The sequence below is a fragment of the Cyprinus carpio genome, chromosome B23 (assembly GCF_018340385.1).
Source record: "Cyprinus carpio isolate SPL01 chromosome B23, ASM1834038v1, whole genome shotgun sequence".
NCBI lineage: Eukaryota > Metazoa > Chordata > Actinopteri > Cypriniformes > Cyprinidae > Cyprinus > Cyprinus carpio.
In genome coordinates this window covers 3,053,906-3,198,084 of record NC_056619.1, presented here as the reverse complement: position 1 = coordinate 3,198,084, position 144,179 = coordinate 3,053,906, and the positions used below count along the sequence as shown (strand labels likewise).

The 144,179-nt window shown below is 37.6% G+C and overlaps 3 protein-coding genes and 1 pseudogene across 3 annotated transcripts; 1 reads left to right on the top strand and 3 right to left on the bottom strand.

The window, feature by feature from the left end:
- Window positions 1-7,665: 7,665 nt before the first annotated feature.
- LOC109088079 lies at window positions 7,666-13,501 on the bottom strand (annotated as a pseudogene).
- Window positions 13,502-26,438: 12,937 nt separating this feature from the next.
- Window positions 26,439-66,768, bottom strand: slc9a8 (solute carrier family 9 member 8). The gene is given in 17 exon segments (XM_042750869.1): window positions 26,439-27,203; window positions 27,291-27,437; window positions 28,539-28,759; window positions 29,428-29,539; window positions 29,781-29,863; window positions 29,951-30,067; window positions 30,178-30,283; window positions 33,010-33,142; window positions 52,133-52,276; window positions 52,371-52,405; window positions 52,588-52,691; window positions 53,136-53,164; window positions 53,166-53,209; window positions 63,329-63,387; window positions 64,220-64,300; window positions 65,559-65,737; window positions 66,562-66,768. Coding segments are annotated over 17 exon segments (1,896 nt in total). The 5' UTR covers window positions 66,750-66,768; the 3' UTR covers window positions 26,439-27,089.
- A 907-nt stretch (window positions 66,769-67,675) lies between these two features.
- On the top strand, window positions 67,676-89,009 carry b4galt5 (UDP-Gal:betaGlcNAc beta 1,4- galactosyltransferase, polypeptide 5). The gene is made up of 10 exons (XM_042750868.1): window positions 67,676-68,013; window positions 68,115-68,283; window positions 80,079-80,198; window positions 80,666-80,779; window positions 81,181-81,308; window positions 82,622-82,738; window positions 83,081-83,268; window positions 83,373-83,495; window positions 84,436-84,537; window positions 85,155-89,009. The coding sequence occupies exons 2-10, from the start codon at window positions 68,178-68,180 to the stop codon at window positions 85,300-85,302; spliced, it is 1,146 nt and encodes a 381-aa protein (XP_042606802.1). The 5' UTR covers window positions 67,676-68,013; window positions 68,115-68,177; the 3' UTR covers window positions 85,303-89,009.
- An 8,340-nt stretch (window positions 89,010-97,349) lies between these two features.
- On the bottom strand, window positions 97,350-119,404 carry LOC109072055 (EMILIN-3). The gene is made up of 5 exons (XM_042750615.1): window positions 118,777-119,404; window positions 104,265-104,387; window positions 103,483-103,766; window positions 100,673-101,205; window positions 97,350-98,961 (listed from the first exon to the last, which is right to left on the bottom strand). The coding sequence occupies exons 1-5, from the start codon at window positions 118,935-118,937 to the stop codon at window positions 97,684-97,686; spliced, it is 2,379 nt and encodes a 792-aa protein (XP_042606549.1). The 5' UTR covers window positions 118,938-119,404; the 3' UTR covers window positions 97,350-97,683.
- Between the last annotated feature and the right edge of the window lie 24,775 nt (window positions 119,405-144,179).

Sequence of the window (144,179 nt, the reverse complement as noted above, 5' to 3'; positions counted from 1 at the left end):
TTTTTTTTTTTTTTTTTTTTTTTTTTTTTTTTTTTTTTTTTTTTTTTTTTTTTTTTTTTTTTTTTTTTTTTTTTTTTTTTTTTTTTTTTTTTTTTTTTTTTTTTTTTTTTTTTTTTTTTTTTTTTTTTTTTTTTTTTTTTTTTTTTTTTTTTTTTTTTTTTTTTTTTTTTTTTTTTTTTTTTTTTTTTTTTTTTTTTTTTTTTTTTTTTTTTTTTTTTTTTTTTTTTTTTTTTTTTTTTTTTTTTTTTTTTTTTTTTTTTTTTTTTTTTTTTTTTTTTTTTTTTTTTTTTTTTTTTTTTTTTTTTTTTTTTTTTTTTTTTTTTTTTTTTTTTTTTTTTTTTTTTTTTTTTTTTTTTTTTTTTTTTTTTTTTTTTTTTTTTTAAAAAAAAAAAAAAAAAAAAAAAAAAAAAAAAAAAAAAAAAAAAAAAAAAAAAAAAAAAAAAAAAAAAAAAAAAAAAAAAAAAAAAAAAAAAAAAAAAAAAAAAAAAAAAAAAAAAAAAAAAAAAAAAAAAAAAAAAAAAAAAAAAAAAAAAAAAAAAAAAAAAAAAAAAAAAAAAAAAAAAAAAAAAAAAAAAAAAAAAAAAAAAAAAAAAAAAAAAAAAAAAAAAAAAAAAAAAAAAAAAAAAAAAAAAAAAAAAAAAAAAAAAAAAAAAAAAAAAAAAAAAAAAAAAAAAATTTTTTTTTTTTCCCCCCCCCCCCCCCCCCCCCCCCCCCCCCCCCCCCCCCCCCCCCCCCCCCCCCCCCCCCCCCCCCCCCCCCCCCCCCCCCCCCCCCCCCCCCCCCCCCCCCCCCCCCCCCCCCCCCCCCCCCCCCCCCCCCCCCCCCCCCCCCCCCCCCCCCCCCCCCCCCCCCCCCCCCCCCCCCCCCCCCCCCCCCCCCCCCCCCCCCCCCCCCCCCCCCCCCCCCCCCCCCCCCCCCCCCCCCCCCCCCCCCCCCCCCCCCCCCCCCCCCAAAAAAAAAAAAAAAAAAAAAAAAAAAAAAAAAAAAAAAAAAAAAAAAAAAAAAAAAAAAAAAAAAAAAAAAAAAAAAAAAAAAAAAAAAAAAAAAAAAAAAAAAAAAAAAAAAAAAAAAAAAAAAAAAAAAAAAAAAAAAAAAAAAAAAAAAAAAAAAAAAAAAAAAAAAAAAAAAAAAAAAAAAAAAAACCCCCCCCCCCCCCCCCCCCCCCCCCCCCCCCAAAAAAAAAAAAAAAAAAAAAAAAAAAAAAAAAAAAAAAAAAAAAAAAAAAAAAAAAAAAAAAATTTTTTTTTTTTTTTTTTTTTTTTTTTTTTTTTTTTTTTTTTTTTTTTTTTTTTTTTTTTTTTTTTTTTTTTTTTTTTTTTTTTTTTTTTTTTTTTTTTTTTTTTTTTTTTTTTTTTTTTTTTTTTTTTTTTTTTTTTTTTTTTTTTTTTTTTTTTTTTTTTTTTTTTTTTTTTTTTTTTTTTTTTTTTTTTTTTTTTTTTTTTTTTTTTTTTTTTTTTTTTTTTTTTTTTTTTTTTTTTTTTTTTTTTTTTTTTTTTTTTTTTTTTTTTTTTTTTTTTTTTTTTTTTTTTTTTTTTTTTTTTTTTTTTTTTTTTTTTTTTTTTTTTTTTTTTTTTTTTTTTTTTTTTTTTTTTTTTTTTTTTTTTTTTTTTTTTTTTTTTTTTTTTTTTTTTTTTTTTTTTTTTTTTTTTTTTTTTTTTTTTTTTTTTTTTTTTTTTTTTTTTTTTTTTTTTTTTTTTTTTTTTTTTTTTTTTTTTTTTTTTTTTTTTTTTTTTTTTTTTTTTTTTTTTTTTTTTTTTTTTTTTTTTTTTTTTTTTAAAAAAAAATTTTTTTTTTTTTTTTTTTTTTTTTTTTTTTTTTTTTTTTTTTTTTTTTTTTTTTTTTTTTTTTTTTTTTTTTTTTTTTTTTTTTTTTTTTTTTTTTTTTTTTTTTTTTTTTTTTTTTTTTTTTTTTTTTTTTTTTTTTTTTTTTTTTTTTTTTTTTTTTTTTTTTTTTTTTTTTTTTTTTTTTTTTTTTTTTTTTTTTTTTTTTTTTTTTTTTTTTTTTTTTTTTTTTTTTTTTTTTTTTTTTTTTTTTTTTTTTTTTTTTTTTTTTTTTTTTTTTTTTTTTTTTTTTTTTTTTTTTTTTTTTTTTTTTTTTTTTTTTTTTTTTTTTTTTTTTTTTTTTTTTTTTTTTTTTTTTTTTTTTTTTTTTTTTTTTTTTTTTTTTTTTTTTTTTTTTTTTTTTTTTTTTTTTTTTTTTTTTTTTTTTTTTTTTTTTTTTTTTTTTTTTTTTTTTTTTTTTTTTTTTTTTTTTTTTTTTTTTTTTTTTTTTTTTTTTTTTTTTTTTTTTTTTTTTTTTTTTTTTTTTTTTTTTTTTTTTTTTTTTTTTTTTTTTTTTTTTTTTTTTTTTTTTTTTTTTTTTTTTTTTTTTTTTTTTTTTTTTTTTTTTTTTTTTTTTTTTTTTTTTTTTTTTTTTTTTTTTTTTTTTTTTTTTTTTTTTTTTTTTTTTTTTTTTTTTTTTTTTTTTTTTTTTTTTTTTTTTTTTTTTTTTTTTTTTTTTTTTTTTTTTTTTTTTTTTTTTTTTTTTTTTTTTTTTTTTTTTTTTTTTTTTTTTTTTTTTTTTTTTTTTTTTTTTTTTTTTTTTTTTTTTTTTTTTTTTTTTTTTTTTTTTTTTTTTTTTTTTTTTTTTTTTTTTTTTTTTTTTTTTTTTTTTTTTTTTTTTTTTTTTTTTTTTTTTTTTTTTTTTTTTTTTTTTTTTTTTTTTTTTTTTTTTTTTTTTTTTTTTTTTTTTTTTTTTTTTTTTTTGGGGGGGGGGGGGGGGGGGGGGGGGGGGGGGGGGGGGGGTTTGGGGGGAAAAAAAAAAAAAAAAAAAAAAAAAAAAAAAAAAAAAAAAAAAAAAAAAAAAAAAAAAAAAAAAAAAAAAAAAAAAAAAAAAAAAAAAAAAAAAAAAAAAAAAAAAAAAAAAAAAAAAAAAAAAAAAAAAAAAAAAAAAAAAAAAAAAAAAAAAAAAAAAAAAAAAAAAAAAAAAAAAAAAAAAAAAAAAAAAAAAAAAAAAAAAAAAAAAAAAAAAAAAAAAAAAAAAAAAAAAAAAAAAAAAAAAAAAAAAAAAAAAAAAAAAAAAAAAAAAAAAAAAAAAAAAAAAAAAAAAAAAAAAAAAAAAAAAAAAAAAAAAAAAAAAAAAAAAAAAAAAAAAAAAAAAAAAAAAAAAAAAAAAAAAAAAAAAAAAAAAAAAAAAAAAAAAAAAAAAAAAAAAAAAAAAAAAAAAAAAAAAAAAAAAAAAAAAAAAAAAAAAAAAAAAAAAAAAAAAAAAAAAAAAAAAAAAAAAAAAAAAAAAAAAAAAAAAAAAAAAAAAAAAAAAAAAAAAAAAAAAAAAAAAAAAAAAAAAAAAAAAAAAAAAAAAAAAACCCCCCCCCCCCCCCCCCCCCCCCCCCCCCCCCCCCCCCCCCCCCCCCCCCCCCCCCCCCCCCCCCCCCCCCCCCCCCCCCCCCCCCCCCCCCCCCCCAAAAAAAAAAAAAAAAAAAAAAAAAAAAAAAAAAAAAAAAAAAAAAAAAAAAAAAAAAACCCCCCCCCCCCCCCCCCCCCCCCCCCCCCCCCCCCCCCCCCCCCCCCCCCCCCCCCCCCCCCCCCCCCCCCCCCCCCCCCCCCCCCCCCCCCCCCCCCCCCCCCCCCCCCCCCCCCCCCCCCCCCCCCCCCCCCCCCCCCCCCCCCCCCCCCCCCCCCCCCCCCCCCCCCCCCCCCCCCCCCCCCCCCCCCCCCCCCCCCCCCCCCCACCCCCCCCCCCCCAAAAAAAAAAAAAAAAAAAAATTTTTTTTTTTTTTTTTTTTTTTTTTTTTTTTTTTTTTTTTTTTTTTTTTTTTTTTTTTTTTTTTTTTTTTTTTTTTTTTTTTTTTTTTTTTTTTTTTTTTTTTTTTTTTTTTTTTTTTTTTTTTTTTTTTTTTTTTTTTTTTTTTAAAAAAAAAAAAAAAAAAAAAAAAAAAAAAAAAAAAAAAAAAAAAAAAAAAAAAAAAAAAAAAAAAAAAAAAAAAAAAAAAAAAAAAAAAAAAAAAAAAAAAAAAAAAAAAAAAAAAAAAAAAAAAAAAAAAAAAAAAAAAAAAAAAAAAAAAAAAAAAAAAAAAAAAAAAAAAAAAAAAAAAAAAAAAAAAAAAAAAAAAAAAAAAAAAAAAAAAAAAAAAAAAAAAAAAAAAAAAAAAAAAAATTGTTTAAGGGGCGAGTTTACTACTATAAAATCCTCGATGCTCTACTCCCTCCCTGGAGCACTATGGTTTTTGGCACTTAGAACTACCAAGCATTAGTTTGCCCGACTAATTACTATTTCTTTCAGCTCCGCTGCTGCATTGAGCTGAAACAAATAAGTGGAAGAACGCTATAACGGTGAGTAGGCAGTTTTTCTCCTCTCTCTCTAACGTTACCTGCTGCGCTGTACTAATGCAAGACACGTTCACTTGATTTGGCGCTTATGCTTCCAACTCTTGTTCGTGTACTGTTTTTAGATGCAGACTCTGAGGAGTCCTGCACAGAGGTTGTTGTGCACTATGATTTGGGCGCTTCATGCAACCAATAACTAGTTGCCTGACTACTTCCTTCAGCTCTTCAGCTGAAACAAGTGGAAGACCTCACATGTTTCAGAGTATTCTTATAGCAAGCTATAACAGTGTACTGTTTTTAAACGCAGACTCTGAGGAGTCCTGCAGCAGATATTTCATAGTGCACCATGGTCTTGGTGCTTCATGCTACCAAGCATTGGTCTGCCGGAGTAATATAATATTTCTTCCAGCTCTGCTGCTGCGTTGAGCTGAAACATTAAGTGGCAAGCTGTTTTTTGACTATTGTTTTTTTGTGTTATGTTGTAGAGTTTGGCAGGTTGTTTTTACTTTATTTCTATATTTGCTTATGTTGTGGAGTGGTGCAGGCATGTGCATTGAATTGGTGCTTACACTTCCAGCTCTTATTTCGTGTACTGCTTTTAGGCGCAAACTCTAGGAGTCCTGCCGCGGATGCTACCAAGCATTAGTCTGCCTGGCTGTTAATTTTTCTTTCAGCTCCACTGATGCTTTGAGTTGGAACAAATCAGTGGGCGAGCTCACATCTAGAGTACATTCCTATGGCAAGCTGTTTTACAAAAAACCTAATGCCATAGTGACTAGGGCTGCAGAGTGAGCAGAGTTTTTCCTGTCTCTACTCCTGTACTGCATTAATATGATTTGGCGTTTACACTTCCAACTCTTGTTCATGTGACACCAAGATGTTTTAAGCACGGACTCCACAGCTGACATTTGCCGTGCATTTTGGTTTTTGGCACTTCATGCTATCAAACACTAGTCTGCCCAGCTAATAATTATTCTTTCAGATCCACTGCTGTTTTGAGCTGGAACAAATAGTGGACTCTGTGCTATGAGCTGGATCTGTGGAGTTTTGCAACACACATTTGTGGTGCAACATAGTTTTTGGCATTTCAGGCTACCAACACTATTTGCATAAATAATCATGATTCTTCTCATCCAAGTGGTTTGCATGACTAATTACTCTGTCCTTTTCAGCTCTGCTGTTGCATTGAGCTGGATCTGTGTATGAATGTGGGCAACCTACAAGTTTGTTTGCCTCTCTATCAGCTGTTCCGTCGCATGTTGTGTTTCGGACTGATTTTGACTGTTTTCCACACCTTAGCTTTGGAAATTGAGATGATAGCCCTAAAGCCATTGGTGCAGGGTCTATGTTGATATCCAAGTCCCCACTCTGTGGTTGGTGCTGGCATGCCTGATTTTAGTATCTGTTCCTGTTTCAGAGGTTTTTCCCGCAACTCAGTTGTCTCGGGGCCTCATGAGGGAGGATCAGGTTGTCGTATGGTTACACCATCCAGCTTCTTTGGGTTGATTGGATTTGCGTCTCCTAACCTTGTGCTTGGAGTAAGCAATGTCAAGATGCTGATGCAGAAGTTAATCCTGTCTCTATCTTAACTGGAGATTGGTTTGTGACAGTTGATCTAAGGATGTGTTCCGTCAACAGACACAGGAAGTTCCTCAGGTTTGCTTTTGAAATAAAGCTTGCCAATACTGTATTCTTCCATTGAACTGGCCTTTGAATGCAAGGTGAATGAATGCATCTCTGGCCCTGTTGTGGCAGAGTGTCTGAGTTTTGAGTTACCTTGATGATTGGCTGATATTAGCTCAATCACACAAACTGTTTGGAGCAGCGTTCTGGCTCTCAAATGGGTCTTACCCAATTGAGTGGTTGTCACATTAGGTCAAGGACTGACAACACGGCTGTGGTCTCATACATTGGTCAGAGAGGATTACGCTCTCGCCCCCTGTGCAGGTTGGTGAGACATGTTCTTCTTTGGATGCAGAACAGGTTCCTGTCGATCAGAGCAGTTCCTGTCCCGGGTCACCTGAACTCAGGAGTGGACTTTCTCTTGAGGCCGAGTTTGGAGGCTGGAGAATGGAGATTGCACCCTCAAGAGGGTGAGTCTCATATGGCAGAGGTTCGGATGAGCGCAAGTGGATTTGTTTGCTTAGAGCATGCGCATTGACCCATTTGCTTCCAAACGATTATGTTCAGAGCAAGGTTGGTCAGAGTGAACATCTGTTGTTGGTGGTGCCGTTTTGGTCCACTAATACTTAGGAGGTTCCGATCTGCTGGCTCGGGGCATTATTTGGACATGCCCATCAGGATTTTTGGAACTCATGGGTTTGACCCCTGAGCGGAGTTGTAATGTGTTCCGGTCTCCTGGCAGAGATTATGGACACTATTCTTAATTCTGGGCTCCCGCCACAAGATGCTGTATGCCTTTTAGTGGACACAATCTGGACCCAGTCCATTACCCTGTAGGGATCTGCCACAGGTTCATGTGGATGCCATATCTGCTGAGCATTACCCATCAAAGTATTTCAGCGGGATGTCACCCTCTGGTTTCCCGTTTCATGCAGGGACAAGATGGCTTAGGCCTTTCCACGCAGCAGATTCCTTTTTGGGACTTATTTTTTGGTTGGAAGGCCTAGCAGGCCATCCATTTGAGCCATTTAGGTCTGTCAGATAACTTTGAAATCTTAAGCAGTTTTTTGGTAATCCTATCATCTATTAGAGGAATGAGGATCTGCAAGCTCTGTCAGCTCCTCTTGTATGGACTTTTCCCCAAAGTTGGTTAAGTCTTAAGGCTTACTAGGCTTAGTTACTCGCTTTCAGCAAGTGGTTGGAGGCATTTTCCCGTTATGCAGGGTCAGATAGTGACTATATCTTTAGCCTATGAGGCGCGTGGTGTGACTTCACCTCTAAAGGTGCGTGCTCATTCTACGAGAGCAATGTTTTCTTCTTAGGCTCTCTTTAAAGAGCCTTTGATGGGAGATGTCTGTGCTGTGGCAGGTTAGTCCTCTTCTAGCACTTTCATCAAGTTCTACTTGTCCGAATGTGAGAATGGCTCTTGGCTCCCAGGTCTCTTCCACTTGAGCAGACTCTTTCCTCTCTTCCAGCTATCTTAGGTATGTCAGGCATGATGGTATATCGTTCCCATAGCGATGACGTTATCACAGCATTGAATTGAACCTATGAAAGGGAACATCTCGGCTACGTATGTATCTTTGGTTCCCTGAATAGGGAACGAGATGCTGCGATGCTGGCCGTTCCGGACCTTCGATAGCGCTTCCTCTGTCATAGTGTAAAATCTGATGAAATAGCGTGCAGCACGCATATATGCACGGGGCGGTGCTAGGTGCTATTGGCCAATAAATTGGCGTGATGGTTTAAGGGCTTCAGACATTCGTCACACCGGAGGTGGTCCCATAATGATGATGTCATCGCACCATCTTGTTCCCTATTCAGGGAACCAAGGTTACATACCTAAGTGAGATGTTTCTATTTGTTTTTTTCAGCAGGGTATACCGGGTCATGGGTGTGCAGGCTGATTACTGGTGTACATTGGACTGACGTACATCAGGTGATCACATTGGAGCAAAGAGGTTAAGGAAATGTTATAATGTTATGGGAAAGTTAAATTACCATTTTAACATTTAAAATAACATTAAACAAACCAAAAACTAAAGTTTTACTTCCGTTAAGAAGACTTTCCTGGCCAACCAAACACAAACCATAAAAAAATAACATATGGGGAAACAGAAACTAATGCTCTGAGAACCAAAATTGTGATCTGGGAGTAGACTTAGATATTCATGAAATTATAATTACCTGGGGAAAAAACAACAACAAAACAGCTTAATTACAGTAATGCGAGAAGTTGTAATTGGTTACCTCCATCACTGTGGATATTCTAATAATAAACCACTTTTTAAAATTTATCATGTTACAGTGCTTGATGTAAACTTATAATATAGGATTACTATGGTCATGTGGACACACGCACGCAGTGGCCATTCTGAAGTCCTCAAGACCACAAGCGCACCTGAAGTGAGCCATTTGGGACAGGTCAGAATACACCTTTTGACTTTTCACTTCATATAACAAACCAACAAACATACAAAGCACACACAATCGCTCAGGTCTGAATAAATTCAACATATTTTCCTTATATGCTCGCTGCTGCACTAAATGTTTATTTTAGTAGGAAAACACCTGAAAATACGCACAAGTAGCACTGAACCCGATGAAAACAACACAAAAAAGAGCCTGTAAAATGCTACTTAAACTGTGTAAAGTTTGAGCATCAAGTTTGTTGCTTGTGTAAGTATGTGAAATACTGTGAACTGTTGACCTCACATCAGAAAACTCAACGCTGACTGAATGAATGCGTGCTAGTGATGGCATCATCAACAGCAGATCATCAAAATTTTCTATTTAAAATTACTCAATATCTATAAAACAACATCAAACCAAAATAAGGGTTATTAACAGACACACAGCCATCTCATTTCATCTCAGTAATGTGTGCAGTAAATATAGTTGATTAGGCAATTACAAGCTTTATTGAGAAATGTAAAACAGCATGTGCTCTCAGTAATGGGTAACTACACAAAAACAGTTGGTAAAAAGCTTCTACTTCCCTTCATGACAGAGTAAGCAAACTACAGGTGACACATATGCATTACAAGACAATTGAGCATAATATGAAACTCATAAAAAAGAACAATGATATCATTTATATCATGAAACAAACGGATACATTTTTTGACATTGTTCTTTGGGGAGGGACTTCATCTTTGAGTTGATCCGAATCTCACAGCTGAATCTGATGGTTTTGAAGATGACCTTTATTCATTGTGAAAACTTTGGATAATGCTTCTTTGTCATACAGCTTTTAATGTCCTGTTAGGACAGATTTATCCAGATGATATTTTAGTGCTTGATGCATTATTGTGTCACATTTGGTGAGGACGCAGCCTCACACCTGAAAGTGCTGGATCTGAAGATGATCTACTTACTGTGATTGTTTTTTGTATGTCTGTGTAGAGTAGAAGACTGGTAGAAACACTTCCCACATTCAGTGCAGTGATAAGGTTTTTCTTCATTGTGGATCCTCTTGTGTGTTTTCCGACTTGTTGAATCACTGAATCTGTTTGTCACAGTGTGAACACTTAAGGTTTTTCTCCAATGTGGATCCTCTCATGCAGTTGTAAACTGTTTGCTGAAGTAAAAGTCTTTTCACACTCAAAGCACATGTACTCTCTCACACCAGTATGTATTTTCTGATGCACTTTCAAATTTTTTAGACATGAAAATCTCTTTCCACAAGAATAACATGAATGTGGCTTCTCCTTTGTATGAACCTTCAGATGTTTCGTCAGGTCTGAAGCCCTCAAAAATGTTTTGCCACATTGATCACAACTTATCAGCTTCTCTCTAGTGTGGATGTTCATGTGTCGTTGAAGATGTCCTGATTGTGAAAAACTCCTTCCACATTGATCACAAGTGAATGGTTTCTCTCCAGTGTGAACTCTCATGTGTGCAGTGAGGATTCCTTTCAGTGCAAAACTCTTCCCACACTGATCACATTTGAATGGTTTCTGTTCAGTGTGGATCATTTCATGTCTTTTCAGGATTCCTGACTGACTGAATCTCTTGTCACAGTATGAACACTTGTAAGGTTTTTCTCCAGTGTGGATCCTCTGGTGCTGTTTCAAATGTTTAGCTGTAGTAAAAGTCTTTTCACACTCAAAGCACATGTACTCTCTCACACCAGTATGTATTTTCTGATGTTCTTTTAAACTTTGTAAACGTGAAAAACCATTTCCACACAAATAACATGAATGTGGCTTCTCCTTTGTATGAACTTTCAGGTGCTGCTTCAGGACTAAAGCCCACAAAAATGTTTTGTCACATTGATCACATGTGTATAGTTTCTCTCTGGTGTGGATGTTCATGTGTTCTTTGAGGTGTGCTAATTGTGCAAAACTCTTCCCACATTGAGCACAAGTGAACGGCTTCTCTCCAGTATGAACTCTCATGTGAACATCAAGCCTTGTTTTGCGTGTGAAACTCTTTCCACACTGAGTGCAGATAAATTATTTCTTGTTTCTTCTTTTCTTTAAATCTTTCTGTTTGCTTTGAGAGCAACTCCAAGGTTTCTCTCCAGTTTTAACATGATTTTTCTCCTTAACTTCACTCAGTTCTTCACTCTCCTTATTTTCTTCAATCAACTCTGAAATAAAAAATAAAAATGATTAATTTTCAGTAACTCGTAAAAAGCAGAGAAATGTGGATATAAACCTTAACCCTGATGTAACATTATAAAGTTTTGCCACCAACCTGTTTGTTCTTCAGTATCTTCGATTCTACAGGGTTCTGGATCTCTCATCTTCTCTCTGTCCTCTTTAATAAACTCAGTCTTTACAGATTTTAGCTCTTCCTAATGCTTTGATGGTCATCTTCACTTGTTAACTGATGAGAATGTACCAGCATTTAATGTTGAAATGTTGAAGGCGTGATTGTTGTGGGAGGTGCTTCACTGAACATTTCTGTGTGGAAGAAGCAGATTTGCTCAGTACTTAAAAAAAAAAAAAAAAAACGGTTTACAGATTTAAACATTTATGTACGTAAAGCAGATGTCCTCCAAGTTTTATACTTGAAGAGACCAGAGCCTTACAAATACAAAGTGTTGTCTCTCTGTAGATCATTATATTACTATATTAAAAGTAACAGCATCAACACAAAGAGCACATCAATTTAAAATGCTCATTCAGCAAAATGTGCTAATTCACACAATCTATGCATTTCTGTCTTTCTGTTAATAAAGGGGTCATATGATGTGATTTCCATTTTTCCTTTCACTCTGGAGTGTTACAAGCTCTTGGTGCATAAAGAAGATCTGTAAAGTTGCAAAGACTAAAGTCTCAAAAAGCCGAAAGTAGATGCATTTAGGAATCTTTAAGATTACTTACAACAGAACAACAACGCATTTTATGGACGGCCGTTTCATGAACCTAGTTTTGTTGTTATGTTTTGTTTTTAAAGTTTTTGCTATTGACTGTTCAAATGCGGAATTTTGCACGTCGTGTGTGTGCGCCCGCATGTGTGTGTGTGTGTGTGAGAGAGTGAGAGAGAGAGAGAGAGAGAGAGAGAGAGACACACAGTGGGGTCACACAGTGGAGTCAGCTGTCTTAACTGTCCGTGGCTTGTGTACTGCAGACACATAGGAGCTTCATCACTGTGTCTGTCACGTTACTCTGTTCCTCTTTCAGGCTTGAACTGATGGTAAAACTAAGGACATTATTAATGGTCTTTACATTTATTTTGAAAGATGTTGCTCGTGATTATGGAAAGGGCCGTTACATTTCCGACGAATGCTTGCGGTGTTCGGCCAATCACAATGCACTGGATCAGTTGACCAATCAGAGCAGACTGCGCTTGTCAGAAGGAGGGACTCTTTAGAAAACGACATGTTTGAGAGAGGCGGGGCATAGAGGACTGTTACATCTCCTGATGGCATAGAGGTATGAGGAAGACGTACATAATAAAATATAAACACAACCCTATAATTTTGTTTCACCAGATGAGGGTAATCATGATGGACACATTACCCGACCAATCACAGCACCTAAAAACAGAGAAACAGCGGAGAGCGGGAAAACAGGAAGAAACCAATAACAAGGGGAGAAATACAGCAACCCATAACAAAAGGGGAGGGAACAACCAGAGCATGTAACAAGGACCTACAATAATGTACAGTATTTGAAAAATAATGTGTTTTTTGAACATTAAAGCATGTCAACATATTCTGTTACTCCAAATACACAAAATAATGATCTTGAAAAAAGCATCATATGACCCCTTTAACATTTCTATCCATGTTTTATTTTTCATTCTGCCCCAGTATTAACATATAAGAAGATTTCTTTGTAGAAATATAGAATGACAGGGTTGCCAACTCTCACACATTTGGCGTGAGACACACGCTTCCAGGCTCTGTCTCACGCTCTCACTCTGCCAATGTAAATCACATGCCAAATTGGCAACCCTGTTTTGGCTCACTCAATGTGGCATAAATCGTAAAATTTAGCGGTTCAATTAAAGCCAGAGCCACTGAAAAACAGAATTGCGACAAGCTTTGATCTTGCCGGCGTCGCTGTGCGGTCACGTGGTTCACAGAGCTCTCCAAACAAACCAGCGCACAATACAGTTGAATGGGTTTAAGTAGGATAGACGGCAGCTTCATTATACAGGTATTTGCAGCAATTTTTTGGTAAACATTACAGAATATTATGCATTGATTATTACGTTGATAACATTTACAGTATCATCTTTATTCTGGTTTACTTAACCCTCAGGTAGGCCTATTGCTTACTTATAATATGACCGTACAGCTTAACTATTTTTCAGTTAAATTAGTGTTTTGTATAATATTTATTGTATTTATTGTATAATATTTATTTTGTATAATATTTATTTAATATTTTGAGGAGATCTTTTGGTACTAAATACTATTTGTGCAATAATTATGGTCCATTAATGACTTTTTAATTAAATATTTTTTTCCTAATATTTCTACTACTTATATTACAATTAGTGTAGTATTTAAGGTTAAAATAGAGAAAGAGGTTTTAAATTAAATTAATTAACATGTTTTAGTTTTATGTGCAGTAGCCTAATTGACAGTGATCGTAAAATCTTATTTAAATAGAAAGAGTACATCAAAGCAAAAAATTTATATATATATATATATGTTTCCAATGTATTCTCTTCAAATTCCTGTAGAGATTTAAAATGATCCACATTATACAGAATAATTATATGAAGTATTTAGCAGTATCTGTTCTTAATTTTAACCATGTAAAATAACTATAACAAATTTAATCTGCGAAAGATATATCTCAAAAGAGGATTAACGTTATAAAAAATAGCAGCAGCAAAAATTCATATTGGTTCGCATCCATTCCTTCACAGATCAGGAAACATTCAGCAAGAGCAACATTCTCACTCCAAACAACAAAACAATCATTCAGAAGAACATACAAACACACAAAATCCCTCAGGTGAGTTGGTTTCCTCACATGCTAAGTATTTATCCGGCAAACACACAAACAGTGCTGTACTCGATGATAATGAGGCAGAAATCCGAGATGCGCTCACCTCTCCTGAAGACTCGACGCTGAGTGAACGCGCGCTAGTGATGACGTCACCAACGGCAGCTCATCAAAAAAGCGCCGAATTATATTTTAAGCGTCTATAAAACAACACATTAAACAAAAACGAGGATTACTAACATGGATAAACATTTTAATTAATTTACATATAACACTATTTACTTAAAGTTGTTTTATTACGTTTGATGATAAATAAAACCAAAAGCTGAAGATGTTTTTCTGGTGTGGGCTATCCATCAGTGTTTTTGCAAATATACGTGATCACTATAAACTAAAAAAAGTGACAGGGAGTGATTAACCTCACTCTTTTGTCTCTATACAAAGAGACATTTGCATATTTGGGCAAACATAATCCCCTGATTTTGTAAATGCGGCCAATTACATTTGCATTAAGCTCCCAGTTTGCACTTGTCTATACTTTAAATTAATATCTTACATTTACAAAATGAGCATGCAATAGCAGAAATAAGCCTTTTTAATGAAAGTAAAGGTCCAAAATATTGTCAAAGAAATGAAAATGTTAAATGAAATTTTAAAAATGTTTAAGAGATTATTGTTCGATTTATATATTGTATACTAATGTCACAAATAATAATATCAAGGTTTACAGGTATTTTACATGATTCTTTTGTACTTCTCAAGGAAGAAAAGGGGCAGGTGTTTAAGCCCTCTTTGATGTCTATAGGCTTGTTCAACTTCATGCGGCTACTGCAAATATCAGCTGCCCCCTGACAAAAGCATGCATTCTGGTTAGAACATTTGTCCGACTTTGATTGGCGCTGCAGCCGCCCCAGCCGGCATTTCAACATTGATTCACCGGATTTCACCGTCGTACCTTTCAGCATGGGTGAATACACAACTGTACGTTCAATTAGAAACTAGTTTGCATTTAGATCAACACTGTACATTGTAAAGGTTAAAAATCAAATGACTGGCAGCAATGGCTTTACAATCAACTTCAATAAACTACCACATGCTCAGTTTTGAAAAACAACAGTTTTATTAACAGCCGTCTGTATAAAAAAGATTAAAATAATCCTAAACTTTAGCTTGTAGTGTGTGTGCATGGATGTATTGTTAAAAACCTGTAGAAGAACAATCCAAATGCAATACTATTTAAAGGTTTTTTGTAAAATAACATGCATAGTTTGCGCTGCACTTGCAAGCAGTACCGCCGCTCCCTACACACAGAGTACGCAGTTTGCGTAGGGAACCAACTCCCAAGGGGGCACCATCCCAGTTGCTCCAAAAAAAAAAAAAAAAAAAAAAAAAAAAAAAATGGGGAAAAAACGACGGCCATTGCCCCATCCTCGCGCACCTCATGTTTGCGGCTGAATGCAATTGATTGATGCTGGACATCTATGCCCGTGAAAAGACATCAGCAATCCGGCGCAGAGAAAAGAAAACGAAAGACGGTAAAAAAAGAAAAGAAAATAAAAAAAAAACTGGCATAAAGTTGGTTTTACGTTGGACGTACAATATTCACAATTTTAGGGACCGTCTCTAAAGTTTCATGCGATATTGGTATACACTTTTTTAACGTCAATAGCATTTGAGAATGACTTAACGGTCATAAAAAACTGTAAACTGTCCATCTAGGTTTCAACTATAATGCACACCTTTTACATTTTTTATATTTATTAAAATAAACTGTAAATCATATGTAAATTATGCTACTTTTTCACAACGAATGGGCTAAAATTAAAATTTAAAGCTCAATAGCATTTGAGGATAATGACTTACAGTCATAAAAACAACTGTAAAGTGTTCATTTAGGTGTCAACTACAATTGACACCTTTGTGAATTTACTATTAATTAAAATAAATTGTAAATCATTTGTTAAAGGTAAAAATGAAGCCCGTGTATCACTTTCAGGCACATTCATAATCCTGTGAAACTTTTTTGGCTGTTGATGTTAGTAACGTGTTTTAATGTCAGAAATAATTTCACCACCAGCAAACGCATCTAATATTCTCTCTGACTTTCCATGTTTTTCAAAAATTAGCCATGGTTTTAACAAGAATAATACCAAAAATCACGGTTCCATGATAACTACAAATTAACCATGGTTTTGTTTCTTCAATTAATAATTTACAAAAAATTAATAATTTTTATTTTATTTTTATTTATTTGGTTATAAAAACAGACCTAAGCCATCAGTAGCATTTAAAATGACTTAAAATGCATTATACAAAAAACAATGAGGAAATAATGATGGGTTAATAACACTGTTAAAATACATAATGTAGGCTAATACAAAATAAACAATTTATGTACATTACATGTTATTACAAATACCTGCAAAGGGAGCCAAATGCCATGTTATTGCTGCTGCTACATTTACAGGACGATCAAATCCTTGTTTAGGCTATTGGCTAAACATTTAATTCAAATATTCTTAATCTTTCATTTTTGGCCAGCTTTTTGCAGTAGATGACACAGCCTCTATAATTTCTTCAACAAAAAACATGTGGACATCACAACCCGTACAAAAATAAATCATGGTTTTATCATAGTAAAACTGCTTAATTTTCTTTGGCATGTGTCAGGATATAAACGAGAGGCAGAGGTAAGGGAATCCAATCACAGTATTTTATTTGTGCATCACAAATGCAAGATGAGTTCTTAGTGACTTCAGGTGCAGGTTCGGTGCAGATACTCCGTGCGGGGCTGAATGCAGGTGAGCACGTTTTCAATAGATGTCAATGCCAAGCCGTCACAGATGGTTAGCACTTGTCTCTCTTTCTTTCAGGTGCGGATGCAACCAAGCAAGCTCGGAGAAACACACTTGGAGTTCAGATGAACATCAGATCACAGGTAGCAGGGAATTATGCAGGAGTCCTGGAAGCAGAAGGACAATGACACAGAGGTTAGTACACGTTACGTCCGTGGTGACTCAACAGGTCAGGAGACAACAGCATATGGTATGTTCCTGTTGGAGGCTTGACATCGAACTGGGGCTGTGGTGAGTGCTTTATAGTGCTCTGTGATGAGGTTGTTAATAATGTGCAGGTGCAGGTGATTAATACTCAGGGGAGCGTGATCGCTGTGGGATGGATGGGACCGGGCTTGACTGGTCCCTGACAGCATGATTTTTGAATGCTTGAGACTATAAAATCAATTAGACAACTGTATTAATAAAGTCATATCCATAGGTAACTGTCGAGAGCTATAATTGTAATTATGTAAACAATATTTTTTTTAATATATTTATTTACTTTTTCTTTTTTAAATTAAAGTTCTGTTTTTACCCATATAGCAGTTTATTTTATTTTTTCTTGATATTTAAAGAAGGGGGACACAACAGTACAATCCTGCTTAGGGCACTCATTTGGCCAGCAGCGGCCCTGCTTGCAAGAGAAACCCTTGTATATTTTTATTACTGAAACCAGTTGATCTTTTATTTTGGTGGAAAACTACAGTTTCTGTGAAAACATGTTTTACTAATGTGTCTCATTTGTACATTTGTGCAGTGAAAGTGTGTTGAACAGTTTGGGAATGTAACCTGCAACCAGGGGCGCCTTAAGGGGGAGGTTAGGACAATTCCAAAGGCTCTGTATTAGAAGGGGAAAGCTCTAGGTCCTTTCTGATGCCATCCCCTCCACTCCGTCCCACTTGGGCGCTGTCTGACTCCTGTATATATAAAAACAAAAACACCAAAAATAAATCCTCATAAAAAATATATTTTGAAATATCTTTAACTCAAAACTGAATACAAAACAAATCACATTCAATATTTCCACTTTACAGTTCATTAACAGTGGGGTTGGAAACAAAGTGCTCAACACTATTCATTAAACACTTCTCTACCAGAAGTGACAGTGCAATGTAGTAGATGAACAATTCCTTACCAATTTGCCAATAATAAGCTGGATCCTTGATGATTCTACAAGAGGAAAGAAGAAATGGTTTACTGAAAAGTTCTTAAAAAGCAGGATTTAGTTTTATACCATTTCTTTAAACCAGTGGTTCTTACACTTTTTATACCAAATACCACTTCAGAAAATATTTGTCTCTCTAAGTACCACCATAATGACCAACATTAAATTTCAGCAGCGTAGTAGGCCTAACTATTCAGCTACAGCTCTGCACAGTTCAAAAGTTTTATTGCTAATAAGAATATTTATTGTTGTCAGCCACTTTAACACTGTAAATATACAGTTTGAAGATTAAGTGTAAGTAATTTTAATATCAATATCATTATTTGATTATTTAATATCAATAATCTCAAATATTCCGTTTATTACCAAAGCACTGGAGAAAACTTTGTTTATTCAGTTACAGTCTTTCCTTAGTGCAAATCATATTTTTGAAACTTTCCAGTCTGGTTTTAAGCCTCTGCATAGCACAGAGTCTGCTTTATTATGGGTCCTTAATAGCCGCATTTTGGTTTTAAAGGGCTTAAAACGGGCCGGGCGGGGCTAATAGCCTCGGGCCAGTAGCAAATAGCGCAGCGTTTCCACCGTCGGGCCTGAAGCTCCACTGCGTGTCACTAAAACCCGCCCTTTACACGCCTCTCAGGAACAACGTCATGCAATCCAATCATTTCACCAACAAAGAGAATTTATCAGAAAACTAAGAAATAAGTCACTGGAACTAGCGCAATCACAAAACGAACACGATAACAGCGGCTTTTTGTTTGCATGCTTTGTTAAATATTTAAATTCTAAAGCATCGATGTTTTACTACAAGTAATACATTGATCATAATGAATCAATTTATCAGGACTCAAAATTAATCACACAGAAATAAACGTATTTCCATTTTATTTATTTATTTCTAATGCTCATGAAAATAGCCTGCTTATTCAGTCGAGACTTTCTGTTTGTAGCCTATATACGTCACATTTAGAATGAATGATAATAACTCTATTTTTATAAAAGCTCCCGAACAAAAAACATTATTATACTTTGATGACATGCTACGCGGAGCTAAACTCTCGAGACGAGACTTATGACAGATAATATAAGTTACTAAATAAATACACAATTGTGATAGAGAATAAGAAGCTGACGTCTGATTTCTCCAAGTGGTTGCATTTACCATGTTTATTGTTTAGCGTGCATAGTCTTTTACATCGCTTATAAATATTTTTGCCTTTTATGATGATTATAATCCACATCGGATCGCGTTATTTCAAACACTCGCTGCTGACTGAAAGTGAGTTTTGAGCTCAGCTTATTTTTTAAAAGTTTTTAATGTTGATGTTATAGCTGTTATCTTCCTGAAATGAACGGCTCTGACGCGCTCCAGATGCGGAGAAACTCCTCTTTGTTCATAACCACTCCTCTAGCCCCAGCTGGCCCGCTTTGGCCCAAGGTTTTCGTCGGGCCAAAAAACCCTGGCCGTTGGCCCCAAGGAAGCCCCGACGAGGCACGATCAAGCCCCGGAAGTGACAGTGGAAACGCGACTGGCCCTGGCACGCACTAGCATGCCCGCTTTAAGCCCGACAGTGGAAACGCGGCTAATGATACTTTGTTGGCGACTGACTTTGGTGACTCTGTTATCCTAATTCTGTTAGACTTAACCTCGGCCTTTGATACAGTTGATCATAAAATTCTTTTATCTTGACTAGAATATTTTGTGGGCATCCAGGGAACTGTTCTTAGCTGGTTCAAATCATATTTAACAAATAGAAGTTTCTCTGTCAGATTAGGTAATTTTTCTTTGTTGGCTGCTAAACTTTCCTGTGGAGTGCCGCAGGGTTCTATTCTTGCACCCATTCTTTTTTCTTTGTATTTACAATTAATTTATCTACCTTTGAAACTAAATAAACATGCTACTCTAGAATCTCTTTTTGCATGCCTGGATGAAGTGAAAATGTGGTTCTCTCAATTTTTTTTTTTTTTCTGAATGAATCAAAAACCGAGGTTATAGACTTTGGCCCCAGTAAAAAAAATAGGGAGCAGAAGTATAGACCTGGACTACCTTGCTCTTTTTACTTCTTCCTGTATTAAGAACCTAGGTGTTTTCTGGGATCAGAGTCTCAAATATGATAAACAAATAAATGCAGTTATTAGTTCCTGTCTTTTTTCAACTACATCTTTTCTCCAAAATTAAATCTTTTCTCTCTGTGAAAACTTTAGAGATTGCTATCCATGTGCTCATTACATCTCCCTTGGACTACTGCAACTCTCTTTATCTTGGCATTTCTAAATCTTCCATCGCTCGTCTGCAATTAGTACAAAACGCCGCTGCTAAATTCCGTAAATTTGATCAGGTTACTCCAAATTTGAAATCGTTGCATTGGTTACTGTGCATCTTAGAATTGAGTTAGAAATTCTTCTCTATGTTTTTAAATCTATAAATAATCTGGCATCTGAGCTATCTATCTGATCAACTTTATCCATACAATCCTACATGAAATCTGAGGTCTGGTGATCAAAGACTTATCTCTGTCCCCAGATCATGGTTAATGCATAGAGGGGATAGAGCCCTAAGCTGTGGAACAGCCTTCCAGCCTATATCAGATCAGCACAGTCTTTAAATGTTATTAAAATCATCTCTTAAATCCTATTTCTTTTCTTTTTTGCTGGCTTTTAATGTATTGTGAGTTTATGGTATGAATCTGTGGGTTCTCATGTGTTCTTTGTCTTTGTTTGTTCAGCACTTAAATCAGCCATGCTTGTTGTTTTTTAAATGTGCTATATAAATAAAACAAACTTGAAACATATGTCTATATTATTCTGTGATATGTATCCAGACTTTCATCTTACCATCAATACAATCAGCTGTGTTATTAATTATTAAGTTTACCTGAACTTTTAATAATTACTTTAATACTTATATTTAATATCAGTTCACTAGCTAGGACCACGCCACAAACAAGCTATGAAACTGTTAGTTGAACAGAGAGTTGTGGGAGAGTAGAAAGAGGATGAAGGGGTCGAGGGAATAGGATGATGGTCAGGTTGATCAGGGCATCTAGAATTGATGGCTCAGAGAGACTCAGGGTGGGGGGTACCGTCTCTAGAATATATTTAGGCCGGACAATTAGGACCCCCAAAGATGGGAAGAGCTGATTTAAGCTTGAGCTTGGAATGGCATTCAATGGTTAACGCAGGTTCTTGTTTTCGTAAGCCTTTATTAGTACGAATGTGTGAGAATGAGAGAAAGCTGGGCAATCTTAGCCAGTGGTTATTCATAGGAGTGGTTGATCCCTGACAAGTAGGTTAAGAAACGCACATGTGGATCTTAGGAAGGAATGAGCGTAAGATATTAAGTTGTGAATGGACAGCGGGTCGGTTGATGGGAAAGGAAGCTTTGAGACAGTTCCAGCCGGAGAGGTATTCTGGAGATCATGCTTGGAGCAAGGCGATTAACAATGGCTTCTTGGTAAACATGTTTGGTGTCTGATCTGTGGTATGACCGGGGAGGGATGTGTGTTTATTCTGGAGCCAAGTCTAACTTTTGGAAATGGGAAATGAGATGAAGAGTCATTACGAGATTGAGGAGTCCTGGTATATGAGTTGCTCGGAGGAGGAATTGTTGTTGAGTAGAGATTAAGTGGGCCTATGCATGGATTGCATAACTACCAAACATAATCATCCCTTGTTTATAGTTTCGACTTCTGCTGCATAGTCTGAGTGGATGAGTAGATTCGGACCATTCAACCCCCAAAGTAAGGCTGTTATGACTCTGGGATATATTTCATAATGCTTTGGAGACTGCTCTTGACTGTGGATTGTGGGAACTGAATTCCGGAGGCTGTTCGGAATCAACCCAGCAGCCACCATATTAACTGCTGAAGTCTATTTAGGGTGTTGCATCAGTGTACAGTTGGATGCAGCCGGGATGAGAGATATAGATATTATGTATGAAATGTTGTTTCATGATGAGAGGTGTTGTTGCCGGAGGCACATTTCCATTGCGTGCTTATCTAATGTAACTCTGTCGTAGGGGAAGGGATGGTTGCTGCTTTTGACAGAATGTCTGACGCGAAGGATTTCCCTTGAGGTATTATCTGGATGGCATTGTTAAGGTGGCCTAGAAGTCCTGGTAGCTAACACTTAATACATCTGTCTAGCTCAGATGAAGTGTGAGGCTTTGAGGTTTCTACTCTGATAATGGAAGGCAGAGTTCAGTGAAAAAGTAGATTGGTGTGGATATCCTAATTATGGTGGTGCAGATGAAGGAGCAACGATTTGAAGTCTTCGAGGAGGTGAAGAACGTAAAGGAGTCTGTGGTTGTTAGTAAGAATCCATCGTAGCTTTGGAAAGAGAGTCTAACATCCTAGGGCTGCTTCTGCAATCGAATGTGGCTCACGGTGAAATAATGACACCTTCCCAGAAGCCTCACTGGATTCTTGATGGATAGGCAAGACTTGGCATTAGTGGTATCGGCTTTGGCAAGCCAAGCTCCATGGCTGCTAAGTGAATGAGTATTCTGGGGTTGTGATGATACGGTTAATGGTTGGAATGCGAGTGTTGTGGAGAGAAGATAAGTTGATTTAATTCAGCCTCTTCTGCTAGTGGCCAGTCAACTATATCAGGTTCTTGATAGGAGTGCGGAGGTGCTTGCAAGTCAGTCTGCTGGTGTCGTAGGGTTATGAGGGCAGGAGTTTCTCGCATGGGCTCTGTCACAGAATTTGCAGGTGTGTAGGAGTCTGCAGTTAGACGAGAGGCAGCCCCGAAAATGGCTGAAGGAAGGGTGGAAGAATGGAGGCTAGGATGAAAGGATGTAATGGCAGTGGGGGGGGGGGGTCGAGGATGAGAGGATATTGGTGGGGGAGAGATGGATAGACCATTTGGAATAGAATTGGAGGTTGAAGAAGTCCAGACTGCACCGCGTGAGGTAGTGGCGCTGAACGAGGCTTCTGGACTGTATATTTAGATAGTGGATTTATTATGCCCATCCCTAGTAGCTACTGAAATTATTAGGATGCGTGAGAGCCATATTGCTGATTAAGATGAAAAGATGTCTTTGAGGGGGGGGGGGGGTTGAGGATGCGTGATATTGGAGGGGGAGGAGGTAGAGGGAGGTAGAGATTGTGATTGGAAATAGAGAGGAAGAATAAGAAGCGTGAGTAATATATTTTAATTTAATGCAGATCCCCTTATTCTGCTATTGTCCATGGCAAACAATTAAAAATATAGTATCAAATAAAGAAAACCTCTAAAATTTTAAACTGTCTAAATAGCTGTTGAGAATTATTAGAGATGCGAGGGCCGATTGCTGTAAATGGCTGAAGGAAGGGTGGAAGAATTGTTGGGATGAAAGGATGTTTGTGAGTGGGGTGTGTTGCAAGATGCAGGGAGGGAGGGAGGGAAAGATGGATAGAAGTTTTGGAAATACAGTCGTGCCCAAAAATATTAGCCCCCTTGGTAAATATAATCAAAAAAGGCTGTGAAAATTCTTCTGCATTGTTAATCCTTTTAATTTTTTATTAAAAAAATTCACAAAAATGTATCCTTTCATTGGATGATAAGAATTTAAAATGGAGGGGAAATAAAATTATGAAACAAATGTTTTTCTCAAATAGTCGTTGGTCACAATTATTGGCACCCCTAGAAATTCTTATGAGTAAAATATCTCTGAAGTATATTCCCATTCATATTCACAATTTTGAGCATGATTATAAACAATCCAGCTCTGGCTTCCTGTGGCTTCCTGTGGCTTCCTGTTTCACAGAAATATAAAGAGGAGGAAAATAAAAGCCCAAATTCCCTTAATCATCCATCACAATGAGAAAAACCAGATAATTTATTTCTGATAAACAGCAAAAAGATAATTGAGCTTCACAAATTGGTGAAGTGGCTTTAAGAAAAGAGCTAGAGCAGGGAAAATTCCCATTTCCACCATCAGGGCAATAATTAAGAATTTCCAACCAACAGAAAATGTTACAAAACTGCCTGGAAGAGGACGTGTGTCTATATCATCTTAATGTGTGGTGAGAAGGAGAGTTTGAGTAGCTAAAGACTCTCCAAGGGTCACAGCTGGAGAATTGCAGAAAATAGTTGAGTCTCTGGTTCAGAAAACCTTTAAAAAAAATTGTCAAACATAACCTACATCAACATGTTGTTTGGGAGGGTTACAAGAAAAATTCTCCTAGCTCATTCAAAAACAAACTAAAGCATATTCAGTTATCAGCCATGACTGGAACTTTAAATGGGAATGGCTTCTATGATCAGATGAAACTAAAAAATGAGCATTTTAGCAGCACTCTCAAGATGGGTTTGGTGAACACAGAGAAAAAAAAGTACCCCATGTGTATAATGAAATATACTGCTGTTTTTTTTATGTTGTGGGCTCTGACTCTGTTAGAAATCTTATAATGGGCCATGTTTGGATCTTCCAACCTTACAATAACCTAAACCTCAAAAACAACACAGAAATGGGTCACTGAGCTCAAACCAAGCTTCTGCTATAGCCATTCCAGTCCTCTGACCTGAACACTACGGAAAATGAGAGGAGTGAACTGAAGAGGAGAAGCACCAACATGGAGCTGGGAATCTAAAGGGTCTGGAGTGATTCTGGATGAAGGAATGGTCTCTGATCTCTTGTCAGGTGTTCTCTAACCTCATCAGGCATTATAGGAGAAAATTTAGACCTGTTAATCTGGCAAATGGAGGTTTCAAAAAGTATTGAATAAAAGGGGGCCATTAAGTGTGGCCAATGTGTATTAGAGAAAAACATTTATTTCATAATATTTCCCCCCATTTTAAATATCTTATTATCCAATGAAAGGATACATTTTTAAATAAAAGACCAAAAGGATTAACAATGCAGATTAATTTTAACAGACTGAAGAACAGCTTCTATCTTCAAGCCATCAGACTGCTTAACAATCAGCTATCCTTCATCTAAAACTGGAATACATGATGCTCTTATGTTTACTTTTATTGTACTTGCACTGCCACTTTTTAATATTCCTTCATGTAGCTCTGTGACACTCTACAATGACATTTTGGACATTGCCCTACTCAGGAATACAATCGGAATGTGTGCTGCTCTTAGGATTATTTATTGCATCTGCATTGCCACTTTAATTTTCCTTCATGTAGCTCTGCATCACTCTACAATGACATTTTAGACACCGCTCTACCCAAATAATCATATTAGTACCTCAGGACTACTTATGAATACTTATAACTCTTAACGCTGTCTACCTTTATTGTATCTGTTACTGCCACTTATTTGTATCTAATGCTCTGTCCGTGTCTTTTCTGCCTATGGGCACTGAAGTCACTCAAAAATCTCAGTGCTCTACACGTACATCTATGTCTTTTATGTCTTGTTATTGTGACTGTATGTCTGAGCCTCGTCACAAGCATTTCAATGCCCAGTTTTCCCCAGTGTTAACTATGCAAATGATAAATAAATGCCTCATGACTCTTGACTCTTGACTCACCCTGAAGATGAAATACGTTCTCATCCACCCCTCATCCATTTTCATGCAATCAGATTGTCCATCTTCTATATCACTGCCGTGTGTGTGGGGCTGCCATGCCTGATTTGGGCTTTTTATTTTGCGCACCTTCAGAGAAAGACCAGAGGCCGGATCTTAGCCTTCATCCTCCTCCTCCTCCTCAGTGACCTTTTGCAGCTGCCCCAGTATCTATATATATTGTCAAAAAAAAATTCTTTTACTTTTCCCCCTGGCCTTGACATAGTCATTGTGGACGCTGGATATTTTTATCAGAAAATCTGTAGCCTTCACCTGCAACATCTGATGGTTCTGGAGAGGGTTCTGACACTGAAATACCCACAGATCTCTTCTCATATTTTCTCATCCCCGTTACATCATAATCTTACATCACAATGTGACTTTGCTGCAGCCTGGAACTGAACTGCTGGTTTCGTCTGGCCAGAGGAGAACTGGCCCCCCAACTGAGCCTGGTTTCTCCCAAGGTTTTTTCTCCATTCTCTCACTGATGGAGTTTTGGTTACTTGAAGCTGTTACCTCTGGTTTGTTTAGTCGGGGACACTTAATATCCAGCAATATCGTCGACTTGATTGCACAGACACTATTTAAACTGAACTGAGCTGGATGATGACATCACTGAATTCAATGATGAACTGCCTTTAACTGAAAAATTAGTGTTTACTATTGTCATTTTGCATTATTGTCACACTATTTTCCTATTTAATACTGTAATATTTAATATTTAGGGCTGTCAAATGATTAATCACGATTAATCACATCCAAAATAAAAGTTTTGTTTACATAATATATGTGTGTATACTGTGTATATTTATTATGTATATATAAATACACACACATGCATGTATATATTTAAGAAAATATGTTATGTTTATATATTAAATGTATTTATATATTATATTTAAATATAAGAATATAAATATATAAATGTATATACATGTAAATATTTTCTAAATATATAATTTATGTGTGTGTATTTATATATACATAATAAATATACCCTGTACACATACATATATTATGTAAACAAAACTTTTATTTTGGATGTGATTAATCGTGATTAATCATTTGACAGCCCTATTAATATTGCTTTGACACAATCTGTATTATTAAAAGCATTATATAAATAAAGGTTACTTGACTTGACTGTACTTCTTTTTCCTTTAATGTGTGCAATATTATTGCTTTTCAGTGGCCTTACTGGTGAATCTCTCGGCTTTGGCTCAGTTCTGGCTCCTGTGTGTTTATTGGTTGTCACAGACATAATCACCTACAAAGCTCCGTCCACTCCTGCAAGCACACCTGCCACTGACAACTGACCAGGTGCATTGTTGTTTCTTGTTACTATGGCTACCACGGTTGTGCTTTATTTACCATATAGAAGTTATGGCCTAGTGGTTAGAGAGCTTGACTCACATACAAAGACACACATACAATACTCTCATAATCAAACGTGTTTAAATGATCTATGAATAGACACTAAAAACATTGTACATTAATACCTGCTTATGGTCAGACATTATATTATCACTATTTAATATCTAGTTAATTATCAATGAACATAAAATGGTAGTTAAACAACCACACACAAGTTATGAGAATCCATCATTTATTCATGCCACTTTCCCACTGCAGCTTTGTGCATACAACACATTATCCACAGATAGAATTCCTTCATTCACAGGTTCATTAAAATTAACTATTAACTCAAGTCTGCTACAAAATACAGTGTCGAGAAACAATATAAAATACTCTTTTATTCCCATTTAAAAAGACAACACAAATAAACATTTAATAAAAAGAAAATAGGTCACATTTGTTAAATTAATTCCAAACACAAACATTCATTGGTGTCATTTCCTTGTATGTGAAACAAAATCCCCCAGAAAAGGTAGCGCAAGAATCATGTGTTACATTACGGTGCTTTAACCTATTAAAAAGAAAAAGAAGAAAAAGAAAAAGAGCGAGAAAGGTGTCCAATATTGCTGTTTATTTTTTAATGCTTTCTGCTTCAAATTCTCTTCAGCCTTCAAATTATTTTTTATCAGTTTTTTTTCTTCTGGTGCCTGATCACTACCAGAAACAACCCCAGGCTTTTTGTACCACATACTCCTGTTCTTTTCCTCATTTAGCTGTGAAGCTCTCCAGTCGTGGAGTTATGTGTGAGTCCATCAAAGTGCAGTACAGTCCGGATACTGGGTCTGACTATCTGACTCGGTCACGTCTCTCCTCATATGATTGTCTCAGAGCAGTTCTGCCTCATCGTCCTCATCCTCAGAGCCGGACGGACCCTGACGCACCTCCTCGTACCACTTATTAGTGAGAGTCTTCATCTGAATCCGCCCATGCAGCAGATCTTAGAGAGGAAGGAAGAACAACAGATTACAAACCCTATTTTTTTCATCTAACTGGACTAATCTGTATGAAGGTTTGAGCAGTCTCACCTCTTGTGTGAGTCTACGGGTGAAGAAAGGGTTCAGATACTTGGCATCAAGCCACAGGAAACCCTTCAGATCCTGCCTATGAAAAATCTGAGCTTCATACTCTTCCTCCGTCAGCTCCGACAAATGCTCAGATTCAATGGCATTACCCTGAGAGAGAGAGAGAGAGAGAGAGAGAGAGAGAGAGTTATGCATGTTTGCTCTGTTCCAAAACCTCGTTGCCTTGCATCTTAATAAAAAAATTGTTAGTAAATAAGAAGCCACTAATCTGACATTTGCATCTATTACCCCTCTGATTCTGATGTCCACTATTATGGGCAGATTTATTAGTATCAGTATTTATTAAATTAAATCATAATATTATACATTTTAATTATTAAAAATAATACTGTGTTTATTTATTCAAACATTAAGCATTTCCCCTTTCTTTCTTGATTTAATGATATACCCAAAGTAGCATTATAACTTGGGTATATCATAGTAATAACTTTTATTCTGCATGAGACTTATTCATGAAACATGAGCAGGTTTCTGTGTAAATCATAAAAAAAAATCATGAAAGTGTTTATATTTTCAAAATTAAAAATTAGTAAAAAGAAAAAAAACAGACAGCTGTTCTGAAACACAAACCATTTGTAGTTTTGCAGGCAAACTGATGATACTGAATCTTGACAATATTTACCATAATCTTGAGTTTGTTTGCCCATATAAACAATGGCAATGTTGTGCTAACACTCACAGATCTGTTTTTATAATAGTAAAAACTCTTTTCTTGCAATCTTAGTGTTATATTGTGATATGTTTATCAAAATAAATCTGCTAAAAAATGCAGACTCCACTTCACTGATATTTAATCATTATTGGCGTATGATGAACTTTATTCTTATGCATAGAGACACTGTATTAACACTACATGAAGTAATGAATGAAAAGTGTTTCTGTTGCTACAGAAAAATGTATGAAACATCTGTGTGTTTGACAAACACTGCATCAAATCTTCTTTATCTGCAATAACATACACAAGCATTGCATGAGCGCCACTGTGCAAAACACAACGTTTCTGACTTTACTTCTCCATTTTCAACTCCTTCCCATTAGTGGCACATCTCGCCGTTTGGTTACATCCAGTCACAGACAAAGTCAAACACACTTTTCATCCCGTCAAAACCTGCTGGAAGTTTTGCTAGTCTAGCCTGTTCCTGCTGGTTAAAAAAAAAAAAAGAAGAGAAAATGGGACAACAGTGCTCTCACCATTTTCTCAGTTTTGCTCAAGTTGATATCTTTTTTGTTCTTGCGCCGTGATTGGCTCTCCTCTATGTCCATGATGCGGATGAGGGGCATGGTCCCGCCCCCCAGCAGCAGGATGGTGAAGAGCACGATGACTATGGTGGTGGTGCCGATCAGCTGCCGCTTCTCTATGGGCTCCAGACCCAGATGAAGACTGAGGGCGTACGGGATCGCACCCCGCAGACCTGAGCATCAGCACAGAGGACGTGTGCTTAGATTCAACTACACATGCTGTTTCATAAAGTTTTATGACTATATGGAATTATGTGTATTTCTAAATATACAGATTATCATACAACAATTGACATAAACCACTAAAACTCAAGTGTAATGTGATCACAGCAGTGGGCGTGTACTTCTGAGTCTTCAATCCACTACACATATTCATACAGAGCTTCTGATGAGGGGGTTCAAACAGAACAGAAAACAGCCTGTTACTTCTAAATTATGTTTTTTGATGTAAAAATCTTGATAACATTATGAGTGTACCTCAGAGAACGGTACAAAATAAAAAACAGAGGCAATTCATGACCCCTTTAAGATGTTGTTGAATAAAATGTTTGATAAAAAAAAGTCCATGTCCATGTAATCAACAACTAGCAAAGTAACATGCATAACTGATATGTAAAGTGGATGTTGGATAAAGAAATGTAAATGTTTGAAGCATAAAAAGTGTGACTAGAAGAGGTGACTGCAGTTTACATTCACATTGTCATTTAGCAGACACTTTTATCCAAAGCGACTTACAAATGAGGACAATTAAAATATAAGATTAAAACCCAGTAAGACAAACTTACTTCAAGCATTCAAACCACATGGAAATTAAAATGAATCAGCTTTTGGGTTGTCTTACCGCTGAACCACATGATGAACATCATTTTGGGGGTGATTTTATGATCTCGGAAGAAGTTGAGCAGAAAGGAGAGGGGGAAGATATTTACAGCGCGACCGACAAGAACCAGAACCTGTGACAGGAAAACCCAAACAACTGAGATCTGAATCATGATTTAAAACTGATACACAGTATAATCATCAACTTGTCTTTTTTATTATAGGTGACATCAGATAAAATACCAAAGAGCCAGTGACATATCACGTTTCATCATGATTCATCATATGTTTCATCAGATATTGAACAGCAGAGAGAGCCATAATGCTCTGGAACGAGACAGACAGGTAAAAAACAAGCACTTTGGCGACACCTACTATACACCAGATGACAAACGACAGCTCGAACTTATGAGGAAAACTGAAGATAGACAACCCCAGGAACGCAAACACACACGTTTCTGTGAAATCCAAATACAAAAGAGAAGAGTAAGGTTAATGTTAACAGCAGATACTTCTGTGAAGCAGCAGGTTTGAGAGGAACTCACCGCACATGAAGGCCACGGTTCGAAGAGTCTGCTGCATGAGAATCTGAGTGACTGGCGATAAGTTATGATGAGTGTAATGAGACATGACAATACCGGAGAACAGAATGGCCATGATACCTACAGACAGAAAGAAATCAATTCTAATGAATTTTGTGGCTGAAATCAACAATATTTCACTAATAAAATAGTATTACACATGTCTTTAAACTCTAGGTTTTTAAACTCACCGGAGAGTTTGATGCCCTCTGCAAGACCATACGGCAGGTATGCAAATATAATCATCATCCCAAACTCCAGAGACGGAGTCTTCCTCAGGTCGAAGTGTTTCAGAACCTGCATACTCTCATTCAGAAATATAATCTCACAGGAACTGAGTAGAAATCTGAGTTCTTAAAATAAACACTCATATATACAGACTAGGGAACATATATTCAGTATTACCTAGTTGTTTGTTAGCATGCATATCACTAGAATATTGATTCTTTATTAGTACTTACAAAGCAAATATTAATCCTGTATTCTGCATTACAAAATTTTCTAAATCCCATAATCCTACCGATATGTATATATACAACAGCTCTTTCTGGTCCTCGAATCTGATTGGCTGATAAGAGTGCGATTTTAGAGTGATATCCAAGTTTGTAACTGTATCATAGTGGTACTTCTTACAGTGAGTGTCATGGCGGGCGCCCAAAATAGTTTTAAGAGGTTTTCAGTCAAATATGCAGTTTATTAATAAAGATAACGAAAATTTGAAAAATTGTTTCTACGTTTTCAGAGATGTGAGTTACAGTTGGTCACCGGCTGTTCTGCGTTTATGAAGCCGCAGGAGAGCAGCCTCAACTCGGCCAGATCTGCTGGAATTTACCGCCGGCTCTGATGTCTCTGTAGTGGTTAAACATGAGATGTAATTCATTTTGGGTGAATTTACTTTGGTCTCATTAATCTACTATTTGTTCCAGAGAAGATAGTTTTGGCAAAATCTAAAGTTTATTTAAATTCAATCTGTATATCAGAGCACTGCTTTTGTACTTTTTACTGAACTGCCTAGCAACTTTTATGAGGGCTGTTGTTGTTGTTTATTAAATATTATTATTATTCAATAAATAATATTTTATATAAACATTATTTTATATAAATAATAGTAGTATTTAATAAAAATGTTTAGCATTGAGAAACGGTCCATGTTCGTGATGGTGATTTTAGTTACATTGTTCCACCAGAAGATGGCGACAAGTGACTGTTTTTATGAGTGAGTCAGCAGCAAAGACTTTTATACTGAATAATAAACTCAAACAGAAGTTGTTTAAGTTTCAACAACAGATTGATGCAGCGAACAAATGCACTGAGCAGCAAAATTACCCATAACAGATATTAACGGTACGACAAAGATAATGCTTTCCTCAGCAGACATTCAAACTAATGTATATTGTTAATACGAGAACGATCTGAAGAATGAATGCTGTATCAGATGCAGATACATTAATCACACTGGCTCAGTCCATCTCTCTCTCATAGTACACTACATAATACAGCAAGCTTTTAATACAGTAATAAAATAAGCTTCCAGTGAAGCAACTCAAAGTTCCTTCATTACTAGTTCTAAAGTGAGGTTTTAGAATTAGTAGCGCAGGCTTGGGCTCAGCTGTTAAACTGTCAACTTTAGATTTAAATCTGTGGCGGAAGGAAGTAGTTCTGCACAAAAGAGGGCTTTTAAGACACTCCATTGATATTTTTTTATGTATTTACAAACTCATGCCATTGAACTGTTGTATAAATGCAATATCACACTCGTAGATGTGAGATATTGCTGTATATCGGCATGCTGTGATTACCTACGACACTCGGCCTGAGGCTTAAGTCTGAATCACAGACGTGCCGATTTACAGCATCTCACATCAACAAATGTGATATTGCTTATATATACAGTACAGACCAAAAGTTTGGAAACATTACTATTTTTAATGTTTTTGAAAGACGTTTCTTCTGCTCATCAAGCCTGCATTTATTTGATCAAAAATACAGAAAAAACAGTAATATTGTGATATATTATTACAATTTAAAATAATCATTTTTAAATTTATTATACTTTAAATTATCATTTATTTCTGTGATGCAAAGCTGAATTTTTAGGATTATCATCACATGATCCTTTAGAAATCATTCTAATATGATGATTCATTATCAAAGTTGGAAAACAGTTCTGCTGCTTAATATTTTTTCAGAACATGTGATACTTTTTTAGGATACTTTGATGAATAAAAATTTAAAAAAAAAAAAAAAAAAAAAAAAAAAAGAAGCTATGTTTTTAAAATATAAATATTTTGTAATAACGATATACACTACTGGTCAGTAATTTGGGGTCAGTCATTTTTTTTTCTTTCTATTTTTTTTCATAAAATCAATACTTTTATTCAGCAAGGATGTTTTTTGAATAAATGCAGTTCTTTTTAACCTTTTATTCATCAAATATATTAGACAGCAGAACTGTTTCCAACACTCATAATAAATCAGAATATTAGAGTGATTTCTAAATGATCATGTGATAGACTGGATGTTACATGTGACACTGAAGACTGGAGTAATGATGCTGAAAATTCAGCTTTGCATCACAGGAATAAATTATTTTTTAAAGTATATTCAAATAAAAAAACTATTATTTTAAGTTGTAATAATATTTCACAATATTACTGTTTTTTTCTGTATTTTTGATCAAATAAATGCAGGCTTGATGAGCAGAAGAAACTTCTTTCAAAAACATTAAAAATAGTAATGTTTCCAAACTTTTGTCTGTACTTATATATATATATATATATATATATATATATATATATATATTTAATTATATATATATATATATATATATAATTATAACTTTAATTTAAGTATTATACAATATAAATAATTTTATTAACAAATTATTAATAATATATGCACTCATAAAGTTAATTAATAAAAACCATTAATAAATGTATTAATGTATCCAAATTAATAAATGGTAAATTAACCAATCAACTACCATCCAAAATACATTAAAACACAAAAACTCATTAGGATACAATAGCAGAGATGAGACCAGTGAGTGTGCCCAAAGCCGCCGACCCAAAGAACATCTTCAGGAAGTAGCCAAGAGCCTGCATGAAGGTTTCCCAGCCTGTAGAGACATCCGAGCCCGCAAAGCCCTCCGCTGTGCTGAAATACCAACAACAACACATACATCAACCACTGCTCACATCTACTAACACAATAAAGACTGAAAATGAAAGAATTGTTCCACATTTTAAATCAGGGCCTGCAACATGCACATCCAGACAATATTTACAATTAGAATTTTGTAAATAGTTTAAACACATAAAACAGAAAGCTGTTTTGTAAAATAATTAACTGAATTATGTGCATCTTGTTTGTACCATCCTCTGATTATTCATTTGCCCAACTGATCGTTCCTAATCTTTAACAAATAGCCTGTAGTTGGTCAGCAGGGGGCATCAGAGTCACAATAACATTCCTAGTGTACATACATGGGCACCAACATGTCAAACACTGGAGTGTTCATTTAACAGCTTCCACCGGGAATATTACATCCTACAAAAATTCATCCATTAAATTAATTCATTTGTCTCTGCTCTTTAACCGATAGGAGAAAGCATTTTAAACATTGAACAGATTACATCACAAAATGATAATAAAACCACAATGGTGGGTAGATTTTTTTGTTTGTTTGTTTAATTAAATAATCCACTTATCCATAACTATCTTGACATTATGAGCCAGCCTTATGACATGGATCAATGCACTGGAAATATCCCCCTTTCTTTAAAAGAACAGTTCACCCAAAGGTGAAAATTCTGTCATCATCTATTCACCCTCAAGTTGCTTCAAACCTGTATGAGTTTCTTACTTAAGCTGATAACAAAAATGTTATTTTGAAGTATGTAGGTAGCCAAACAATTGGTGGAAGCCATTGACTTCCATGGTATTTTTGTCCTTTTCACACATCTATACAAGTTGTACCAGGTAATGATAAAGATCAACATATATCTTATCATGCAGGACTAGTAAAAACTACACCCAGAGAGGAATTACTGCTTTCTAGGAAACACACAAACAGCTGATAACAGCAGCTCCACAGACTGATTCATTATGAATGAGATCATTTTACCAACCAACGCAGTCATTATACACGATCACAATGACCACGAGAAACAGCCAGAGTAAACACTCACAATGAGCACAGACAACCCTCGAGCTGAGCCGAGTGGAGACTAGATGAGGAGAGACAAGAGACATGACGGGTAGGGCTGCAACAAACCATTATTTTGATAATCGATTAATCTAACGATTATTAGAACGATTAATTGATTATTTCACTGATTAATACGTAGACTTCGATTGATTATTCAGCTTTTGCAGTTAGTTAAAATATCAAGCTATTTACAATTTTAAATAAATTTTTTGTATTGGTTTTTTATAATGGTATAGAATTTAGTGGATTAATTTTTTGTGATAGTGTTGTGTTAAGTTAATTAGAATTGTGGGTTGTTAATTAATTTCAGCTGCTTTGGTGTTAATAAAATTAACAACAGGTGCACTAGATGGGCAACCATTAGAAACCCCCCAAAACAGGAATGGTTTTAAAGGTGGAGGCCACTGACATTTTTTTTTCCCTACTCATCTTTTTTTATTTTTTTTTTCACTAGTTTTGCATTTGGCTAGGGTCAGTGTCACTACTGGTAGCATGAGGCGATACCTGGACCCTACAAAGTTTGCACAGGCAGTCCAACTCCTCCAGGATGGTGCATCAATATGTGCTATTGCCAAAAGGTTTGCTGTGTCTCCCAGCACAGTCTCAAGAGCATGTAGGAGATTCCAGGAGACAGGCAGTTACTCTAGGAGAGCTGGACAGGGCATTAGAAGGTCCTTAACCCATCAGCAGGACCTGTATCTGCTCCTTTGTGTGCAAGGAGGAACAGGATGAGCACTGCCAGAGCCCTACACAATGACCTCCAGCAGGCCACTGGTGTGAATGCCTCTGAGAAAACAATCAGAAACAGACTTCATGAGGGTGGCCTGAGGGCCTGACGTCCTCTAGTGGGCTCTGTGCTGGGTGGCTTGAGGCATGTAGCTTGATTGGCATTTGCCATTGAACACCAGAATTGGCAGGTCCGCCTCTGGCGCTCTGTGCTTTTCACAGATGAGAGCAGGTTCACCCTGAGCACGTGTGACAGATGTAAAAGGGTCTGGAAAAGCATTGGAGAATATTATGCTGCCTGTAACATTGTTCAGCATGACCGTTTTGGTGGTGGGTCAGTGATGGTTTGGGAAGGCATATCCATGCAGGAACACAGAGACCTCTACAGGCTAGACAATGGCACACTTACTGCCATTAGGTATCGGGATGGAATCCTTGGACCCGTTGTCAGACCCTACGCTGCTGCATTGGGTCCTTGTTCCTCCTGGTGCACGACAATGCCCGGCTTCATGTGGTGATTGTATGCAGTCAGTTCCAGGAGGATGAAGGAATTGATACCACTGAATGTCCCCCACGCTTGCCTGACCTAAATCCAATAGAACACCTCTGGGACATTATGTTTCGGTCCATCTGACGTCTCCAGGTTGCACCTCAGACTGTCCCGGAGCTCAGTGATGCCCTGGTCCAGCAGGGAATACCCCAGGACACCATCCTTTGTCTCATTAGGAGCGTGCCCTGACGTTGTCAGGCATGCATACAAGCAAGGGGGGCCATACAAACTACTGAGTACCATTTTGAGTTGCTGCAAGGAAATTTCAGCTTAATGGACTAGCCTGCTGCATCCTTTTTTCACTTTAATTTTGAGTGTCTTTGAATTCAGCCCTCCGTAGGTTGATCATTTTCATTTCCATTAAACAATGTGGCATCTTTTTATCCCTAACAAATTACCCAGTCCATATCAGTATAGATGTCATGCATGATATTTTTCCCCATTGAGATCTGATGTTTTCAAAGTGTTCCTTTAATTTTTTTGAGCAGTGTATATTCTAACAAATAAATAGGTGAGCACTTCAGCTTTTGAAAGTCATTATGTAATTACAATTATACAATTAATTTATACAAATAAATATGTTTGGCACACAAAATGAGATGAGAGAAACTCTCAGTACTTCATTTTTTGAATATTATTATGTAATTAATTTTTTAAAATTAATTATTTTGGTATATATTAAATTATATATTTATTTTTGGATAAACTATTTTATTCACAACAAAATCTCTTTTAAAATACAGTATAGGGTTATGATAATCAAAAAATTTCTGAGATAGATCAAGCTTTGATCTCTGCAAACCAAACTATCACCTTAATTAAATAATATTTTTTTTCCCCACTAATAAAAGATTTTATCATTAGCAAGATCCACACTGGTGAGCTGCTTTATAAGAGAAAATCAGGTTGTAATTCTAACTGAAAGCGACACTGACTCTGGTTTTTCATGTTTAATACTGTAAGGCATGCTTGATTTATCAATTCTATTGCATAAAGTACTATATAAATAAATGTGACATGACTGGACTTGACTGGAGTGCCGAACTCATGCAAAAAGCCACATCGCTGTAATCAGATGCTTTCTTAACTGCTGCTTTCTCACCCCTGTCAGTTTTTGTTGTGTTTATTTCGTTATATAGAGGAAAGCGAGCAGCATATATTTACATATTCATCCAAATGCCGCTCAGCGGCTTCAGGTTTGGATGTGTTTGCTCTGAAGCGCTGTGTCTTCTCTTGAACTGCATTCAGGAGGGCTGAATTACAGTCTGGTCAAACTGCATTATTGCAGGCTCTTTCATTAGGTCATATGAGATCAAATGACTACTCAACAACAAAAATATTTTTATTATCGACATTGCCGATAATGTCAACTAATTGTTTCAGCCCTAGTGATGGAACAAACAGTATGAGAAAAGAACAAATGAGAGACAAAACAAAAGACGAGACTAGATGAGAAGAGACGAGAGAGAAAATGAGACGAGAAGAGAATAAGACTAGATGAGGAGAGAAAAGAGAGAGAGACAAGGGACAAGATGAGGCAAGAGAGGAGAAGATGCAAGACAAGTGAAGACAAGGGACAAAAGACAAGAAAAGACATGATGATGCAAAAGAGACTACATGAGAATAGACAAGATGAAAGATGTTAAGAAGATGACCAAGAGAAGACATGAGACAAGGCTAGAAGAGAAGTGAAGAGACAAGATGAGAAAAAAGACAAGAAAATAAGAGACTTGAGAAAAGACAAGACACAAGGCGAGATGATAAAAATAAAATGAGAAGAGATGAGAAATATCGAGGCTCGCTGAAATGAAATGTTCAAAAGACTAGCTGAAAAGAGACAAGATGAGTAGCAAAGAGAACAAGAAATGTAAAGAAGAGACTACAAGACAAATAAGACGTGAGACCAGAATGGAAGAGACAAGAGAAATCAGATGATTTGAAAAGAGAAGATAGACAAGATGCAACCATAAGAGACAAGATGGGACAAAAGAAAATAAGAGACTTGATTAGAAGAGACAAGAGACACATAAGACAAGATGAAAAAATAAAAAATAATGAGAAGAGCTGAGAAGCACGAGGTAAAAGACACAAGGTGAGGAATAAGCAGAGAACAAGAAACAGAGACTACAAGACAAAGAAGACGTGAGAAAAGACTAGAATGAAAGAGACCAGAAGAGAGACAAGAAGAGAAAAATAAACAGATGATGTGAAAAGTGAAGAAAGACAAGCTGAGATTAGACCAAATGAAATCAGAGACAAGAAGAGATGAGACTAGATGAAAAGAGATATGATGAGCCAGCAAATGAGATGAGATATGAGACAAGACGTGAGAGAAATCAAAAGGGATGAAATACAATAGAATATACAAGGAGAGAAAATTAGGGGAGAGAAAATAAAAATGATGAGACACACAGAGACTGAAAAAGGTAAAAACACATAATACAGCCACTGCAAAGCCACACTGAGCGACTAAAGATACATGAGTGTCAGTATGTGCTACAGCAGACCACATATCTCACACTTCCTGTTCAACTTGTTTGTAACATGACATCCTCTGGATACATGAAGCTGTCATGTTTGTTCTCATTCATACCGAGAACACCTGTGTGAATCTACGAAAACACAGGTAACATGAGGGTCAAATGTCCCATCAACAAATTCCCTGTACAACATTTAAGAATATTATAAACACGTCACAGTACGTAAGGCCAAGAGCTCCCCGCACATTACCACTCCCTGTGAGGTCAGCGGTTAATGATGTTTTTGATATTCCATTAGATTCAGCAGTTTCTACACAAACGCACACAGACAGCTGTATACAATCCTGTTGCTAAAACAAAACCAGCATGATGGGGTGTATTGCCTAGTGGACTGACATTAATAATGTATGTAAACCTACACAAGCACAAAAATAAGTCATTCAAACATTGTTTAATGGAAGATGTGACACTGTATAAATGTACACATGCATATGAGCCGGTTATAAAGATAGAAACGCTCATGTTATATATGGATCTGATTTAGTTGTGCTCAGCAAATTCAGGATTGGCCCAGCCGCACTGATCCAAATCCACAGTCGTAATCTCCAATCATTCAAGAGCTTTCGAGGTGTTGACACATGTATCAAATGTTCCGTTACTGCACATTATTATAAAGGAACCATATTTCCTGGAACTCAAATAATGAGCTTGACGTGTCCAAACACAAGAAAAGAGTTTTGACAACTAAAGGCATTCAATTCCACACATTAGTCACTTTGTGTAATTTCTTACAATGTGTCATGTGTAAGTGGATCTAACGGCTAATTTAAGAACAGGGCTTGCAAGACCTCCACAATAGAGTGATAAATGACTAAGCAAACAGGTCAGTTAAGCATCATATTTTTTTGTTTTTATCATCTGTTTTTCTCTAAACTGACAATGTTAGTATTTCCACCCTCTCTGATGCTTGTTTTCCAACTTTAAACTTATGATTTCTGTATGTAAATGACCACTTTTATGATTGGCTGGCCTCAAGACTATTAGTTTTCACCTCCAAATCAGAAATACAAAAAGTAAAATAAAAAAGTGTGGAATATTCAGAATTTAAAAAATGCATCACAATGTCACATTTAATGAATATTTTTAGTATATGAAGCTCTTGCTGGTGCTGCTGGAAATAATGTGGACTAAACAAACACCCATACAATTAATATATACATCTGAAGAAAGCATTATTTATTTCAATTTGACTGGAATAAAATAATTTTAATTATAAAATTAAATTGCTATGGTCAATATTATTAGTCCTCTTAAGAAATGATCTGTTTGATTAGCTACGGAAAAAACACTGTTGTTCATTGACTTGCCTAACTAACCTAACTTGCCTAATTAACCTAATTAATCCTCCAAGCCTTTAAATTACACTGTAAACTGATGATTACAGGTGCTGGTCATATAATTAGAATATCATCAAAAAGTTGATTTCACTAATTCCATTCAAAAAGTGAAACTTGCATATTATATTCATTCATTACACACAGACCGATATATTTCAAATGTTTATTTCTTTTAATTTTGATGATTATAACTGACAACTAAGGAAAATCCCAAATTCAGTATCTCAGAAAATTAGAATATAACTTAAGACCAATACAAAGAAAGGATTTTTAGAAATCTTGGCCAACTGAAAAGTATGAACATGAAAAGTATGAGCATGTACAGCACTCAATACTTAGTTGGGGCTCCTTTTTCCTGAATTACTGCAGCAATGTGGTGTGGCATGGAGTCGATCAGTCTGTGGCACTGCTCAGGTGTCATGAGAGCCCAGGTTGCTCTGATAGTGGCCTTAAGGCGGGCGTACACGGTGCGATTTTTGCTGTCGTACGAGTTCGCGTGCGATTTTTTTCCATCGTGTGGAAATCGTGTATGCTCGTATGGTCGCGGCTCGTATCATGTGCGAGGAATTACGAGCCGAGAAGAGTGCCTTACGAGCACTTCCCGACCTCCCGATCATTTTTAAACATGTTTAAAAAGTTTGTGAGCTATCGGTTTGAATTCATGACATGTGTGCGGTTGAACGAGCTGATTTTTTGATCTATCTGAAGTTGACCAATCACGAACTAGGAAAACCACAGAAGAAAGACGAAGACGGCAGTGCCACAGCGAATGTGGAGTATTGACCAAGAGGATAAACTCGCTGAACTCTGTCAGGAACAGCGAGCGCTGTATGATGTTTCTAGCAGCGTGTACCATGCTTATTAATTCTCTCCCTCTCTCTCTCTCTCTCTCTCTCTCTCACACACACACACACACACACACACACACACACACACACAAATATGTAGTTTAGACGTATCGGTTTTCTATACTGTACAAACTGTAAGTTATATTCTATCCCCATACCTATATCCATCACGGAAAAAATGCATGTTTAAAATTTCAATTAAACACCGTTTGGTATTTTTTTTTTTCAGCCATTTGGTTTAAGAGGGCATAGGAAGTGTCCTCATAAACCATGTTTACGTTGTAATACCCATGTCATTATAGACATTTGTGTCCCCATAAACCATATACAAGAACACACACACTAGGGTGACCAGACGTCCCGGTTTCGCTGAAAAATAACCTGTATGTGTAGGAAACAGTCACGGCTCGTATCAATATTTTATATGCAGTTATGAGAGAGGGAGAGCAGTTATATTAGGCGTGTTCGACTTTATGACATTAAAGTACCGCGAGAGCGATTCGAATGCATTGGATCCTTGTGCTCTCTTATCGCTCTCGCGGTACTTTGATGTCATACAGTGATCATTCTGTGCAGCGCTTGCTCTCGCGGTACTTTGATGTTTCGTGCGATTGCTTCGGAAATTAGCAGGTCGTAAAATCATGTCGTATACCACCTCATCCGTACGATTTTTAGATAAACTCACTCGTGACGTGTGCGTGGACATACGATCTTCCGACCATCCGAATTCGCACCGTGTACGCCCGCCTTTAAGCTCTTCTGCGTTCTTGGGTCTGGCATATCGCATCTTCCTCTTCACAATACCCCATATATTTTCTATGGGTTTAAGGTCAGGCGAGTTTGCTGGCCAATTAAGAACAGGGATACCATGGTCCTTAAACCAGGTACTGGTAGCTTTGGTACTGTGTGCAGGTGGAAGTCCTGTTGGAAAATGAAATCTGCATCTCCATAAAGTTGGTCAGCAGCAGGAAGCATGAAGTGCTCTAAAACTTCCCTGGTATACGGCTGCGTTGACCTTGGACCTCAGAAAACACAGTGGACCAACACCAGCAGATGACATGGCGCCCCCCAAACCATCACTGACTGTGGAAACTTTACACTGGACCTCAAGCCAATGTGGATTGTGTGCCTCTCCTCTCTTCCTCCAGACTCTGGGACCTTGATTTCCAAAGGAATTGCAAAATTTACTTTCATCAGAGAACATAACTTTGGACCACTCAGCAGCAGTTCAGTCCTTTTTGTCTTTAGTCCAGGCGAGATGCTTCTGGAGCTGTCTGTTGAATGCGACAGCTGAAACCCATGTCTTGCATACGTCTGTGCGTAGTGGTTCTTGAAGCACTGACTCCAGCTGCAGTCCACTCTTTGTGAATCTCCCCCACATTTTTGAATGGGTTTTGTTTCAAATCCTCTCCAGGGTGCGGTTTCTTGCTTTACACTTTTTTTTACCACATCTTTTTTCTTCCCTTCGCCTCTCTATTAATGTGCTTGGACACAGAGCTCTGTAAACAGCCAGCCTCTTTTGCAATGACCTTTTGTGTCTTGCCCTCCTTGTGCAAGGTGTCAGTGGTCGTCTTTTTGGACAACTGTAAAGTCAGCAGTCTTCCCCATGATTGTGTAGCCTACAGAACTAGACTGAGAGACCATTTAAAGGCCTTTGCAGGTGTTTTGAGTTAATTAGCTGAATAGAGTGTGGCACCAGGTGTCTTCAATATTGAACCTTTTCACAATATTCTAATTTTCTGAGATACTGGATTTGGGATTTTCCTTAGTTTTCAGTTAGAATCATCAAAATTAAAAGAAATAATCATTTGAAATATATCAGGCTGTGTGTAATGAATGAATATAATATACAAGTTTCACTTTTTGAATGGAATTAGTGAAATCAACTTTTTGATGATATTCATGTTATATGACCAGCACCAGTAGTATCTTTCAAATCAACTAGTAAAATAATATGAACTGTCATAATGGCAAAGACATAAAAATAAGTTTAGACTTGAGAAAAAGAATTGTTAAAGCTCACAAAGGAGAACAAGCATTTACACGTTTATCAAAGCGTTTTCAAATGCCAAGAACAGCCGTGAGAAGTATTATCCAGAAGTTTGAAGAAACCCACACAGTGGAGAACAGCGGCAGGAAGTGAAAGATGTCAAGAACTTTGTAAAAAAAAAAAAAAAAAAAAAAAGAAACTATTGAGAGAAGTTTCTGAAGACCTAAGAACAACTGCCCAGACATTAGTGAATGATTTAGTCAAGTCTGGGATTGATATCTCAAAGAATGGACTGGAATGGACTGTGTGTTTGCAGACTAAGAAAAACTCCTCTTCTGAAGAAGAGACACCTCCAAGCTAGACTGAAGTTTGAAGGACAACCTGGAGGAAAAGTATGCATACTAGAAACGTGTACTTTGGTCAGATGAGACAAAAGTAGAGCTCTTTGGCCATAGAAATGTTGCCTATGTTTGGAGAAAGAAGGCACAGGGCCTCAACCCAAAGAACACCATCTCCAGAGTGAAACATGGCGCTGGGAGTGTAATGCTGTGGGGATGTTTCAGTGTGTTTGGACCTGGGAATCTTGTCAGGGTCCAAGGAATCATAAAAATGGAAGACTACGAGAAGATTTTGAAAGACAACCTCATGGAATCTGCAACAAAAGATGGTTGCGATGTTTTGTCTTCCAGCATGATAATGACACAAAGCATACCTCACTTCGGATGAAGAACTACCTCCAATTGAGCAAAGTGAACATCCTTGACTGGCTTGCACAAAGCCCAGATATGAATCCAACAGAAAATGTGTGTGGCACACTGAAGACCAGAGTCCATGCCAGGAGACCAACAAATCTAGAAGAGCTTGAGAGATTTGCTAAGGAGGAACGGTCTGCAACTCCTCAGGGGACATGCCTGAAACCTGCTGAGAACTACAACAAATGTCTAAAGGCTGTTACCAAGCAAAAGGGATGCACCATTGACTATTATCATCAGAGGGCTAATAATTCTAACCTGGAGACCTTTTTGCTGTGTTTAATTGTGTTTAAAAAAAACAAAAACATTCTCTCTGTTAAACAGCACTTGGGAATTATTTAAAAATAATGAAATATTTTATAGGTGGCTAATAATTTTGTCCTCAACTGTATATAAATGTTCCTTTTGGCTTTTTCCTTTAGGTAAAATTTTATAATAACTTTAATTAATAAATCATTAACAAACATTATGTAAGGCTTAACGAATCATTTGCTAATATATTCACATATCTAGAAACATGAAATAATGTCCTTGTTAAAGAGCAGGTGAGATGGGTTTTTGAAAAATCTCTCTTTTGCAGTTTATAACGTAGCTATCCTTAAATGAAAACAATCTGCAAAGTTGTTAATCAAAAAAAGTGCATGATAAATAAAGATATTGTCTCTCAAAAGAGAGAGTCGGTTCTGAATCGCTGTAACGAATCGTTATATGTTCGACTCTTTTGCCTGTTACCGGTGTACGTCACTGGGAACACATTTGCATAATCCCCGCCTGCCCGCGAAATACGAACCGAGTCTGATCTGCCCACAAACACTTTTGCTATTAGTGCGTTTACATCATGTTGAGAAGACGCGGTGTTCAAGGATACCACAGAAATACAATTCGAGCCTTTTGTTGTGTGCTTGTCATTTTATCAAGAACTGCTTCTCTAATCTGGGCTTTTATCTTCGTTGGCTTCTAATCTTCTTGATTTGGACTAACAAGCTCTCTGAACCACCACCTGTAACTAGTACGATTGATACGTTAGGTGTACATTTTCAATTGAGTGCTCAAAATATAATTTTTTTTGTGCCAATATGTGATGTATACCTAGTGCAGCTTTAGGTTTGCAGGTAAAGCACGATATTACTGTCTTACTGAAGTAGTTCTAAAAATTTGCAGTGAACCTAAGAATATGTTGATTATTGTAGACTGATGTTGTTCTAATTACTTTGTTTAATAATAAAGAATGTAGTGTAGCACACAGACTTTATAATAATTGTGAAACTGCTGTTAATTGTGCTGCATTGGCAGTTACAGGGTTAATGCGGGAGAGATGAGTGATTTCGGCTGGTGCTCCTGTGATACAACTGTTCTGCATGGTGATTAAAAGTTAAGACCAAGCGTCTTTTGTCTGTCGTTCTTCAAACATTACAGTAGACATATTTTGGTTTACAAACTGTATTGTTTAATCACTCGGCTAACGTATCCACCTAGTGTTCACAGTTTAGCAGCTAAACTTTAGCTGTGGGCACGATTCGCTTGCATAAGTGTTTTTGTATTTTATGTCATTATAAGAACGGATTGACTATATTATTGTTTTTTATGTAAAGGTGCTTTGTCAATGGTAGCACTGGCTAACTGGCTCAAGGACTCATCTCTGTGCCAATCAAAACAGGTTTGGCCAGCTGACCAATCAGAGCAGAGTAGGCTTGAGGAAGGGAGGGGCTTGCTCCGAACTTGCTTGAAACGAATCATTTCCTAATCATTGGCAAATGACTCTAATATTAAATGTATATTCAAAGAAAATTACAATGTTTTCTGACCTTAGATGCATTTAAACCTGATGTAGGGGACTCCAATACAATATTGGGACACTTTAAAATACCATCTGACCTGCTCTTTAATGTTTACTGATAAATTTATTAAACATTACCTAATAATTAAATTTTCATGCAAATTAAAATGCTTACAAATCTAATTACATTTCTAATTCATATGATCATGCACATCTTGAAAATCTACAATTGATTTTAACAGATGTTATACAATAATTAAAAGCTTTTGCTGCTGTTGAGGTGTGATACGGGTTGGTTAGGGACAGGTTTGGTGGTATGGGTAGGTTTACAGGTTTGGGTATAAGGGGTCAGCAGTGTACAGGGGTCAATTTGATTACTCTAAGGGAACACAATTCAATCTGTTTATATTGCATTGTTTTGATAAATGAAGTATTTATTAACATTTACAAATGGTCTAAACTTTAGATTGGGTACTGCAAAAATATGAACAAATAATTAATAAATGATTTAAGATGCGCAAATAGTAGAAGTCTACACAACAAACAAAGACCAAATATATAACCTTTACAGGCTGATTATAAGTTAATGAATATATTAACATGAAGAATTTGTGAATGACTAATTAAGCTTTATTTTCACAACATTTGCAAATGTAAAAATAAGCATTAGTTAATAATTGAACTGAAGTTTAATGACATTTGTAAGCATTCAAAAGTAAATTAACATAAACTTGTAATCATTTTGTAATTTCTGTTAAAACCATTTGTAGATTTTTTAAATGCATTGAAAGTTTAATGTAAACATTAACTAATGATCCGTTAAGCATTATATAATGTTAGTTAATGATTTATTAATGAAGCTTTTAATCATTGTAAACCATCTGTCAAAATCATTTGAAGATATTTAAAAAAAAAAATGCATGAATTGAGTAAGATACTGTTAAGATCCTGTTTGTTATTTTGGCTATGCCCTCTCCTGAAACTTTTTTGCTTTGTTTCTGTTATTCCTTTATGTAATAAATCAAATTTGCAGTGGATCTTTAAGTGGTTGGCAGTGTTTTTTGAGGCTGGGACTGGGATGAGAGGCTTCATGTGGACTTTCCTTTCATTTTGTTACATATTCCTCAATTCCCCTAGATTAATTACAAAATGGGATCATAACAATTGGGGGCTCATCCCGTGCATGTTCTGGTAACAACTGATTGTGGATCTAATTTTCCTCATGTAGGTAAGTTTTGTTTGGCTGCTTTGAACTTTAGTGAGTGAGGAAATTCCATATTGTTTTTGAGGAAAAATGGAATTCAGTTTAGTAAAGTTCTCACTGTCTCCTACGATAGAGGAGTTTAATCGTTGTAGAAAAAAAGATCTATTAGAGCTAGCTGACTTTTACAACATAAAGCTAACTTCTAGAAATGCAAAGAAAGGTGTGATAAAGGATGAGTTATATCGTAAATAGGTAGAGGCAGGTAAGGAAGCAGTGCTTGATATGTGAATATATATTAAGTAATGATAAGTTAAACATTATATAATGTTTGTTAAGGATTTATTAATAAAAGTTATTATAATGTGTTCCCAATAATGGTATTAAAACAATGTGCCTAAAGCATACGCACAGTATCAGATATTTAGTTTTGCACATTTAATATGGGTATTTCTGTATGTGAAAGCAAATTTGTCTCTCACATGCTGCCAGAACGGTTTATGTTCTCCTTCGTGTGGTCATAAATCATGGGATGTGGAAGCAGAAAATGAGCAGAAGGCTGAAACCGACAGAATGAGGATGTCTGCAGGCCACAAGGCCAACGGCAGCTTGGCCACAAACTAGAAAAGGAAAAAGTGCCTGACACACTTACACGGAAGCCTGCTGAGATACAATGTGTGACCAGTTTATGGGTGAGATATCAGAGACAGCAACCAACTCCTGCCACACAATAGTTTCTCCCAAATGTTGCTGGTCGAGGCTCAGCCAGATTGTCTGTGAACCTCCCTTGAACAAGTCTGCATTTAATTACTGCTTTTGCTACTTGAAATGCATGACTTCTGTATGGAAATGACATCCCTTATGATTGGCTGGCCTCCACATCTCATTAAAGGGGTCATGAAACCAAAATTCCCTTGATCTTTTGAAATATATGAAGTCACTGTACTACATAAAAACATCCTGTAAGTTTCAGAACTTTCTTGTTACTCTAAAAACAGCTTTTATTGAATCCAGTCTGCCAAAACAACAGCTGGTGGAATGTTCCACTCTATGGCCCTGTGTCCACCAAACCATTTTTAGCCAGCTGAAAACACCAGGCACTCTGTTGAAAACGCCCAGCTGCGAGCGTTTTTTTTTTTTTTTTTTTTTTCAGTTAGACGCTTTGGTTGCTATGATACGCAATATCCGCTAAACTGTTTATTGTATCTGATTTGGTAGATAATTTGTTTCTGACTAAAATGTTGACACAATGTAGAGTACTTGCTCTAGTCCTTGCTTTGGATGGAGGGGTGGTTGAACCACGTAGAAAGAAAGGACGAACCCGCCGGTGTGTGTGGGTTCATGAGATTTTGGGCACGCGAAAACAGCTCGGTGAGTATCTTCGTTTGGTCCAAGAACTGAAGTTGGATGGAAGCCAGTTCAAGGAGTATTTTCCCCGCCCCTTCTGCACTCTGATTGGTTAGCTGACTAGAACGTGACAGTAATTAGCACAGCATTTTATCCAAAGTTGAACATTCTTCAACTCTCAGCGCGAGAAATAAACGCCGAACACAGCTCCTGGCATTTTAAAAAACGTGGCGATCCCATTGAGAACAACTGAAAAAATACGCTAGCCGGGAAAAATGCTTTGGTGGATACAGGGCCTAAGATGTAATAGTGTGGATTAGAGGTCAACCAATATGGGTTTTTCACTGGCCGATGCCGATGTTTAGAAATCAGGGTAGCCGATATATGATGCCGATTTTTTGGCCGATATGTTTGCCCAATTTTCTATTTTTCCCATTCATCTCATAAAAGTAAGTTTGAGCAAATAATTATTGCAGGGTACAATATAGTAATAGTAGTAGTAGCCCAATATAGAGTAATAATACATGGCTCAAAACTTAAGCACCTTCTCAAAACAGTTCTGAAGCACGCTTTTTGTTTATGTTCACTGACAGACACCCGTGTTTCCCACAGACTGCAAATGAATTCTCTGCCAGCAGTAGGCACTGTATGAGTGAAGATATAGCGGTTTCCCCGGCTGTAATCAAATAAGCGCTGCTCACAAACGCTACTTTATCAGGCATTACAGGAAAGACAAAATGAAAATGACATCGAAGCTTTTCTGAAGTCAGTCGGTTCTTTTCAAAGATGCATTACAAAAAAACACCAGCGCTGCATTTTAATTTTGAAACGTGAAGCGCTCATTTTATTCAACGAAGTATAAGCCCTATGGAAAATCTATTTGTGGCACTTTTGATATAGTGATGAGCCGTCACAAGTAACTCAATGTATAGGAAACACTGGACACTGCTATAAGTCAAACACGACTTTAAGGGGAAGTCGTGGCCTAGTGGTTAGAGAGTTTGACTCCTAACCATAAGGTTGTGGGTTCAAGTCTCGGGCCGCCAATACCACGACTGAGGTGCCCTTGAGCAAGGCACTGAACCCCCAACTGCTTCCCGGGCGCTGCAGCATAAATGATACTAGGGGTGTCCATGGTTAACCGATTGACCGATTAACCATTAAAAATTGCGTTACCGAGTGAAACATTTTGCTCGGTTAAGTGGCGTCAATGGCGTGTATTGAATTTAGTTGTAATACATTTTTTGCACCACTAGAGACCGCCAGAGCGCTCCCAGACATTTGTAATGTCCACAAGAAGAAGTCATGACCAGTTTTCTAATATGAAGCGGGCAAAGAAAAGTACAGCGTGGGAGCACTTTAAAAATGGGTGTAGATAAATGTTGTTGTTGTACGCATTTATTTGACTGTTTCTTTGCACAAAGTTTCTAAAAAAAAGTGTGCTATAATATGACTGCATTAAATTCTAGGGCCTTGTTCACAGGCCGCAAAGGCAAAAGTCAGTGACCTACTTTAACTGCTCTGTCCTTACCACTGCATGCGTTTTATTTCTATAAATGCGTTTCAAATGTGGTCCAACCAGTTATTAAAGGTGTTAAAAATGAACTACCCCTTTTTGTGTGTCTGTATCTCAGGGTTGCGGCACGCACACCAGAGTTTCAGTTAGAAAAAAATGGTGCCGGTCAAAGTGACCGGCAGAGATTTCGTTTTCCAGACATTTTGATGATATGCCGGTCAAGTATCGCCTCTTAATTAGTCAAGTTGAAGAAAACTGGAGGCAGGCTATGTAACTTAAAAAATGACATAATCAGGCCGCCGAATGCAACATGTTTATTAGCCTAACTTTCAAATAGACGGAAAAAACATTTTCTACTATGGTTCGCTTCTTCATTCGGATCTATTTGCGATCCATTCCATTCTAAACAAACAAAGCAGTTTATATGCTTCGTCCTTGTTTCATTATTCATTAAGATAATAATTCATAAATGCACGCATAATTATCAGTGAACTTGATAAATGTTGCAGATATGTTTTACATGCATGCACAAACAAATGCCTTTCAACTTATGTGTGCAGAATTCAGAATAAAATGAAGTGCAGCAATTTGTACAAATAGAGAGTCTAGGTCTACTATAGGTGTTGTAGCCATTAAATAAGCTTATTTAGTTTAATATTTGTTAAAATATTATAATGTTATTTTTTAATTTATGTTGGTTATGAAAAGTGAACCGCACGAGTAAGATAGGATGCGCAATATCGAGAGGCATGGAGCGGGTCAGATGTGATTTTGACCACTTAATTAAGATTTGTTTTGTAGAAAGACTTTTTTGAAGTGAATTTCATTTTGTATAAATTGTATCTTAATTTTAATATTTTTTTTTTATCAACCAATTGCCTGGATTTAATAAATAAGAAGCAAATATAGCAGACGATAGGCCTAATCATGCAGGTGCCCTCGCGGTCACTTGCATTGCTCGTGAACTGGAGCGCATCTCATCCTAATTTAACGAAACTCAGCGTAGGCCTCACAGACATGAAATATATCTTAAGAAAGCTTGAAATGTCTTTTAACAATTTAAAACGAAAAGAAATAGGCTACTCTCTGATTATGTAATCCATGATGTGCATTTCTCTCTATAGGCGCGTTCACTACGAAGATGGCGATCTTCAACTTAATAAACTAAAAATAATAACCCTGGCGCACACTATGGTTAACCGAGTATTAACCGCTAAGGGCCTCGGTTAACGGTTAATGAAAAACTTGAAAACGTGCAGCCCTAAATGATACCCACTGCTCCAGGTGTGTGTTCACGGTGTGTGTGTTCACTGCTGTGTGTGTGCACTTTGGATGGGTTAAATGCAGAGCACGAATTCTGAGTATGGGTCACCATACTTGGCTGTATGTCACCTCACTCACTCACTCAAATAGCCGTAGTGATAACAAAAATAAATATTTCACACATATTACACAGCCTGCTTCTCCTAACTGCTTAAGTGTGCACTGGCCACAAGTGATGTCATTGTGGAGGATATTGCCAGACCTACACACACATTTCATGAGGAAAGTTAACATGGATGTTATAATCAGCACAGAAGTTTCTCTGGATTGGACGTGTTTCTACTTTCACATGCAAATGACTTGTTGCATTTATGAATATGATAACTTTCTGGCATCAATTCTACTCGGTTAAACGTAATTACGCCTTCGAAACGGGCTGTTTTGCCCTGCCATTAGCTGAAGCTGTGTGTGAACAAGCCGCTGCTGCAGAGTGTGAGCTGCTCCGTCTCTCACGCAGCCTCAGAGGGAGTTCCACAACAACGCTTAGCTGCCCGCCGGTGTGCCTGCCTATAAATCAGCCTAATAGGCAGCACAATCAGCCGATGCAGATTAATTAAAAAATGTCAAAAAAAACGCAGATTAATCGGCAGGCCGATCAATCGGTAGACCTCTAGTGTGGATAAACCCCACCTCCACAGAAGAAGATCAACGCCTGCTTCTATATCACTGCTGTTTAGCCCCGCCAACCGATTCTATATCACTGCTGTTTAGCCCCGCCCACCGATTCTACATCACTGACCGTTTAGCCCCGACCACCGTTTACTGCCCCGCCACTGATTCTACATCACTGCTTGTTTAGCCCCACCCACTGATTCTATAATAACTGCTGTTTAGCCCCGCCCATCATTTTACCACAGATTCGTTTACAAACAAAGCACAGTTTGACGCAGGAATTTCAAACTAAAAGAGTATATTGGAATATATTGGATTTAACAGTAATGTTGCAACACAAGTGTGAGTAACTGATTTTATTACGTGGTCACTATTGCTCTGTCTGTTATTACAGATCGTTTAATATGTATTGAGTATTTATTCGGTTTTAACCTACATCACAGCAGCGTCCATCTATGAGAATGTGGGCTGTCAAACATACACATCTATTAGCCGATCACAGCAGTGGGCGTTTACTTCTGAGTCTACAATCCTCCAGGTCTATTCAAACAGAGCTTCTGATGAGGGGGTTAAAAACAGGACAGAAAATAGCCTGTTACTTCTTAATTATGATGTTTTTTATGTAAAAATCTTAATAACATTATGAGTCAACCAGTTCATGACCCCTTTAAGGCCATCAGATTAGATTTCATTTCAATATCAGAAATAAAAGCTTTATTTTTATGGCCTTTTTTATTTCTTTTGTTGAGATAAGACAGAGAAGCACTGGATGGAGAGAGGGGAGCAGGATCTGCAAAGGACTTTACAAACTCGGGTCGCCGTGAGAGCAGCTGCAATGCATGTCAACACATATCACTATCACAGTCTCTGACTACAGACTCAAAAGCTGATGGCTGGAGAGCAGCCAATGCTAACACATATTTCCACCCTATAAAAAAATGAACAGCGTTATTATTTAATTAGTGTTTTCTACAAACGTCTGTAAGGGTGAGACATCACACGCATGGCTACAGGCTATTACTGGTATATCAGTAATCCAAAAAACTAAATTTGATTACCCTTTTAGATTTGATTTGTTTCCATGATTTTTCCATGGACACCCTTTAGTACCTTATAGAGTAGTAATTCAAAACGGTGTCTATGAACCTCTCTGAGTCACATTTCATTTCAGGTGCTGTGCAGTTTTGAGGTCATCTAGGTTTGGCTTGTTGGAGACATTATATTATAAGTGAAGTGTAATATTATTTTATTTGTTATGTTTTTGTTCTAGACCAGCAGGTTTTAGAGGCCTGTGCAGAGCTGATTTTATTTCATTGTAAACATGTAGAATGGGGATGGGACTACACATAGGTTTCAGCACCAGGAGCTGTAAAATCGTTGAAAAGATTTTATAGAAGACAGAAAGAGTTTGGCGTACTTTGTTAATACGATGGACACTGCGTCGTTTAGAATGCTCTCTCCAAACACCAGCATATTGAGCACAGGATCCACGTTCAGAGCGTTAAATATGGCGATAGTGGCGACTGGATCCACGGCAGAGATCAGAGACCCAAAGGCAAAACTGGAGAAAAAAACAAAGACATGAATGTACATGTCAAATCCTCTTAAAACACTTTGCTCAATAGTTTCAGAAATTGCCCAAGCCAAATTCTCACCTGTCAGTCATTGTCATCTTGTAAATAACATCAGCCTATTGAAAAGAAACATGGGAACATAACAGTCATAATCACTGAGAAATCATACCGAAGGAGCTGTTAAGGTGTGCCAACTAGTCGAACTAGATAAACCACTTAATGAACTCACTTTTACGTCTGTTTACATGAAAAGACATGGGAGAAGCTGTTAATGCCTAATAAAACAGAAAGAGGATACCTGTCCCAGGAAATAGATTCCTCCTCCCACGATGAAGGCTGAGATCGCTGTTCCAAAAACGGCAAATAATGTGATCGAGCCTATGTTTTGGAAGAAATTACCCTGCAGAATAAACAACTGATTGACCAATCGGTTTATATAAGCATCACAGTCATATGTAGATTAAAAGTTGATGATTTGAGTTATCATAATCATCATATGTATATTAATAGTTGATGTTTTGGGTTCGAGTATTACCACTATTTTATTATTAGTATAAATTTATGTAATGAAGTTGTAAGGGAGAGACTTCAGTGTGAATCAGTAAAGTACTGTAAGTTTGCCAAGAGGACAGTTTGTTTCACACAGTACTACTGAGTGGGATCTTTTTTGAGCCGATTTACCGGTTCGTAACAGTAATCTGTATCCAGACTGAAATAACTGGTCAAGCGGTAGAAGCTAGTAGGGAAAAGCAATAGAAAGGGATGCTGTATTGCTATTCTCTTTCTTTTTATCACTGTGATCAGATTCTTCTTCCTTCTGAAAATTATTAATATTAAAGTATGACCTATATGTTGAGTATCCAGAGTCAAATACTGGTAATCATGTAATAGGAAAAAATATTGGGACGAAACTCTTCTTCCTTGACTAGAAATGAGAAAAAGAAAAATATGACCATGTTGACTCACGTTTCATTTTGGATTTTTTCACTTCCTTTTTAAGTTTCCTTTAATTTTAACAGATTTTTAATCTTTTTAAGGTTGTTTTTATTTTTATTTATTTTTTTTACCTTCTTTATAAGTTTTCTTTTATTTTTTTATATTTTTTTTAATTATTTTTTAAGTTTTCTTTTTTAATTTTTTAATGTTATTATATTATTTTGGTAACACTTTAGTTTAGGGACCAGTTCTCTCTATTTACTAGTTGATTATTAGCATGCCTGTTATTAACATATTGGTTGTTTATTAGTACTTATAAAGCACATATTCTACATCCCTAATCCTACACTCTCAAAAAAAAAGGTGCAAAAGCTGTCACTGGAGCAGTACCTTTTCAAAAGCCACACCTTTGTACCTAAAGAATCCATATTAGTACCTAAAAGGTACAAAAGTGTCCCTTTTGAAAAGGTACCACCCAAGTGACAGCTTTTGTACCTTTTTTTTCTGAGAGTGTACACAACATCTAAACTTAACAACTACTTTACTAACTATTAATAAGCAGCAAAATAGGAGTTCATTGAGGCAAAAGTCATAGTTAATGGTTTGTTAATAGCAAGAATTGGACCTTAAAATAGTGTGATCATTATTTGCAACATTTTCTTTATGCTCATGTACAGTAAGGTAGTCTGAATTACTTATTCTGAATGAAATGTGTTGTATTAAACATAAATGTACATTATCACACTTCATTTTTAAGTTCCAATTCTCGCTATTTAATGACAAACCATTAAGTATGACTTTCGCCACAAACTTCTAATGTGCTGCTTATTAATAGTTAGTAAGGTAGTTGTTAAGTTTAGGGATTGGGTAGAGTTAGGGATGTAGAATATGTTCATGCAGAATATGTGCTTTATAAGTACTAATAAACAGCCAATATGTTAATAACAAGCATGCTAATAAGCAACTAGTTAATAGTAATTGGTCCCTATACTAAAGTGTTACCATGTATATATGTATATGTATGTGCATGTAAATACATACATTATACTTGAGCACTAAGCAGAACTGTGTTTCTGTGATAATAATGGCATGTGTGCAGAACTGCACAAAGACACACTTCATGCAGTTAACCACCAGAAAATCATTTGCATTTTTCAAGTTCCTGTGCAGGGAGGCCTTGCTCTACCATATTCTCTTTCAGTTCCACAATGATCCATCACTTTTGGAGATCAATGAGGGGGAAAAATCTAAATTTTTTGTTCATGAAAGTTTCAAACAATGCACAGGAACAGCACAGATAAATCAGAGAAATCTGGATGTGTGTAGGTGTTAAACACATGAACACAAGGCTCTACATGGGAGCTAAAGCTGGTGGTTGGTGGCTGTTAACCAAGCGTTCATGTTGCAACAATCAGTGATAATGCAGCATTTCTTCTGATTGCATCTCAAAATCTTTGCTGGGACTGCAAGAACATTTTAAAGCATGATAGGAAGGCTTCTGACGCCAAAGCTGTTACAATCAGAAGGCAGCAAAATGATGTTACCTTATAAAATAGCTCAGATCAGAAGCATTAGTCTTCATGGAAACGGTGTCTACGCAAGTACAGTATGTGAATGCAAACACTTTTAGAAGCTCGTTTTGAGAAAAATGTGTCTGAACACGTTTTGTAACACAGAGGAAATGCAGATTGCATTCTAAGAGCTGTCGCAAGGCCTGCTACAGCGGACGTTACTGAAACCCAGAGGGGTTTAAACCCCTCCATAAACCCCAGGATGCATTGCAGCAGGCTCTGTGGAAATGTTCATTTGTAAATACTGAACAAGAATGATATAAATGATTTTTTTTCAACATTTATATGCCATGTTTTTGTGCTTACTTAGTTTTTAGTTTAACATCTGACTTTTAAAACACTTGGGGAATGATATTAACACCAAGAGCTAAACAGAAAGTTGTTGATGAAAGGTCTATTCATGCCTTGAGCAAAACAAAAACAGCTTTCAACATGTTCATGTGCTTTAATGGAAAAAGTACAACAACAAATATAGAGTTCGTGTTTTAAAGGGATAGTACACCCAGAAACGAAAATTCTGACATCAATCGTGGTTTCAATCCTATAAGACCTCGTTCATCTTTGAAAAATTACAAAACAAAAAAACAAGATGTTTGCAATGAAACCTGTGGTTACCACTTGCTGAAAGTCCATTCCACCAAAACCTTGATGCTTTATTAAGTGTGGTCTTTTGAAGAGACACCGTCACTTCATATGATATTCAAACAGATTTATTTTCGATTTTTATTAAGATATAAATATTGAACAACACGCATTTGGATTCATATGGTTTAATTTTATGTCTTTATGAATGTTTTTAAAAGTTTTGGTATAATGGACTTTTAATGAGGAGATATAAATCACTCAGGTTTTATTAAAATTATAATCATTTGTGGTTTGAAAATGAATAAAAGTCTTAAGGTTTGGAATGGCATGAGGGTGAGTAAATCAGTTTCATTTCCAGAATTTAAATTTTTCTGTGACTTTTCCTTTATGGAAGGGAAAAAGATTCACTAAAAATCCTTGCTTCTGTGGAATCTGTCATGTGAGCAGTATTAAAGTTGTGCATTTGAGAAAAAGATCAGGCTGCACACGGAAAACACTTTAAATCAGCCACTTAACAGATTTCATTTCAGTTAATATGATGCTTTAGGAGGTCGTGGCCTATGTAGACAGCAGACGGAGCAGCCGACTTGGGCTTGCTGAAGGCTGATTTCAGTCGATCCCTTCAGCACTAAACAGTACATCACATGCACAAAGTTTTGTCAAGACACATGGTTGCATGTGCAACGGGTGTGGAGCCATGAGCATATGGGCCCACAAGTAAAGGTGCACTGAGTCCATCTGTAGCAGTGACAAGACAACAGCATGTCATAGCCTCAGGAGGACAAGCTGCTAGCAAGAACCAGCATGTTATTCTGAGGTTAGCCTCAATCAATCTTTTTTTTTAGCTCAGCTAAAACTGTGTAGCAAATTAGCTCAATAGGGAAATGTATATAAATAATTACAATTATTTATATCAGCTGCCAGCAGTAACTGTAGCAGAATTAATATTGTCATCAACTAATCTGTTCATCCAGTGAATGTTCAGTGTAATTTCATATCAACTCTAAGAAAGGATATTTTCATGGCCACAGAAAATAACCTTCTTATAGTACTAATGCATTAGAGCATGTAGCTAGACCGGAATCGTAAAGGGACATTATTCACAACCAGGACCAGAAACTCATGTAATTTGTGCACAAGAGCTTTATTAACTAAACACTAACACAAACTAGTCTAACAAACAAACAAACAATCACTCATACATAGGAAAGGCAAATGAGACTTGATGGATGATACCATCAGGAAAACCAGAGAATGAAGCTATGAAAAGAGTCAGTTAACCACCAGTTAAACCATCAGCGCCGTTTATAATGGGGTCTACAGCTTATACTAAACCTCTGTTTCGTTTAGTTAAATGTACGATACTTTCATTGCCTTGGTCATTGACGAGTGTCCCGATGCGGTCTCGGATGAAAGGTTTTTCCGGGTTTGAAGAGTGATGAACTCCAAAGATGTTCTGACTCGCTGGTGACTGGGAGTTTCTTCCCAGTGGAAAGTGAAGAAGAGCTAAGAGAGACATCAGCTGAGATCCTAGGATCTTTGGTGAACGGGAACTCAAGGCCGAAGCCTGGTGCAGACTTAAGGGGTCCAGAAGAGTTCTAGCTAAGCATCCCCATCTTCTCTGAATCTAACCGATCTGCATACTGGCTGTGTCGAGGTCTGCCACGCGCGGTGCAGAAGACGGGAAGGTGACGAGAGACAAGTAAAGAGACTAAAAAGCAAAGCGGGTCACTGAAGGGAGGTCTTTTAAGTTCTGTGGAGGTCACACCTCTCGGGGGTCAAAGAGCCACTGGTGACTTGCACTTTTGGAGGGAAAGTGTATGACTCTTTGTCTTAGAACATGGTATTTTGCATATGTAACTGGATTGGGTGTTGATGCCAAAACTGATAAAGTTTCTTAGAACACTAGCATGTTTCATGGGTATCAACATATAACATACACTCTCAATTAGATCATCTAAAGACGAATTCATAGAGACCAAACATGGTATAAGTGAGGTGATATTGTGTAGTGATCCATCATAAGCAAGCATAAAACAGAATACAATACACAAGACCATATACAAGAATGTTATAATCATACACAATGACCTGGGGATATACATGATAGGAAGGTCATAGAAAAAAATTGTCTATGAACTAATGAAAGAAGTCATTTCCTATAGCAGTATGTGTCTGTTTTAGAGAGAACTGAGTAGGGAGGAAGATTCTCTAGACATACAGTTTATCTGATCTGGCTGAAGTGTCCTGGTTGCCATGGTAACCAGAGGCATGGGGGCATTCTTGCAAAATCGTATCTTATCTCTAGTTGTTAGGAAATGTTAAATTGCATTATCAAGCTCGACATTAGTCACTTGCACTATAACCTTTCTAACATTTGTTATCAAATGTTAAATGTGTTTCTTTTTTTTTAATTTTCAATTGTATTTTTCTGTTAGCTTTCAAATAGTATTGAAGTAAGGACAGCTGTGGGGTTGTCCTAAAGTTAAGACAGTTTTTGGGATTTTTTGTCAAGTTAGGAGGTTTCTGTAATACCCCTTCCTATCTGTAGTTACGATAAGATAACACACTTAGGAAATGCTGTTATGTAAAAGCTTTTGTCCTAAATGTGGTCCTAACTGAAATTAACATGAGTTACCAAACAGATAAGATAAGATTTTAAAGTTAGGATCTTTTCTGTAATACGCCCCTGGAGCTCGTTCACAGACTTATGCCCCTTTCACACTGCGATTCCGGAAAATACACAGGTAATGTGTCCCGGCAATTGTTCCCGGGTCACTAGATTTTGCCCCTTTCGCACTACCAGTGATTTCCCGGAATCTGTGCGTGCGTTCACACACAACCCGTAAAGGTCCCGTGAAGACACGTGTTATCAGGGTGTGACGTGTAATGTACGAGTCGAAAACGCTAGGCACATCAACTTTCACTGAAGCTTTGCACACATCTGTTTCGTCGTGAACGTTGATCTGCCTTCAAAACACGGGACGTGTTTGCGTTCACACAGAGGGTGACCCAGCAATGTTCCGGTAATTTTCCGGGTCCAACGTGCAGTGTGAAAGGGGCTATATAGGCACCGAGAATGGTGTTGGGTGAGGGGTCTGTGATTATTTGTTAATCTAATGAATAATTGATTTGTTAAATCTAATACACAATTGTGTGTCTGATTGGTCCAAATGCTGTCACTGATTCCTGCGAGTGAAACAAAACATGTCCCCAAAAATTCCCCATCTTCAATTTGTAAAACAGGAACTTTGAAATGAGTCAGAGATGATCATTAGTATGTTTTTAAATCAAATGTACCAAAATAACACTTCCACACATCTATAGAGCTGTCCTTAACTCAGTACTTCATATTAGTGTAGTCAAATGTTCAGGTACGGAGTCAATATTTTAGTTGCCAAAAGAGTATATGTTTTGCTCATTGAGCTCTTTGAGAGATTATTGGGAGTATTCTATCTGAGTGAAGAGCTCAGTCAGTGAACTAAAGGCAGCGCTCTTAACTCGCCTTCTGTATATAATCCATTCACAATTTGAAGTTTTATTTTTCATCCAATCTGAAATTGTGATGATACATCAATAACTACAGCAAAGAACAGACAAAAGAAAGTCAAAATATATCTGTGCATTAAGTCTTGGAGTGTAAATGTAGACAAATGGGTTACATGATAATGTTTTTTTTTAATTTTTTTTTTGATTGATTGATTGTTTTGTTTAATTATTTTATTGTTTTTTTTTATTGTTATTTTTACGTATAGATTTTTTTGATAAGAAACTTTACAGAAAATTAAGTTTCTACAATATTATATAATAACTCATTAATAACTTTAATATTTTTTATATTCACACAGTTACAGTTTTTACTATAACGCCGAAAATGGCTATAAACATTACTACTTTATCCTGACAATAAGGAAGAGGTTAATTTAAAAAAAAAAAAAAAAAAATTATAATAATAATAAATAAACCTTTGAATACAATTTCACAATTGTCCTTACTCATAAACTTCAGAATTCATAAAAATGTATTTAATTAAAATTCACCAACACCACTGGACAAATATATTGGCGTTTTGAAATAAGTATGGTGTTGTTAACATTTAAAAAAAAAATGTCTTATGCACACCAAGGCTGCATTTATTTGGTCAAAAATACAGTGAAAACAGTATTATTGTGCATATAAGTTTTAATATCTTTTTTTTTTTAATGTATTTTAAAATATCATTTATTCTCTTGATGCAAAGCTGAATCCCACCCCTAGGAATGGGTAATGATTGTCAGCTACAGTAATTGTCCAACCACCAATTAGTCGACTGGCAAAAACAGATGTTTTTTTTTTTTTTTTTTTTTTCATGTTTTTCCTGTGTTTGTTCTGATATCTTTTATGCCTGCTGTGCTTGAACAGTTTGCATGGTAAAACCCTTCCAGAGAAGAGAGTTGCATCTGTACATTTATGCCCTGTAAAGCACAGAAAAAAGATGGAAACAGCTGCTGCATTCCCTTTTTTATTTATTTTTTTGACACCATGTCTTACACCATGAGGATTGCACTTTTAAGAAGGTGTGTATATAGAAAGTTAAAAATAATTCCACTTTTGAAAAATCATGTTGAGACCCCCGCATTCTCTTCATCCAGCTGTTACTGAACACAAGAACACATCTAATGTGATGACGAAGAAGAAAAGTGCTCAGATGAACCCAAATTCCATATGGTCTACTAGTTGGCTCCCTGAATGACTAGTCAGTTTTGAAAATCTTCATGCAGAACAGAAACACCTGCTCATGCTTCAATCAGTGCGCTGCAAACGCAGGAAAGAGCTGGAGCACAGTTCAGAGGGGATGAAGCAGAGACACGCTCCAGCTGAACCGTTTATCGAGAGGGTCTCTGGTTAACCAAACACAGCACAACTGACAGGCCCTCTTGACCTTTAGACTTCCTGAAACAAAAGAAAACTCCGTCCTCACAGAGCCTGGCATAACCTCACATCCCACACAAAAAAAAAGTTAATTAAAGCCTGAAACAGAGAGAGGAGAGCTGGAGAGAGGAAGAGAAAGGAAAGGCATGCATCAGAGGAAATGGGAACTAGAGAAAGAAACAGACGTTGTGAAGCTGAGAAAATGAAACAAGAGACAGGAAAAGAGTGAAAATGTAAGAAGAAAAAGAGAAAGGGGAAACACAGGACAGAAAGAGGTATGACACATGGAATCAATTCCTCTGCTTGCAAAACTAAAATTTCCAACATGCTTAGGAAAATCTGTGCAATCCTCGAAATGCAAAGTGCAGTGAAAAAGTGCAATCCTCATTAAAATATACCCACGTGCCATTAAAATATGAAATAAAATAAAATAACTATGTCAAGAATTTTATTTATTTATTTATTTATCTATCTATCATTTTTACCTGTTAATTTTGGTTATTTTCCATGGAAAGATTCTCAGTAGATTATCATTGTATTTTAGTATTTTGCATTTTGTTTTAACTGATTTTTATTGAGTAATTTAAGAATATACAGTATGTGTGTGTGTGTGTGTGTGTTTTGTTTTTTTTTTTTTTTTTTTTTTTTATATTTTTATTTTTGGGCAACTATAAAAAAAATTTTTTAGCGTGATTAAATCACATGATTTGTCTCCAATTAATCGTGATTAATTGCATTATGTAAAAAAATTCGATAAATAATTCAAAAGTAGTGTATTGCGCACTTTTTTCATTCAAAAGTACTGCTATATGAACAAAAGTGCAATAACATTTGGTTTGCAAATACTTTAAACAAATAAGGTGCTTTTTTACAGCAGTATTCCTTTTACAGTAGTTAGTAGCAGTTCAAATATTTCTTGTAAATCTCAACTTAAACATTAATGTAATCAACTTAAATATAAAAACAAAGCTATTTGCCACTGCCAGGGCATTAACGTTGTTATAGAAATATTTTATAGTTTGTTATAGAAAAACAAGTTATGCTCTGAGTCCAGAGCTTCCATATATATATAAATATATTAGAAATTGTATGTATGATGGAAGCTCTGGACTCATGGAGCATAACTAGTTTTTCTATAACAAACTATAAAATATTTTATATAAAAGTATAGCTGATAATACACTGCAAATATGTATTTTCTTAATTATGTGTTGAATAATATTTTCATGTTAGTATTCATATTACAGAGACCATTCCCATGTGCTGACCTGAGGTTTGATGTCTAGATCAAGGCAAGGCCACAAGGGTAATCACTCACTGGCCACTCCTCGGTGTATCTGAACCTGCATCTCTTTTTTCACCACTCCCATTAACAAATATAGTTAATCGCTGTTAAATATTTGAGTACTTAAGGTTGCTATTAGTGGGGAACGTTTGATGCTACTCTTTTGTACTTTAATGTATGTGTTTGTATGATCACCTGTGATCACCGATCACTCAAATCACAGATGCGGACGTTTCTGTTCACACTGCATCGCTTTTGTAAAACATAAGTTTTGCATGAAACTCTTTACTGTAACTTTTAATAAATTTAATATGCTCTGAAGTATCAGTTTCTTAAAACAAAAAATTAAGTTTTGTTCACTAGTGTAATGTTCAAGTGTAACCTTCATAAAACAGGGTGGGCAAAAAAAATACAATGCAGCACAAAGTGCTTCAACTGGTGGATCATTATTTGGACAAGCACATGGTCTGCACCTTTAGGAAGAGGAAAAACGACTGCCTGCAGTTGACAATGAAAACTCTTTAATCATTTTAAAACTAAATATATAAAGTTACAGTGTGACGACATTTATGATATCAGCGTTTAATAAATTGCATCTATTTAGAAAATTAACAACTTTTCATTAGGTAGGCCACAACTAGAAGAGGGTGGGCCCATGTGCATCTGGACCCAACCGTAACATCACTGCTCCACGAATGAATGCTCTTCCATCACAAGTCATCACAGGACACCAGGACTCAAGGTCAACTTGTGATTGGATTACCAAAGGCTGATGTTAACATCAGGTATAAACAAGGCAATAATCAAACCTTCAGACAGAGAAATGAGCTTCAGCTGTGGTTTATAGCGATGACGAGAGGACCATACCTTACCAGGTCAAGAAAATATGATCATATTACCCCAATACTACAGTCTCTGCACTGGCTACCTATTAAGTTCCGTATCAGTTACAAAATATTATTACTTACTTATAAGGCCCTTATTGGTTTAGCTCCTGCGTACCTAACTAGTCTTCTACCACGCTACAATCCATCACGCTCCCTAAGGTCACAAAACGCTGGACTTTTAATAGTACCTAGGATAGCAAAGTCCACTAAAGGAGGTAGAGCTTTTTCTCATGTGGCTCCCAAACTCTGGAATAGCCTTCCTGATAATGTTCGGGGTTCAGACACACTCTCTCTGTTTAAATCTAGATTAAATACACACCTCTTTGGCCAAGCATTCAAATAATGCATCTCATAACTCTGTACTTTAGCTATATCTGATCAAATGCACCTTTCATTCTTTTGCTTGTGTTGAAGACATCATCTTTGCTTGGTTGGAACGGTCTCTATTTGCTTCTCTGTTTCTGCCACGGGACTTGCATCCCGAGGTAACTAGGAATTACACAAGCCTCAGTCTGGATCCAGCCCTTACAAACACCTGAGAAGAGATGATGCCAACCCCCCAGAAGACCTCTGATGATGCTAACGCAGAGACAACATACAAAACTACCAAACTCTGCTTAATCGCAGCTTTAAATCGCAATCGCATGAACATATAATCATTGCAGTTAATAGTGTTCACCGTCTGTTTGATTATGTGTGATTTGTAACTATCTGCATGATTCTTACTGTACATTTCTCTCTTAGTCACCACTAATAACCTACTCCTAAATATAATGCAGAAACTTTCATTTTCTGTAAAGCTGTTTTGCAACAATTGGTATTGTGAAAAGCGCTATACAAATAAACTTGAACTGAATTGAATACCTTCCAGTTGGCCAACTGCTGCGACTCGATGATCTTGATGAACGCTCCCATCAGAATCCCTGAAAAACAAAAGCCAGATACCAACTACCCTCTGAAGAAGAAATTAGCTGCAATGTGGATTATTAACAAAACACTAGGTTGGATGAACCAAGAGGAACAATATTTTGTAGTTTGTGACAAACATATATATATAAAGAGAAATCGTTCTTCTGTGATACATAAAGGGAAATATTTTGAGAAATGTCTTTTTGTTTGTTTGTTTATAACAGACCATAGAATTTTTTTTTTTTCTTCTGTGATACATAAAGGGAAATAAGTGTGTGAGGAGAGGATTGCACTGTAGTTTAACTTGCCAAATATTCACACACACACAAAAAAAACAGGACTGAAAGTTGTGATTTTTGAAAATTACACATGATCTAGAAACAACAATGACAAACTAAAGTGTGACATATCTTTTATAGGCTTGCACACTAAGAGGAACTGATTAATCCATACATAATCTGTGTTCATTCAGACTCAAGACTGTGAAACAGGACAGGCGAGAGTAAACCGTTACAAACACACCTGCTGTTGACCTGATCAGAGCGTATTGTCAGTAATAACTGATTCACATGAATGGAATATGTGTGTGCGCTTCTGATCATTCGTCCTCTCTGTATCTTATGCAGGTCTGTTCATTATTGATCAGTTAATTGATTGCTCTTAAAACGGAGTGATCTCGTTTCAAAGACACAGCGCTTAGTCATACGCAACAGGAACACATGCCGTTTTGTGAGGAACAAACTCCTGTTTTTATCATTACGACAGACTCAAAGGCTTTGAATGGAACAGATTCAAGAGCAACTGTGAGCTAAAAGTTTAAGAGAATGAGATAATAAAGTCACTTACCCAGAGAAACCACAGCCACACTCTCAGGCAAAAAGTTCAGCTTGAATTTGATCAGCAGGTGCACCAATATAATACAGATACCTGAATAAAACAAATATATTTACATTTAGTCATTTAGCAGACGCTTTTAACCAAATAACCTTTACTATATATATATATAAGCTTGAATTTGATCGTTTTGTCTGATAATAATGAGCAGTAAATCATAATATTATTATGATTTCTGAAGATCATGTGACACTGAAGACTGGAGTAATAATGCTGAAAATTCAGCTTTGATCACAGAAATAAAATACATTTTAAAATATATTCAAATAGAAAAGTTATTTTAAACTGTAATAATATTTTACGGTTTTTACTGTATTTTTTTATCAAACAAATGCAATCTTGGTGAGCATAAGGGACTTCTTTCAAAACCATTTTTATAAATCTTTCTGGCCACCCAACTTTTGAACAGTATTATATGTTATACATAAGTTACGTATTTATGTATTTATATGCATGTTTGTACATGTGCTTCTTCCTTCATCATCATCTCTTTTGTCTCTTTTTAATTGGTCATTTTGTGTTTGAAATCAATAATAAAAAAAATAAAAATCGATAAACAATAAACACAACAAACATCATCATTCAATACGCATTATCATATGTCTACGTTCTCTGAAAAGGCAAAAGGTCTAGTCAGGTATAAAGAGATAAGTTACATCAGGTGAACTGTGACAGTCGTGTGTTTAGTGCAGGTTTATAATTACACTTCAACCTAGATTAAACATCTAGTATCCAAGACATTAGGAACAGATTCATCAACACATATACAGAGCCTGTGAGTGTGTAAGACTACACTCACGCCGCACAACACAGACAATGCACCAAGCACAAACACACATGGCTCCGACGCGGACAGATGACATCACCGCCGGGGCCGATCCCCAAACATCAACACATAACCCGAATCCTCACGGGTTTCACCGTGACGTAACTGGCTCAGTGGTGTCAGAGTCACAAATACGGCCTGAGTCACCAACCCTCTCATTAGCACTAGCTACCATACTTTATATTGTGTTGCTGTCTTGTTTTTCACTAATATTGTGTCTGAATGAAAGCACATCAAACAGCAGAAAACCTCCCCAGAAGAGTCTGAGCTGTTCATATCTCCCATGCACAGAATCAGCTTCTCTCTTAAGCATTTCACAGTCTCACAGACACACAGTGAACACTGACGAAATGCTTAATATTCTTCTGATGCAATTAAAAATTGTTTTTAAAAGAAATAAGACCAACACATTGTCAGTGTCACACTGAGGTCATTTCTATCTTTAAAACAGCTGGTTCTACCCACCAATGACCAGCAGGCTGAAGAAAATGCTCATCCCGCTGGACTGCTCCTCCTCCTGGGCCTTGACGCCCGTATGCACCGGCAGGATGGGCTCATTTTCGGGAGGCTCGGGGATCGTGGGCTTGGGCGCAGGTGTGGTGGTCTGAACAGTGTCATTGCTGGAGCTTTCCGTGTCATTTAACCTGTCAGAGGAATACATTCATGTGGTATTTAGTGCAGTCAAATGATTAATCGCATTCAAAATATAAGTTTTGTTTACACAATATATGTTTGCATGTACACACACACACAGTATATATTTAGAAAATATTTACATGTACATACATTTATATTCTTATATTTTATATTATATATAAATATGTTTAACATATAAACATAACATTTTTCATAAATGCATACATGCATGTGTTTGTATTTACATATACACAGAACACACACATATATTATGTAAACAAAAACTTTTATTTTGGATGCGATTTATTGTGTGACTGCACTTTAAATATTATTATTATTTGACTATACAATCACTTATTGTGAAATGTAATATACATATCATTCATTTTCATTAAAAGATTAAGATTACATCTGAAGATACAAGTCTATAACAAAAAGTGGCCCACTTTATCCTAAAAAAAAACATATTTATCAGACCAACAGATTTTCTAAATGCTACATTATCTAGATCAGTAAGAGACAGAAGAATTATCATATTCATACACCATAACATTTAGGCCTTACGTTACAACTGTAAATAGATGTATACTCCGGCTCTATCGTGGGACAGAGATGGTATCAGGTGATAAGACCTTGGTACCTGGATTTATACCGTGATACAGGGTGGTTAATGTGCCGGGGAAAATGAAAACACACAAGACCATGGTATCTTTTGTTGGATAATTGTAATAGTGATGAATAACACTGAATATGCCCCACATCACATCACAGCTGTCAATCACTCCCGCACTCTTTCTGCTGTTAAACTGCGAGAAAACTGATGAAACGATACCTGAGCAGCTGTTCTCCGTGCCCATCAGCTCCATTCTGATCCTGTACATCACTGACAGCTCTATTATTATCAGATTCTTCATCGTTTGTACTGTGTTTCTGATCATCTGCTGCCGCAAACCGCCCGAGATCAGCCGTCAATAGAACTGATAACACAGCGATCACAGCAGCGCGACTCCGCAAACCCATCGTGCTCACAAACACAAACAATCAGTAGACACGGGGGGAAAATCGCAAAATAAACTCATGTCGCCACAATCCATGTTTCGCAGAGTTAATTCGTCGTCATCGTTACATACCCGGGAATCCTGGGAGATGTAGTTTCTGGGAGATGCGGATTTGTAGTTTCTCCCTTTGGGTAGTTTTAAGCCGAAGTATTGGAATAAAACGTAGTCGTCGTGTTTTTATATTTACATATATATTTAGCTACTTATAGTATCCACCAAATGTATGCATTATCGTTGCAGAGAAGAAAACTGCAGTTTAGAAACGGACGTGCTGACGTCACATTAGCGTAATGGTTGCGGGGAGTTGTAGTTCAAATAAGGTGGGCGTGTCTACAATGCGCAATTCTGTCATGCATTCATTTGGAATGACATCCTGATGAAAACCCAGTCTGTCCACTTAGTCTTAATTTGACGTCTTAAGATGAGCAAAGCCATTAATATTTACACATGATTGGGAGATTCGGTGTGGGTGCAGCACTGGATCTCACACTCTACCTAGTTTGCAGTAATCATTATTAAAACAGTACGTTGGTCTGTTCTAATCAAGTTTATTATTAGTAGCCTACAGGAATTTTTTTCTTTTTTTTTTTTTTTTTGAATCTCTGCTCTATTGCTTTGGCTGGTCAAGGTCATGCCAGGACAGATGGAATAACTGCTCATTTGAATTGTAAGGTCTTGAGCTCCTACTCTGAATAAAATGCAGATGCATTAATGGGGTCATTCAGTTTCCCCTCGGCGATCAGCACGCGCCTTTATACTATAGGCTACCTGTCTGTTTCACAGCCTCCCCGGGAAAACTGGACCATGATGCAGCGTTACGTAATCAAGTAAAGTCATGCATAGTAATTTTCACACAGTCCCTCCTTTGCAGACGGTCCCTAGATCATTCCCCTGATATGTGCGTAACGCAGAGTCCCATGCGCTTCCATTCATTAGCAGCGCGCAGGAGGGTGTGTGTATGAGTGCGTGAGTGTGTGTGTGTGAGCGTGTGACACACGGGATGAAGATGATGAGACTCCACTAGGACAAGTGAACCTTCTAGACTGGATACATTTCGGGATCGGACCTGATCAGCGTGTCTGCGCTCGGACTCTCCATCTGCGTCTATTAACCGGACACATATCTGCGTCTATAAACCTGACACATATAGAAGAATATCTGCGTCTATAAACCGGACACATATAGAAGAATATCTGCGTCTATTAACCGGACATATAGAAGAATATCTGCGTCTATTAACCGCACATATAGAAGAATATCTGCGTCTATAAACCGGACACATATAGAAGAATATCTGCGTCTATTAACCGGACATATAGAAGAATATCTGCGTCTATTAACCGGACACATATATCCTGCACATAGAAGAATATCTGCGTCTCTCTGTATAATGCCGACACATATGAGATTTCGGAGAAGGTCATTTCTCGGGCTTATATTTCTCTTCTCGCTCTCCACTTCTGCACTGTACTTCATCTATTCAGCTCCTGGCATAGGTAAGGCACTAAAACATTTAGTTTTATAAGAATGAATGACATCTATTCTGTATAGGGTGTATGTGGGTGACATCTGTAGTCATTTAGGCTGGTCTGTTTTAGGTTTGTCAGTTGATGATGACTGTATGATGAATATTGATTGCCAATCATTGTTTTTAATTTATCACGTAGGTCTGTATATAGCCTAATAAACCCTAGATCGGTTGTGTGTTTGGAGAGCCTCCTCATCAGACCCATGTCTCTTACTGTGCTCAGTATGAAGCCTGTGTGTGTGTGCAGACCTCCGTTATAGAGAACACTTCACATCTCCAGGCGAATAGCAGAAACGAGCGCTATCTGACTGAACTGCACTTTGAGTCGATAGATAGTGTTCTAGTAACATCATAAATTGTGCTAATATAGGTTATCTTCGGCCTTTCCGGGAGCTTTCGCTTTGCCACAGCGCGCAGTTTTTGGTCAAATCCCGCCCCTAAGAGCGCCTTCCAGGCAGCGAAACTCCCCCAGTACACGACCGCTTCCGTCATGAATATTTTATTAGGATATTCTGACATTACTAAGAACTATTTAATCGTGAATTTTAATACGGGCAATAGTGGGATTTGTAAATTCCGATTGGCGAAGAACTTTCCATTAGCTTCATTTATAGCAAACATTAACATTAGCCTAAATTAAAAAGTATAAGCTTACGTCAAGATTATTTGTTAATCCATATGACTTGGGCTACATGTGTCGAAGTGGACGGTATATTAGGTTAAATATAAACGGCCTAAAAAGTGAGTGAGAATATAAAACAATAAGTAGGCTACATACTGAACACAGAGATAAAACTAGAGGCATTGCAAAGCTGTGGTTGTGTCACAAAAGAACCAATGTTGCACCTTTAGAGAGGAACCTGGTGTGGTCAAGTGTGCTTATTTCTGTGTGCCCCCTTGTGAACATGTTGCCTTCTGTGATTTCTGTTTTACTGACATTTCTTTGTCATTTAACCTATAGGCAATCCTTTCTCCTCTGTAGCCTTCCTCTGCATTTTCCCAGCTATTTCTAAATTGGCTTAATTATTAATGAAGACACTTCAAAAACTATTTTCGCCTCCTTCTGCCACGGGAGTTCCCTGTGTTTAAAAGAAGAACAAGGACCAGTAATTCTAGTATGTTAATAATGAATGGAAAGTTTTGCAGAAGTTGTGTTTGTCCCAGGAGGAGGTGACTGACATGTGAAGGGAGTGAAACGGGAATGCCCTCTTCTGGAAGAAGTCTCTATTTAAAGGCAGGGAAACACAGGAAATGTCAAGTCCCTTGTGTTTCTGCTTAATGTGGGGCATATTTTTAGCACTAGAGGACATTAAAAATATTAGTTTCTTCTTTGGAAACCAGTGACTTTAGGTTATCTTCACCCAGAAAACAATGTTGTGAAGGAATGTGCAACTAAAAAAAAAAAAAAAAATAAGACTTTAATATAATATTACTTTAATATGAAAATTGTGTCATAATTTGCTCACCCAATCCCATAAAACTATTAATCTATGGAACACAAATAAGAATATTTTAGTATTCTCTCATCATCACATTATCAACCCCATCATTTATTGTTATTATAATAGTAAGAACATGTAACGTGTAACAAGGACACCTTAAAATTAAGTGTTACCAAGTGTGTTTGTTTTGTTTTATTTTATTAGTCAATTAGGTGGAATAGCTTTAAATTGTATATAAATTGATATTATATTTGCTCTCAAGGTATTGACTATATATTGTTAATCCAGGCCAATACGCTACATCATATTGGATTGCAATTAATGACAGTTATTAATATTTGCTGAGAAAAGACCCCAAATGATGACAGCTCAAATTGCAGACAAAAGCATTGCATAGACATGCTGATTTTTAATTGTTAGTTAAAAATTATCTAGAAAAAAAAAAAAGCAAAGATAATTAAAGGACATGTTATAGTGACATATGTGAAGTGTCATAAGTGACATATCTTATCTTCTGTATTGTGATATATAGTACATTCAAATGTAAAGGATTATTAAAAAATGAATAGTTCACAATAAGATGCATAACAAGCACTTAGAAAAATATAGGAGTATTTTTAATTTCATGCTAACATGCCGGTATTACATCAACTAGGTTTAAGCTTTTACCCGCTCTAGGTATCAAAACGGGTGACAATGTTCAGGATTCAGTGTGGCAGGAATTACAGTAGATACAGCTAACCACAAAGACACACTATCAGAGTGCTGTGTATCTCTCTATATTTATCTCAATGAGAAATGCAGTGGAACCATGGAGATACATGCCTCGTGTCCCCATGGAAACAGCAGCTCTATTACCCCTGAGTGGTATTTAATGCTTGTCAAGGGAATTAGGTTCGTAGGTCACCGAAACCTTCAGTAAACCACTTACTGCTCATTTCACACACGCCGCAGCTCAGGGGAGGGATCGTGGGCCGCAGATGTGTCTGATTGCTGCAGTTTATTGACTCAAACCTAGAGAAATCCTGCTGGAGCTCACTAGAACACAGATCCTGTTTATAGACGCGGACCCCATGGAAACCCAGGTGCCTCTGTTCGTCCTCTGAGCAAGCCACTGAACACCAGACAGAAGACGAAAGAGGACGAGGAACCGTCTTTCTGCAGGACTGCCTGAATGTCAATCCAATCCTGAATGTGCAGTCGAGGTTCAAAAAGGGTCAGACTGGAGAAACTGAGGAAAACATCTGACATAATCCTGATGTTCATGATGTTCATGAAATCATTGTTGAAATTGTTGAGCATTGTCTCTAATCCATGACTATGGTATTAGATCCAGTGATTCCCATGAGATGGTGGTCCTATATGAGATTATGCCAAGTAGGTCCTGGAAAAACATTCAAACCAAACAGATTATTGGGTTACATTTATGAGGTTTTATCTGCCTGTTTTTCGCTTCGATTTTAGGGGTAGGTAACAGTTGGAGTTGTTTGACAGAAATGATATAGGAATGATCTAGGAACACATCCCTGCAAAAAAAAAAAAAAAAAAAAAAAAGATTCTTCTTCATGTCTAGCAGCTAACAGCATACTGTATATGGTGACCTTCTTTTGTCTGGTTGTGATTCATCAAACCACATTTGCGTGTTCCACTGCACAGGATCTTGCACAACACTATGCACTGGTCTTTCTTAACAGCAAACTACCATCATTTTCGTGAAACCTGTTGTTCAGACTAACAGACTTGTGGTTATGTGTGATGTTTTGAGCCAGCATGTTGCATGCTGAGGCACAGCACACATGTACATAGGTTACTATATAAAGGTGGGCTTGAAAATATTATATGGTCTTTTTAACAGGTTGAAAGGAAAAGACAGGATCAGTCAGAGGTTGTTTGTTTTTTTTGTTTGGTTTTTTTTTTTTGTTTTTTTTGAGTGGCTTCTAGATAAATAGCTATGTTTCCATCCAAAGATGGGAATTTCACGTATGTGCAAAACTGGAGTATCGCATAAAAAATTTGCGAATAAAGCACTGTTTCCATCCAACGAGTCAAAGAGAACAAAATCGTCACTTCCCAGTAAAATGACATTAAATATCACTACGACAAGTAGGTATCCTACTCAGTTTTGTGCATAAGTTTTTGTATGCACATTTTTACAATCTATGCACATCTTGGCATTTCCATCCAGGGTTTTTTTTTATTTTTTATTTTTTTTATGCGCTATTCCAAAATGTGCATAAAATAGGTCAATGGAAACATAGCTAATATAAAGGTGTTGCTGGGGTGGTTTTTGTGGTTTCTAAATGCTTGCTGACAGATCCAAGTCAAATAGGCCCTCCCCAGAGTTTAACACATCTGAACCAGCTAATCAAAGTCTTTAAGGCTGCTTGAAAATCATAGGCAGGTGTGTTGGAGCAGGTTTGGAATAAACTTACAGGACACTGGCACTTTAGGGGCAAAGTTGAAGACCTCTGGTAAAGTGGTGAACTGAAATTGTTACCTTAAAGAGCAGTTTTTACCTGATTTAACCCATAACAGTTGTTGTAAGTTGATTCAGTGTAACTAAGTATTTTGTTAGAATTTTTTTCCATTTTATCAGTGTATATGAAGTCAAAATAGATTAGGAGTATGCATGCATGTAAGAAAGGTTAACACTTTTTCAAACAAGTATGCATGACTTTTACTATTTCCCTCTTCAAGCTTTGTGACCACATAGGGCACCACATGCATTGCTCATTTACACCTGCACATAAATGTACAATACGTGCATGTGGTGACCTACGTGTTCAGTGCCACAATCCCCAAAAACCTACTTAAATGAACACTCATGGAGACACATGCAAATGCTGCAAAGCTACAAATGACCCTTCAGCCTAGAGCCGTGCAGAAACAACATGTACTGAAAGAATCATTCACGCCTTCCATGTAGTGGTGTGAGAGGGCATTTATAATGCAGGATCCTACCAGCCTCACATCTACATTGTTTTATCTTTGTAAAAGTCAGTGAACTCTGTGACTGGCTCGACACAGAGTGGGAAGTAGTTGCTTAGAGGCAGGGCATTCAGCTGGTCTCTGGTTAGTGTTGTATTTGCATGGACATTTGTTTACAGAAGATTAGGGCACATGGAAACACAACAAAGAGGATCATGGGGAAAAGAAGGGCAAAAGCTTCCACCATGTCTTTTTGTGATAGGTAGGGAAATGTCCGTTTGCTCACCTGTAGTTTGATCCACATGTTAGACAAAGAAAAACAAACTGGCCATGGATATGAATGATTTGAACAATTAGTTATTTGTGAATATCTTTTTTATGAATATTTAGTTATTCATTTATTACAAATGCTTGCACGTCAGTAACATGTGCTCAGTGTGAACCTGCTCTTACTTGTGAAGAGATGGTGGCACTATTGTTGAACCTGGCAGCGTGATGCATGATGCTGGGCTGTGAGCACAGGGCCCACTACAGGACATCAGGCCTTCCCTAAAAACCTGCAGTGTACAATCTGAAATGCGTCTTTAGCTTTTACACATGATTGATGAGGTTTAGTTTCTGAAGGCAGTGCACCTGTGTGGGTGTTTACAGGCAGCGACATGCAACATTACTCTCTTTTGACTGCCACTGTAGCGTCCAGAAATGAGGAAACTCTGGTCATGCAGGGTGAGTTTGTGCGGCTGATCCAAAACGTTGCATGTTCCAGCAGGAACTTGCCTTTTTTAAATAATTCTGGACCGGCTTCCTTCTAGTCAAATTTTCAAATAAACATTTCGTAAAATAAACGGAGCGGTATCAAAGGGCAATGGTCTGGTGCCATTCTTTGACCAGCTGGCAAACTGTGTTACTTTTACAGCTTAAACAGAAACAATTACAGCCTGCAGTATAGCTATAAACAGTCTGATCTTAACTGTACTATGTCGGGAAAATGACAAGGAAATGTGTCAGCCAAAGCAATTAGCAGTTTTATGACGTACAATTCAACTGTTAAGATTTGATTCACATGAACTAAAACTACACATGAACGTTCACCCCTAAATGTAACCCACAGACAGGGTGCAGTTCGCACAAAGAATTACAACTAAAAAATGATAAATTTGCCCCTAATTTGTCAAAACATAATTGCCACGAGAGTGTGTTGGTGTAATCTTAGTTTCTAGGTCTTGATCGAATTATCCTGGGATTTACTGTAAAATCACTGATCTATTTAATGTTCGGTAACACTTTAACATAGGGACCAATTCTCACTATTAAACAGATTTTAGAGGCCTATTATTAACATATTAGCTGTTTATTAGTGCTTATAAAGCACATATTCTGCATGAACATTTTCTACATCCCCAGTACCTCAACTTAACAACTACCAACTATTACTAAGCAGCAAATTAGCAGTTTATTGAGGCAAAAGTCATCATTAATGGTTTGTTATTAGCAAGAATTGGACAGTTAAATAACGTGTGACCTAATGTTCGCTATTATAGATCAGTGGTAAAAACCTAGTTTTGGCTTGACATGTTTATGTTTCTGCACAACACAAGGTGAGTTATTCACATCACAGATGGTAGCGTGGAGGGGTGCAAGACTAATTAAACACAGTATCTTGGCAAGCAGATGAGATGTTTGTCGTGCCCCAGCAACAGGGAGCTCTGTTGATACTGTAGTCATGGCAGCCGGTGTCACATGCCTGCCGTGTCATAGCAAAGCAGCAGAAATCGGGTTTTACTGTCCAGCTGATTGGTTGCATCTGAGAGCGTCGTAGCTACACTGCATATGCCACAGAAAAAAACAATTGTGTTCATTTGCATTTATTCGTTTACAAGACATTTGACCCTAAAATGAGGAATACAGTTCAAACTATTTTTCTTTTAAAACATATTTAAATATTAATTGTAATCATTTAAATATTTCAAGACAGTTAGAATATTAATATAATAAATAATATAATTAAGGGGTCATTTTCTGCTATTTGGGGTTTTAGTTTTTATTTACTTTATTATTTTTTAAACAGGACAGAAGTTATTCATATGTCATTATTCACTGAAAATCTTGCCCTACCTCATAACGCTCAAGTTTCGCTTGTATAGTATACATTTGATGTTTGGTGCAGTGAACAGCACAAACAAACAAAAAAATCCTTAAAGGGATAGTTCACCCAAAAATGAAATGTTTTTGTTTATCTGCTTACCCCCAGAGCATCCAAGATGTAGTTGACTTTGTTTCTTCAGTAGAACACAAACAAAGAATTTTGAACTCAAACCGTTGCAGTCTATCAGTCTTATAATGTAAGTGGATGGGAATCACGGCTAAGACATACAATAAAACTAAAAAAATAAATAAAATATATATATATATATAACTAAATATATAACTAAATGTATGTTTTGTTTCTTTTGTTATTGACTGCCATTATAAGACTGATAGACTTCAGCCTTTTTTTTTTGTTAAAAATCATAATTTGTGTTCTACTGAAGAAACAAAGTCACCTACATCTTGAATGCTCTGGGGGTAAGCAGATAAACATCAAATTTTCATTTTTGGGGGAACTATCCCTTTAAGGTTTGTAAATGTAAATGAGCTGGGTGGGACTGGTTCTGAATATTGAATTAGTGTTAATACAGTATGTCAATGTGGGCGGTCATATGCTGATGAACTTACAACATCATAATCTTGAAGATTAGCGTTCTTGATAGTTTAGACTGGGGGAACATTTGCATTGTGAATGTGCAAAAAATGGAAGTGCAGTGGTGTGCAGACCTCAGTTTGGTGGTGTGTGTGTGTGTGTGTGTGTGTGTGTGTGTGTGTCAGAGGTAAGCAGGCTTAGTTAAATTATAGAGTACAGTCATAAGGCTACTTTAAGTTAAATTGTCACATGCATACACACAGACAGGCAAAGACACACACACACACACACACACACACACACACACACACACACACACACACACACACACACACACACACACACGTGACCGATATGTTGAAATGACAGGTTTTACAGTTGTCTGGCTAGATTCCTAATCTAACGCACACACTTGGCAATGTGATCTCCATCTAGTGTCCTTACACAAGAACATAGCTGAGCACACAGCCAGCTGAATAACTTACAATTCCTTTTATCTGTCTCTGTCTTCTCTTTAGCCTGCACAGAAAATAGATAAACCAGATAAATACTTTTGATGTTTAATAATGCAAACGCTTTCAAAATTATGTCCTCTATTAATTAATATTTCTTGGTTTTTTTTTTTCTCTTGTTTAATAAATTTTTGTTCTTTTCTATTCTGAGAGTTTATTATTATTATGCAAAAATGTTAGCATGTTGCTAAGCTAATGACACATTACTCAAACTAAAGCATAAAATATAACAAATGTGTTTTTTCAATCTGAAAATCTTGACATAAATTATATACAAAATTGTTTACTTTTACATCCAGTAAAATAACATTTAACGTTGAAATAAGCAGTGTGCATGTAAAAGACCTAGGTTTTAGTCAATGTAATGAAAGCGTAAATGATAATTGGTGATTTTGAAATGAAATTAAATGAAATGAAATGGTATTGATTCATATAGATTTCCCATAGCAAATATTAAATCCTAAACATCTTCAAAAGTACAGCTTAAAAAGTCAACATTTCAGTACAGGACTTGCTCTGTAGGCACTGTAAATATTACTGAATAAACAATTATTAACAACAATAGCACATGTGATTTTGAAGGCATGAGAACTGGAAAAAAATAGAGCAGGAAGAGATTTTGTCTCCCTAACATGCGTCAGAAATCTTCTTCCTGTACACACACAAACACACGTTACCTCAGATAGGAACATTCCATAGTCTTCTATTGTTTTTATATACAGCTAGTTATAAATATTTTCTGCATATTTACAGTTTTAAAAATCTTTGTTCTAGTTTATTTTTTTCTACAAATAAGAATGTCCCAAAACAGAGGTTTTGTCAGATGTAGCTCATTTCAGGAAACATATTTGCCACCAAAAGATGGTTAAGTACACACACACACATTAAAAACCTGAAAAAAAGAATAACTTCTGAACTTCGCTCATTACTCAAGACAAGAACACACACAGCTCTACCCTTAAACCAAACACACATTCACACAGGAATATTTGGAATGCATAAAACCACCTTAAGCAAGCATGCAGTGTGTGTGTGTGTGTGTGTGTGTGTGTGTGTGTGTGTGTGTGTGTGTGTGTGTGTGTGTGCATGTATGTGTGTGTTAGGATTGCTATACAGAATTAAAATTTGCCTATTTAAAGAACATTGGGTGTGAGCTGAAACTCCTAACACAAATATAAACACAAGCTTGCTGTGTAATGGTCACACTATAGCTGTGTGAAGTGCTGATGTATTGATATTATGCTGTTTGATGGCTTCCTGTGATTGTTTGGCTGAAGTTCGGACCTCTGGCCACTGCGTTCTGTCATTATACCACACTAAAACATCACTAACCCTAAGTATGAACAATAGTAATAGTGATGCTTGCCTCAGCACCACTAATCATTCTCACTGGTCATGTGAGTGTGTGTGTGTGTGTGTGTGTGTGTGTGTGTGTGTGTGTGTGTGTGTGTGTGTGTGTGTGTGTGTGTGTGTGTGTGTGTGTGTGTGTGTGTGTGTGTGTGTGTGTGTGTGTGTGTGTGTAGTGCACGGGTGGGCTACATTTATGCCTTATGAGTAACCCATGACTGGCCTTCATGTGATCTGGTCCACAATTCAGATCAGGTCATGCTAGCATATGTCTCTGTAATTTATATTTTTTATACACTAGGGCTTAAAAGTTTGGGGTCAATAGGATGCATTATTATTATTATTATTATTATTATTATTATTCCACAGCATGATGTATTCAGCTGTTTAAAAGTGACAGAAAGGACTTTTACAGTACATGGTAACCAAATAATGATAATAATAAAAAAGATTTCAGAATAATGCTGTCTTCTGAATCTGTTCACTAAAGACTGGAATATTGGTGCTGAAAATTTAGCTTCGCCATCACAGAAATAAATTACATTTTACAATATATTCAAGTACACATAAATTATTTACAATTTTAACAATATTTCACAATATTGCTATATTTTTGATCTAATAAATGTAGGCTTAGTGAAAATGTGAGACTTATGAGCTTTTAAAAAATCTTACTGACCCCAAGGTTTGAATGGTGATGTATCAGAGCATATTTTTTAAGCACTACTTTTATTAATAGACCATCAGATCTTAGATTTAGACTGAGTTGGCTAATTTTTTAAGTTTTTCAATCAGAAAGACCCCCCCCCCCCCCGCACCCCACCAGCAGCGGCAGCATGATCATGTGCTCACAGCTTAATGAAGTCACAAGGCACTTTATGGTCGTCTTGAGCATCTGAAATGCTGGAATACTGCTGACAGGACATCAGATGGTTCATGTCAGGATAAATCAATGGGAGCTTTTAAATTAAGTAATAAAATGTGTGCTGATAGTAGTCAAACAACTCCTCACAATGCTTACCTGAATGTAATTATATCGTATTACACAAATGTTTGAATAAAAAGCTGGGTGGGGGTCATCAGGACTCAGGATGAATGAGATATGAGATGAGGCAAACAGAATCATAAAGGTTTATGGACATGTTTATTGTTGTATTAGTGCTATAAACTGGTCTAAATAAAACGCTCATTGGTGCTCTGTACTGTACTTTATAGGTCATGACATGTTAAGCTAAAAGCTTAGTGTGCTGTTGTGCTTTGAAAAGAAATGCAATTACCATCTAATCATTCCATTAGAAAGAAAGTCACAAATTAAATCTTTTACTATGTTTTGATGATGTTTTAGACTCCAGCTTATTTTACTGCGTCATTCAAAAGGTAATGTTACAATGTTTTGGGAATGTGCAATTTGGTACAGTATTTATATGAATCTATCTTTAATGTTTGTAGAGAAATTCTTAATTACATAATATCTACTCAGTGTTGTTTCCCATGTAGGTGCATTAGTCACACAGAGCAATGACACACACACACACACACACACACACACACACACACACACACACACACACACACACACACACACACACACACACTACATGACTGGATAATCAGAGCTTAAGGTGGGCATACATTCCTAAGATTCCTGTCTGTGTGTGTGTGTGTGTGTGTGTGTGTGTGTGTGTGTGTGTGTGTGTGTGTGTGTGTGTGTGTGTGTTGTGTGTGTGTGTGTGTGTGTGTGTGTGGCTTAACAGCAGCTCGTATATATAGAGAAGATATGCCTTGAGAAGCTTTTAGATGTGCTCAACATGAACAAATCTGTTGTAGCATGTCTGCGTATGAAAAAAAAAGAAAGAAACAGAGAAGGTATCCATTATTAACCACATCCATGTACCACCCATTATCCCAGTGCTTCCGTATGAAATGAGGTTTGTGGTCATGTACAGTAAATGGGTGTAGTGTTTAAGGGAGGAATTGCTCAGTTATAAAACTGTTCTAAAGATGCACACACACACACACACACACACACACACACACACACACGCACACTCAGTTAGAGTGTGAGCATAAAGATGTGTGGGTTATCTGAGGGATGGTCCTATCAGCACATAAAGAGCTATTGTTTTCTGCTTTATCAGCACGGCCTTGTGACTGTGCAGGACACACACACACACACACACACACACACACACACACACACACACACACACACACACACACACACACACACACTCATAAAGGACGGAGTCCAGCACTGTAGGCTTGCACATATTTTACCTCATTGATGCAAAAATTAAACATTAATGCCTGAAAATAAGGTTGTTGTTCTACAGCATGTTAAAGTGTGTGCAATCTGTTAAACACAGAGCCTGTGGGATTCTCACTCAACCAACACTATATGAGAACTGATTTGTTCAGCTCTACAGTTGTTGAATTTGGCAGCAATTTTAAAAAGAATACTGTATATACTGTATATACTGTATATTGTTCAGTTTTATGACTGCAGGTGTGTGGACTACTGTTATGGAATATTTGTGTGTGTGTGTGTGTTTAACAGCATCTAGTCACCATTCACTTATATATGGTAAAAGTGCAGCATGAAAATCCTTTTTATCATCTCCCTTTTGGTCTACATAACATAAGAAAGAAAATTTTATAGCTAAACATTCCTTTTCTCCAGAAAATATTCTTCTTGTTGTTGTTATGCTGATGGTCCTTTAGAAAACTGCACAAATGTTAAACTGCCAATCTCACACCAGCTGCAGACTGAGGGCATAATCATGATGTGTCGTGTCAGTATGTATGCAGTTATTCTGGAGATAATAGCTCTCTCTTTTCTCTTTTTCTCTCTCAGTTAATGAGTACCTGTTCATGGTTCAGGCTCGTGGGATCCAGATCCGTGAGAATGTGAGGAGTATGGGAGCTCAGGTTCTTGAGCAGATGGTGCGCAGTGCCTACAACGTCAACGGCACAGGTACGAAACGTTACGAAGGGCAGAGAGCAGACCACTAATCTTCCTTCCTGTAGAACATCCCATCAGCAGTGATGACATTTCCTCAGGAAGCCAAGGCATCACATCCTTCTGAGAGGATGTAAAACAGCACAGTTCTGTAGGAAGACTGTTTAGCCAATAACTCTGCAACACTGATTTAGTGTAAATCTTTAATAAGATGTATATAAAACATGTTTGCATTGTGTCTTTGAATGTACACTATAGTAAACGTATTTCTACAAAACCAAAAGAGGGCGTTTTCTTGGCCAAACCCCAAACATCTCTGCAAAGTCCAAGGTGGGATTACACCAGGGTTTATGAAGTATGTGGTCTCACAGAGAAAAAGAAAAAAAAAGGCAAAAAAAAAAAAGACCAGCTGGTTCTCGGGAAGATAGTTGGGATGTTTGTAATGTGTTGGTGTATGAATGTGTGATTCTCTTATTTTCTAGACTATACCTACGAGTTTAACTCAAGTGAGACAGATGTCCTCAGCACTCCTTACCTCCCGGAGGGCTTCACGTACAAGCCTGATCAGGTCTGCCCGGAGAAACTGCCCTCCATGAGTAAGTGCAGGAACGTGAGGTTTCTTTTGGTACTTTTGAGGAAACACTCTTCAGAAGCACTATATGACCAATTCAGCGAATGAGCTGTAAAAGCTCCTAAGTGTCATTTACTTAGTGAATCACGTTGCACTCTGTGTTTGTTTATGAAAGAATGCACAAGTTGACAAAACCAGATAATCATCTTTTGTCACCCTGAAGGGGGTTAGTTCAAAATAACGAACTGACATTAAATATTAAATGGCTACCAAATAAAATGTTTTAAACTGGTTTTGGAATAGAGCTTGTTTCTGGTGTCGTTAGCTGTAATCACAATGAATGCGCTCACAAAGCTCTCATAAATACTGGTACGATCGACGGCAGTTGTTCTAATGATATGCATGTTCTCTCTTCCTGTCTGTCAGAGGGCAAGATGAAGGTGAACATGAGTGAGATCACTCTAGAGGAGGTTGAGAGACTGCTCAAGAAGGCAGATCCAAGTGTGTCACTAGGGGGGCACTGGAAGCCACACGACTGTCTCCCACGCTGGAAGGTTCGTCATAAAAACCGAAGCTATCTCTTACCTGTTTCTTTTTTTTTTTTGTGGTTGTGGTCTGATGTACAGAAAGTGTGCTTCACAAAAAGCTATGTTGCAAGATATGGGACAGTGGAAAGAAGCAGTTTAATCATCTAATCTGATCCACCCCAAAATGAAAATTTTGTCATTAATCACTTACCTCCATGTCATTCCAAACCTGTAAAATCTCTATTCATCTTTGGAACACAATTTAAGATATTTTGGATGAAAACTGGGAGGCCTGTGACTGTCCCATAGACTGCCAAATAAATAACACTGTCAAGGTCTATAAAAGATATGAAAGTCGTCGTATACTCCGAATACTCCATCTGCCATCAGATGTGCAATCTGGGTTATACATTATGAAGTGACGGGAACACTTTTTGTAAGCAAAGAAAACAAAAATAATGACTTTATTAACAGTCTCCTCTGTGTCTCTTTATATCACCGTATGCTGCGTATGCTCTTCTGTGTCATCCGCGCCACAAGGTTGCACTGTTTCTATGTGTATTTAGCTTTGATTTGAAATAAAACAGCGCATCCTTGTGACACAGATGATACAGAAGAGCATACACAGCAAACAGTGATATGGAGAGACACAGAGGAGAATGGTGACAAAGGAATTGTTGAATAAAGTTCTTATTTTTGTTTTCTTCGCTTACAAAAATTGTTCCCGTCACTTCATATAACCAGATTGCACGTCTGATGGCAGATAGAGTATTCTGACCATGACTTTCATACCTTTTCTGGACCTTGACACTGTTATTTACTTGGCAGTCTATGGGACAGTCACAAGCCTCCCGGTTTTCATCCAAAATATCTTAAACTGTGTTCCGAAGACAAACGAAGCTTTTACGGGTTTGGAACAACATGGGGGTAAGTGATTAATAACAAAATTTTCATTCTGGGGTGGAGTATCCCTTTAACTGAAATGGAAAAGATGAGTATTTCATGGAAATGAATCAAACTGTTATCAGTATTTCATTTATTTATTTATTTATTTAATTATCCATTCATTCATTCCTTTAGCATTTGTTAATTATGAATCAGATTCAACACTGGGACAATCTTTAAAAAAACATCTAATAGAAAGTGCGCTAAAATCATGAAGATATTTCAATATTGGATATTTTTAAATTGTCAAAAAAAGAACATCAAACATATCTTTAAATATTCAATATTTATCACCTATCCCTAACACACACATACAAATGCATCTTAGATATTGCAGCGGTAATAGAAATGGATCTTTGAGAACTGATATTTCTTCATTTTTTGCAATCATTTAGGTGGCCATCTTAGTTCCTTTCCGTAATCGCCATGAGCACCTTCCCATACTTTTCCGACATCTGATCCCAGCGCTTCAGAGGCAGAGACTGCAGTTCGGTTTCTACATCATTGAACAGGTGAGGAAAAGAAAGCTGTCAGGCTGTACAACCTTGTAAAAATGTGTATACTGCAAAAACTGTTTGTGTAGTATGGTAGTATGCTTTTCTGACCCATAATATCTCACACCATTTGTCAAACTATTCTAAATCATCCCACTGAAACACAGCAACATAAGATTGCTTTTACAAATGATTTAAGCTCTACACATCACAACTAATTCAGCTCAGCTTCTGTGAATGTGTTACTGCCAGTATCATGAGCAACACTAAAGTAGTCCTGTTTCATTGTAAAATCCTTTTGAAGTATTGGTAAGAGGTAAAGGAAATGACGTTAAAAAAATTTTGTGTGTGTGTCCACAGGCAGGAAATGAACCATTTAATCGTGCCATGCTGTTTAATGTCGGGTTCAAAGAGGCCATGAAGGACTTGAACTGGGATTGTGTAATATTTCACGATGTTGACCACATTCTGGAAAATGACCGCAACTACTATGGTTGTGGTGAAATGCCGAGACACTTTGCGGTCAAACTCAACAAGTACTCTTACATGTACGTTTTCTCCACCTGTGATTTTGAAATGTTGTTCGGTCTGTGTATGAATTATGGATGATGTTTGGTGGAGAATAAAGATTCGGATCTCTCTGAACATGCAGGCTTCCGTATGAGGAGTTCTTTGGTGGTGTGAGTGGACTCACCGTGGAGCAGTTCAGAAAGACAAATGGCTTTCCCAATGGATTCTGGGGCTGGGGAGGGGAAGACGACGACCTTTGGAACAGGTACAGTGGTGAAATTCTTTAGAGGGATTTTGCAACGCAATGAACTCATGTCTTTTCGAAAGAGACACTCCCATAAAAGTGGTCTAGCAGCCGGTTTACTGTAAAAGATGATAGCAATTCTTGTTGTAGTATAGTGGTATATGTGTATCACTATATGTGTAGTGCTTACCATAAAAGGAATGATTGCCAGCGCACATTAAAGTTGCGCTTCGTAATTTCCGCTCAATTAAGATGGATTACACTGAAAAAATAAGTAGTACTTTTGATTTTCATAGCCTAATTCTGTTTCACATGGCTACCATTACTATTAAAAAGAAGTAGACTTTCATTTCATTTCATTTTATTGTATACTACAATGATTTATTGTATTTATAAGTAAACTTGAGTAAATCTCAAGTATATTTTCTATGTTTCATGTAGAAAGTATACTAAAATCAATGTACTGTTAGTACATTTGTATTAAACCAACATCATACTTATAGTTTATTCACACTATGGAAGAATTGTCAATAAATTCAACCAAATGTTTATCTGTAATGTACTATTAAGTTATTCTAGCAAAATGCTGACTTATTACTGCACTGTAAAAAATCCAACTTGGGAAAAGTTCTAAAAACCAATGTAAAAAGTAGCCGAACAAAGAATTTTTAGTAGAAGTCAGTTAATTTTTTTACGTGAACTGAACAAAAATACTCTAAACATGTCGCTAGCAAAAGTTGTTTTGTTAACCTTACTTAGATACTCAAGTATTTGTTCACAGCATATCCAAATGTTCTCCCAACTTTTCAAATTGAGTCGTCTGAACAAACAATTTCACACTGAACAATATCTTTTGCATGATGTTGCATCTTTACAGTATAGTTTGTATTATGAATAGTAAATAATGTAACTTTTTGCAGTGACTTGGAACATAGGTGACACTCGTATGTGTTTTTCCCAGGGTTCAGTTTGCTGGCTACAAAGTGAGTCGACCTCATGGAGACACTGGTCGTTACATGTCTATACCACACCACCACCGCGGGGAAGTCCAGTTTCTGGGCAGGTGAGATGAGAACAGCTCTTTCTAAATATTTATTTTGTCATATTTCAGATGACATCCTGAGCACATGCAGTCGACATCAAATTGTTGGGTAATAGAATGCAATGGTTCTTACATAAACAATTATTATGCAAATTGTTGCACTGAATTGAATTTCATGGAAAAGGCCCAGTCTTTCATAAGATTACGCCATATTCATGAAACACAAACAACAGCTTTCTGTTTATCATTCCTAAATCCATTGTCGTGTAAATTACTGAACGAAATGAAACTGTTAGCATAAAATGAGCATATTTTAGATGCCTTTATCCTGCACCATACCTTAACATAAGAACTACCACACTTTATTGAGGGAAAACTCAGTTAATAGTGAGACCCCAAACTAAAGTGTGACCACATTTGGCATAATAGTTTTCAAGACCTTCATTGTGCTCATGATTTTGTTGTTGTTGTTGTTTTTTTTTTTTTTTTTTTTTTTTTTTTGTGGTTTACATTGAAATTTCATTACCACAGTTACGTTATAATTTGTTCTGCTTTTGTTTCACTATTGGGCTGAAAGCCAAGGCTGAATATGTTTTTGACAGGCTGCTGAAACCACATTTTCTCCTTTTGTTTTTCAGATACAAGTTGCTCCGTAGATCCAAGGAGAGACAGAGCCTGGACGGCCTGAATAACTTGAATTACTCCCCTCTAGTGTCCCGGAAGAGTCTGTACACTAATGTGTCAGTGACGCTCAGTCGAGACCTGGCCCCTGTGGCCGATTACTGACATCACACAAGAGAGACCCACGCCACACCATCTTTATTAGTTATTTTTTAGGAAGTGTGGGAGGGGATTCCTTAAATCTTTAATGGGCAGAGCATTTTTATTTTATTTTTAAATGTATTTTATTTTATTATAATTATTATGTTTTTAAATTTATTTTCTACATAATTTTTTGAGCTAAATTTACCACAGATTTTTATTTTTTTTTCTTTGTCACTCATCCACTGTCCATCTGTTCTGTGAATGGATCCGTTCTTAAACTGCTGGTTTACCCTCATCGGACCAATCAGATCCGACATGTGGTGTGTGTCTTCTAATCAGACTTCGCCTGGGGGTGAAGTCGCATGTTTACAGCATGAATGAGAAAAGCTATTGAACAAGTTGATGACAGTTATGCTAAACGACTCCAGAATAGCCATTGTAGGAGTTGAGGGATATGCCCTTTTCTCCGCCAGAAACAAACACAGCTGGTTCTGTGTGCTAGGATAGAAACCAATAAATGCCGATTAAAATATTTATTAAATATAGAATAAATAAGCATGCACTGATACTTACGGTAGATACATCACAGGTTAAGTGTGAGTATTCACTCATGAAACGTGGAAACGAACACCCTCGATCATTTAAGCTGTACAATACAAACACACTCATCTACCAGAATGCATACCGTTCAACACAGAGTTTTCTCGACATTAGCATGACCCCACATTAGCTTGACAAGCACAGTGTCCTTTCCTGTGCTCATGTGTCTTCCACTAAAACAGGAAGCTGAGGCATACCAAAGGGCTTGTACCTTTTATAAATGGCCAGTAGCTATTAGTTTATGATTTGCTACTTGGTATTTCTAATCAGGGGCAGGCAGTATTGAGAGGGGGACATTCAATTAAGTTCAAAATCTATATTTATGGGCTGTTTTCCGTGAACATATATTCTCATTTGTACAGTGATTTTTAATTTGTCTGTCTGCTAAAGTGGGTTTTCTCAACCAGCACATCAGATCTAATAGACATGGACTAAAGGCCATAAAACGAGGTCTTAAGAGCCGTATACAAACCACCGCAATGCCAGCAAAATGTGCCTCGGTCTGAATGGTCATACATTTTTGCTCCGTTCACTGGGATATGTGTTATTGGAACTAGATTAAGACCAGCTGACTTGTTAGTTTTTAGATTTGTCAAGCTGTATTTCTGTGGGTCTGCTGGTCGTTTAAAACACTGGATTGTCTGTCGAGCAAACATTCTGTTGTCTGTGCTTACAGAGGGGTTTTTCCATTAGTTCCTGCTTACGTTGTGTAGATAAGTGTTTCCCATGCACTGCCCTTCACAGTCAAATCAACATGCTTTGCATTCTGAGCAATATGCTGTTGCCTCTCTGCGTGTGTAGTCACCTCACCTCTGATGACATTATAAAACGCTACTGAGTTTTACTAGAGCCAATATTTGAGAGTGTTATTGCCAGGTAATCTCTTGAACTGAATTCGGATGAACTGACTGAGCAACTCCATTAGAGACACTTTGGGCCTCATTCGTGAAACCACTTGCATTCAAGAAATGCGTAGAATGCATGCAAATAATATAGAGATAGTTTACATTCGTGAAAGCAGACTGAATTTCTGTGTCGTCATTCATGAAAACATTATTGCGCAATTTGTTGCATTGAAATTAATGCAACTTATTTTATGAACAACTCGCACAGAAATTGGTCCTGCTTGTGTTTTATAATATCCTGAGTTGCGATGTCCATGTCAGTCAATTATGAATCATAAATGAAGCCCTTTGCTTTCATTCCACAGTAACAGCACTTTATCATTACACGTGTTTATGTCGTTTAGAGACCTTAGAGGCTTCGTAATGCGTATTGGTGAGCGTGTTTGTGTGCATTCATCAATTCACAGAGGCTGGACCTCGTATTTATTCATTCTTTTTTTTATTAGTTTTAGTTAATTTTTACATATTTCTATCTTGTTTTACTGTAATTGTGATTATTTTGAGGGAAACTGATCAAGAGAGATAACTGTGATGTAAAAACAAGCACTGAAATATGTTTCTTTTCACGTACAATGTGAGGCTGATCTTGGGAAGAGAGTCTGTTGCTGTTAAACTGAATGGACGGCTGTTTCGGATGATGACACGAGAGAGTGAGAAAGTTAGAGAGACTGTTCTTGAGCGCCCAGTGAACGTATCCTGCCCTGATAACCAATGGTGCTGACCTCACAGACATTAGTACTGTGCTGCCGTGGTACTTTTGTTTTGTAGCAGATAATTAGATGGGACTGAATCTAATTATACTCTTGCCTCATTGACCATCTCGGCAGCGTAATCTATCCGTGTAGCAGGTAAATTGTGTTTAGCTGGATGTACGCTCAAGCAGATCTTTCTAATGTTTGATTCTCTCTGTGTTTGACACTCATGGAGTTTTGCGCCAATGTTCGGGGTCCTTTTATCTCGTTTAACTATTAGCGATTAATACTCTCACATTAAAGTCACCAATGCAACGTAACAAGATCCCAGCATGATGCCATAAACCATGTGACCAATAAAACGAGCTCATGCTTGTCAAGTTTGGTTCAAAAAAAGAACGTGTTGCTGTGTTGCACATCAAAATACACTCTACAATGTGCGTCCGTAAAAACTGGGCACATTGTAGGAAATTAAGGATTTTTTTTTTTTTTTTTGGTATTGACTTTTTAAAGAATCAAATAAGGATTTGAACATTTCCAAAGAAGTTTCAGTTTATTCAACAGGATTTTTTAGGTTTTTTTTTTTTGTTTGATTCCTTGCTTCCAAATTACGATTAATATCCGTAATGATTTGTTCCTCACTTTATAAGAGTTTTATGTTTTGTTTTATTTCATGGAATCAAAGTCTCTTGCTCCTGCTGGGTTATTTAACTTACAGATAAAAGAAAATACAATACTGATCTCAAATCACAGAACATCCTACTGGTCCTCCCCGATTTTTCTTTATGGGCCCCGTCATTGGCACACTCCAGCCCACTATATAACCCATTCTGCTCCAGATGAAATGACAGGGAGGGCTGCAACCCATCCCTTGAACAACTGGCTGCCTTAAAACCTGTTAATTTATTCAATATAATCATGTTTTTATTTTTTATAAGCAAATATATTTAATATGTTAATGTGTTTATTCACTTGTGCATATTGTGTAGTGAGTTTTGGGGGGAAAAAAAGTCATATAAAGGAACTTCAAAGATTGACTTACTATTAAGAAAGAATTTGGAGCCCTTGAGTCAGACAATGATTTGGTGCCATTGACCTCTCTGTGAATGCCATGAGCTGTGCGAGCAGTATTTGCTAATCTATTCACTCCAACATTTGTTTATTTTTAGTCATAACAGGCCTTAAATACTCTTTTTATGATCATTTGTGATGATAATTATGACATTTTAAGATCTTTTGTCGGCCAAACACATTCATTTTCCAAATCTTTGCATCTGGAAATGAAACATTCAACATCATTTGTATAATATCAAGACAACTGAAATGTTATGAGAAAATAAGATGTTGTTGTTCATTAGAAGGGGATCAGGTCTCCTTGAAGTGAAGCCATCTGCCACTCGTACAACACGTCTCAGCCTTAGTGTTTCTGTATGACTTTCAGTAGAGACACTTTCTATGATGTGAGATCTTTTTTTCTATTATCATTGTTGAAATGACTGAAGTGCACCAATAAAAGTGACTTTAAGCAATATCTTTTATTGTTTGGTGTGTTTGAATGCTCAATTTGCTGAGGTGGATAATCTAGTGACAATAAACTGAACTGCAAAGATTGATGATGCAAAACTGTGAATCATGTTCTGATTGAAAAGTGTGCTTGTGCTATATTTCTTAAGGTTTTAGTACCATAGGCTATTCTCAACATTCAGAGATCTGAATTCAAATGTTTTGTTGAAATACCATGAAGTGGTTGCGGGAGTCACCGTTTAGTTTGGCCTATTTTTATGAAACTTTTAGAGCATCAAAAGTATAAAACATTGGTCCTTTATACAATATGAATTATGCATTCACTAAAACAAAATTGGCTTATATATATTGGCATGACGTGGATACACTAATGTGATTTAGGTAAGAATCCATTGCAGTTTTTTAATAACATTAGATTTATAACATCATTTGCTGTCTAACATAGTTCGCATATTTTTCAATTATCTTCTGTAAATTCCCCTTCTCAATTATCAAATATATCTGTTTGATGTTTGTAAGTGTACAGTACGTATGTTTGAAACACGTCCTACTATACATGAAACATTTCCAACCAATGTCACAGGGTATTCATTAAAAAACAACAGGGACAGGTGTTTGAGGTTGGAAAGTATGAGGGCTTGAGTTTTGAATCAATGAGAAAGTTGTAGCAGGTTTATTCCTTCTTCTGATGAACAGCACTGCATGCACTGACTTGTGCCAGTGAAATTTGTTAAGAAGATGCTGAACTTTTCACACACAATGTCATCATCCGGTCCCATCTGCCATTTAATCAGATGCTATATTGAAACAGAGAAATCCTTTGAGTCATTCCCTAAAAATAACGCTCCCCATTTTAACAGCATTCAGTACTCATCTGCTTCTTTTCAACCGACAGCTGCAGAGACTCAAAGAGCTGCAGAAATACAAAGATCATGATTGTGTCAAACAGTTTACACTCGGCATGAATGAGTTTGAATGACAGCTCTGAATGGACCTCTTCAGGTGTGCATAAGGAAATAAAAAACAGCAGTTATATAGCTTCATGGGATGTGGATGTGTGTACATATATATTTATAATTACTATTTTAAAATGTTTAAATATAATTAATATCAATTATAATAATTAAATATAAAATAATAATAATAATAATTGTTGCAATCAAAGTTATTCACCTGACCTGCAAGACATTCTGCTGCCATTATCAAAAACTGAAAACTGTTCAACTAAAGCATCAGCAAACTTTTATAGAAAGTTTATTACATATTATACAAAGTGAGTCTGTGGACACATGTTGCATCAGCAGAAAAATAAAATCTTATTTGCCCGAAACATTCATGTACAAAATTATTCAACCCCAAAAAGTTATATTTTGTAGAGAACTTTTTATTTAATTATTTTTTTTATAACAGTCGGACAACTGAATGAATCATCAGCCAATCATAGAGACGTTGTCATAAATTTGATAAAATGAAAATTAAAAACTCTTAAACTAATACAACAGATTTCCATATAGTAATATTGTAAATATAAAATATAACCAATAGACTAACCAAAACTGAATAATAAGATCATTTAAAATGTAATATTGTTTAACATTTTCTCTGTTGTCGTCTACATTTTGTTCCTCTCATTGTTTTTCCACTCCAGATTCAGCTTTGTGCATCGCCTTCCTTTCTGCTATCTCTTTCCTTTTGTAAAAAGGAAGTCAGTTGTCGAGTGAGGGTCTGAAACCATGTGCAGATTTATTCATTCATTCATTCATTCAAACTAAAAGGACAATCCAGTAGTCAAAATGAGGCAATGGTGATACACAAAATACATGGGCAGTCCAACATCGAAATTAGGCTGCGAGAACAATCACCTAGATTTCAGGTTAAGTTAGACCTCTGGTGGCAGAGTTGAGAAATGGCAGATGATGTGACAGAACACTCTTCTTTAGGAGTGTCTCCTTATGCTTCATAGGCTCACACAACTACTTGCTCTCATTTTGAAAGTGCTGGTTTGAGAGGGTGTTTTTGATGAAAATCAGATTTTGGAGAGGGCTTCAAAATGTCAGTTCCCTGACCAAGACTGCATCTTCACATATCCCAGCATGCAACAGAAATGGGTCCTCCCAGTGGAAGAGTTGACTGTCCAATTGACTGGGGATGGTTGCCTGAGGTAAGGCACAACTTGATGGAGATACACTAGAGAAATAAATTGGGTTCCTTGATCACAAACAATTTCCTCCAGGATGCCTAGTTCTCAGCAGTTTCCATAATAGTATGTATTTTCAGGAGGGGAAAGTGACAAGGAACTCAGTTCTAGGAACTAGCAAGGAGGGTTGTTCCTGCAGAACCAATTTCTCCCTCCGGCCGTTTTGCTGGTTGTATTCGCACTGGAAGCAGGAACTCTGAAGTGGCCATCCGTGACGTCTTTATTTGTGGCCTGAATGGAGGAGGCCGTGATCTGAGAAATGTGAAAGCCCCTTGTGATTGTGAAAATGATAGTGTTACCTTGGGATTGTGGCAGGTCAGACATGAAATCCATGGATATGTGAGACCATGGATGGTAGGGAATGATCGAGGTAGAAGTCCAGCAAGAGGTAATCTGAAGATGTCTGAGGACAAAGACAACCACCAAAATCAATTCCGTACCAGAGCTATCGTGAGAAAAATTCATGGGTGACCTGAACTGGGTGTGGTATGGATCCACTGCATCCAGTCCATGGGGAATGTATACATTATTGGTGAGCCATCCCTCAGGTTATGGGAGCTAGGATTATGGAAGGTGATATGATGGGTGAGCTGTCAGGAAGATGGGACAGGGCATCAGCCTTGATTTTCTTACAGCCAGGCCTGAAAAGAAGATTGAACTTGAAACATGCGAAGAGTAAGGCCCATCGTGCCTGATGTGAATTCAGTGCCTTGGGGCTCAGGATATACTTAAGGTTTCTGTGATCAGTTAACGCCAAGAAAGGGTATTTAGAAAGGGTATTGCATTCAGAGAGGGTCAGTTTGCGAGAAAAGAACACACAAGGGGAAAAGGTTTGTGAGCAGGTTCTTGGTGTTGGGCCAGAATGGTACAGATTTAACACTTGAGAGAAGGTGCTGAGGTAAAGAGGTGCTTTAAATCCCTTAATGTATGTTGCACATCTTCAGACTACTAAAGCTTGTAAGGTTTGCCTCGGAGAAGGGAAATAAGAGAAAAATCCAGACTGCTGAAATTGTGTATAAATCTCTGATAAATATTTGCAAAGCCTAGAAACTTTTGTAGCTGCTTTACAGTTCTGGTTGTGGGTCAATTCAGGACAGCCTGAACCTTGGACTGGTCCATTGCTATGCCTTAGAGTCCAATGACATATCCTAGAAATGTGATGACGATCTGTGGAGCATTTCTCTGCATTGACATACAAGTGGTTCTCCCTGAGATGATTTAAGACCATGTGGATATGCTTGACATGGGTACAATATGAACAATAATTAACTTTCTTATCAAGTCTCTGAAGATGTCATTCATGAAAGCATGGAAGACTGATGGTGAGCTAGAGAGGCCAAAAAGCATGACCTGATATTTATAGTGACCCCAATGTGTGCTAAAAGACGTTTTCAACTCATACTCACAAATTGGAATCAGATTATACACATTGCTTTATTTCAATTTAGTGAAAAATATGACTTCACATTATTGTTCTAAGGCCATGGGTACCAAGGGTAAATGATCAGAGTACTTTATGGTGATCTTATTAAGACACCGATAATTGATGCTGGGTCAAAGACCACCATCCTTTTCCTCCACAAAGAACCCAGCTGATGCAGGAGATGTGGAAGGCCAAATGAAACCATACTTCAAGGCTTCACTGAGATTTTTCCATAGCTTTGGAGTCTTTAAGAGATACAGTAAAGAGTAGATCTTCGACTTGGGAGGGTAAGAGGTACGAGATCAATGGCACAATTTACTAACTGCTTAATTTGTACATTTGTACAGAACTGTACATTTCTGCTATATGGACATTACTTTGACATAGTCACCTCCGGTAACAATGATGCACAAGCCGAGTGAGCATTTACCTAGTGCTGAAATCAACAGAGGGACTGCAAAGGATGAGTATACATTTCTTATTGTGTCACCAATTTTTCATCAGTAAGATTCCCAGCTGTCTCAGAATCGACTGCTTCAACAGCAACCTTTCTCTTGTTCCAAAACAGCGTGGTGCGTAAAGTCTCTTTTCAAGTGGTAAATAAGATTCTGTACTAATGTTAATTTCTCAGAAGCAGGAGTCTAGTTGAGTGGCGCACATGGAAAGAAAATGTCCAAATAATCCGTGATACATGCATAGATCCAGTTGCCTCCGTGTCTGTCATAAGAAGTAAGATGACCTTGGCTAATTTACATGGGTTCTACAGAAAGGACTTCTAAGTTGGTTTAACTGTGGAAAATGGATCCGTCTATAGGCTTGCAAGCACAAAGAAGATAGTTAATGCAGAAGGAAAGCTGTATATCCTGCTCCAGAGTCAAGTTGTTATCATGACAGGCCAGCTCCATTTGAAGAATCGGGTTTAACAGTTTTAGGGGATCATCGGCCCAGCCACACTGAGCTGCCAGGGCTCAAAGGGTAAGACACAGTCTGATGTAATGCATGCAATTGCTTACCGGCTTCTTTGCCGACTTCATGTGGATGGTCAAACACCTTGCACAGATAATTCTTCCAATGAGGTTTGAATAGTGATGCCCCTCTCCCAGATCACAGTTGACTAGTCCAAAACTCTTCTTGTAAGGAGCCACCATAGATTCTTCAGTGGAGAAGGCATGTGGTTGCTCAATGATATACTGGGAGCACTGATGTATCCCCAACAGGCTCAACAGGCCATCAAACTTATCCAGAAGGGCCAGGCATGGGTTAGATGAAGTTAACGGGAGTGGGTTGAAGATTCTCAGCTTGGGACTGAGCAGGCATAGAGGGGAAGAATCGGCTATTCCAGCAGGATTTTAAACCTGTCCTGGAGCACACAGGTGAGTGAGACCTCTATTGGTAGAGTTTAAAAATGGCAAATTATGTGACACCTTTATTACATCTGTGACTTGAATTTCCTGACTTATTTCTGTTTTCTAAAAAGTCAACTATAACAAAGATGTCAGTGAGAAATGAAAATCTGAATCACGCGCAGACCCAGAATAGCTAATCGGGAGCACCTGGAGAATTCCCTTTTTTTTTTTTTGTATAATACAATTGTCACGTATTTAAGGCATCAAAGAAGCGTTCCTTATGAAAGCTACGGAACGCAGTTGGTCCCATATTTGCAAACGTAATTCTCTACAGGCTGCTCCCACTTCAGAGCAAGCAGGACTCGTGCTAACGACAATTCCCTTTCACTATCCGCGTTTTGATTTTGCCAAATCAGTTTGGGCGAATGCAAACAACTTATTGATCATAAGCCCAAGATCCAGCAATGCAGGAAAATATTCAATCTATCTACCTGAAGGAAGACATCTTTCACTGTTGTGTTAATACTGTTGAATAGAGAGAGAAAAAAGCTATACATTTAAAAAAATATAACTTCTAGCATATTCTTTTTGACCATTGTAGAAGTACAAATCCAAGGACCAGAAATAGCCCACACTCTCTGTTTCCTTTAATTGAAAAAAAATATGCATTTTCATTCATTCATAGGCTATATCAGGGGTGCTCAACCCTGTTCCTGGAGATCTACCTTCCTGCAGAGTGCAAACACAACTGAACTAACCAGTTAGGATCTAATGGAGCACTTGATAATTACAGACAGGTGTGTTTGATCAGGGTTGGAACTGAACTCTGCAGGATGGTAGATCTCCAGGAACAGGGCTGGGCACAACTGGGCTATATACAGTAGTTGCAATAAAGTTTTAGTTCAAAAACTTAAGTGCCATTAAACAAAAAATGCTATATTGACTGATGTTTCATAGACCTTAAGTTGTTATGCTTTCAAATTTCATGCCATTTGTCTGTATGTAATTTCACAGTATTTTCACCCACTAAATTACTACAATTTGCTACAAATTGCTATACTTCACAGTTCTATGATGGTATATTTTTTTATTTATTTATTTATTTTTTTTATTTTTTTTTGGTGACATTAAAATTATTTTTAGAATAATTGTACATAAATAGGTTAAGCAAAGCAAATGTGATGATTTCTGGGAACATTTTAACTGCAGGCATACATTATGGTACAGTGGTTCCTCAAAAATGAGGAGATCTATATTTCAGTCAAATAATATTAAGGAACACCTGTATTTAGGTATTATTAATATATTTGTTGTAGTTTAAATTCCACAACTGAAAACACAATACAGTATATACAATATATATCCAGAGAGTCTGAATTAATGGAGAATTGTGTCTTCATGAAAAAAATAAAAAAAATAAAACACTAATACAACCAAATAGAAATGACTGAGAATAAGATTATGATAACTGCTTGTACAATGGATAAATGCCCATTTAAAGATGGATTTGATCAATCAAAGCAATAAGATATGATAAGATCAGTCATGCTATTAGCTTTCAATGACATGGGAGCTTTTAAATTCACAAGAATGCTCGTATTTGTTCTTTGTCCTCTTATCCCACACGTACACACTCTCCTGTTGAGAGATATACATAAGCTCAAGCAGAAATGCACACAATTCTCAACCAAATATTTACACAATCATCTGTCACACAATTGTCCTGTTTGCTCTGCTGCTGTTATAGCGTGGTAATAATAGTTGTTTGTACTATGGAGCAGCTCAGGTGCCAAAACACTACACACAATGCCCCACCAAAGACAAAAAGTCTGTATGTCTATGTTTGTGTTTGTACGTACACAAAGTAGTGATGAATATTAAAACCTGAAGATAAGCATATGTTACAGGGTTATCAGGAAGTGTAGGAGAAAAGTGTCAAACAAATTCTTGTTTTTGGATTAGCATACAAATTGATACTAAGATGATTTCATTAATTCTAAAAAAACAAAAAACAAAACATTGTTATATGGATCTCATACATATTAAAGATTGCCTTTAATGATAAAACATGTCAATATGACAAACATCATTTTTTCTCTGGAATTCTCTGTATTGACCACTTTTCACGATCAAACTGTCCTTGTCACCTTTTAGATCTGCCCTAGGACTTATATTTAAAAATGTATTCTGTTGCATTGTTCCTTTCTTCATCTCCTAAATTCACTTCCTGTATTTAGTTCCCTTTTCCTCTGTTACCTTACTTTGTCAAGTGGCTGCATCCAAAAGCTGAAATGTGTTGCCTGCGCAAGAAGCATACAGAGGTAAGAAGGCAAACTAGGCATGTCCAAATCCATTGATTTTTGAAGACAGCATGGATGTATGCTTAATATCCCAAATAATATCCCACAATTCTGTGCATTTCATTCTGTATATTATTCATATTATTAACATATTGGCTGTTTGTTAGTACTTATAAAGCACATATTCTGCATTCCTAATCCTACACAATACCTAAACTTCCTTTACTAGCTATTAATAAGCAGCTAATTAGGAGTTTATTGAGGCAAAAGTCATAGTTAATGGTTTGTTAATAGCGAGAATTGGACCTTAAAAATAAAGTGTTAGATGTCATTTCAAATGAGAAATTAGTTCTGTAGTAATTAAATATTTGCTTAGCTCTCTCTATTTTGTCATACTGTAAATAATTAAACTATTATGCTGCCTCAGAAGTCAGTACAAAATCAGTTTTGGAGACCTTCATGCACAAACGCTGCCTGCTAACTTAGTGCCTGATAGTACAACAGGAAAACAACTGCCAAGCCTTCGAATGCAGCCAGTATGTTTTAATTTTTTTTCCTTTGGTTACTGATTATGTTTCTCGCCTGTCTCTTGTTTAGTTCCTCGTTTAGCTGTGTATATTAGACTGTATTTGTAGCTTGAGTTTGTCAGTTATTGTTTGTCTTAGTTTAGAAAGCTGTTGCTCTCTTTTGTTTCTTCTGTGCCTTTGTGGATATTTTCATTTTATTTGATCAAACTCCTGCTTAAAGTATCCCTATGTCTGCTCTCCTTCATCTCTGCCGCACCGTGATAGTGCTAGTGTCATGTTTCAAAAGCACAGTGGTTTTCAAACCTGTCCTGGAGTAGACTCTTGAAAACACCATATATGCTACATTAATGGTACTTCCCCAAATGATGCAAAATCCTAACTGAATATAAAGGAATTACTTGACAACTTTCACACAGCCCACTTTTATTAATGAAAAATTATAATCTTCTTAGAAAACAATTTAATAATGCGAAATATATATTTTTTTTTTTGAGAGTGTTTTTCACACATGTGGATTTTTTTTATAAATGTGTATATTTTTTTTTGTTTTATTATAGTGTTATTAAAACAGTAATAAAATCAGGAGATGATTCGGATGCTGAGATGAGAAGGTAGTGAACAGTTTTTGCCATTAGAAACCCGTAGCAGCTTAGTAGTGTCATAACATTTGCTTTCCTGTTTTTTGCATATTTGTTACTTCATTTAACAAATCGTCAAAAACGTTTAATAATGCAGTCACACTTTCTTCATATAAGTTAACAAAACTCAGTTAAAATCGATATAAAGGCTTAAAACAAGGAAATAGGAGACAAAATGCCCTGTTGAGGGAACAAAAATATTGCAAATTTGTACATCCTCAGGCCTTGTGGTTTTTCTGTATAGTAAGGTCTAGTGATGACTTGCAGGGTCCGTTTTGCTCACACAGTCTTTAAGACCGTCCTTCAGTTGGACCAGCTGCTCAGAATGACTCGCTAGCGTCCCGTTGACCTGTGCCAGGAAGCTGTCTGAATGTCTCTCCAGCTCACCGCGGATTCTCTCAAGGTCATCGGCTAGCTCCCCTAGGCCGCCGCACTGTCCTTCGACCTGCGTGATTCGACTTTCCACCCCCATCACTTCTTGCTGCATTCCCTGTGTTGTGCTGCGACAGCCCTGCAGCTCCCCGGCTAACCTCCGCCGCAAGCTCTGGAGCTCCGCCTTCAACTGGATCAGCCTCCGCTCCCCGGATCCAAGCATAGATGCCTGTCGCTCCACCAGATCTGAGATGCCCTGCACCTGCGTGACCAGCCGGCTTTCCCGCTCCTGCCAGGTGGAATTCACCTGGCCGACTTCTCGAGCAAACAGGCTGACCGAATCACGCAGTCCTTTCAGGGTACGGTTGACAGAGTTGACGTTGATCTTCAGAAGTGTGATTTCCCCCTGGATGGAGCCCTCTGTGTCCTCCTGGGATAGCTGTGATAGGATACCCTGCAAGGTGCTGTTGAGATGGTCCAGTTTGTTTGAATGCACATCCAGGCGGTCCAGCATCTTCTTTTCTGTTTCCTTACAGTCCTCCACCTCAGTCTGGATGAGGGCTGTCTCTGGGCCAGAGGCAGGGGAGCAGGCAGAGGTGCAGAGGAGCTCAAGGACAGACATCTGCTTCTGCATCCCATCTAAGTCAGCCTCCACCCTCCTCCGGATGCTGTCAATCTCCGTCTCCAGTGCTGGCACCACTTGCCCCTCTAGCAGCGCCGGTGCTGTGGCATTGCTCAGCTCCTCAACTGCCACAAACAAACGTCGCTCCAATGTCTTTAGCTTATCGTCTAACAAAGAATTAAACCCATCCAGGGAGCCAAACTCATCTCGGTGTCCATGTTCAGAGGCGTTAATTTTACCCTCCATGTCCACCAGCCGGGTCTCCAGCAGGGTCTCGATGTGGAGCGTCTGGTCAGTCAGGTCCACTTGTAGCTGCCTCTGGGACTCGGTCAGGCTCGTGATTGAGTCCTCCAGCTGGAACATCCTCTGGGTCAGGCTGTTTACCTCACCGCAGCAGTTCTCGGTCACTGTCAGACCCTGGATCTGTGCCTGCAGTTCACCCAGCTCTTTCCTTAAGCCCGTCTCATGGCCGTCCAGTGAAAGTTGGATCTGTTCTTGGCCTGTTAGGTGCTCTTTGTGACACTGCTGCTGAACCTAAGGACAGGAGGACACAGGAAACCTTATTTTAACAACTGGAAGTATTAGGTAAAGCAATTTTGGTCCGTTCATGATTGCGTTCTTGGGCAGTTTCCGTTTGCTGCGGGGTCCCTCAAAGCAACTGCACCAGTTGCACCACCCAAAGGATGGCCCTGACTTTAAGACATGCTTTTTTTGGGCGTTAAATAATGGTACAAAGAGGGCAAATCTTTGTAAAAACCATTGCATGATTCATTTTAATAGTGGAGGTAGATTTTTTGTAGAAAAAATGAGGTTTGTGATGGGCTGCAGGCTCAAGACGATAGTAAATCTGGCCCTTAGATTAATAAATCCCAACATCCCATAAATCCCAATCCCAGTGACATGACATTCAGCCAAGTATGGTGACCCATACTCAGAATTCGTGCTCTGCATTTAACCCATCCGAAGTGCACACACACAGAGCAGTGAACACACACACACACACTGTGAACACACAAAGCAGTGGGCAGCCAGTTTTATGCTGCGGCGCCAGGGGAGCAGTTGGGGGTTCGATGCCTTGCTCAGGGGCACCTAAGTCATGGTTTTAAAGGTGGAGAGAGAACTGTACATGCACTCCCCCCACCCACAATTCCTGCCGGCCCGAGACTCGAACTCACAACCCTTCGATTGGGAGTCCGACTCTCTAACCATTAGGCCACGACTTCCCACCAGTATATACTATATAACTTATACTACCCAGGGCTCTAAAGCGCAAGCATTTCAAAATGAATGCATGAATCATACAAAGAAAGAGCTTTGCAATATGGGCAATATAATGCACTAATGAATGCATGTGTGAATATTGATGTGTTAATCTAATCTACGGGAGAGTGCAGTTAATAACATTAATTAACAATTAATATTTGCAAGCAGTCTTCATTACAAATAACAAATGTGAGGTAGATAAATTCCTGAATGTTCACAATGTCATGTTAATAATATTTGGCTATACTGTAACTATATTACTATATAAACTATATTGTATGTGTGTATAGTTTGTATAGTGTATAGTTTGTGTATGTGTTTGTATAGTTTTGCACCATCTTGGCATTCATTGTGGACAGCAAAATAAGAATTTCATTTCTCTTTGAATCCTTGAATCCTTAACATTAAACTTAAAAAAAATGTATCAGCAAGTGTTCTTTTTTTGTCATGTACCTAAATTGTGTCATCATTTTTAATTCAGTTTTCAGTGCCTGCTTGTGCATATCTACTGCATGCTGCACTGTGACACATTAATGATTTCTTTAAAAAAACAAAAAACAAATTATTAATAATAATAATAATAATAATAATAATAAATGATCAAATAAATAAATACCTTTAAAGTCACCATGAATTCAGAATTAACGATCCTTGTTTTGTTTTATTGTTTTTTAAGCATTTATTAGAAAGGACTTATATGTATGTATGTATACACACACACACACACACACACACACACACACACACACACACACACACATATATATATATATATATATATATATATATATATATCATGTTCCCTTGTAATCTTAAATAAAGAAGTTTTTCTTTTATCAAGAAGCTTAGATAAATGTCAAAATAGGAAAGAAAAGTCAGTAGCAATTTCTGGTACATGCTCACTTGAATTAGAACAAATACAAATGACATTACTCACAACGCTTCAACTAGTTCTTGGCGTAAAGTTCAGTGATCATCTCACCTGACCGATTCTCTCATCACAGTGGCTCTCCAGACCCGTCAGTCTCCTCTCAAAGCCATCGAGGACCTCTGCCCTCACCCCGGCCAATCTGGAGTCCAGAAGATCCTCTAGATGTCTCTGATCTGCAGGGACAGGTCTTCCTGTGGCCGTGTCTATCAGCTTCTTCAGCTGGCCGTCGTGTCCCATCACCATCCCACGGATCTCGTCCAGCATGTCGCTCTTGGTCCTCAGCTCATCTTTGACCTCCATCACCCTTCCCACCAGCTCTCCAAACCCAGGCAGGTTCTCCTCGCCGTCTAAGCCGTTCGGCGTGCCCTCTGGGATCAGCCCAAAGCCCACAGAGGTATCCAGCAGCCGCGGGACACCACCGAGCAAGGTGGTCAGCATCTTCTTAGTGTCCTCACGAAGAGAGACTCGCAGTCGTTCCTCCATGCCAGTCACCAAGCCATTCAGGGTGTCCAGATCTTGAGAGAGTTTGCGAAGGTTTTCTTCAATGCGGTCTAAACGTTCACCAGAGACTCCTGCCTTCGGACCTTGGTAGAGGTGAGTAAAAGATAAAAGTACATTAGAAAGGCGTGGTTCAGGGCTTCTCAGACAGGGTTTGTAAGGGAACTGCAGGGGAGCTGTAAAAAGCTAATTATATCCAAATGTAAAACTAAAATAAATAAATAAATTGGGCTGCACAATAATAACGCAAATATGGCAAACGTCATCATTTAGGAATGCAACATGCTTGGATTTATAAATTCACATAATTTCCAACATTTCTGTGGGCAGAAGTTTACAGGATTTCAGAAGTATTATAAATAAATAAATATAAAGAGGATTTAAAATGTTTAAAGCTTGAGAGTTTGAATTTAGAAAGTGATTAATTTTTAAGACATATTATTATTGTAACTTTTAGTGAAAAATACAAATATTATAATTATTATCAAATATTCACGTTTATTTTACAGTAAAATTGTAATATGATTTTCTCTTAAGTTACATACAGGTCCTTCTCAAAAAATTAGCATATTGTGAAAAAGTTCATTATTTTCCATAATGTAATGATAAAAATTAAACTTTCATATATTTTAGATTCATTGCACACCAACTGAAATATTTCAGGTCTTTTATTGTTTTAATACTGATGATTTTGGCATACAGCTCATGAAAACCCAAAATTCCTATCTCAAAAAATTAGCATATCATGAGAAGGTTCTCTAAACGAGCTATTAACCTAATCATCTGAATCAAGCTAATTAACTCTAAACACCTGCAAAAGATTCCTGAGGCTTTTAAAAACTCCCAGCCTGGTTCATTACTCAAAACCGCAATCATGGGTAAGACTGCCGACCTGACTGCTGTCCAGAAGGCCATCATTGACACCCTCAAGCGAGAGGGTAAGACACAGAAAGAAATTTCTGAACGAATAGGCTGTTCCCAGAGTGCTGTATCAAGGCACCTCAGTGGGAAGTCTGTGGGAAGGAAAAAGTGTGGCAAAAAACACTGCACAACGAGAAGAGGTGACCGGACCCTGAGGAAGATTGTGGAGAAGGACCGATTCCAGACCTTGGGGGACCTGCGGGAAGCAGTGGACTGAGTCTGGAGTAGAAACCATCCAGAGCCACCGTGCACAGGCGTGTGCAGGAAATGGGCTACAGAGAAGCAGCACTGGACTGTTGCTCAGTGGTCCAAAGCACTTTTTTTCGGATGAAAGCAAATTTTGCATGTCATTTGGAAATCAAGGTGCCACAGTCTGGAGGAAGACTGGGGAGAAGAAAATGCCAAAATGCCTGAAGTCCAGTGTCAAGTACCCACAGTCAGTGATGGTCTGGGGTGCCATGTCAGCTGCTGGTGTTGGTCCACTGTGTTTTATCAAGGGCAGGGTCAATGCAGCTAGCTATCAGGAGATTTTGGAGCATTTCATGCTTCCATCTGCTGAAAAGCTTTATGGAGATGAAGATTTCATTTTTCAGCATGACCTGGCACCTGCCTCACAGTGCCAAAACCACTGGTAAATGGTTTACTGACCATGGTATTACTGTGCTCAATTGGCCTGCCAACTCTCCTGACCTGAAACCCCACAGAGAATCTGTGGGATATTGTGAAGAGAAAGTTGAGAGACGCAAGACCCAACACTCTGGATGAGCTTAAGGCCGCTATCGAAGCATCCTGGGCCTCCATAACACCTCAGCAGTGCCACAGGCTGATTGCCTCCATGCCACGCCGCATTGAAGCAGTAATTTCTGCAAAAGGATTCCCGACCAAGTATTGAGTGCATAACTGAACATAATTATTTGAAGGTTGACTTTTTTTTGTATTAAAAACACTTTTCTTTTATTGGTCGGATGAAATATGCTAATTTTTTTAGAAGGATCTGTAGTTTGAGTTAAAGCAAAATGATAATAACATTATTATTATTATTTCATTTATTTATTTTGTGAATGTAATGTGGACTTAGCAACAAATTTTTTATGTTTTTTTTTTTGTTTTTTTTTTGTTTTTACAAACCTGTTCATCAACAACAGAGAATCACAAATATGTGAATGTGTTACATTATTATTGATAATAAGTTAAAATCATAGGCTATTTCAAGAAAATATTTTGCATTTAAGAGATTTGGCTAACAAAGAATGTTTGGGAAACCCCTGGAGTAGATAAAAAATAATAATAATAATAATAATAATGTACCATTTTAAACCATTACTTTGTAATAAACTATTTATTATACTTTACCCTACTGTTAACATTAATGGCAGTGTTCACAGTCAGATTGCTAATGGTGGCACATTAGTTGTGTTGTGAGCTGTGTAATCTGTACTCACCATAACTTGTTTTCGGGGTTTCTGGTGGCAGGAATCCACTAGGGATGGGTTTGTTGTCAGGGTGACCTCCAGGAAAGGGGAATGGGATATTGGGATGACCCCTGGGGTAACCCTTCACCCCAGGCCGAGGGAAAGAGCCTCTGAAGGGTGGCATCATGACATCAGACTCAGAGGTCGGCCCATCGCCGCAGCTCTCTCCAGAGAAACCCGGGCAACAGCGCCACTCCAGTTCAGTGATGGTTTTATAACCGACTTTGTACTGTGGTTTAAAGAGTGTCCGATACCTGTGGGGGACAAACAGGCTGAATGTCACAAACTGAATGAACTTCACACTTCACCTGTGTACATCAGTCAGAATCGAACCAGTGAGGAGATGAGCTTCAGGAGCTTTATTCCCTGACATTCGGACATGATATTAATGATGCAGCCTATCATACAGTTTAAAAACACATACCTCCACATTTCAGTTTGAGTATCTCATACACATTTACATACAGATGCTACATCCTATCTATCACAAGCTTCTGCTCTCTGAGTGTGGCACTTGACAATGAACAGTATTCTGAGCTGCCACTAGAGGGCAACTCAAGGACACAATAAAAATGCTTGACTGCTTAAAACACCAACTCTGCAAATGGTATCAATCAGTGTATCAATAGGAAAATAGCTTCTAACTTTTTCCTACTATCTTGGAAAATAAAAACCCATTTAGATCAAAATTTTGTTGTAACTCTAAAATCAATTCATATTATTCCATTCAAGATCCATAGTGCTTGACTTACATGAGCACAGGACATTTCTGTCCCCATATGCACTTGGTAGTGTACTCTGGTTTGACATATGTGGCCACTCCATCTTGCATTACACAGGTGATGTTCTTCTGGACAACGTAGGCACAGAAGTTCCTGTTATGAGAAAAAAAACACACCAAAATCAAATTCTGAAGAAAAAAAAAAGAGATCTTATTAGCAGGGTTACTAGTTTCATGAAGGGATCGTGAATTTTGTACTTATAAAGGTAAATGTACAATCACTTCTACACCAGGCAAAGTAACATCAATTACCCATAGATAGCGATAACGTTAAATGATTCATTAAAGCATTGAATCATCTAAACAATAGGCATGAAAAGAGTTCACCAGTTCGTTCCACAGTCCAAGCTGAACCTGCCATCAGTGTTCACTAAAAACACATTCAGCAACTATAGCAACTGCAGCTATAGCAACTGCCTAGAGTCCACAGCAAGAAGCAACAGAGAGAGAGAGAGAAAGAGAGAGAGAGAGACTTGCAAATAGCATTTGAAACAGTATAGAGTAAGCAGCGATAAACATTTTAAACAGTACTATGCTTCATGATATCATTATATGCCATGTTTATTTTTGCAGCTTTCTTTCTTTATTTATTCTAGATTTTGAGGTTATCTATTTTGAATAAAACTTCTTCATTTTTAACATTTTGATCAAATAAGGACTCAAGATAGAAATCAAAACCATGGTTGACATTGCTAATGGATCATTCATCAGACTGAAAATAGAAGATCAAGTTGTATGCTTTGCATTGTTGGACACAGTGTTTCTATTCAATTTACTTTGTTATATAGTTATATTGTTTAATACTGTAAAGCTGCTTTGATACACAATCTGTATCGTAAAAAGTGCTATATAAATAACATTAAATAACAAATAATATAAGTAAAATATGTATACTGTACAATGTATAAATACTGCAGAATGCAAAAATAACATTAATAGACTGACCAGGTCATAATTTTACCATTTAAAAAATTATATTGCATTTTTTTTATCATTAAAATATATTATGTCACATGTTTTACATAATGTGTACTATATATCTAATTGATAATGCCCTTCCTCTTAACAAGCGAAAATGCCTATTAGCTTAAAAAAAAAAAAAAAAAAAAAAAAAACATTTGGCCATAAATACGCACTGTACAGCACACATGTGCATGTGTCTTAACGCACAGAGTGTCCATGGTAAGAAGAGTATCTGACTGAAGAGCAGTCATGCGTTGCTGTACTGGAGTTGGCATTTTCCAGTGAGCCTGGAGCAAAACTCAAAGTCCTGCTGTTCAGGAGCGGTTCTGCTTGAGAGATCTGGACTGTTACAGAGCTTCAATCTGTTCAGAGTTCAGGTGTAGTGACCCCTGACATTAATGAATCTAATTACAAGTGTGGCCAGTGAACTAACCTATCTTGAAGTCTAGTGTGTCTTCACATTACTGTCTTAAAAATATGTACACTACTGTTCAAAGGTTTGGGATCAGTACGATTTTTTTAAGTCTCATATGCTCATTTATTTGATCTAAAACACAGAAGAAGAAGAAAACAGTAATATTGTGAATATTACTACAATTTAAAATAAGGATTTTACTTTTTAAATACACTATAAATATAGTTTATTCCTGTGGTGGAAAAGCTGTATTTTCAGCATCATTGCTCCAGTTTTCAGTGTCACATGATCCTTCAGAAATCATTCTTATATGCTGATTTATTATCAGCGTATAAGCAACAGTTGTGTTGCTTATTTTTATTTTATTTTTAGTTATTTTGTTTGTTTGTTTGTTTTTGTTTTGTTTTGTTGTTTTTTTTACTTTTTATTCATCAAAGAATCCTGAAAAAGTCCCCAAAAATATTAATCAACTGTTTTCAACACTGATAAAAAAAAAAACAGAATATTAGAATGATTTCTGAAGGATCACGTGACACTGAATACTGAAGTAATGATGCTGAAATTTCAGCTTTGATCAAGCCTTCAAGAGCGTAAGAAACTTCTTTTAAGAACATTAAAAATCTTTCTGTTCCCAAACTTCTTTTTTAGGTCTGGTCAGCCGGTGGTCTATAAGTTGCCCAAAAATTGCATTACACAACTGAGCATTTAATTTTACGCCATTTACATAACAGCCACTGTAATAAAAGGCTAAAGATTTTAACTAACTGTAATACTGTAATATTTACTCAATTTTGACTAAGCTTACCAGACATTTGTAGAAATATACATATATATATTACAAGAAATTAGTCATTATACAAAAAAAAGTGTGTGTGCGAATAATACACAATTTCTCACTTACAGTTACAACAGAAATTACCTTAATTAACTTGACTTTTTTATTATGTGGCATTAAACAGCTCTCTCCAAACACTGAAAATGTAAGGAACACAAATGACTATATGCAGACGATCTATAATCTTTGTCTGCAAGTTTTTAGCGTTTGTTTGTCAGGTGGGCACACACTTGGAAGAAAAAGGACAAGTTCTGTAGTCAAGCAAAATAAGTCCAGGTGTCCAAATGTTCTCAATGTATACATAACCCAGTTCAACCATATCTGCACGAGTTGATTCAATCAAGAGAAACCTGACACATAAAGTGTGTGTTCATGTTAGACGTGTTGAAGTTGCAAACATTGCTTAAGTTTCTGTCAATGACTGCAAAAAAAAAAACAAATGTTCAACAACAAAAGCCCTTTACAAGTATTTAATGCATTTGTTCACATGGAACAAAGAATTTGTTACAGTATTGTGACTTGTGAAAAGACAAATTAACACGATGTCAGGCATGTAAAGTTATCTAAGAGCCTACTGTGATGTGTTAAACAGTGCCTGTGATCTGTGCGTTGCATATGAAAGACGAATATTAGCTGTGCAGGCTGATCTCCCAAACCACAAAGACCACACAGCATGAGGAAAACGTGTGCTCATCTGTCAAAGGAATGGTGTAAAGAGGCATTTGAGGCTGTTGGAGACATCCTTCAGCTGCTGTGTGTTCTGTGTGTGCCGGATTCATCTCAAGAGATAAAATGGAGAGAAGAATGTATAATAATGTGAGAGGGCTCAGTACATACACCTGAGGTACACCACTTGAAGTTTGAGGTGCGCAACTAGTTTCAGCTGTCTGATGCATATGGCAAAGAAAGCTGGACAGCACTAGTAAATATAGCAAGCTCTAATCAGATTGCCTGACTGCAATGCAGTTTCTGGGAGTCTGAAAGTGGAAGATTATTATTAGTCTAATCATTGGATTTTATGAGGTTTGTGTCGAATTTAGTCACTTTATATCTAGTAAATATTCATCTATTTTATATAGCATAATGGTGGTGGGAAATTGTACGTGTCAGTCATATTATTTCTTCCTTTCTAAGTGGGAAGTTATTGGCCAGAATAAGCTGCAAAATGGACCAGACTTGGACAAACTTTGCTACATGTGACTAGTTCAAAAAACATCCACATTACTACCAAACCACACAAACTTTTTTAGACCTTTATGTAGCTCAGGATTTGGCTGTGGATTTTCATAATCTAAATATAAATGGCCAGCATTGTATAAAATGACCCCCAGTCACCCTTGAGTAATGCACAGGCATGTCAAAAGCTTTTAATGGCACTTAAAGCTTACAGTTGTGAGATGGAGTTGTGCCAGAATTTCCCCCTTGTTCTCCATATAAATATATCCCTCCATTTTTCATTGTTCTCTTTATCTCATCCACTCTCTCACTCACACTAATGGAAGCAATCCTTCATCGGTCACCGAGTTCAGTCATTGGTCATGTCTTAATAAGTTGCTCTGGAAGGGATGGGGCTACTGACAGTGTAAATATGGAAATACGATGCATAGAGGCCTTTTAGGATCCATTAGCTGAAGAAAGAGGAGCTGCTACACGCTATCGAACAATGGAATACATTTAGTACTCAGATACTGTTTCTGTCCTCCAGAATAGCCAGAGCTCAGAGAAGTAATATAAATGGACCTTCACTCCTGCTAATTTGACATGCTCTCATGCACAGCTTTCAAAGTCGCATGCAGAAATAGATGTTAAATGGATCAGTTATTTTCCACCTAATCACTATGGAATGCATCTGTGGCAAGGCGTCAATTACCGTGAATAAATGAACAGGAAATATGTTTAAAGTACACTTTAAGCCAAAAATTCCAAAGCAGAACACCATTGTCTATGGCACTTATCAGGATCCTACTGCATAGCTCTTTATAACTGCACATTTGTTTAAATTGTCGTTTTGATATAGGGCTGCTTTCCGGAATGGATAGTGATATCATGGTCTGAGATAACACCATTCTGCTGCCAATAATGATCTTAACATATATTAATTTATATCATAGTAGATGCTTGCATCAAATTAACTTTCGAATATTTGAATGTCAAAGCTCAGGATAGCCCAATGTGCTGGCATTGGGTCATCATAGGAACAGATTTTTTAAATGAACACACTCTTTCATCATCACCAGCAAAGCACTTGTGTGTGCATGGGATGTTGGTAAGTGAATCACACCAGTCTCATGCTAAGAAGACGGGTCATTTTTAAAGTTTTACATAAACTTCAAAAGCATTGCAAGAGTTGTATATTGTAAACATTTACTTGTGGGTATGTCTGCTTGCATGTTAAGCTTCTATAATAATTATATAACTATAAACATTTCTCATTCTTTTAAGCAGTTTGTATGTGTTATGTGTACACTATACACAATGAATCAGAATTATTGTTTGTGTCAACAGATGTGTCACAGATGCTGTCCACAGACATTATAAAGCAGAATCACATACTTTCATGGACATCACAGTATGTTCACTGACCACCTAATGTAACTGGGCACAAAACTGGCAAGAGCTTTCTCAAACTGAAAAGATCCAATCTGATTTCAGTTACTACTAACAGGTGTTACAGATGATTTTTAGACACTGGTTTGCTGCCTGTATAGAGCTTTACAGACAGTCCTATGAGGCTTTATTTCAGTTTGAATGTCTTATAAACTTACTTTGTTTTGAATCATCCCTGACTTTTTGGGCAGTGTATTTAATACAGATTTACTGTACTTAATGTGTGTTCCTGTGGAGGTAACAAACCTCAGTACTCAAGGGGGCGATATAGTTACAGACAAATGTCTGTACTGTTAAACCAGATGTTTATTGGCTAAAATAACTAGCCAGCAATAAACATGTCAAAAAAACTTTTTTTAAAAACAATATACTTAGAAATGCAAGTGTCTAATTTATAAATTTATGGGGCAAAAATACAGTTCAGGAACATATTTTAGGTCTAAATGTATGATTATTATTATGATTGAGCAATTGCGTGTTAGTACAAGAGTTATACTAAATAAAAGTTTAAATTTTGTTGGTCAAATATTGTAGCTTCTCTCTCACATACTGCTTCTGTCAGTTTATAGAGTTCAGCCAGTGATGTAAAACAGTGATGTAAAATGATTAAATGTTGTTATGCCAAATAAAAAATCTCAAATTAGCCTTAATTGTATATCAACATCGTGCAGCTGCTGTTTGCAGAAACTGATCCTTCAGTTGCACTGAATTATATAAAGAGAAAAATGTGAAGCATATGAGAAAGATTTAGAACTAAAATTACATCAAGATCATGCTGGCAAAGATGTTAGTTAGCTAGACATAATGACTTTGTGTAAATCTTGGACACTTTATTCTCAGATGTTCTTACTTAAATGATGAGCTGTTGTGAGGCGCTAATCAGGTTTGGTCATACAGACAAACTGTTACAAAGGAGGCTCCCGTGCTGCCTCCTTCCCACCACCAGAGGGAACTCTCACCTGAATATTGACTGTACCCATTGAACTCCATTTCCCATCCTGCCTCATCCCAGGGACTAATTACACACACACCTGCAGCCAATAGACACACACACATATAAGCAGCTCACTCACTCCTACACACCGCGAAGTCTTGATTTGCCCTGTCTGTCACTACTGAGCGTTTGTATACTTTGATTCTGCCTTCTTGTTTTGACCTGGACTGTTTAATGTTTATCGATTGTTCTCTGCCTGCCCTGACTCGGATTGACCTGTTCCTGTGATTGTTTGCTATCTACCCTGATCTTGTGCCTGTACCTGGTTCTGTCTCAGCCTCGCCTTCTCCACTGTATCTACTGGTGATTGACCCTGTCTTGTCTGACTATCCGAATAAAGCTGCAAATGGATCCCGCCTCTGCTGATGCTTCACAACAGAAGACTTCGCCACCAAGCGATCCAGCAGCATTAATGCAGTTCTCCACTGAGCTATCGGCACAGGGGACCCAGCTCGCCCTGCATCATCACCAACTAAATTGGCTTACCACCCTTACCGATGAGTTAGTGAAGGCACTGCAGGGGTTGCAACTAACATCAGCCGCGGCCAGAACCGCTACCTCCCAAGCCCAGGCTTCCAATCTCACCACGTCACCCCTAACTTCACCAGTAAGCCCACGATTGGCATTCCCGGAGAAATTTGACGGAAATCCTGCCAGATGCAAAGGGTTCTTGCTTCAGTGCTCGCTGTTCGTTAATCAGCAACCCTCACTATACCCCACAGACTCTAGCCGCATTGCCTTTGTGTGTTCACTACTTACCGGGAGAGCGCTGGACTGGGCCACCGCAGTTTGGGGAACGGACGGCTCCTCATTTCCCACCTTCACGACCTTCCTTCAACAGTTTCGAGAGGTCTTCGAACATCCTGCGGAGGGGAAAAGTGCGGGGGATCAATTGTTAACACTGGCACAAGGAAGGAGTACGGCGGCTGAATATGCTCTCTTGTTCCGAACTCTCGCCGCCCAGACAGGTTGGGTAGAGGACACACTGAAACTTTTGTTCCGAAGGGGATTGAACTCAGAACTCCAGTCAGAGCTGGCTTGCCGAGATGAGGGGAGAAGCCTGAGTGAATTCATTGATCTCACCATCCAAATTGATAATTTGATCCGCTCACGACGTCCTTCCCGAGCCCTGTCCCGATTCCCACCGGACACCAGCGCGACAGCAGAGCCGATGCAACTCGGATTTACTCATCTCACTCCCGAGGAAAGGGAACGCCGTATGCAGAACCAACTATGCCTTTACTGCGGTCAGGCGGGACACAGGATCTCCTCTTGCTCGATTCGTCCATCATCTAAGCCCCGAACGGTGAGTGTCAGTACCCGCGTCACTACCTCTTCTTCGAGCATAAGGTTGCCGGTTATCATAACCGTTCATGATGATGCTATTCCCACTACTGCACTATTAGATTCTGGGGCAGCTGGTAACTTTGTGTCACATGGATTTGCCCTGCAACATAAAATCAAAAAACTGACCCCTTGTGATCTTCCTTTGGCAGTGGAGGCGCTAGATGGCCGACCCATCGGAGAGGGGAGAGTTTTTATCTGTCACAGAGGAGGTCAAACTCCAAATAGGAACCCTTCATTCGGAGCACATCACGTTCTACGTCATCCCTTCACCCAATCACACTGTCATTTCTGGGACTACCCTGGCTGCGCAGACACAATCCACACATCTCCTGGAGGGAGGGGCAAATCACTCAATGGGACCCTACCTGTCAGAATCACTGCCTAGCGAGGATCACCCGGACGCCCCTTCCTGACTCTTCTCTACCTGTTCAGAACACGGAGAAAGTAAGTCTGCCCACCGAATATGCAGACCTAGCAGAAGCCTTCAGTACAAGGAAAGCATCACAGCTCCCAGCCCACCGATCAGTGGATTGCGCCATCGATCTGATGCCCGGCGCCACTCCTCCTAAGGGGAGGATCTTCCCGTTGTCGCAACCAGAATCAGAAGCTATGAAAACTTACATCGAAGAAGAACTGGCCAAAGGATTCATTAGACCCTCGACGTCTCCTGCCTCGGCTGGGTTCTTCTTTGTAAAGAAGAAGGACGGAGGACTGAGGCCGTGCATTGATTACCGCGGCCTTAATGACATCACTGTTAAGTTCCGTTATCCCCTGCCGTTGGTCCCAGCAGCCCTAGAACAGCTCCGCCAGGCTAAGTACTACACTAAATTGGATCTGCGCAATGCTTACAATCTGATTCGCATCCGAGAGGGGGACGAATGGAAAACTGCATTCTCAACCACTAGTGGGCACTATGAATATTTGGTTATGCCCTTCGGCCTAGCTAACAGTCCATCAATCTTTCAATCCTTCATGAATGATATGTTTCGGGACATGCTCAACAGAGGAGTAATCGTGTACATCGATGACATTCTGGTGTACTCAAATTCCCTCGAGGAACACATTCGTCAGGTCAGAGCAGTGTTACAACGCCTAATTCAGTACCAACTCTACGCAAAGGCTGAGAAATGCGAGTTTCATCAGACAAGCACCACTTTCTTGGGCTATGTGATCAGCAAGGAGGGGGTAGCAATGGATGAGAGAAAGGTAAAGGCAGTCCTGGAATGGCCGCTTCTTCGGACGGTCAAGGAGTTACAGCGCTTCCTAGGATTCGCAAACTTCTACCGGCGATTCATTAGAGACTTTAGTTCTATCGCCGCTCCTCTGACCGCCATGACTAAACATCAATCCACCAAATTAACCTGGTCCTCGGAATCGCAACAGGCCTTCGATGCACTAAGGACTCGATTCACTTCAGCGCCCATCCTCCGACATCCGGATCCAGGCCATCCATTCATTGTCGAGGTCGATGCTTCTAACACCGGGGTAGGCGCTATACTTTCTCAACGCCATGGATCACCAGCAAAGTTATATCCCTGTGCCTTCTTTTCTCGCAAATTAACGGCAGCAGAACGGAACTACGATGTGGGCAATCGTGAACTTCTGGCCATGAAATTAGCACTAGAGGAATGGCGCCACTGGCTGGAGGGAGCATCACACCCATTTGTAGTTCTCACTGACCACAAGAATCTTGAATATCTCCGCTCGGCCAAAGGACTAAACCCCAGACAAGCCAGGTGGGCATTATTCTTCACAAGATTTCAGTTTACTGTAACGTATAGACCGGGTTCAAAAAATACCCAAGGCCGATGCCCTCTCTCGTCAAACTGAAGAAATGGTCTGCTCAATCGTCAATGACAGTATTCTTCCCGCGAAAACTTCTCATTGCCCCTGTGCAGTGGGACATCATGACTGAAATAAACAACCTGAATCTTCAGAACCCGCCACCTCCTGAATGTCCTGCAAATCTCACCTATGTTCCAGAATCCCTACGAGAACGCCTATTAACCCAGGTACATGTTCCACCCAGTTCAGGACACCCCGGAATCACTGCCACAGCACATCTGCTACAGAATCAATTCTGGTGGCCTACTCTGTTAATTGATACCACCAAATTCGTCCAGAACTGCACCATCTGCAGCACGTCTAAAACCCCCAGACAGCTACCAGCAGGACTGTTACAACCACTGCCCACGCCACAACGCCCCTGGTCTCACATCGCCATCTACTTCATCACTGATCTTCCCAAACTCACAAGGTAATACTACTATACTCACTATTATCGATCGATTTTCCAAAGCCTGCCGTCTAATTCCCCTGCCGAAACTTCCCACCTCCTTTGAAACAGCTGAACTAATGTGCAATTATGTATTTCGTTTCTATGGTTTACCTGAGGACATTGTCTCGGACCGGGGTCCTCAGTTCACCTCAAGAGTATGGACTGCCTTCTTCAAACATCTGAACGTGAACATCAGCCTCACATCTGGCTACCATCCTCAGTCCAACGGACAGACTGAACGCCTGAATCAGGAAATTATTCGGTTCCTACGATCCTATTGCCAACAACGACAGGCGGACTGGAGCAGGTACTTATTTTGGGCGGAGTATGCACAGAATTCTCTCATGAAACCAGCCACGGGGGAGACCCCCTTTAAATGCGTGCTGGGGTTCCAACCACCCTTGTTCCCCTGGGCTGGCGAGCCCACCGACCTCCCCTCAGTCACAGATTGGTTGCAACGCAGTGAGGAGGTCTGGGACCGAGCTCATACCCACTTACTTCATGCAGTAAGAAGACAGGAACAGCAGGCTAACCGACACCGACGCCTCAGCCCCGCATACATCCCAGGGCAGTGGGTCTGGCTCTCCACTAAAGATCTACGCCTCAGACTGCCATGCAAAAAACTCAGTCCCAGGTATGTCGGTCCCTTCAAAATCTTAAAACAAATAACTCCAGTTTCGTTCCGTTTAGAGCTGCCCACTAATTACCGTATCTCTCCAACATTCCATGTATCACTTCTAAAACCCGCTGGTGGTCCGGGAGGAGAGCTGGAGGAGGGAGCCAGACTGCAGAATCCCCCGCCTATTCTGGTGGACGGCGAGGAGGCGTATCGAGTGCACAAGTTGCTTGACTCCAGGCGCCGGGGTGGCACTCTCCAGTATCTGGCCGATTGGGATGGGTATGGACCGGAGGAGCGTTCTTGGGTCAGAGCTGGAGATATCCTCGACCCCACACTCACAGAGGAGTTTCATCGGACGCATCCGGAAAAACCGGCATCTCGACCTCGTGGTACACCCCGCCGTCGGTTGCTTCCTCGCGTCAGGAGCCGCTCGCAGGGGGAGGGCTCTGTTACAAAGGAGGCTCCCGTGCTGCCTCCTTCCCACCACCAGAGGGAACTCTCACCTGAATATTGACTGTACCCATTGAACTCCATTTCCCATCCTGCCTCATCCCAGGGACTAATTACACACACACCTGCAGCCAATAGACACACACACATATAAGCAGCTCACTCACTCCTACACACCGCGAAGTCTTGATTTGCCCTGGCTGTCACTACTGAGCGTTTGTATACATTTATTCTGCCTTCTTGTTTTGACCTGGACTGTTTAACGTTTATCGATTGTTTCTCTGCCTGCCCTGACTCGGATTGACCTGTTCCTGTGATTGTTTGCTATCTACCCTGATCTTGTGCCTGTACCTGGTTCTGTCTCAGCCTCGCCTTCTCCACTGTATCTACTGGTGATTGACCCTGTCTTGTCTGACTATCCGAATAAAGCTGCAAATGGATCCCGCCTCTGCTGATGCTTCACAACACAAACAACTACACGTGACATTTTCATGGACATGTTTGTTTGTGGGATGCACATTCATGTTTTCCATGTCTAATATACGGTAATTAAGGATACACATCATAGTTTATGATGAAAATACACCATGTTGAAAAAAATTTATATAAACACATACAGTAACTCTCCTACAGGAATTCATGTATACTAAATACATATACTGCATGTATACACAAATCACAAACATAATAACATTCACCATCTTCCCAGAGAAAATGTCTACAATACACTCTCAGTAAAACAGTGCTAAAGTGGTGCCCTTTCAAAAGGTATTAATATGAACACGTTGGGTACTAATATTGTACTTTTTAAGAACTAATATGTGCCCAAATGTCCCCATAAGTACAGTGACACCAGTAAACTTTGACATTGTGGAACACTGTTTAGGTCCCCATTAGGAAAACAGCTCATAATGCATACAGAATGACATTTTTGAGAATATAAAAATGCATTGTGTTTTGTGTGAGGAGTAGGTTTAGGGTTAGTGTAAGGGGATAAAAATACAATTCGTAGAGTAGAAAACCCATTACACCTATGCAATGTCCCCTTAATTATAAGAATACCAGTGTGTGTGTCTGTTCAATAATGAGTCAACATGCAATTCATAATGCAACTCACATGTACCTGTCTTCGGTAGTTCACATTAGCACAAAATATTTTCCTTGTGAAAAAAAAAATAAGTTTGCATAATTGCACTGAATGTGCACTTATAGTGCACTTAAAATTATAGGAAAAAAATTATTTTATTTAAAAAATATATTTTAAGGTGTCCTTGATACACGTTACATGTACTTACTATTGTAATAACAATAAATTATGCATAATTACATGCAAGTAACCCTAAACCAACCCCTAATCCTAACTCTAGCCATATAGTAAGTACATGTAGTTAATTAATATTACTCAGTACTTAAATGTATAACTACACTGTAACAAGGACACCTTAAAATAAAGTGTAATCAAGCAAAAATCATATAATATTAATTACCTCAAAGGCCACTTAAGTGAACTTAAAAAGAGTAATTCCATGACTGTTTTAACACACTTAACGTAAGTATGCTTTTAAAAAGTTAAAATTTTTCTTTAAAATACATTTCATATCAAAATGTTTTAATCTGTCATCCTTAAAGAAGAATTCTAATTTCTTGACGAACATATTACATTATTGCATTTACAGTTAACGCAGTATATTTAAAATGTACTAAATTGTAACTTCATCATTACTAATGTGTAATTACAAATATATTTAAATACACGACATGCACTTTTCAATAGAAATTGCAAAGTGACTGTATTTTAGTTTACCACAAATGCATGTCAATACATTTAATATTTCAAAGACAATAGAATAATTATGAAATTACATATAAAGTAACATAGGTAATCATAAGTCTTGCTAAAGTGGATTTTAAAAATCTACAAACACTTTAAAAATATCAAAACATATTTTTAAAACTATGCGTAATTACATGCAAGTAACCCCAATCCTAACCCTAACCATATAGTAAGTACATGTAGTTAATTAATATTACTCAGTACTTAAATGTAGAATTACACTGTAACAAGGACACCTTAAAATAAAGTGTAACCTAAATTTTCATTCAGTTGTAAATAACATTTAATTAAGTATTCAAAGACATTGCATTCATTTTCCATTTAAGTGTATTCTTTTAAAGTGTATTACTTTTGCCATAAGTACTTTTTTTTTAAAGTATGCTAAAGTGTACTTATTTTCACAAGGGTTGTCCAAACAGAGAACATTTCCCTTTGTTTGTCCAATATTGGATGCATGAAATATCTTCACTGAGCTCATCGTAATGCATTCTGGGATTGCCTTCTTCCTGAAGGACAGATGCTGCCTTAGATTGTGATGAAAATAAGTTATCTTAGAAGGCAGTATAATCATGCTGTCTACCGTTTGGAGCAGCCTTCGCATCGGGAGCATGCCAAAGATGCCTTAAAATGCTTTCTACGTGGGCAGCTCACTAGAAACAGTTAGAGGAGAGAGATGTGGACTGCTGTGATTTACCCGACCCACCAACACAGACATGTCCAGAACCGGTGTGTGTGTGGCAGCAGAAACTGCTCAGAACATGGGTCACTGAGGACAGATGAGGCAGATACAACATCACTGCCAACAACTGCAAACTGCATTTGATAGCACTGGCATTTCAGGACTCCTGGATGCCAGCAGGTCTTTGATGTGGATTTTCTCAACATGCCAACTACTTATCTTTGAGCCGGATTCAAATTGCTTCAGGAGGACTTTTGGAACAAAACTTCTGTGTTGATCTCAGGCCTTATACTGACTTTGTGATTGATTTTTGGACATTTAAACTGACTTCAGACAAACACAATAATACTGTTTACATTAAGTGTAATATTTCTTTAGAGTCCATTACAAATAACTGTAATGGTGGCAAAACAGATTCACAATGGCAATGGTACATCATCAAAGTTAAGAGCCACTGCTGCTGCACTGAAGCACATTTCAAGAACTTTTATATGCATTTTATTCATTTTTGTACTGTTAAATTTGCCCCAAATGTAACCCAAACCCTTACCTCAAAAACTAACTCTAACCCTTGTCCAAACCTTATCCTAACTCCAACCAAGCTTAACCCTAACCGTAACTCCTAAACATAACCATACCTCAAGCTCATTGCCATTATATGAAGGAATGTGTAGTGACACAGTAAATCTACAGTCTTGTAGGTATTTAAGGGATAGTTCACCCAAATATGCATGCATATTACTAGCATATTGGCTGTTCAATAGTACTTATAAAGCACATATTAATGCATGGCCATATTCTAAATCCCTTAGTCCTATCCAATACCTAAACATAACTACTACAACTACTACTTACTGTGAACAGGCAGCATATTAGAAGTTTATTGAGAGAAAAGTCTTAATAGTGTTAATAGTGAATTTGTGTTCCCTAATCTAATGTCTTACCAAATCTTTTTTACTCTTCACCTGAAGAATTATGTCACTTACATCTTAGATGACAGCAAATTTTCTTTTTTGTAAACTCAATTTAATGTTACTACCTAGTAGTTGTGACCACGTTTTTATTAAAATTTGTATGAACATAAAGGAAAATGTTGATCTGTTTATCTGAAAGTGTTTAAATGTTTAGTTTTATTAATTAAAGAAAAAAGTTTGTATCCTCTTTTAATCACTTTTTTTTAGTTCATTAATTAATAATCCTGAGTTGAATGAATTTCTATTGGTACAAACATTACATGTTGTCTCTCAATGAATCTTAACCCCCCAAAAAACTGCATGTGTAATTATAAATAAATCAGAACATGTGGTTTAAAACCATTGCAGATGAAGCATGTGAAACTGCAGGACACTGCTGTCAATTTTTGATCTTTCATTCCTTGTGCAGTGCACACATAAATGCTTGATAAATCAGGCTTCTGTGCCGTAAGTACACAGATACAAATACAGCTTTACTGGTGACTTACTTATGGTGACCTGTTGGTTTTCCAGGGTTGTACTGCGGAACGCTCCCAGATTTGTGTAGATTGTATCTGTATGGACTTCCATAGAGAGTTCCTTTGGCATCCGCTGAAGTCAGTAGCAACGTGACTAAGAGAAGACCCCCGCACGAGAATATCCCCCTCATCTTTAAGTAGCAGAGCAAAGGTTGACAAAAACACTTGCAGAAAAAGCCATAAAGTGGAAGAGCACAGAGAAAGTGTATAGAAAGCAAAAGCTGTGGAGAGAGGGGGAAGCAAAGTCAGCTGGGCTCTAGAGTCCGGAGGTTGTGAAGTGTTGCTTGTTTTCCTTGCTGAGTCCCAAAGGTTTCTCTGGAGCACTGACTTCAGTTGTTGGCGGGCAAGCAGCGCTGCAATCGAAACATCTGCTGTTCTGGCACCATCCTGCCCACTTTACCACTCACACGAGAGAGAGAGAGACAGGCAGAGGAGAAAGTGAAGAGGACAGGACAGCGGTAGCAGAATACTAAAGCTCAGATCCCTCTGTCAACAGTCCAGCGCGAGTCGACCCTGCAGCTGCAGCTCTGAGAGGGACGCATGCATTTGCATATCCCTCCCCAAACCCCGGCCTGAAATGAGACCCAGCAGGCGACAGCAGGGGTGAACCCGTTCACTTTATGTTTCTCCCAAAACCCCCCCCCCCCCCTTCATTGACCTAAGCCCATAACCTTCTCACTTGCCCGCAGCTATAAATCTCCAAACGTTTCTTTTGCTCCGTGATTTTCCTTCATTTTTGCAGAAATGTGAGCAGGTTTCATCTCAGCATAACTTCTGCACTCTTAAAAACTAAATCCATGTTGTTGCATTAAACAGAATTTTAAAAAAAAAAATGTTCCACTGATTTTCATGCTTCATCTTTATTCATAAGTCTGATATGCACATATGGTAACACTTTTGTTTAGGTACTAATTCTCACTATTAATTAGTTGCTTATTAGCATGCATATGACTAGCATATTGGCCATTTATAATAAAGCATATATTAATGCCTTATTCTGCATGATCCTATTTTAGATCCCTTAATCGAACCCAATACCTAAACTGAACAACTACCATACTAACTATTAATAATCAACAAATTAGGAGTTTATTAAGGCAAAGTTGCAGTTAATAGTTAGTTAATAGTGAGAATTGGTCCCCAAACTAAAGTGTGACTCTGCAAATTAAGTTTATTCTACATGTTGTGTTATAATTTTGATATATAGGATGTGCCTGTTATGCACTGTGAGTGCAGTTATTAACAATCACTGGGGTTGCAAAGGGGTCAAAAAAATTATGTAAATCTCTGGAAACTTTCCAAAAATCCCTGGAATATTCCAAAAAATCCTGGAAAGTTTCTTAAATTTCTGGAATGTTTCCGAAATTTACTGGAAATTTTTCCACCTTTTTGCCACCCTAGCAATCATACATTTCTTGAATGTTACAAATAGCCATAATACAGGAAAGTGAACTCTACTTGTCACTTTATTTCAGAGGATCTTTATGTGATCATATTGCTTTCATAAATCTTTGATGAGTCGCACATTTTCCACACATTTAATGAGATGAATTGGCATTTGCAATGCTTTTAATTTTCATAATGTGACATATTAAGTGAAAAAGAGGAATAGGTGGGAAATAATGTACAGTAGGGGTGAACACGGTTTTATTCCCTTTAAAAGTGGGCTATGATATCATTGGTAAGCCTTTTTCTGGCCACTTGTGTTACTTGATTTTATATGATGTTTTTGATTGATTTTTTTATTTATTATGCCTTTATTATTCAGATAGGACAGTTGAGAGATGACAGGAAAGCATTGGGTAGAGAGAGGGGAGCAGAAAGATGGGATTCAAACTCGGGTCACGGTGATCACAGCTGTGATGTATATGTCGGCTCACTAACCACAAGGCTATTGGCGCCAACTTGAAGGAAACTTTCATCTGTTAACTTTATTAAGTTAATAATTTTGATTGTGTAAACAATTTCTTCATTAACCTGCAGTGAAAGCCTCCAGTAACTCATGCACGGTAATGTCTTCTACACACTGCCAAAATTTCAGCTGTCCCAGATGAAAGATTAGTATCGTGAAAAGATGGTTGGTGTTTATTTTTTTTTTTGTGGTTAATGGTGGTTGTTTGTATTTTATTTAGTGAGGTTGGTTGAAGGACCATATGACCAAAGATAGCCTGCGATCATTTTCTGACAATGTCAGAAATTCAGCAGGATCATTGCACAGTGTGTTTGCTGCTATAACACACATTTACTGATCTGCCAATAAAAATGTAACATGAAATGGCATGTTGATCATATTGCCAAAACCCAAAGGGTTAGTTCACCCAAACCGTAGTTGTAGCGTAGGTGTAGCGCATGCTCCAGTTTGTGTTTATAAAAATGTGTTTAGAAAAGTGTTTAACGTTTAAATATGGATATTTTTTGTACAAAAACGCATTGATTCGCTATTGAAAAGACCAATCTAAACACCCCAAGCTTGTGTGATAAACAGCACCAATGTATAACTAAATAAATTCATGAGGACAAGATCTGGACCTGATATCTGACCAATCGGTGACCAGTCAAATCCAGTTTTAGGTCACTGTGGGGCATGACAGACAATTCAAGACAGTGTGTTACAGGATCAGGAGTATTTCCTCATTCAATAACAGCTCCTCGAAGTTTACTGAGCCCACAAGGAAAATCACTTCTCTCGTAGGTGTCAGGAGATCACATTTACAATCTCATGTTTGCTTTTCATTCACACATAATTATCTAAAGCAAAGAGCGCCGAGCAGTCTTATTTGCAGAACGCTTCTTGCAAGAATGCACCAATGCAAAGAGACCAAATGCACTCAGTTTTACTCAAACATACTGATGACAAACTTAATGTGCAATTAAGAGTCAGAAATCATTACATTTAGTTCACACTAAAGTATTCTTTTAAAGTATTTCGGTATTAAGTACTACTGTTAAAAGTATGTGAAAGTGTACTTCTTTTTCACATGGGTAGACCAAGCATTAAAAATTAACTAAGATGGCCTCTGAGTCTCTCTTTTTTTTAAGTTTTGAGGAATAGTTTACTCAAAAATTAAACTAGGGTGTTACATTCTTACCTCTTTACATTCTAAACTCATATGCTGTTATATTTGTACATTGAACACAAATAGAAAGGTTTTGAATAAGCTTCATGCAGCTGTTTTCTATACAATGGCAGTTCATAGTGACAAAAATGGCGATAATAAAATTGGTCGAAATTGGTTGTGTGCCACATACCAAATCTCCTGCAGTCCTGCTGTGTGATAAAGAGATTTCAGCTCTCTCTTCACTGATAATCTCCCCCTCCAGCCGAGCTCACAGCTAGAATAACTTTAATAAAAGAGTGCATAAGATGAATTGACTGTTTAATGATATTTGTGGGCTTAACGGACAGGGTCAATATGAACTGTGTTTAAAACATACATGCTACATTTCTAGATTGATACAACTGATCTTTTTAAACTAAAATCTATTCTTCTTCCTGAATCACTCTATGATACACAGTGAAGATGAATGGCAAACATATAATTTATAAAATTAAATCATTTAATTTAGTCATTTTATTGCTTAGTTCTCTGTGCTCCTCACCACCCATGAAACATCTGTGAACGGTTTCAGATAAGCACACTTATCTCTACTGCCAAATCGCTTCCATGCATAGGAGAGAAATGTACTTTCATTAGCATATTTGCTCTGTATTGTTCACCACATGAAAATGTTAATACATCGCAGACTTAGAAAAACCATGTGCTTACTGTAGGGGATTTCATTTAATGCAATAGCCTCCAAACTGCAGTGTAATTTTTAAACCGAGCGTCTCTGCGGATTCTTGAAATGTGTCCCGAACTGACAAGTTGTTAAAAGTACCCCAGATTTATAGAGAAAGTGTAAAACATAAGCTATTGTAACACAATCCGCACACATCTACATGCAATAAGCATGAGTACAGCACTGTAGTGAGAAACTGAAGAGTGATATATTATAATGAAAGTGATACTGATACCTTTCTCTACAGAAATGAGGCCCATATCTCCCCAACAGACTTCTTTACTCTCACTTGTTACGGCAGTTTATATGAAACAACCTTTGGAAGGACACCAGAGAAATGACAAAAGCTATTTAACTGAACAAATACTGGCCAAATTTTTCTAATGGTGACCTGCTCCCCATCAAATGAAATAATACTGAGAAGATATGACAAGTATATTGGTTTAATAATGTGGGCATGTTGACAGATCCAGCCATAACATGTTAAATCATGATAAGATCTATGATAAGAATTATAATGTACACATAATAGAGGAGCTAGCAAACAGATCTGCAATAGATGGAGAGAGTTACCCATTAGCTTTGTTGTGTGTTTTTGTCATTTTTATATAGTATAAATATTGTTTTTATTTAATTTCTAGATAGTTTTATTTATTTTTATACTTTTATATTAGTTTTTTTAGTCTGTTTAGTTGGATCTGAAGGTGGGAATGCTAAAAAAGACACTGACTGTGAGGGAGATTATCAGTTTGTACCCATAAATTCCTCAGAGTCTGCAGTATGTATGCACAATCACACAATACAGTGAAGGACAGGCGGTTTGTAACTTCCTCACACAGATCAGGAATTTTTCGGAAGAACACAGATTCCCCAGTGCTCTAGACGAGTGGGAGAGAATAGCTATTCTCAACATGGACTCAGTAACTGTATTTCTCCACTGATGAACATCTGGACAGCTTTACCTTGGTTAATTTGACACCTAGCTCTTCAACAGACACTGGCCTAAACCTGACCTAGCAAATATTCAGTAAATAAAGATTTGCACATTTGCCAAGTCTGCAGCTAAAAGTCAGAGATCTCAATAGAAACTCGTCTCACTGATCTGAGCTATTTTCTTATCAGCTAGAAGTTACAAAAGGATTTAGTGTTTTACGCTGTTCTTTTAGAATAGCGTATCTTTACAGGGTAGAGGATGTTGTAGAACAGCCAGACAAACCAAACAAGAGAGGCAATAAGAGACTGTGTGCCAAAATCACACAGTCAGGAAGGATTTAGCATTTGAGTAGATCTCATGTGACTGTAATGCAGGCCCTAAACCTCAGAAGAGCGAATTAAATGTGAATACCCTCCCTGTAATCAGACTGTTCAGCTTGTATGACGTTTCAGAAACGATTCTTTGAGATCCACAGGCTGAGATCATGCTTTTAGTGTAATTTCTCGGTTAAGCCACTATGGTTTATGCTGGATGAACTTGTATTGGATTGTTCATCAGTTGTCTATCCTCTGTTTCTCACACACATGCTCATGGGTATAGTACCCTGTAAGCATCTGGACTTGATTGCCTTCCTAACCCACACACACACACACACACACATCTCTCCAGCTACTGAAACTTCAGCGGTGATGTGCATGCAAACTCAACACAATGTTGCTCTTTATTTAATGCACAAGCCTTTCTCGCTGTTCAAACTCACTTTAGAACCCATCCAGCGATTATGTCTCCTGTTCATAGAGCAGCTGTGTGTGTATATCCATCCATCTATCCACCAACACAAACGTGCTGGTCAACACTATTGTTTGTGCACCCCCATGCACAGCTGAGGCCTTGAGCTCTGCCACTGGAAGGCTGAGTTGTGTGATAAAACCTACATCCGCTGTCTAGAAAAAGGCATTTAATTATGCTTTTGGCCACAGTTTTTCTGTCTTAAAATCTCTCATGATAGCTAAAACCATTCAACCGACATGCCATAACTCAAACAGAAGAGCATGTACGTGGATTTAGATAATTGTTAAAGATTGATGCAACAGTCTTTATTAGAGTTTAAACATCATGCCAATGTCAGTAGCTATGACTTTTGCACAGGCAAAAATTAAAGCAATTATTTTTGTACAACGAATTCCACAGGTGAAAAATGCAGGAGCAGATATAAAGCTTTGGTAACACTTTAGCATAGAGACCGATTCTCACTATTAACTAGTTGTTTATATTAGCATGCCCATTAATATAATATTGGCTGTTTATAAGTACTTATAAAGCACATATTCTGCATGACCATATTCTACATCCCTAATCCAATACCTTAATTTAACAACTACCTACTAACTATTACTAAGCAGCACATTGGGAGGTCATTGAGGCAAAAGTTGTAGTTAATGGTTTGTTAATAGCGAGATAACAAACAAAAGTGACCAAAGTTTTTTCTTTGTTTTTTTTTTTTTTTTTTTTTTTTTTTATGCAGTACTTTATATTCTTGAATGTGTTCTTACAAAGTGGTTAAGTAGATACTGCCTCATGTGTTTAGAGTAGCTTTGATAAATCACCATCCACAGAGAGTTCACTGCCAAATCAAGTGATGTCTATTTAGTGTCAAAGTTTGCAAACTTAAACTTGACATCAAATTCCAATTGAAACTACTGAGATTTGACTGTAAAATTTCACCAAGGTAAATATAACAATGCTTTTATGTTCATTCTCTTAAAAAAATAAAAATAAAATCTCATTCTAGACATTAACTTTACATTAACTAGACAAAACAGACACTGTTAATAGAGGGATACAGTGAACTATCAGTTGCCATCATTAATACAAAAAGCAGGGTTTTATTTATTTTGGGGTTCAGTACTCCAGCCTTAATTTTTTTTTTTTTACCAATCTTAGAGTCTGCCACAAAAACTCTTCACCACTGAGAGTCTTAATTTATAATGCAACCTAAATGGTGACTAATAAAGGAGTGAGGACAACCCTATACCAACTGGAGAGGTTATCCAAGCTGCCAAGCACGACTCAGTTTTCTGCCTGCACATTTAGTATGGAAAGGACTGTATAACTACAAAAGAAACAACAACAACAAAAACCCTATAGATGGCAAACTCACTAACAATTTCAAATGAGAGCTCTGTTTTATAGTTAGTGGACTAACCCATCACCCAAACCCCATACAACCTCCATCAACCAGTCCCGTTTGTCCACGTTCATCCCCTTTCCAGGATAACAGTCCTCAAGCCTACCCAGAGCAGACCAATAACAGCAAAGCGTCCGGCTCAGACTGTGAAATCCCATACTCCCTCAGGCACCGCGATCACAGACGTTTTCAGCCATCTCTGGAGCTCTGCGCTGGTTTTGACTGCTTTAATAGCTCATTCATTGTTTCTGCCCATGATAATGACCTCAAACAACCACAGGCCCCTCAACCTGACTTCAGTGACCATGAAGATGCCCTCAAAACCATTAAAGATAATAGAACTTTATATGACATGCATTCAGTCCGTGTGACTCTCCTATAGTGTTAAATGCTCAATCAATGAAGCCCTACTAATATAACACTACTAATACACTTTAGAAAAGAGGGCCCACCTTTTGTCTCGACCCCATGTATTTTAGGGAAAGCTGTGATTGAAGATTTTGTCGTTTATTTCATCGTAAAATTGTTTGCTGGCGTGAACACTTATATCATTATCTTTATAGTTATCATTCTTGGTGTGAACGGTGCTTTAGGATAAAACTGAGTTATGACCAAAAAACAAGATTTTGTTGGACGCACATGAGGCAAGTGACTTTCAGAGCAAAAACCATCTACTGTACCACCAAAAACAAGTCTTATTTTGTTTCTGAAATCAAATTCTTGTAAAAGCCATCATGACACTGGGATTCTCCTTTCATATTATCTTGTCCAGAAAAGCACACATGCATGTACAGTAGATCCATTCCAGAAAAATGTGCATTCCACTATAAGGTATGATTTAATAAATCACATTAATATTGACAGTGGACTCTGATATTTTTCCAGATTAAGGTCTTCCTTTGATTTGTCTTCTTTTCTGGTCTTTATGAATAGCACATTGTCTCAGTGTTCTGGCAATGACAAATACATCTGTCAACACCTTGTCATCTTAAAAAAAAAAAAATGAAAAAAAAAAATTCTTGTTTGTCTTCTTTCTGTCCACTTGAAAAGCCATAAGCTGCTTAGATAAGCATCAGGGAAATTTATGAGGGCAGATTGGAAAAACAGAGCCGTCAAGAAAAGAGCACGGAGCTTTCAACATTTCCCCAAAGACTCATAGACTGCATCTCCCATGATGAATCAGTGTGGAGGTGTCAGGGAAACAGATCAAATCCTCAGACAGTTGGTTCTGTATTTTAATATGTGATGTGTCTGTTCAAGCAGGATCAGACATCAAACTAGGAGAGGATAATCTACGCAGTATACACATTAGATTACAACTGCATTTACTTCCACACTAAAGCAGGAGATTTTAATGGATCCATTGCCAAAGTTTTCATAAAATGTTACTACAGAATGCTACCATAAACTTCTAGAGTGCAGTAGTACTGCCTACTTTTTTCAGGGGTTTTTAAGAAGTCTTCGTTGAAGCGTTATATGTCATGAAACCAAGCTGGAGCTTGTCAATAAGATGAAAGGTAGATATCAGGTTTAGACTGTTGAGAGGCTTGAAAAGATCCTAACAAAAAGCCTTTTATACAGTAAAATATCATCCGCATAGCAGTGGTTAGAGAAGAGTTGGTTTGGCAGTGTGGAATACTGTATACAGTTCCAGAAAAATTAATGTGAATTTAAGAGAAGATTCCACCCAAAAACTCTGTCATCATTTACTTGTCCTCATCTCTTTCCAAACCCATGAATATTTAAGGAATTGTGCTGGTCATCCTGTACTGGTTACAATGAATGGGAAACTTTCAACAAACAGAATGTTAAATCATTATAAATGTAGGTAACAATTTATTTGAAGGTGTCCTTGTTACACGTTTTATGTACTTACTATTAGAATAGCAATAAATTATGCATAATTGCATTCAAGCAACCCTAAGTCAAACCCTAATCCTAACCCTAACCATATAGTAAGTACATGTAGTTTGTATACATGCAGTGTATAATTACACTGTAACAAGGACACCTTCAAATAAAGTGTAACCTAAATGTATGATAAAAGTAGTTCATATGAATTTTGTATTATATTTCAAGTCTTCTGAAGTCATATGAAACAGTCAATATGTTCAAATAAAGTGTGATAGCTCATTCATATGTGTTTGCAATGAGATGAGTGTGAGTAAATAATGGCAGATGTTTTACTGAACTATCTTTTTATACACAGTAAAGATGCTCTGGTTGACATGAATGCTTGCTTATTTTGTTCTGTTAATGTGATGGGAGAGGGTTGGAGCACAGCTTTAGGGTGCAGGACAGTGATGATAGTGGAGTTTAGCAGGCAGGCCGGTATGTCTGTATGGGTGTGAAAACGAGACAGAAGACTGGATGAGAATTTCATGCAGAGGAATGAAGAGCCTCATGAAATTTATAAAAACAGTGGGGTCAGAGCTGGGTTTGCCTCAATTTCCTCTCCATGGAAGGTTTCAGAGGGAGCTCAAATGGCTCGCATACAGGCATGAGCTCTTCCTGGAATGCCAGGCAGCACAGACAGGAAGTCAGAGTAAAGATTGTGAATGCATAAAAATGGTGAATGCATAAAGCAGCAGCTGTAGTTGGCAGTAATAAGCCTGAGCTCCACTAATAGAGGCTGGCAATCAAATACACTAAATCACAGTTATAGACCACCACAGGAAATATGGTTCTAACCAAAATCCTGTCATCATTTACTCATCCTGGTGTTGTACCAAACCTGAATGGTTTTCCTTTTTCTGTGGAACACAAACTGCAGGAAAATGTTTAGCAGAATGTTCACGGTGCTCTTTTACATTGCAACAGCATGTGATAAAACCAAATGATTCAAGAACCTGCTCAAAAAAAAAAAACGTGTTTTATTAAACAGGTCATATCAATTATTTGATATTTTCACATAAAGGTTTAGTGTATATGTTATACAAAAACATACTGTAACTGCATGATTTCAAAACTTCCTCCCCAGTCCAAAAACAGCATTTTTGAAGCTAAGCTGCAAAATGCACTCCACTGAAGTCCTAGGATTTGCACATCAACAAGTGTTCAGCAGCTTGGCTCCTGAGTCCATTATTAAGAACTGCTGCTCATTTCAGATGTGAGGTGGGTCTTAAAGACACAACAGCAAAAGTGGACAGAGAGAGAGAGAGGGAACAGTTATGAGACAAAGTTAAAAGTATATATAATCTCTCACCTTTAGATTTTATTTAATGTTGTTTATGTGCTCTGTGTGTAAAGAGCACATAAACAACATTAAATAAAAACAATTTTTAGCTCATTCATATGTGTTTGCAATGAGATGAGTGTGAGTAAATAATGGCAGATGTTTTACTGAACTATCTTTTTATACACAGTAAAGATGCTCTGGTTGACATGAATGCTTGCTTATTTTGTTCTGTTAATGTGATGGGTCTCAGAGAGGGTTGGAGCACAGCTTTAGGGTGCAGGACAGTGATGATAGTGGAGTTTAGCAGGCAGGCCGGTATGTCTGTATGGGTGTGAAGAACGAGACAGAAGACTGGATGAGAATTTCATGCAGAGGAATGAAGAGCCTCATGAAATTTATGAAAACAGTGGGGTCAGCATGTGTTTTGTTGAGTCATGTGGGGAGTTTCTACAGGACTACTGCTGCACCACAGCTCCAACAGGGCACTCCTCTCGTTTCTGCTGCGTTTCTTTAAAGGAAAAAAACATTGGTAGCTCTTAACAATACATTTTTATTACTTAACATGACCTAACCAGGGCTGATATTGTTTTTTAAAAGTAAAATTCATAACAAAAAAAAAAAAAAAATGGGTAACACTTTACAATTGTTACGCGTTGGTGTGCAAAACAAAGCGCACAAAGGAGTATAACAAAAGAGTACTTTTAATAATCCACAGGAGAGAATGGGCACAACCAAACACAAATCCAAACGATAGCAGACAAAAGGAACTTAGAGGAACACAGACTTAAGTAATAGAAACTTAATTGGGAGAACTGAAACTAATTGTGGTGTGGAGCTAATTAAATCAAAAACCACGGAAACAAACAAGGCAGGAGAATGGAAACACAGAAAATTAAACCAAAACAGATCATAACCATAACAGTTTGCCCCCTCCCGGAACGGCACTTCCTCATGCCGACAAAAGTCCAACAGAGGATGGAGGGTAGGGGTTCAGGATCCGGGCGTGGGACAGGCAAGGGGCAGGCAATGGAATGGGAGCATAGTCCATAGGGCCAGCTCAGAGAGGATGGAGGGAGTAGCCAGGGAGGAGCCCAGAGCAGGAGGAGCCTATTGGAACTCCAGAGGCCAGCCAGGGGGCCGACAACAACAGGGGGCCGACTGACGGAGACTGAGCAGATGGATGAGGAGCCGAGCAGATGGAGGGCCAGGGTGACACCGAGGATCCGGAGGGCCAAGGTGGAGCTGAAGACTCAGGCGACCAAGGAGGAGGCGGGGCTCCAGAAGACCGCTGCGGAGCCAGAGTGACTGAGGATGGAGGCGGAGCCGGAGGGAAGGAGGAGCCTGAAAGAGCCAGAGGGACGGACTGATGAGAGGAAGCCAGAGGAGTGGGGTCCCGAGGTGGCGGATGGTCAATGACTGACCAAGGTGGAGCCGGAGGGACGAGGGAACCCGGTGGAGCTGGTGGGATGACGAGCCACGGTGGAGACGAGGGAGCAGGAGCCAAGGTGGAGCAGATAGGTCGGAGGGCCGAGGTGGGAGTCCGGGTCTCGAAGGCTGGAGGCAGAGACAGGGGAGCCTCCAACCCCGAGGTAGCTGGTGACAAGAAGTCCCAAAGCACAGCCGACCCACCGGACATGGAGTGCTGAGGGTGAGCTAAGGGGCTGACAGGCACCAGTGGAGATGGGGCTGAGAAACTGGCTGGTTTAAGAGGAGGCGGGAGAGGGAGGCTTGGATGGAACACTGGAGGACAGGTGCTGGGCGGAGACACTGGAGAATTGGGTAATGCCTCCCCAAACCGGTCTATTAGATCCATTTTAAAACAGTCCATTAGTTCCTTCTCATATAGCCTCAGCGGCGGGAGTGTGGGCGGGGCTTCCCTCCAAGCACTCGATCTCCACCAAAACTGGTCTCTGGTTCGGAAGTGATCATAACCATAACAACACTAAGGCTCAGTTTGGTAACATGAGTTTACCTACATTTGTTAATATGAACTAAAATAAAAAATACTTCTAAAGCATTTATAAGTCTTAGTTCAAACTAATTTTAGCATTTACTACTGCATTATTAAAATCTAAACTTGTTTCTGTTAATATTATTTATTCGGCCCTGAGCCAACATGAACTAAAATTGAACAGTTGTATTTTTTATTAACGAACATTTACAAAGATTCATTAATAATGTAATAAATGTATTGCTCATTGTTAGTTAACTAGCATTAACTAACTGTTTATTTTAAAGTTAGCAAAAATTGTTTTCAGTAATTGAAATAAATCTGACAAAATTAAATATACATTTTAAAACCTAAAATAAAACCTACATTTTAGTCAGTTGCCAAAACAGTTTATTTTAAGATGAAGAACAAAAATTACTTAAACTAAAAAGGAAATAAAAATTAATTAAAGCCATAATTAGAAAAAGAAAAACTAATAATAAAAAAATAAAGATAAAAAGACATAACAAAATTACTAAAGCTTTAGTAGGTTTGGTAGGTTTAGGGTTGGGTCAAGTCAATGGAAAGTCCCCACAATTCACAGAAACAAATGTGTGTATGTGCGTGTGTGTGTTAAAATCAGCTGAAGTTTTGGGTCATATTTATGCAGATATATATATATATATATATATATATATATATATATATATACACACATACATACACATACACACACACACACACACACACACACACACACACACACACATTTATATACACTGTGCAGCAGGTAAAATAAGGATTGAACACGTCACAATTTTTCCCAGTAAATATATTTCTAAAGGTGCTGTGGACATGAAATATTCACCAGATGCCGTTAACTACCCAAGTAATCCATACATACAAAGAAAACAAAGAAATAAGTTCAGAAATTAAATTATGTTTAATAAAGTGGAATGACAGGGAAAAAGTATTGCACACACTTACTAAAATGTATTTAATACTTAGTAATACTTAGTTAATACTTGGTAATGACAGCTTCAAGACGCCCCCTGAATGGAGCCTTATGCATTGCTCAGGTGTAATTTTGGCCCATTCTTCCACACAAACAGTCTTCAAATCTTCAAGGTTCTGTAGGCCTCCTCTGTGAACTCTTTAGTTCATCTTTAGTTCTTATTTTCTATTGGATTCAAGTCAGGTGATTGGCTGGCCATTCTAGCAGCTTTACTTTCTTTCTCTAAAGCTAACTAAGAGTTTCCTTGGCTGTGTTTGGGATCATTGTCTTGCTGAAATGTCCACCCTTGTTTCATCTTCATCATCCTGGTAGATGGCAGCAGATTTTTATCAAGAATGTCTCAGTGAATTTTGGTCTTATCTGACCAGACTATATTCTCCATGTATTTTACAGGCTTGTTTAAATGTTGTGCAGTAAACTTTAAACGAGCTTCAACATGCTTTTTCTTCAGCAATGGAGTCTTGCATGGTGAGCGTGTATACAGGCCACGGTGGTTGAGTGTTTTCTTTGAAAACGTTGTACATGCTAATTCCAGGTCTTTCTGAAGATCTCCACAAGTGGTCCTTGGCTCTTACAAAACTGTTCTGATCATTTTTTTCACTGCTCTGTCAGAAATCTTGTGAGGAGCACCTGGTCATGGCTGGTTTATGGTAAAATTATGTTCTTTCCACTTCCGGATTATGGCCCCAGCAGTGCTCACTGGAACATTCTGAAGTATAAAAATCAATGCCAGCAGTATGTTTTGCAGCAATAAGGTTGTGAAGGTCTTGAGAGAGCGCTTTGCTTTTACCCATCATGAGATGATTCTTGTGTGACATGTTGTTAATGAGACACCTTTCTATAGGCCATCAGTTGAAAGTGAACCAGCTAATATTAATTTCCAGTGACGAGGGACAGGATTGCTTTCTAACTACTGATAGATTTCTTCTTCTTGACCTTCCATGTTTTTTTGCACCTCACTTTCTTCATGTGTTCAATACTTTTTCCCTGTCATTCCACTTTATTACACAGAACTTAATTTCTGAACATATTTGTTTTGTTTTATTTGTATGTATGGATTACTTGGTTTGTTACCAACATCTCGGGAAAATTTCAAGTCAACAGCACCTTTAGAAATATATTTACTGAGAAAAATGGTGACGTGTTCAACACTTATTTTACTGGCTGTAAAATAATATCAATAATAGGTCATGCAGAATGTGTACAAATGGAGGAAATTCAAGATCACTGTTACCTAATAATCCATAAGGTTGAACTAAATGCCTTTTTCACATTGGCTAATGTAAATGTGTATGACAGAAGAAACACTGAACAATGGTGTGCATGGCAGAGTCACAAGAAGAAAGGCACTGCTCTCCAAAATAATAGCTGCCCATCTGCAGCTTGCTAAAGATCATGTGGACAAGTCAGAGGACTATTAAAGAAATGTTTTGTGAATGGATGAGACCAAAATAGAACTTTTTGTTTTAAATGAGAAGCGTTATGTTTGGAGAAAAGAATACTGCATTCCAGCATAAGAACCTTATCATGGTGAAACATGGTGGTGCTGGTATCATGGTTTGGGATTGTTTTGCTGCATCTAGGCCAGGCTGGCTTGCCATTAGAAATGCTCATTTCGGTAAATTTTCCTGACCGACAACCACTGCTCGTTATCCGAACATTAAACGTTATCTGATAAAATTCAAATAATAAATTAGTATTAAATAAAAATAGAATGGACAAGCATCTCTGATGATACATAAAAAATACAAACAACAGCAGACAGAGCAACAGCAAAATCTGGATTCACACATCCTCAAATTATCACGCACCAGCAGCACTTCCGAGAACAGAGACAATCAGAATAATATAATATAAATAAAGTGCTGTACGGATAGACTGGAGCACTCCCTGTTAACTGTTAGACCCACAGCAAAAACACCATCACAAAATAATAATAATAATAAAAATTCCTTAAATTTATATAGTGCTTTTCTGGGTACTCAAAGCACTTTACATAGAAGGGGGGAATCTCCTCAATCACCACCAGTGTGCAGCATCCACCTGGATGATGCAACGGCAGCCATATTGCTCCAGAACACACACCACACACCAGCTTATATTGGTGGAGAGGAGACAGAGTGATGAAGTCAATCAGCAGATATGGGGATGGTTAGGAGTCCAAGATGGTCAGAGGCCAATGGGCGAATTTGGCCAGGATTGCCGAGGTCACACCTCTACTCTTTTTCGAAGGACATAGATTTTTCGAAGGAAGGGATTTTTAATGACCACAGGGAGTCAGGACCTTGGTTTAACGTTGCATCCGAAGGATGGCAAAAATCCTCTCAATTCGGGATCGGGACTTTTCATCCACTGGTCATATGTTTCTATTCATGGCATGATTGCAGCAGCGTTGAGTAATACAGCCAATCACAGACATATCTGTTGATTTCATGAACGCAATCCACTCACCACCCAAAATGCCAGTGTTCAGTGAAGATCTGCTGAGTTCTACACGTTCACAAATTCTCTCATTAAAACAAAGAAAGTGTAGACATGATGTAAAGAAGAGATTAATTGTGCAGTGTTAAGCTTCTTTGATTATTTTTAATAAACTTTGTGAGATCACGATCTACAGTATGAGTGACAGCTTTTCAGTGATTATAAGAGATGCACACTATAATCCATTCAGAATTTGAATACATTTACTCATGGATTCACTCTCTGATAACCATTTATCCAATATTGCCACTTGCCATTGTGTTACATATACTACATCAGTTAACTAAGTAAAGGTGAAGCAGGTGCTTGCTCAGCGAAATATGCACACTGCAGGTGTCGACACACGCCTATCTGTCTGAGAACTGAATCTCAAGAGAAAATGGGCCATGCAGCAAGACAACGACCCCAAGCACACAAGTAATTTTTACCAAAGAATGGTTAAAGAAGAACAGAGTTAATGTTTTGGAATGGCCAAGTCAAAGGCCAGACCTTAATCCAATTGAAATGTTGTAAAATGACTTGAAGCAAGCAGTTCATAGTAGGAAAGCCACCAATGTACATGAAAATGTTAATGTATTTGGTTTGGCGGAATGGATCTGCTATGCTGCTGCTGCTGCGGCAGAGCAAGTACAGAGACTTGCTACTGCCAATACAGCCACAACATGCTGCTGTGAGCATGTACTGTAAGAAATACTGCTGCTGCACATATAACATGAATAACCCCCCACAAAGTAGGAGACACAGAAATGAACTATACAAGCCAATATGTGCATGTCGCTGAGTATAAGGATATAGCTGCTGCATCAGTGCACATACATGTGTCCACACACAGGAAGATTAACAGACAGAAATAGAACAAGACACCCCCCACAAATGAGATATATCAGCAAGAAGTATGTGATGTTGATGGTACGATGAGTGATGTAATAAACATGTATTACTATCTATGTGTGTCTGGGCTACCACGTTGACTGGCTTAACAATACTGGCCTACGAATATGTGAACCTGGGCTATCACACCGACTGGCTTAAAACTAGTGGCCTATGAACAAGTGAACGTTGGCTATCACGCCGACCGGCTTAACACTAGTGGCCTATGACTATGTGAACTTGGGCTATCACGCCGACCGGCTTAACACTAGTTGCCTATGACTATGTGAACCTGGGCTGTCACGCTGACCGACTTAACAATAGTGGCATATGGCTATGTGAGCCTTGGCTACCACGGCGACCAGCTTAACACTAGTGGCCTATGACTATGTGAACCTCGGCTATCATGCCGACCAGCTTAACACTAGTGGCCTATGACTATGTGAACCTGGGCTATCACACCGACCGGCTTTACACTAGTGGCCTATGACCATGTGAACCTGGGCTATCACGCCAACTGGCTTAACACTAGTCAAGTCAAGTCACCTTTATTTATATAGGGCTTTATACAAAACAGATTGTGTCAAAGCAACTGAACAACATTAATTAGGAAAACAGTGTGTCAATAATGCAAAATGAAAGTTAAAGACAATTCATTTACTCCACCGGTTTGTCTTTTTTCAGATGGTTTTTTGCAAAGCGACTTTCGAATGAGGACAATGGAAGCAATCAAAAACAACAAAAAGCAATGATATATAAGTGCTATAACAAGTCTCAGTTAGCTAAAAACACAGTATACGTAGCAAGGGTTTTTAAATAATATAATAAATAAAACAGAAAACAGATAGAATAGAAAAAGAATAGAGCAAGCTAGTGTTAGAGGTCTTTTTTTATAATTGTATAATAAATTAAAAGAAAATAGATAGTATACAAAAAGATTAGAAAGGTAGTTTTTATATATATATATATATATATATATATATATATATATATATATATATATTTTTTTTTTTTTTTGTTTTTTTTTTTTTTTTTTTTTAAATAGAATTAGAATAGTGAGCGAAAAAGTTAGAGGGTCAAATAAAGATGGAAGAGATGTGTTTTAAGCCGATTCTTAAAGATGGCTAAGGACTCAGCTGCTCGGATTGAGTTGGGCAGGTCATTCCACCAGGAGGGAACATTTAATTTAAAAGTCTGTAAAGGTGACTGTATGCTTCTTTGGGATGGCACAATCAAGCGATGTTCACTTGCAGAACGCAAGCTTCTAGAGGGCAAATAAGTCTGAAGTAATGAATTTAGGTAAAGGGGTGCAGAGCCAGTGGTGGTTTTGTATGCAAACATCAATGCCTTGAATTTTATGCGAGCAGCGATTGGTAGCCAGTGCAAATCGATAAATAGAGATGTGACGTGTATTCTTTTCGGCTCATTAAAAATTAATCTTGCTGCCGCGTTCTGGATTAATTGTAAAGGCTTGATAGAACTGGCTGGAAGACCTGCCAAGAGAGCGTTGCAATAGTCTAGCCTGGACAGAACAAGAGCTTGAACAAGGAGTTGTGCAGCATGTTCGGAAAGAAAGGGCCTGATCTTCTTAATGTTGAATAAAGCATATCTGCAGGACCGGACAGTTTTAGCAATGTGGTCTGAGAGAGTTAGCTGATCATCAATCATAACTCCAAGGTTTCTTGCTGTTTTTGAAGGAGTTATGGTTGATGTGCCTAAGCTTGATGGTGAAATTGTGATGAAACCGTGGGTTTTCTGGGAACCACAAGCAGTTCTGTCTTGGCAAGGTTGAGTTGAAAGGTGATGGTCCTTCATCCAGCAAGAAATGTCTGTTAGACAAGCTGAGATGCGAGCAGCTACCGATGGATCATCAGGATGGAATGAGAGGTAGAGTTGAGTGTCATCAGCATAGCAATGGTATGAAAAGCCATGTTTCTGAATGACAGAACCTAATGATGCCATGTAGACAGAGAAAATTCATCAGACAATTCATCATTGAATTCAGTGATGTCATCATTCATCTCAGTTCAGTTTAAATAGTATCTGTGCAATCGTTTGCAATCAAGACAACGATATCGCTGTAAATGAAGTGTCCCCAACTAAGCAAGCCATAGGCGACAGCGACAAGGTTCCAAAATTCCATCGGTGACAGAATGGAGAAAAAACCTTGGGAGAAACCAGGCTCAGTCGGGGGTCCAGTTCTCCTCTGGCCAGGTGAAACCAGCAGTTCAATTCCAGGCTGCAGCAAAGTCAGATTGTGCAGAAGAATCATCTGTTTCCTGTGGTCTTGTCCCAGTGGTCGTCTGAGACAAGGTCTTTACAGGGTATCTGGGGCTCATCTAGTTGTCTTGGTCTCCGCTGTCTTTCAGGTAGATTTAAACCGCAAGAGTGTGTCTGCCTCCTGAACAATGTTAGGTAGGTTATTCCAAAGTTTAGGCGCTAAATAGGAAAAGGATCTGCCACCTGCAGTTGACTTTGATATTCTAGGTATTATCAAATTGCCAGAGTTTTGAGAATGCAGTGGACGTGGAGGACTATAATGTAACCACTTAACACTAGTGGCCTATGACCATGTGAACCTGGGCTATCACGCCGACCGGCTTAACACTAGTGGCCTATGACTATGTGAACCTGGGCTATCATGCTGACCAGCTTAACAGTAGTGCCTGATGGCTATGTGAGCCTTGGCTACCACGCTGACCCGCTTAACACTAGTGGCCTATGACTATGTACAAACCCGATTCCAAAGAAGTTGGGACACTGTACAAATTGTGAGTAAAAACAGAATGCAATGATGTGGAAGTTTCAAATTTCAATATTTTATTCAGAATACAACATAGATTACATATCAAATGTTTAAACTGAGAAAATTTATCATTTTAAGGGAAAAATAAGTTGATTTTAAATTTCATGGCATCAACACATCTCAAAAAAGTTGGGACAAGGCCATTTTTACCATTGTGTGGCATCCCCTCTTCTTTTTATAACAGTCTGCAAACGTCTGGGGACTGAGGAGACATGTTGCTCAAGTTTAGGAATAGGAACGTTGTCCCATTCTTGTCTAATACAGGCTTCTAGTTGCTCAACTGTCTTAGGTCTTCTTTGTCGCATCTTCCTCTTTATGATGCGCCAAATGTTTTTCTCTGGGTGAAAGATCTGGACTGCATGCTGGCCATTTCAGTTCCCGGATCCTTCTTCTACGCAGCCATGATGTTGTAATTGATGCAGTATGTGGTCTGGCATTGTCATGTTGGAAAATGCAAGGTCTTCCCTGAAAGAGACGATGTCTGGATGGGAGCATATGTTGTTCTAGAACTTAGATATACCTTTCAGCATTAATGGTGCCTTTCCAGATGTGTAAGCTGCCCATGCCACAAGAACTCATGCAACCCCATACCATCAGAGATGCAGGCTTCTGAACTGAGCGCTGATAACAACTTGGGTTGTCCTTGTCCTCTTTAGTCTGGATGACATGGCGTCCCAGTTTTCCAAAAAGAACTTCAAATTTTGATTCATCTGACCACAGAACAGTTTTCCACTTTGCCACAGTCCATTTTAAATGAGCCTTGGCCCAGAGAAAATGCCTGCGCTTCTGGATCATGTTTAGATATGGCTTCTTTTTTTGAACTATAGAGTTTCAGCCGGCAACGGCGAATGGCATAGTGGATTGTGTTCACCGACAATGTTTTCTGGAAGTATTCTTGAGCCCATGTTGTGATTTCCATTACAGTAGCATTCCTGTATGTGATGCAGTGCCGTCTAAGGGCCCGAAGATCACGGGCATCCAGTATGGTTTCCGGCCTCGACCCTTACGCACAGAGATTGTTCCAGATTCTCTGAATCTTTGGATGATATTATGCACTGTAGATGATGATAACTTCAAACTCTTTGCAATTTTTCTCTGAGAAACTCCTTTCTGATATTGCTCCACTATTTTTCACCACAGCATTGGGGGAATTGGTGATCCTCTGCCCATCTTGACTTCTGAGAGACACTGCCACTCTGAGAGGCTCTTTTTTATACCCACTCATGTTGCCAATTGACCTAATAAGTTGCAAATTGGTCCTCCAGCTGTTCTTTTGCCAATTGACCTAATAATTTGGAATTTTGTTGCTACCTGTCCCAACTTTTTTGGAATGTGTAGTTCTCATGAAATCCAAAATGAGCCAATATTTGACATGACATTTCAAAATGTCTCACTTTCAACTTTTTATATGTTATCTATATTCTATTGTGAATAAAATATAAGTTTATGAGATTTGTAAATTTTTCCATTCCTTTTTTACTCACAATTTGTACAGTGTCCCAACTTGTTTGTGGTGGCTCATTTTTTATTATTATTTATTTTAATTAGGCAGATCATGCCATACACAGCAATATGGAATAAAAGATCATAAACTTATCTTAAATTTCAGCTGTTCTTTATTTTACAAAAGCACAATGTTTTGTTTTCATTGTGAGTGTACACAAATAAAAGCAGACCTTTATACAGTGATGCATTATTAATAAGACAATGCCGGCACGTGCACACACACGTGCACACACACACACACACACACACACACACACACACACACACAACACATCAGTTCCAGCATTGTTAACTTGACAGCACAGTTGGTACTTTATCAAAATAAAATACAGTGAACCAAACATCAGTCCGCCCGCCTCTGTCACCATTGAAACTGAAGTACAAAGCCTATAATTTACATAATAAATAATAGTTTGTTAATAGCATTCAGATACGTTACATCACAAATATGGAAAAATTATGGAATATTTGGATTTGTGCCGAATGAAAAAGGTAGGATACACGAACACAAAGCTCCATTTCCCAAACAGTTTAGTGCACAAGCCTTTAAAGTATACTCCTTTGTCAGTCTGTGAGAGATGCATACACAGTCGGCACATGGTCACTGTCTGGCGGGCTTTGTTTTCAAGTGTGGAACACATGGAATTCACTGTTCTTCTGCTGGTGGCCAGTTATCAAGCAGTGCTGCATTGCTGCACCCCCTTCTGGATTGGGGTAAATTTCCTGTATTCGCTGTAAGGCCTCATGCACGTAACCAAGATGTCCGTACCGTGACAGTTCAATACGAATACATGTATCGTTCTACCCCTACTAGTCATATATTTGAATGTTGAGCAGCGAGCTAATTGGCTGCCGATACAGGAGACAACCAATCAGCTGTGACATATGATGATGTCATTATGTCATATTGAGTTAGATCTATCGGACTGCGCCATCTAGAGTTTCATACCAGAACTTTGTATATATAATCTGCAAAATGTTAACTATTTTACCAAAATAAGAGGGATCATACAAAATGCGTTATTGTTTATTTAGTACTGACCTGAATAAGATATTTCACATAAAATATGCTTACATATAGTCCACAAGAGAAAATAATAGTTGAATTCATAAAAATTACCCTGTTCAAAAGTTTACATCCCCTTGATTTTTAATACTGTGTTGTTACCTGAATGATCCACAGCTGTGTTTTTTGTTTAGTGATAGTTTAAAACAGTTAAACTGCCTGCTGTTCTTCAGAAAAATCCTTCAGCTCCCACAAATTTGTTTTGCAGCATTTTTACGTATTTGAGCCCTTTCCAACAATAACTGTATGATTTTGAGATCCATCTTTTCACACTGAGGACAACCGAGGGACACATATGCAACTATTACAGAAGGTTCAAATGCTCACTGATGCTCCAGAAGGAAAAACCCATGCATTAAGAGCCGGTGGGGGGGGGGGGTTGGTGTGAAAACATTTTTTGAATTTGAAGATCAGGGTAAATTTAACTTGTCTTCTGAGAAACATGTAAGTATCTTCTGTAGCTTCTGAAGGGCAGTACTAAATGAAAAAATATGATATTTAGGCAAAATAAGGAAAATGTACACATCTTCAATCTGTTCAAAAGTTTTCAACCACAGCTCTTACTGCATGGGTGTTCCTTCTGGTGCATCAGTGAGCGTTTGAACCTTCTGTAATAGTTGCATATGTGTCTCTCAGTTGTCCTCAGTGTGAAGTGTGTAGGTTTTCACCCTACAGCAACCGGAGGTATATATATATCGCCAGCAAAACTGGGCACTGGTTGTTATTTACCACACCATTTTCCCTCTTAAATGTTTATATATATATGAAATATATAAAACTTGTCAGCCACTGAAATACCGTCACTAATTGCAGACTCATATATTTTAATGTAAAGTAGCTGTCAAAGTTAATCACAAGTCTCAAACTAAGGCACTGCACTATTATTTTCTGCACAATAGTAAAACAGCATGCTTTCTGAACACTGGTACAGGCTCCAGTCTTATTTACACACATAAAGTCCAAAAGAACACACATTGGTCACTTTACCTTCTTCTGGCACTGCTTCCAGTTACCCGCTGACATAAATAGGGTGCAACTATTATGTTTAAGCTTGTAAATTTTAGGTGCCTGGTTTTTCTCTTTCCTCACTGCATGAAGTACCATTTTTCATTTCTGTGGTTAGAGAATAAATGAGTATAAAATGAGCATGATCTATGCCTGCAGCTATCAGAAAGCTAGCCATTACCACAACCACAACAAAACCCCAAGCATTTCAACATTATGACTTTGATCAAGATTAAACATGCTTGCAAACTTTTAGTAAACACAAGTTTTTGCCACCCTCATCATTCATCAGTGCAAAAGCAAAGCCCTAAACAAAGTAACTTTCTACAAGGTTTGCTTGCATGTGTTATTACCATCAGTGATGGTCATCGTAAGCTTTCATCCTTAGATGTTTCCATCAAAGTTGCAAGAGTGTTTTTTCTACAAAATTCAAATAACACAATTTTAGGAATTTAGTTATTGCCACATGTCAGTCATAGTTGTTTTGTATAGATGAAAGGTTATCTTGTAGTGCACACTCGTTTAAACCTGTAAAGCCCTCATAACATTTGACATCACTCAGTCAAATAGCCCATCAAATCCCCCCTGCTGTCCACAGCAATGGCCAATTAGCCTCTCTCTCCATAGGTGACACAACCAATATCATCAAAGAGTGTTTCCACATCTGTAGTGAGGTTTAATAGATGCACCTGTGCACATTCACACACACACACACACATCCAAACTAAACCATGCATGTACAATATACCACCTGGACACTTTGGTTTGTACTTAACCAAATAGGTTTACGCTGATTCTTGAGGCATGCATGGAACAAAACATGTCCAGCAATTGTAACTGCTATTAGGTTTAAAAATGAAAATATTTTCACTTGTAAATGTCATGAGGGATTAATAATAGAATATATTTAACACAATGATCCCCTTCAATTTAATTTTATCATTATTATAAAATTAAAATGTCTTCTCACTACATCTAGTGGGGCAGCTGTGGTCTATTGGTTAGAGAATTGGACTTGTAACCAGAAGGTTGCAGGTTCGAGTCTCTGTGCTGGCAGGAGTTGTAGGTGAATGAACAGCGTTCTCTTCCACCCTCAATACCCATGGCTGAAGTGCCCTTGAGCAAGGCATTGAACCCCCAGTTGCTCCCCAGGTGCTGGATATATAGCTGCCCACTGCTCCGGGTGTGTGTTCACGGTAGGGGTGTAACGGTATGTGTATTCGTACCGGACCGTTTCAGTACAGGGCTTTCGGTATGGTGCACTGAATGACCGAATGCAATATTTTGTGTGCGGAACATAGGTACATTTTCGAGTTTCCAAACAAACATATTAAGTGGCGGAAGTCTCCGAGTTCAGCGCAAATCCCGCCCTGCAGCTCATTCTAAAGTTTTCATTGGTCATGTCAATATGTCAATCACTGTACAGATTGCCCTACACCAACACTGATCTCTAAACCTACCCGTCGTCACTGTAACCTAAACCAATGTAATCGACTACAGGGCGGGATTTCCGCTGAAGTGGTTTGAAAAAAAAAAAAAATCACACACCGCGCGCTGTACAACAACATACACGGCATGCTTTAGCCCAGCCTCTCGCTAACTAGCTTCATGGCCAATGCAGACAAGCCCATAGACAGTATGGACAAGCCGGAGCTTGAAGAGCCACCCATATCATTAAGGTCTCCTGTTTCGGAACACTTCGGTTTCCCAGTGAAATATGTCAACGGACAAAGACTAGTCGATAAGACGAAAGCAGAAAACTGCACTGTAATCATAATTATTTATTTATATTTTTCATTATATTTTATAATGTGATATTGGTTTGAGACTGAGAGTATTTTATTTAGTGGAGAACTTTGCAGCAGTATTTTATTTCTTATTCTTTTTTATTGTATATACTGTATATTTTATTATATTTTATTAAAAAGTGTTTTAAAAAGTGTAAACAAATTCAGTTTAATGTTTGCATTTCTTTCCCTTACTTTACCGAAAATGAACCGAACCGCGACTTTAAAACCGAGGTACGTTCCGAACCGTGATTTTTGCGTACCGTTACACCCCTAGTTCATGGTGTGTTCACTTCTCACTGCTGTGTCTGTGCACTTGGATGAGTTAAATGCAGAGCACCAATTCTGAGTATGTGTTACCATACTTGGCAAATGTCACGACTTTCACTTTCACTTTTTCACTTTCACTTTCTAAAACAATGGTTCAATCATTCATATGCTATAAAATTAATACAAATGTTGTTTAATGATGAAAAATAGCTTGTTTGGACAAAAGCAACACTTAATAATATATCATATCAAAGCAAGGTTGTTTTTCAAGGACACATGCATGTTTCATATAAGGATTCAAAGTTGTGCCTCCACTTTTTGCCAACACCGTCAGACATTCATTAAAATGTAATAAAATCAGGGGCAGCTGTCACTCTAAACAACCCCTTTGCCACATTCTCTCTGTCAGACAGGCTCTGGCAAGTTTTATATGATAAACTCATAGTCATTTAATTAGTGTTAATAAACAGCCAACATGCTAGTGATATGTGTGCTAATAAGCAACTGATTAATAGTGAGATTTACTCTCTAAACTAACTGTCACGGCGTGATAAAGG

What these genes read in the sequence shown, in the direction of transcription:
- LOC109072055 (XM_042750615.1), bottom strand. Translation starts at nt 118,937, where the DNA reads ATGAGGGGGATATTCTCGTGCGGGGGTCTTCTCTTAGTCACGTTGCTA. An exon ending in CAGAAATGTCCTGTGCTCAT is followed by an intron (nt 103,767 to 104,264) that starts GTAAGTCAAGCA and finishes TGTCCCCCACAG; the next exon opens with GTATCGGACACTCTTTAAAC. An exon ending in GTGATGAGAGAATCGGTCAG is followed by an intron (nt 98,962 to 100,672) that starts GTGAGATGATCA and finishes TCCTGTCCTTAG; the next exon opens with GTTCAGCAGCAGTGTCACAA.
- b4galt5 (XM_042750868.1), top strand. Translation starts at nt 68,178, where the DNA reads ATGCCGACACATATGAGATTTCGGAGAAGGTCATTTCTCGGGCTTATA. An exon ending in CTATTCAGCTCCTGGCATAG is followed by an intron (nt 68,284 to 80,078) that starts GTAAGGCACTAA and finishes TTTCTCTCTCAG; the next exon opens with TTAATGAGTACCTGTTCATG. An exon ending in GGAGAAACTGCCCTCCATGA is followed by an intron (nt 80,780 to 81,180) that starts GTAAGTGCAGGA and finishes CCTGTCTGTCAG; the next exon opens with AGGGCAAGATGAAGGTGAAC.